Here is a 129452-nt window from a genome sequence, read left to right on the forward strand (position 1 = left end):
GTCCATGAATCAAGGCAAATTGAAAGTGGTCAAATAGGAGATTGAACATCGACATTTTAGGAATCAGCGAACTAAAATGAACTGGAATGGGTGAATTTAACTCAGATGACCATTATTTCTACTACTGTGGATAAGAATCCCTTAGAAGAAATGGAGTAGCCATCATAGTCAACAGGAGTCCAAAATGCCTTACTTGAATGCAGTCTCAAAAATGACAGAATTATCTCTGTTTATTTCCAAGGCAAACCATTCAGTATTACAGTAATCCAATTCTATGCCTCAACCAGTAATGCTGAAGAAGCTGAAGTTGAATGGTTCTTTGAAGACCTACAAGACCTTCTAGAACTAACCACACAGTTGTCTCCAAAGTTGAAGAAACTTTGGTATCAATGTGACCTCCCAGCATTCAGATCCAAGATAGTACAGATGGAGATGGACCCTTCATTTGTGAATCCTTCAGGAGTCTAAACACACCAGATTCACTGTCCATCTAACAATCCATCGTGGTTTCTGCTAATTTGTAACCCACGTAATTGGAGTTAAAATTTATTTCTCAACTTTTGTTTTGGCTTCAAAACAATTATGCTTGTGGTCTTTTCTAGTTTCAATTTGCTAGTCAATGGGATATAGAAAATGATAGACTCTAGATGGAAGTGTTTCCAGTTTTCACTTCAACATAGTCTCATGGAAAACACAAAGCAGACAATATTGTATGGAATGGTAAAAAGGTAAATAGGACCGAAAAAAGCTTCAGGGATGGGGACAGAAAATAGTTAATATTTAAGAACGAAGTTAATGTTCCTATGTTGATTTTTCTTTGGATTTTCATAGCCTGAGTTTTACTGGCTGGATTTCTGGGGTTTAAGGGAAAAACACAGACTTTGGAATAAGACACCATGTCCTTGGGTTCAAATACGGGTTCTGTCACTTACTGATAAGTCTTAGACAAGTTATTTATTCTCTCTTGGTTTTTAATCCTTCACTAGTAATGAATTATTTTATAGGTTGTCTCTACCTATTAATTTCCCTAAGTTAAATGAATACTTGGCACAGAGCTTTGCATTTATAGAATGCTCAAGAACTGGTAGACTTACTATCATATCTTTATCATACGTAACTATTCATGTTATGTGTCTTGTATCTCCCTTGGTGTATAGTATGTTTTACATGTAGTAGGTACTCAACAAATGTTTGATGAATCTCTGCTTTGTATGCATAGGCAGGTTGGGGTTTCTCTCCTATCCTGAAGGTACTCCTGGTGGAATAATCTCTTCCACTTCTCATTCTAGTTTGAAAATTCTTCTGTTCTGTAGTAACATCTTGAGCATTCTTGTTTGGTTTCCTCTCAGTCTTAAGACTTGTTCATCTTAAAAAACGTGTGAAAGTGAAAGTGAACGCTAAGTTGTGTCCCACTCTTTGCAACCCCATGGACTATACAGTCCATGGAATTCTCCAGACCAGAGTACTGGAGTGTGTAGCCTTTCCCTTCTCCCAGGGATCTTCTCAACCCAGGTCTCCCGCATTGCAGGCTGATTCTTTACCAGCTGAGCCTCAAAACATTTAGTAGTTGGTATAATATGCTACAAGGAGGTCCCCCTCCCTCCTAGCAGAAAAGCAAGGCAAAGGAAGTCTGCAAAAACAACCAGGGGTGTTAAATTACTCATGTTTATTTATAACAGACCTTCAGCCAGTACAGTACAAAACTTACAGTAGTATATCTCCGTTACACAAATATTTACTTACAATATATTACATATACAAAATGCTTTGCAATAAGTCTCAAAAGCTAGTTTAACTCCTCTTGAGAAAGGAGAAAAACTCTTTAAAAAAAAAAAAAGGAAGGGGGGCCCCAGAGGAAGAGGAGGAGGTGAAGGGGTAAGATCCAAGGAGACACCAAGCATAGGCTACAAATGAAACCCTGGGAGAGAGAGAAGAGAGGTGGTATTGCACTTACTTCTGTGTTTTATTTTTTCTTTTTGTTCTCATAACTTCTGATTAAAAATATATATTATATATATATATTATGTACACAAGGAAAGAAGCTGCCAGAAGTATTACAAAATCGCATCCGCAGCTTGGACACTGACACGAAAAAACAAAGGTCTGGAAAAGTGTCTATTTAGAAATTTTTTTGTGTGGTGTTGATTTTAAATATCAATATAAAAGGAAAACACCTCTTTTCTCCATGTGGGTTTCAATGTGTGTTTTTTCTTTTTCTTACTTTTTTTTTTTATGCAAAAGGAGCTAGGAGAGAGCATGAGGATGTTTGAGGTTCCAGAGCTGGAAGGCTCTGGAAAGTAGGATTTTGTACCTAAGACCCTGGTTAAAGTGCAGTGATGGTCTGGAGAGAGACAGAGTGTCCTTCTCTCCCCTCCTTAGCACCTGGTCTTGCCCTTCCAGTCTCTGCTCTCATGGGCTCAGAGTATGGCCTCAGAGCATAGTCCTTCATGTTCCAGGAGGTTACAGGTGCCAAAACTGACGGGGAGGGGATGAGGCACCCCAAGGCTCTGATACCCCAGAAGGGACTAGTCCTTATGAGGTGTCACCAAATACACAGCAGACGCAGAAGAGGTGGTGAAGGCAGGTCTAATAGCAAGGGGCTCGATAACCAGGAGAGTTGAGGGAACCCCAGATATGAATCTCAACTCTGCTGCCATTCTGAAACAAGGAGCCGGTTCCCTGGGGGTGCTCTCAAGAAGACTTTCCCCTTCTCCAGAGACCACTCTCCTCCCAAGTGGCTCCCTGATCCCCTGCCCTTGGCAGCATCTGTTTATTGCTACATTGTCAAGGAGAAACAATCAACCCACAGTGTCCCTCCCTGACAATCTGGTTCTCTTGGGGAGACCACATAGTGGGGGAGAAGAGGAGAAAGAAGTTTTTAGGGTCTCCCTTCCCATAATAGGATAAGGTAGACTCTCTTAGAGCCCTTAAGAGCCCCAATCCCAGGGTCTGTCCCTTAGCCAACCCTTTACCATCCCCCTGAATTATCCCTGATAGGGAGTGAGAAAAGTAGGAGGCAAAAGAGCCAATAAGGAAAGGACATGTGGAAAGAAAAATGGAAGGGAAGAGAAAAGGGGGGAGAGAGAGAGAGAGAGAGAGAGAGAGAGAGAGAGAGAAGGACCAAGTGTTACAACTTGTGAGGTGTTCTGTTTGGTTTTTACTTTTTAATCTTTAAATATAGAAAAACAGGCTTTGGTTTGAATCTCAAGGAAGCAGAGAGTGGGATGGCTGTGGCCTTGGGCAGGGAACTCGTGTTGAAAGAGACCTCCACTCGGCGGTGGAGCAACCTCCTGCCCCCGTCTCACTGCCTAGGGTACCCAGACAGCCAGGGGTCTCTGCAGCAGACAGGAGAGTGCCCCTCCTGCCCTACATCTGGGAGCTGAGTGCCAAGGGGCAGCAAAGGCTGACTCTCCCAGTTCAGCTGTGTCCATCCCAGTCTTGCTGGCACAAGAGTGGAATGGGGAGAGGGGCGTATGCCCTTGCTCATCCTGGGGATAATTTTTGGTTATACTGAGAGTTAGGAGAGAGAAAAGAGACATTCTTTTCTCCCTGCCACTGATCCTAAGAACAGGGCCCAGGAGACCGGGGATGAGAGGGTGAATCCTGCTAGGGGGGAGAAGGCAGCATGACTTGGGGGCTGAGGATACCCCCTGTTATCAGGCAGCAACCCACCAGTTTCTCATAGGACAGGGACCTAGGAGCCCCCGAGAGCCCAAGTAGGTCACTAGAGTGAGGAAGTTTGAGAGGTGGGAGAGAAAGAGAGGAATTTTGACCCATTCCCTTCCCTGGTTCCCAGTTAGGCACCTGTGGCTCCACACATGTCAGAGACAGAGGATTGCTGACCTAGCCTTGGCCCCTGAGAATATAAAGTTGGGGCATTCCAAGGAGAGAAAAACCACTACTGAGTAGACAGGCAGTTTGAAGAGAGTACAGCAGTGTTGGGGGTTGTTCGAGGAGAGGAGAGAGAAAGATCACACTGGAGAGGCAGATCCCGGATGTGGGCTTTGGGGAACTCTAATTCCTAGTGGGATGTCAAGAGGACCCTCAGTCCCAGGGTGCCTGGGGAGAATTTCTTCAGCCTCTCCTACTTCCAAATGAGGGATTTCTTCATTTGATCAGGAGTTGTGCAAGCTGCCTAAGGTGAGAGGGCACAAGAGGTATGGAGTACCAGGTTGAAGGGTCCCAGAGAGCAGAGGTAATGCCACAGAGCTAAGGTAGGAATAGAGAGAGCGATCAGCATCAAAAACGGAAGAATCAGATACGGCAAAAGATGAGGACCTAAATCAGGAAGCCCAAGGCCTCTTAGCACTAAGAGGAGCTTCCTACTCCTGGGGCTGTTGGAGAAAGCGCAAAGAGACAAATTAGGCCTAAAGTGGAAGGGGACTGGGCAGGAAGGTGGGAGTGTGGTAAGTGATATAAGTTAAAAAAAAAAGAAGCAAGAAAAAACTCAACAAATTGTATTAATAAATAACTCAGTGAGTATGGTGGGATGAAAGGAGAAGAGAAAAAGGAGAAAGATGAGCAAAAGACCTGTTTCATCACAACGCTTAGATCAGTCAGTGGGGAGGAGGAGCATGGGTGAGGACGGGTCAGGGTCAAGGGTGAAGTCAGGTAGCCAGTGGTGGGGGCTATACAACCCAACTCCTAGAGACATGGTGAGGATAGGGCTAGCCTCCGCAGGCAGGGCAGTGGAGTGGTGGACGGAGGTGGGGCAGGAGGTCACTGGCCCACCTTGTGCTCCCCCCGGACAATGTGGGAAGAGAACTCGTACCGGTCCTGGCTGTGGTGGCCACAGATGTTGCACTCGAAAGGGTCTCGGAAGCCGTGGCAGCCCATGTGGATGGTGAACATGACGTGGTCCAGGAAGAGGACGCGGCAGTGCTCGCACTTGAAGGCCTTCACTGGCTCGCCGCTCTCGCCCACTACCCGGAGCACTTCCTTGGATGGGCCTGGGGTGCCCCGCAGTAGCCCCTCCTGTGGCTTGGGGTCCTCTTTGGCGTAGGCAGGACTGGGCCGGCCCACCACGATGGCAGGAGGAGGCTGGGGTGGGGGGCCCTGAGGGAGTGACACCACCCCCCCAACTCGATCTTCGTGGTTGCTCTCTGTATCTGTGGAGTCCTGGCAGCCATTGCTGGGGGAGGCCCCAGGGTCAGTCAGGGGGCCTCGGGCCCGGTAGAGGAGGGGACCTCCATCAGCTAGATCCTCGGGCCCCTCACCTGCTTCCCGGGACCCCGGAAGCTCCAGTCGGCCAGGGAGGGGCTGCATTTGAGTGTAGACAGAGCTGATGACGGGCGTGAGTTCTGAGATGCAATTGGTGGGCGGGAGGCGGAGGGGACGCAGATGTTCGGCCCCCACGAAGGCCAGAGAACCTCCGAAGCCAGGCTCTAGGCTGTGGTGTGCCACCAGCTCCACATCCTTCTCGTAGCCGCCCGAGTTCACATCGTAGGGGAGGTCTGAGAGGCTGAAGCGCATCTGCTTCTCACCTGTGGAGAGAAGGGTCTCAGGAGGGCTGACTCTGGGTAAGTCCAAGCTCCCCTAGGATTCCTTCTTTGTTTTCTTTCCCTGGGGATGGGTGTAACATTATTCACCACCCCTCATTTACCTCCCACAAGGTCAGGTCCTCTGCGGGGCTGCTCCCCAACCCTGGGGTATAATCTTAGAGAAGGACTTGGTCCCAACCCACTGGTCTTGAAAACTTACTTCCTTCATTGCTCTCCATAAAGAGAGCTAATGGCCAGGGACCCCCATAAACACCTTTTCTCTCTGATTCAAAGGGCCCTTCTCTCAGTCCCCATAATCTGACTCAAAGGGCCCTTCTCTCAGCCCCCATAAACAGAAGTCCTTACCATTTTCAAAAACTGGAAAAGCCTGACCCTTAACCCTCTCTTCTTACAACCATCCTGAGAGCCCTCAACTCTGACCCATCTTCCCCCTTGTGAGGGATGTTCTCCTTCTTTACTCCCCGCCTCCCCCCCATTCTGGGGATACATTCTGAACACTAAGAGACCATCAGGCTGGTCTCTTCCACCCCAAGCAAATCTCCAGACCCAGTTGGTCTAACAGCCACCAGTGCTAAGATTTAGACAAGTGGTGGCTTCCAGTTGATGTCTCCTCTCCAATTGGACTCTTACCTACAAACTTCTGGGGGGTGGAACGCTTGCGTTTGGTGAGGCTGTTGGCCAAACGGTCAATGAAAGTTGGCCTCTCAGAGGATGAGTGCAGCATGGAGTCTGGCACCATCTCCAGGTCCCGTATCTCATCACCTGGTGGGAGGGAGCAGGGGTGGGGTGGGGAGGGCGCAACAGGCAGGAGCATCTGAGCAGGAGAAGCAGGGGCCCAGCTGCCTTTGCCTGGAGAAAACCCGCAGGTCGCAGGTCGGTAGCTGAGGAAGGTCATATCGGATGCCTGGGAAATGGCACTCTGCTTACTGCACCCCATCTAGAGCTTACTACAGCACATTTCCGGTGATGTGGGGACAATTACATGCATCTGACCCTTGACTGCATACCTCCTGCGTGCTCTCTCTCTCTCCCATTAGACTGACAACATAGATGAAATCCTTCCTACCTCTGGATCTCCCTGCAGCACCCACCACAGGGCTCTGCACCAACTCGGGTGCTCAGCACATTTATTTATTCTGGAGATCCCATCCCTCTGTGAGGGTAGGTGCTGGGGTCGTCTCTGTCCTGCACTCCCTGATGGTCCTGCCTGCGGCCTCACCTGATTGGCCAACCAGAGCTTGGGCTTCAGTGCTGAGACTCTGCAGGTAGTTATGGCACCGCTCCTTGTGCTCCTCCAGGGTGCTCTGCTGTTTGTAGCTCCGGCCGCAGTAGTTGCACTTGTAGGGCTTGCCCACCGTAGGGGAGGAGACTGCAGAGGAGAGGGAAGAGAGGGCATCAGAGTCACTGCTCGCTGGTGCTGCAGAATCATCCAGGAGCAGGTATGCATGGGAGTGAGGAGGAAGGGACGTGGCTCAGTTGAGCTCTCTGGCTCATCTTTCTTTCCCCAGCTTCAGTGGCCAGCGTGAACAGACGGTGGAACCTTGAAGAAGAAAGACAACGCACCGGGATGGGAGGAGAGAGGGCACATGGCTTTGGACTGTTGGTGGGCCTCAAGATGGCCACGTTGCTGTTCAAAGGAAGGAAGGACCCGGGGACTTTGCAGGGGATCATCCTTGGCAGGCAGGCTGGCCCCACCCCAGGATCTCAGAGTCTGGGGCCCAGACTGTGGTTTAACCTTTCCATGTGGCAGGCGGGTGTAAGGGCTGTTTGTCAGACAAGGGGATTTTTTTGCTTACGAACTATCTGCTTCAGTTTGGGGGAAACTGGTGGGCTGGGGTGACAGAAATGAGAGCCCTCAGCTCTGCCAGGGTGGGGAGGGGCATGTTCACTGACCTTTACTTATATTTTTACCTCCATCCCCGGCCTGGTTTTAACTGCTCAGTTTTCTTTTTCGCTACACTGAGATATACCAAGAGAGCCCCAGAAAAACCATCACTGATAGAGAAATTCTGAGAAGAGAAAAATAAAGAAAATAACCAGAGGAAAGTAAAGGAAGAAAACACCAATTTGGGGGGTCTTCGTTTTTTTTTTTTTTAAAAAAAACAAAGAAGAGGTTATAAAGATTTTGTTTCTGGTGATAAAAAAAAAAAGGTTGGGAAAACTGAGATCAACACTTCCTTTGAAAACAACTTGAGAGAGGATATTTGTGAAAGTATGTTGCCACTACTGAGCAGGGAGACAAGAGAGGGTATCTTCAGGAGGCTGGTAATTACTACTGGCCTCTGCCCCTACTGACACACGCCTAACCTGGGCCTAGACTAAGTCACCTACTGCCTTTTTGCTCTTTTTCTGTAAAACCCAAGCGGTTGGGGGATAAGATGAATGCCGTGGTCCTCGTCCACCCAAGACTCGGGGAGATGGTCTAACATCTGGGAGGGGAATTCCCTTTTCTTTCCTATAGTGTAGGCTGTGATAGAAAATATCTCACAGAGATAAGACCCAACACTTAGATCAGTGTATCTCTGTCCACCTGTGTCCCTAAAACGTCCTATACAACAACATCCAGTGTCCTCCCAGCTGGCTTCACTGTGGTTGGTAAGAATTCTAGGGGGCCAAGCCATCCTTGTTCCAAACCAGCAGGGGGAGCCACCCTTTTCCTCAGAAAAGGAGTCTGACTTGCTCGGACCCACCGCTCACACCTGCCATTAACTGGATTCCAGCGAGGCTGTGGAATAGCTCTGTGATAATAACATCTACCTTGGAATTGTTATGAAGATCACATGAGGGAGGAGACACATGTAAAATATTTGTAGATTATAATGCCTGAATCAATAATGATCTTTCTCCCTAGTTCTCCACATACATAGAGAGAAAGGTCTCAATTCCAAAGTAAGAGAATCTAGAACAAGGTAGGTGGCTGGGGAAATCTGGAACAAGAGGGTGGTGAGGTGACTGTTCTGGCCCTTTAAATCCTGGCCCAGGAGAGTTTAAGAAGAGGGAAAAAAAACAAGGAAAGTTTCCAAGGACAGACCCTACTAATTGTTTCCCCTCTGCCCTTCTTGCTTCCTTTTCCCAATCTTGAGCTCCCTCCTTCCTGCCAGCTCAGCTCCTGGCCTTTTCCCAAGTCCAAGTCAAAAGCTTAAAACTTAGTGAAAGGCTTCAAAAGTGCTGTCTGTCCAGCTGATCCAGAAAGATGTTGACTTAACCTGTCTTGGCTGGGGCTAGGAAACCTGGTTAGTCCAGGGTCCCTGGCAGTGTTCTCAACACTGACCTCCAGGCACCCTCTGGATTTACTCTTGCCTCTAGGAAGGTAACAACCTCGTGAGATGGGAAACAGAAATGGGATACTCTTTCCCTAGGCTTCCTTTCTTCCAGTTTGAGAGGCCTGTGGAAATTTACAGGAACCAGCTGGAAGTCTCAGGGAGGACAGACAGAGGTTGTCAGAGACCTCTGGTGTTTGTGCGGGGTGGTGAAGATGGTGACAGGTGTGGGGCTGGAGTACATGAGAGTGGAAGGAGGGGTGTCCCTGGTGCTCAGAAGGGAGGGTGATGGGCCCCGGATGGTTCTGGCATCAGCATGAATGTTAAAAGCCAAGTTAGGGAGGGTGACTATTGACAGCCAGGAACATCACCCATGCCCCTCTTGCTCCATGTCGCAGAGCATGGCAGATGTAAAATATCCCGTCAAAGAGCCCCAAATGTCCTGGGGCCTGCTGCTCTGTTCTGGGAGTGCTCTGCCCCCCTCAGTGGTAGACACTGTAACCCTCCAATACTAGAGAAGTGGCTGAGTTCTATTTATTGGGTGTTCCGGACTTGCGGCCTACCCGAGTGTGTGCGGAGGTGGCCAGTGAGCGCGTCGCGCCGGCGGCAGGCATAGTTGCAGAAGGGGCACTTGAAGGGCTTCTCCCCGGAGTGCAGCTTGATGTGACGCAGCAGGTTGCCCTTCTGGGTGAAGGAGGCACCGCACTGGTTGCAGTGGAAGGGCCTTTCCCCTGTGAGGGGAAGAAGAGATCACAGACGAGCGAGGGTGAGGAACTGTGAAGGTTGAACCTAGTCCCTTACCCTCTGCTCTACCCAGCCCAGGGAAGGAAGGTGCTCAGAACACATTTGCAAGGCAGGGCAGTACCACACACACACACACAAATGCTGCTTGAAAAGGACCTCTTGGGTACAGTCTCACCCTGAGAACTGGACTAGAGGTGTGTGGCAGGGCAAAGGGTACCAGGCCTGGAATGCTGGGCCTAAGACTGTTAGCAAGAACCGAGCCCCGCAGGGCCTGCTCTGCCCCAGGAGCCTGGAGCCCAAGATAGCTGTGAAGAGGCTTCTGTTTTCCTTTATTTAAAAACTCATGAGACAGGGACTTCCCCTAGTGGTCCGGTGGTTAAGACTCAGCGCTTCCACGGTAAGGGGCACAGGTTTGATCCCTGGTGGGGCACTAAGTTCCCACATGCCAACTGGCATAGTGAAAAAAAACCCATAAGACAGAAGAGCCCAAACAATACCTTGCTGGATTATAGGATTATTCTTCTTTTTGTAAAAAAAAATTTATTTATTTGGCTATGCCCAGTCTTAGTTTCAGTACTTGGATCTTTGCTCTCCGTTATAACATGTAGGACCTTTAGTTGTGGCACCTCTGAGTGTGGCATGTGGGATCTAGTTCCCTGATTAGGGATCGAACCCATGCCCCCTGAAGTGGAAGTTTGGAGACTTAACCCCTAGACCACCAAGGAAGTCCCCTATAGGACACTTCTTGAGGCAACACGTCTTCTCCTCCATCACCTCCTGAGACAAACACCAGCTTGCCTTTGTAACTATAGTTGAGGAAAGTGCCAGGAAGTACAGGTGTTGATGGAGTCCAGATTTCACCCCCCACCTTTTTTTAGCAGCTAGAAACAGTGCTGGGAGAGACCTCCCCTTCCTGAGACGACCCTGCTTGGCCTGGGCCTGGGGCGCCTGCCGTACTCACCTGTGTGGCTGCGCTTGTGCACCATGAGCACGTTGGGTCCAATGCAGACCATGCCGCAGACGTCACACTTGAGCTTGCCATTGGGCAGGCGGATGCCCCCAGGGGAGTGAGGCTCTGGCCCGCTTCCATCACAATAGCCCAGTGGCTCCGACAAGGAGTCTTCCACGATCACACTGTCATCCTTCTCCAGGAGACGCTCGTCCGGCCCCAGCAGTCTGCTCGACTCCTCATCACTGTACATCTCCACCTTGATGGAGTTGGCTGGAGGGTGGGAGCGTGTTTAGGATAGAGACAGACCAAGGAGGGAGCCTGCCCGCGGGCCAGAGAGGCCCTCCTTAAGTCCCAAAGGCTGTCTCCAAGCCCTGAGACATTCAGGCTTTAAGAGAAGCCGATCTCCTAAGTATCCTGGGTGGTGCTATGGGGTCCTGCTGGGACTTGAGACAAGCTTTTGTCCTCCTCTCCCACCCACGAGGTAAACAGGTTTCCAGGGAAAAAAGTTGGGGTACATGGGATGTCTTCAGTTACTGGAGAGAGGAGGAGACTAAGGGGAGCCTTTTCCTCCACTCTCTTGTCATTAAGGAAGATGTCTGGCTTGGCCCCGGGCAGGAAGCCAGGGAGTAACACTGGCGGGAAAACGGTCCTAGGATGACGGAGACAGCGGGCTGAAAAGAGAGCAAAACTGGAAGACAGACATAGCTCACGTTATCCTCCCACCCCATAGGGCCGGACACCTCTATTCCCCTCTGTGAAAATCTGGAGAGGGGACTGGAGGAGGGAGGAGCCATTGAGGAGAGAGCTTTGGCTCTGGCTCTGACCTACATTCCTGGCTATTCCAACCATTTAGAGAATGTCACAGATCCAGGGCCAGCGAGGAGGGGCAGTCATGGGGACCCTGTCTGGTAGGAGACCGGCGGGGGTGAGGAGGGGATCCTTCTCATCTCTATTTCCTATGTAACTCCAGCTCATGACCACTTCCATCTGCTCAGTTCCAGAGTTTTTCTTTGGAGCCTTTACCTTAATCCCACCCGTGCCTCTTTCAATTCCACCCTAGTCATAGGCAGTGAAGGTTCACCCCCCCCTTAGAAGTCACAGAAACCCTAGACATGGAGCTCCTTAGTGCTGTTAGGTACTCTGGGCCGGAAATCAGACAGAGGCAGTGAGCGGGAAATGGCTGCCATGGAAGGCAAACTGAGGGCCAGACACACACTGGGTGCCCAGGGCCCGGGAGGCTGGAGGCTGCACTTACCACTGAGTGAGCGGCTGGGAGAAGAGTGCTGGCTGTTGGGGGTGCTCACTGAGGGCCCCACTGGGGCCCCGAGGAATTCCTTCTCCAGAGATGAGTCCCCGCTACCTTGGAGGAGAGAACAAGAAGGAAGGTGAAGCTGCAGCTCGAGCCATTTTCCGTCTACGCCTGATCTCTTCAAAGTTCAGTTACATTTCACAAACATTTATCTTGTAGCCACGTACGAGGCAGCGTTGTATGTAGGGCACCATACCTCGTGCCCTCGTCAGCCTGGGTGCCCGGCGCTGACTTCTGCGAGCTCAGTGGCTGTGCCTTGCCCACCCTACCTTCATCTAGGCCTGAGGGGAAGAGCATCACTGCCTGACGTCCACAGGAAGCAGGGCTGGGGCTAGGCGGGCCGGGGTGGAGAGGAAAATGGGGGCCTTGCGAGGGAGGCAGTTCAGGACAGACGTTCTTCCCTACTGTTACTCTCTGGAGCCCCCGACACCGGATTCGGGATCTGCAGGAAGGGCGGCTGGAATTGTCCCTGAATCTAATGATAATAATAGTAATCATAATGATAGCAGCTAACATTAATTGAGTGCTTACTACATGCCAGGCATCATTCTATGCACTTTAAAAGAATTATCTCATTGAATCTTTACAACAACCCTGTGAAGTAAGGGCTGGTATGATCTTTAATTTTACAGATGAGGAAACTGAGGCACAAAAACAGCTCTGTTACTTGTCCAAGGTCACAGAGCTGGTAGTGGTGGAACCCGGATCTGATCACAAATAGTAAGTACCCGTGTCTTTAACCCTCATCTGTGTAGAGCTAACTGGGAGTCACTGTTTCAGAAGGCAAGACCTGGGTCAATCTCACTCTAAAATCAGCAAAAATGTAGCTATTCTAGAAAACCTCCATCTGATAGTATTCCAATCACATAGTTACTACTTGACATTCCCTTGACAGTGAAATAATCAGTGTATTCTCAATATATATGCATTTTAATTTGTTGACAAATAGCTTTGTAAAAATACTTTCTAAGAGTATTACGTATGTTTTTAAAAATCAGATAACATACCTGAAGGTACGAACCATGTCTTTTAAAAAAACCCTCCTCCCCACAATCTTCTGCACAAATATACATGTGAAATAAAACACATGTAGATAAACACAGACACAGACATATATCACATAGGTAGATAGACATAAAGAGAACATACCTATGGGGATAAACACTGGGCTAGCCATCTACATTATTTGCTAACATAAACATGCATAGATGTGTGCACACAGGTCTAAATATGGAAGACAGAGAGAGAGAGAGAGAGAGAGAGAGAAACCCTAAAATTCATCCCTAAAGTCCACCTATTAGCACTTTACCCAATTTCCCAGCTATGCACATACTTACTTTCACAAAATAAAGATTCCATTATAAAATGGTTGGAGTCTTGGGCCTGAGGCAAGAAATCCGGAACACACCCTCCTGAGGGATCCCTCTCCAGCTTTGGTCAGTGGGAAGAAAACAACCACTCAGGACTTTGGGACCATTTCCCATTCATCTCCTCTACTAAAAGTCCCATTTCCCCCACTCTAACCCATCAAAGCCTGAGGACATTTATTCACTACCTATCGAAGAAGCCTTATGGCTTGAAACCAAGGTTCCCCAGCTGTGGCTCTTTAGATGAGCCGTGGTTATCTAAAAAAAAAAAAAAAAAAAATGTTGCCCCCTATAAATACCACACACATATCACCAAGTGAGCATCTCAGAGCTGTGGGTTAAGACCTATAGACTCAGACCCAGTTTTTAAAATATGTCCTTTTAACTGAGTAGGGTTTGCTAAGGTTGGAAGGGCTGACTTGTCCTAAATCACTGGATGTTAGTAATGGGGGAAGAACAGGGCTCCGGGGCCTGGTGCTAAGTCCGACCCTAAAAGAATGAGTGAGGTTGCTGGAAATCCATCGCTGGTCCCAGCCTACTGGGCTGAGGCTGTCTCTTGGGGCCTGGGGCTTGATATATGGGGAAAACATCCTTAAAGGGATATTTAGGGACAGTAAGGGGGAAACATTCTCTTCGGCTCTCCCTCTTAAGGCCTGGGTACAGGAGGAGCAGGTACTTCCAGGGTCACATCTGTAGTTCAAGAGGCTCTTTGATGCCATTGCCCTCCCTAGGATACAGGTAAGAGGTGAAACAGGCTCAGGTCGACTTTTACGGGACTAATACCTGAAATAAATCCATTTCAGGGGTTAGAAAGTCTTCGGGGGCTCCAGGGATTTTGAGTTTTAGCCGGATGGTGAAGAGAACAAGAGTCCAATTTAGGAAGTTCAGCAGTTCCTCTCTCGGCCCCAGAAAACCCAGAGAGGGAATTTCAAACGCCTGGGACTCCCGAGAAATCCCAGACTATCAAAGCCAAGAATTAGGGTTGCCCTTAGGTCTCAGAGAAATTTTCTTGGTCAAAGTCATCCTAGGTTGGCTGAATCCAAACCCCCTGGAGGGCAAAGCCAAATCATGAGGTTCACATCAGAGGAACCAGGAGGTGGGTAAAGGAAAAGCAGTAAGGAGAGAAAGGAACTGGAGCAGTGTCCCACCAGCTAGATGTGTTTCCCAGTTGAGGGGGCCCAGCCCTCGGGTCCTGCTGCCCTTCCTCCATTCCTCCAAACAGAGGGAGGAGCCAGCTGTGGGGTCCCAGCGCCTCCACGCTTTTCTGAAGGGACCTCGTCCTAACTGCTTTGCCTTCTTGACCATGGGCTCCAGGGGGCAGGATGCTAGCCTGCTGGCAGGGAAGAGTGGGGACAGGAGCAGAGAAAGACGCCCATCCCCAGCTCTATTGTGGGGAGGAGGCTGAGGCCCCTCGCATCTCAGTTCCAGGCAGAGGCATCTGCTGTCGGGGGACCCTTCTTTACCTAGGTTCTTTTATGACCCATTCCCACCCCAGCCTGTCTCGGCATTTCATCCCAGGCAGCTCTACATCTGTCCCCAAGGCCTAATCAAGATGTCACCACAAGCTTGCACTGACCAAGTCGCAGCCTTTGCTTAGCAACACCAAACACCCTTCCCCATCCTCCGCAAGTGTGAGGAGGAACGCCCCCTCCCCCGCTCCACACACAGCCCCCAGTCCTCTCCCTCTCCTCAGGCTCGGGGAGTTGTTACTGAACTGGCTCCCCAGCCCCAGCAGCAGCCCCCCCTCCCCGCCCCCCTCCACTAGCCACCTTCTGCCTGAACTTACATTATCCTTCCCTTGCCGGTGAGACCCTGGGGTGCGAGCGCGGCCGCCGCCTTGGAAACGGCGAGCGAGTGCGGGTGGTGTGTGCATGTCTGCGTCTCGGTGGCAGGCAGGGGTGAGCCCAGCCACTCACCTTCCAGGAAGCGTGGATTCCTGGAAGTGAGGGGAACCGCCGTCATTTCGCAGGCAGCGGCAGCGGCTCGGTGAGCAGAGGCCCACGGCTGCAGCCAGCGAGAAGAACTCAGCCCAGGGTGTGTGTGTGTGTGTGTATGAGTGTGTGTGTGTGTATGAGTGTGTGTGTGCGTGTGTGTGTGAGTGTGTGAGAGAGAGAGGGAGAGAGAGAGGGTGCGAGAGGTGGGGGGGAGAGAGAGAGAGAGGGAGAGCGCAAGCAGCACACGCTTGAATGTGCCTGGGGAGGGGGCTGGAGAGAATGTGTCTGTGCCTCTGGTAGGGGGGTGGGGGGGGTCGCTAGGCTACAGCATCCCTTTCTCAAGACGGTGAAGGGCTTGGGGTGGGGGGTGCACAGGGAGGGAGGCAGATGCTGCTGCCCTCGTGCCCAGCAGACAAAGAGGAACTGCACAACAAATGCCTGAGAGACACAAGAGTGTGTGCAAGAGAGAGAGGGAGATGGATGGGCCCGCTGGGTAGGGGGAGAAAGAGGGGGGCCCCAGGGAAGGCCCAATCCTTTGCCAGCTGGGGAAGACAAGGCCTCAGAGGTCATGGGGCCCAGGACAAGGGGCAGCTTCAAGGCTCCAGATCAGCAGAAAGCCCCTCCCCCACCAAACTCAGGCCCTTGTCTTCCCTCCTTTTCTTCCTCCTCCAGGAGGGAGGTCGCTCTCCAGATTGGGGGGGTTGGGGTGGGCGGGACTAACAACCTCCCCCTTCCTAGAAGCCAGAGGGCCCTGCACAGTCTGATCTTGGGGCTAGTGTTGCACTGTGGCCTGGAGCCCTTTTGGATCCCAAGCAAAGTGCTGCTCCGGTCTCCCCACCTCCCCTCCCCTCCTGTGCCCCTGGGGCCCCAGCCGCCGACAGCCCTGGATGAATCCGCCCTCCATCAAGACAAGGCCTCGGCTCCCTTCCCTTCCAGAAGAGCTGCTCACGGCCGCCGTGCTGACCTACTTTGGAAGACTAGATTTTCTGATTCCAAGAAGTAGGGGGTGGGAGGGGCTGGGAAACTTTGGGCTGCCTACCTCTGGACCCCTTTCTTCCAAGGTTCCCTTAAACATTTCACAGTCCCAGAAAACTTCGAACAAGCACTGCTCAGTCAATTAATTGCATGAGCTGGGTTTGAGCAACTCAGTTTCCCTAGAAAGACAGGGAGTGGGGGCGGGGAGAGCATCTGTGTGGTAAATGAATGGACTCCTCCTTTCTTCCCTCTCTTCCCGCCCCCCCCACCCCACTGCCCTCAACCCACCCCAGGGAATGATCTTTCCAAAGAAAGAGATAAGGAAGAGGTGGACTTTCTGGAATCGGTTCTGTGTGGCGAAAACCTCTTTGGAGAACAGGAGAGATTCCCGATTCCCCCTTCATCAGTTGGGCAGGCAAGGGAAAGTCCCCTGTGTAGAGGCAGAAGAGTGGTGGGGGCAGGGGTACGGGGGCAGCTCTCAGGAGACCCTCACATGGACTGTCTCAGCCATGTCTGGTCCTGCAGGGGCTGCTTTTCAGAGCTCATGTGAGCCCTTCCTTGACTCCCAGCCCCCCTCCCCTAGTCCCCATCCCTCTCTATGGTAGCTGCTGACATCTACAATTCTCAAAACACAGGTGAGTGGTTTCTGGCCTCCACTTTCATTCAAAAACAATCCTTTGCTGAGGACTCTTCTCATCTAGGAAGTGCCAACCTGCTGAAAGCCGGGAAAGCTTGGTTTCATAGCACAGTGATGCCAATACACTCAGTTTTCTTCTAATATCCAATGTTCTCCAGAGATAGGCTGAAAAGTGCTCCATGGGCTATTTCCTCAGCTAGGTTCCCAGTTTCTCACTTGCCTGCCCTAGGGTAGGGACTAGTTTTCCTCTGAGTGTTCTCAGCTCCAAGGCAGGGTCCTGAGAACAGGTGTTGCTCAATAGTGGTTTTCTGAATAGGCCCACCTCAGCAGGAGGCAGGAGGATTGGCTGGCTCCTTAGAGGAGACATGACTTTAGCTCCAATAAAGTCTCTTTCAACTGAATCAGTCCACTTGATCCCTGTTACTCTGTCCAGCATGTAGCAGGTATCAAATCCCTGTACCAATTCCAACTCCTTCTCTCCTTAAAAGAGAAAGGGGTCAGAGTCAACTTATCTTGACATTATTTGGGTGCTGCCAATAACTCTCATATGTGTGTCTGGCCCATCTTGCTATCTCCCTTAGTGCATGCCCATAATTCCTCCATTGGTCCCACTTTTGAAGTAAAAAAAAATAAACTATAGGTCATTACTACAATGGTGCTTGGATTACTGATGGGGATACGTGTTATGTCAAAACCCAATTCTGGATTCCATTATTTCTTACAATCATTTCCTGCCCTAAAATTCTAATAGTCCCCAAAATGGTTCCTTCCCATCCCAGAGACAAATTCTGTCTTAGGCCATTTTCTACACCCTCGGAGACAGAGCCAAATGAGGTTCCTCATTTCTTTTCATCTTGTGAAACTAAGAGGATCGTGATTACTTTCATATCCCTAAAGCCATCCATACTACAAGCCGGGATCTCTTCTGCCTCATAAGAGTATCTGGCAGGTATAAAAAGCTTTATGATCATGGAAAAGATAGGGGGAGAATTGGTCTCCCTCTCTCTCTACTTCAAATGTGTAAGCTCTTGGCCCACTGGCTGAATTCAGACTGTAGACAAATTTGGCTTGCCCCATGGAACATTTCTTAAAATACAAAGTTATTATTTTTAAAGGGAGACATTCCATATAAAATCCTGATTTCTGATTTCTTTTGAAAAACTGGAAGCTTTGGCCACATTGGATACACATTCCAGTGGACCCTGCAGAGCTGTTGCTCCTTGAGGAAGGACATGTACTCTCCAGTCCATGACTGTCCCCATTACTCTCTTCTGCTCATTATCTGAGCCCACTTCACTCTGTTACATCCTACCTGGCCCCTGCAGGCCTTTGAGGTTTGAAACCCTGGGTGTCATGTTTGGTTAGTGACCTCAGCACAGGAGAAGGAACCAGATCTTGCTTCCACTACTTTGTTTCAAATCTCTTCTCTCTAATAGTCTCCACTCACAGTACCCCTCTTATTTCCTTCCCCTGCTCCTATCCTCCAAGAAGTCTGGGAAGAGAATCACTTTTTAGGGAATGTAAAATTAACAAAACAAACCACTCTATCTAGCACTACCAGAAGTGACAGTTTCAAGACTGCGGTGCACTGGGAGGTCATGTGCTAAGCTGAAGGCTCTCCACTCTGCTCCACAGGAGAGCGTGCTCCCAGCCCCTGACAAACAGAAAGCACAAGAGGTCATACCAGACATATAGGAACGGCCATTGCAGTCTTCTATGTCCATCTTAGAAAGACTCTGCTGGAAGAGAAAACAGCTACTATTAGAAGCTAGATCTGGAAAGGAAGTAGTTTTTCTCTCTAACATCCTGGAGTTAGCAAGAACCCTAAAGGACCACTTAAGTGTGCTCTGACCCTATTCTAACAAAGCAAAACCTCAGACTTTGTCCCGATGACAAAGATGATGTACCCTGACTTCCAAACCCCAGGGTCTCCTCTAACTCCCAACTTCTGCAGGCTTCCCCAGTCTCTCAGGTGGAAGTGCTGTCTCATTCCGAACTGGTCCCTGATTGTGTTGTTTGGAGAGTAGACCCTCTCTCTGTAAGTGAAGCGGATGGTGTAAGAAAGGAGACATGTTACAGCTCAGTGCTCACCAGGCAAAGAAACAACCCCACAGAGTCGCTACACTTTGTTAAGAAGGGAGTAGTAATCTAAGAAGTTTAGATTCAGTCATTCAAGGGAAACATGTTTGGGTAGGGGGAGGAAGGGGGACAGGAAAGCAGAAGATAGAGAAGAGCGGCCCACCTCAGGTTCAGAGAGGGGACATTAAATCCTTAAGTGGTTTCTTCTTACTTTTTGTCAATTACTTTGCTACCTTTATTTTTTTTTTAAGGGGAGTTGAAGGGGAACCTGAATTTAAAATGCAGGTTAGTCTATTTGAGGGAAGGCAAACAGTAATTGGCAGTAGAGTATTAAACAATCCAGAAGTGAGGACAATTAAAAGTGATAATTTGTTGCAATGAATTATCTCCTTAGGAGCCTGTGAGAGGAGAAAAAGAAAAATCCCTATTTGGTAGAAATTTACATACATCCATCTCCTATCTAGAACAATAGTAGATGTTCAGAGCAGTGGAATTCATCCTTACATTTTCCAAAAAGTGAAAACCAAAAATGCAAAATTTTGAGAAAAGTATTTGAGAATACTAGCAACAGTCTAGAAGAATGGAACTTAAAGTTTATTAAATAAGCAAATATAGTAGTAGCATTGGCTGAATAGGGCTTCCCTGGTGGTTCAGCTGGTAAAGAATCTGCCTGCAGTATGGGAGACCTGGGTTTGATCCCTAGGCTGGGAAGATCCCCTGGAGAAAAGAAAGGCTACTCACTCCAGTATTCTGGCCTTGAGAATTCCATGGACCATACAGTTCATGGGTCACAAAGAGTTGGACACGACTGAGTGACTTTCACTACATACATCTAAAATTGCTTTCACCAGTCATCTAATGAAAAATATATACCCCAGGGGCAGATTTTGGGGAGCTAGAGTGGGGCAAGGAGAGCTAAGAAGGCCTTCCTAAATGAACGATGCAAAGAAATAGAGGGAAACAATATAATGGGAAAAACTAGAGATCTCGCCAAGAAAATTGGAGATATCAAGGGAACATTTCATGCAAGGATGGGCACAATAAAGGACAGAAACGGGAAGGACCTAACAGAAGCAGAAAAGATTAAGAAGAGGTGGCAAGAATACACAGAACTATACAAAAAAGGTCTTATGACCTAGATAATCACGATGGTGTGGTAACTCACCTAAAGTCAAACATCCTGGAGTATGAAGTCAAGTGGGCCTTAGGAAGCATTACTACGAACAAAGCGCTAGTGGAGGTGACAGCATTCCAGCTGAGCTATTTAAAATCCTGAAGATGATGCTGTCAAAGCGCTGCACTCAGCAAATTTGGAAAACTCAGTAGGGCAACAGGACTGCAAAAGGTCAGTTTTCATTCTAATTCCAAAGAAGGACAATGACAAAAAATGTTCAAACTACCATATGATTGCGCTCATTTCACATGCTAGCAAGGTTATGCTCAAAATCCTTCAAGCTAGGCTTCAGCAGTACATGAACCAAGAACATGCAAGTGAACAACCTGGGTTTAGGAAAGGCAGAGGAATCAGAGATCAAATTGCCAACATTTGTTGGATCACGGAGAAAGCAAGGGAATTTGAGAAAAACATCAACTTCCGCTTCATTGACTACCCTAAAGCCTTTGACTGTGTGGATCACAGCAAACTGTGGAAAATTCTTAAAGAGACAGGGGTACCAGACCACCTTACTGTCTCCTGAGAAACCTGAAAGTGAGTCAAGAGCAAAAGTTAGAACCTTACATGGAACAACTGACTGGTTCAAAATTGGGAAAGGAGTACGTCAAGGCTATATATTGTCACCCTGTTTATTTAACTTCTATGCAAAGTACATCATGCGAAATGCCAGGCTGGATGACTCAGAAGCCGGAATCAAGATTGCCAGGAGAAATATCATATCTGGATATCAGATATGCAAATATATCACTCTAACAGCACAAAGTGAAGAGGAACTAAAGAGCCTCTTGATGGGAGTGAAAGAGGAGAGTGAAAAAACTGGCTTAAAAACTCAACATTCACAAAACTAAGATCATGGCATTCAGTCCCAGACTTCATGGCAAATAGAAGGGGAAAAAGTGGAAGCAATGACAGATTTTATTTTCTTGGGCTCTAAAATAACTGTGGACAGTGACTGCAGCCATGAAATTAAAAGACACTTGCTCCTTGGAAGGAAAGCTATGACCAACCTAGACAGGGTATTAAAAAGCAGAGACATCCCTTTGCCAATAAAGGTCTATATAGTCAAAGTTATCGTTTTTTCTAGTAGTCACATATGGATTTGAGACTTGAATCATAAAGAAGGCTGAGCACCAAAGAGTTGATGCTTTTGTATTGTGGTGCTGGAGAAGACTCTTAAGAGTTCCCTGGACTGCAAAGAGATCAAACCAGTCAATCCTAAAGGAAATCAACCCTGAATATTCATTGAAAGGACTGATGCTGAAGTTCTGATACCTTGGCCACCTGATGCAAAGAGCCAATTCACTGGAAAAGACCCTAATGCTGGGAAAAAGGAGAAGGGGGCATCAGAGGGTGAGACAGTTAGATACCATCACTGACTCAATGGACATGAATTGAACAAACTCTGGGAGATAGTGGAAGACACAGGGCGTGCTACAGTCCATGGGGTTGCAAAGAGTTGAACACAACTTAGTGACTGAACAATAACAGAGTGGGGCAACAGAACAGCCTGAGCTGCTATCAGGATTCTTGGGTCTCTTTGAAGGATCTCACTGAAGCAAATGGGTGAAAATTTGGTTTGAGTGTACTACTATATTGACTGAAGGTGAGGGTGGGGGGTTCTGGAGGGCACACATCAGGAAAGTATCTATTTTCCTGTCTCACCACCCCCACACCTCTCATAGTTCTTGTCTAGTGCTGAGAGATATCATGCTCTAAAACGTCTCACGAGAAAGCCCGAGACACGGGGCTTTGCTTCGCTTCACAAAGCAGTTCTCCCTAGATTTCATTAGAGAGATTTCTAGTCTCACCTAGGAAGCCTGGATGTGGAAGAAAAAAAAAAATTCTCTAGGTTTATTTCCAACTCCTCTTTTCTTGGCATCCTCCCTGGTATGGACTGAGCTTTGGGGCCAGACTGCTGCTAAGTCACGTCAGTCGTGTCCGACTCTGTGCGACCCCAGAGACGGCAGCCCACCAGGCTCCCCCGTCCCTGGGATTCTCCAGGCAAGAACACTGGAGTGGGTTGCCATTTCCTTCTCCAATGCATGAAAGTGAAAAGTGAAACGAAGTCGCTCAGTCATGTCTGACTCCTAGCGACCCCATGGACTGCAGCTTACCAGGCTCCTCCATCCATGGGATTTTCCAGGCAAGAGTACTGGAGTGGGCTGCCATTGCCTTCTCCGGGCCAGACTGCTAGACCATGCCAATAATAAGTGGTTCCTTGAAGGGTCCCTTAGGGGCAATGATAAGAAGAGCCCAAGTCCACAGTGGCTAGTGAACTCTCTGGAATTAGCCTAGAATTTCAGTGGTTAGAGATGCAAATATGAGGGAGGGCAGTCCCGTACTTATGGGATCCCTTTCATTTCTGAATCATTAGCTACATAATTGCCCTTTGGGATTTTGTAAAGCTCAAGATGCCACAGGTTATTTCCCTCACACACACACACACACACCCCATTGCAGGAGAAGCAAGAGTGAACAGGTTTTTCCCCATTTTCTGCTTGGAGAAACAGGCTCAGAGCAGCTAAGTGATTTGTCTCAGGGCTCACAGTGAAGCTGGAACAACAAAAGGAACCCCAGTTTCCTGTCTCTCTGAGGTGTGCTTTTTCCATTAAACCGTCTTACTTCCTTTCTTAAGCCAGGGTACTCAATGCCTTTGGATTTTCTTGCTTTTCCCTGGTTCTAGTGTCAATTTCCCTGGTTCTTACATCTTTTCCTTTGCTGTGATCCCCATGGGAGTGGGGTCTGTTACTTAAAAGAAAAAGCCAGCTGAGCAGGCTCTACCGGGAGAAACATCCTAATGGGATTGTGTGTTTGTATGAATCCGGAGCTAGAAAGGCACTAGGTGGGCAGAGCAGTTGAAGCATAGCATTCAGTTAGTACTGGCTCAGGAAGTGCATCTCATTTTTGGACACTTGTCCAAATGGTCTTAAAACAATTTCCAGAAGGGTCTGAAGGAGTTGTTTTCTGAGTTGAACTTGGTTCCTGGAAGTAAACTGAGCTCTTCTGCTTAATTGTTCTCAACAGGTGCTCTATGACACATCTTGGGCAAAATCAGTCTTTAGCTGCCTCCAACTGGTCTAAATGCCAAGTTGGGAGCCCTGGGAGTCGGATGGAATTGAGATTCTGCTGCTCCTGATTCTGGTATTCTGAGAGCCAGGAGCACATCAGGAGATGTACTTCACTGTTTGCTCAAATCTCCAGGCAGCATATCCGTCTCCACCTTCCCATTCCCGGTCCCCCAAGAACCTCCTCCCCTCCCTGGCCTGCCAGGCCTCTCCTTAGAGGAACTGGGTCAAATTAGGCAGTGCAGATTGGAGACACACCAGAGGGGGAGGAGGTATAACGTGAGAGAAATCAGTGACACAAGATAGGCTTAGTTCAAAGATCTCAAAAGGAAACTGACTTTATAGCAACACAGACATCATTCAGTTATGGAGGTAGGTATATATGTACTGTAAATTCAGTTCAGTGAGCTGAATACAAAGCACCTAGAAACAGCCAGCCTCCCAATTTAAAAGGAAGTATCTCTGTGAGGAGGGAGGAAAGGTTGGTCATTGTAACCTGAGACAAAGATTTTCTTCCTTGTTCTTCCGAATGCACCTGGCACCCTAAAAAGAGCCCTCCATGGCCCTGGCTTTTCATTTGAACAGGAATGGGCAGGAACAGGTATTCCCTTCTAGACAGAAGATTTCGCACCACACTTCCTGACAAGCAGCAAGTGAGACAAGTCCAAGGTCTGATTTCCAAGGTCAGGCTTCAGCTACCATCCCCATCTCCACAAAAACATACCCACAGCTCTATTGGTGACGAAAATATCAGAAAGTCAAGTTTTCTCTACGTACTGGCTCTGAAAGCCTGAAATAAGGTGGACATCACAAGTAATGAAAGCTCTTCAAATCCTCCAAAGAATTCTGTTTGACCCAGTGATACTCCAAAATTGGAATTTAAAACACACCCCATGTGGCTTCATGGGTAGAAAGGTAGTGAAGAGGATGTTGCTGGAAAATGCGGGTGGAAGTGGAGAGAGGGCTACGTCTCCATGTCATCCTTTTGGTTGCAGTAGGGAGAAGGGGAATTTTTTTCTTTGGTCTCACTAAGGATCTGAAGTGAAGTCCAGGGATCATTATTATTTTTAAAATACTTATTTCTTTGGCTGCACCTGGTCTTAGTTGTGGTATGTTGGTTCTTTGATCTTCCTTGCAGCATGTGGGATATAGTTCTCTGATCAGGGGTCAAACCCGGGCCCCCTTGGGAGCGTTGAGTCATAGCCACTGAACCACCAGGAGGTCCCTCCCCAGTGATGATGATGATGATGATGATGATTTTAATTTTTATGGAGGTTTAGCTGATTTACAATGTTGTGTTAGTTTCAGGTGTACAGCAAAGTGAATCTCTTACACATATATCCACTCAGTGGGCAACAAGGTCATTATGTTTTGTGCTTGAGAAACCAACATCTGTTGAGTAGAACAAGACATAATTCTGAAGCTGCCAAATTGAGGGCATCTCCCACCATCCTGGGGCCCACCCCAGAAGCTCCAGTGAGACCTCTCCTGATTCCCAATGGTAAGGCTACTTCCTTTTATAAGGCTTTATTTTTATCTCAGGAGCCACTAGTTTGACTGTTCTTGTGATCCAGGGAGCTGTCTGGATTCTCTGAATTAGGCTGTAAGTGGGGAAGGCCAAATACCGCATACTGCATACCGCAAAGAAAGATTCACTGACCTACTGCCAGACTCATGAAGAGATGAGGAATTCCTGGCTGGGCATTTCACATACCCTACCAAATAAGATGCCACACCCAGAGTGTCTGATTTGGCCTTTTATCTGGTCTTGTCCTCAGAATTTGAGTTATCTCAAGTGGAAATATTCTAGGTAGTCAGACACCTGTTTATAATGCTTCCTTTGGAAGAAAAGTTATGACCAATCTAGACAGCATATTGAAAAGCAGAGACATTACTTTGCCAACAAAGGTCCATCTAGTCAAGGCTATGGTTTTTCCTGTGGTCATGTATGGATGTGAGAGTTGGACTGTGAAGAAGGCTGAGCGCCGAAGAATTGATGCTTTTGAACTGTGGTGTTGGAGAAGACTCTTGAGAATCCCTTGGACTGCAAGGAAATCCAACCAGTCCATTCTGAAGGAGATCAGCCCTGGGATTTCTTTGGAGGGAATGATGCTAAAGCTGAAACTCCAGTACTTTGGCCACCTCATGCGAAGAGTTGACTCATTGGAAAAGACTCTGATGCTGGGAGGGGTTGGGGGCAGAGGGAGAAGGGGATGACAGAGGATGAGATGGCTGGATGGTATCACTGACTCGATGGACATGAGTCTGAGTGAACTCCGGGAGTTGGTGATGGACAGGCAGGCTTGGCATGCTGCGATTCATGGGGTCCCAAAGAGTTGGACATGACTGAGTGACTGAACTGAACTGAACTGAAAGTGGCTCAGATAGCAAAGAATCTGCCTGCAATGCAGGAGACTCATGTTCAATCCCTGGGTCAGGAAGATCCCCTGGAGAAGGGAATGGCTACACACTCCAGTATTCTTGCCTGGAGAATTCCATGGGAAGAGGAGCTGGGCAAGCTACAGTCCATGTAGCTACAGAGCTAGACAAGACTAAGTGACAGTTTTTTGTTTTTGTTTTTTTTTTCCCCCAAGGAAAAGTAGCAGTAAGGGGAAACAGTCAGGCCTCAATAGTCTTCTGTTTGGTCATGATATTGGAAGGCCTAGAGTTAAGCTGTGAGCAAGTCACAACCACACCAAGCTCACCACTGATGCTCTGAGGGCTCAGACTGGAGCTCTCAAACATGTAAGTGGGGGTGTTTAAGTCACAACAGTAGACAGTTTTGGAGAAGGAAATGGCAACCCACTGCAGTACTACTGCCTGGAAAATCCCATGGACAGAAGAAGCTGGCAGGCTACAATCCATGGGGTAGCAGAGTTAGACAAAACTGTGGGACTTTCACTTTTTTTTTCCCCAAGGATATGAACATGTACCTTCACACAGGCAAAGTGAACAAACAGCAGTAAGGGGAAATAGCCAGGCCTCAATAGTCTTCTGTTTGGTCATAATATTGGAAGGCCTAGAGTTGACCTGTAAGTCACAACCATACCAAGCTCACCACTGATGCTTTGAGGGCTCATAATGGGGAGACTGGGGCATAGCTGGAGCTCTCAAACATGTAAATGGAGGTGTTTAAGTCACAGCAGTAGACAATTTTGCTTTATAAGAGAAGGGACTGAGGTGAAAAAAGTTGTTCAGTGTTGACACACTGTGGTTGGTGATATATCAAATCTTCCTGGAAGCAGAGTCAGTAAATTCATGACGTTGGAGGGGGAAATGGGGTACCATATTTCCTAAATATCTCCTATCTAAAGTCCCATGTTCCCATTAAACATTGTCACTAAACAGGACCACTCATAGTTTTTTTAAAAAAAGCACAGAAATCAAATGAGTTCTACAACTCTAGCAAACTGGGGGAAGAAAATAACTGGGATGGGGCTGTGTGAGGAGGTACAGGGAAGGCTGTTTTATTTTAGACTTGCTTCCCAAGTCTGTTTTTCTCTCTGGTTGTCTGCCCCAGGACTTCTGCCTGTTACATTTCTTAAGGCTCCTATGCAATGACTCTCTTCCTTCCCAGCCTTGCTTCTCAGGTTCCGTGAACTTCTCACTCCGCATAGTGCCGCACACAGCACTTTTTGCTCCACCCTGTTTCTTCTCTACCACTTGTTTCTCCCACTCTGCTCACTGCCTCCCAGTCTTCCCACTTAGGCCTATGTCTTTCTCGCTAACCTTCTTGACCGACATCTCCCCCTAGCCACCCGCAGCCTCTTGCTTCTTTGCCCAAGTACCCAGTCTAATCCTTTCTCCACTCTATCCTGTTCTACCCCAACCTCACCCAACGAAGGAGCCTCGCACACGCCAGGTCTTGCCTGTCCTCGGTTCCCTGCCTTGACCCATCTCCCGCCTTTTTAGGACGCCTAGGTCCCTGCTACGTCCCTGTCAATCTTATGGCCTCGCGCCAACCCCTGCCCCCCACCGCCAGCTTTCTCCCTTGGGCCTCAGCCCACGCAGGGACCCTCTACCCGCCAGGCCCCCGCCCACGTGTCCCCCTCCCTTCACTTCCAGGCCCCTCAGGCCCCGCCCCCGGAGGCCGAGGCCCCGCCTCTCGCGCTTCGCCCAAACCCCGCCCCTCACTCACCTGAGGCAGCTCCGCGCGCGCGCAGGCTGGGGGGGTGAGGGAGTGGGGACGGAATTGGGAGAGAGGGAGGCGGGGCAGCGGGGTTCCCCCACTCTGGCCCGGACGGCCCAGTGCGGGGGGAGTGGGGTCACTGAGCTGGCCACAACCGGGCCGGAGGCGGGACCCTGGCGCTCAGCTGCGGCGGCGGCTCCATCTCCATCAGCGGCTTCACCTGAGGAGGGACAGGCCCCCCCCATAAACCCCCCCAGAACGACTGTCCCCCTCCCCTGAACAACTTCCGGTCCCACTACCAGGCGACAGGCGGTGTGGCCGAACACCGAGCGCCTCCAAGCTGGGGAGACAAGGGAAGGAGAGCTAGGGGAGAGTAGCCGAGCGCCGAAAGATTCAAGTCCTAAAGGCGCGGTCGCAGGCAAAGGAAAACTCAAGGACTAACCTTTCATCTGCATCTACTTTGCAAACAAGTCCACGATGGGCGCTCGAGTTGCCCTGGCATGCCTGCCTCTAGTGCCAAGTTTTGCCTTTGCCCCATCTACGACAGTATTGATTTTAACCTCTTTAGCATTCTTTGCCTTTCCTGCAAGGGCGTAGGAATTGTGTAGGGGAGGGACTTAAGGATGCCAAATTTATAAAAATTTCCTCTTGGAGGGGTATCTTGAGGTCATTCACCTAAGCGGCCCTGCAGACACCGACAGACTTCCGAGAAGGAAACCCCACTTCATGACTTCCCTTCACCTTTTGTTTTGGGTTCTCAAGAGGTATCCTAGTACCAGTGCATTTCCCTCCCTTCAATTTGCTCACTCCAGGCCTCAAGAAGTCCCCCAAATAATCTTAAAAAATTTTTTCAGAGTGGTAGTCTTAAACAGATATTTTATTGATATATTTAGAAAAGTGAAACTATAAAGGGAGAGGGTTGTGTTGTGCTCTTCACAACCCTTGGCAACCTAGAGGCAGTAAAAAGTTACATATACACATGTTCTCTGAAGAATCCCAAGGACAAAAGCAAAATAAGGCCTCAGTGGTGACAGTCATTAGAAATGGAGATAGGGTAGATAGAGAAAACAGTGCTTATTTCCAGAATTACTTTTCCTGCTTCTAGCCCTTTGCTCCAATAGCTCTTACCTTCTGGCACAGGGTCAGTGGCCTGTGACTATAACATAGTGTCCAAGGAGGAATGAGTGCCTAGGTGGAAATGTGTGAGGAATGTATTTGTGTGTGGCTTCAGAATGCATAGTCAGGATTGTGATCCAAGACATGGAGAGGAGGTGGAGGGAAAAGATTTTTTGTGGTAATGAGGCCAAAGAATGGGTATGGAAAGAGGCTCAGAATGTGGTTCTGTTTCACCTTCTCATGGGGCGACATGGACATGGACACGGTGCCAGGCATTGTTGAGCACCCCTCGCAGGTTCCAGATTGGGGCTACTGTGTCTGGCTGCACATTGTAGCTCTCATCTACAGCCTTACAGACAATGTTCAGTTCCTTTATCCCAGCTGGCAAAGGGGCTTGCAGATGCCATAGTCGCCAGGCCCAGGCCTTTCGGGCACGCTGCTCCTCTCCTTCCAGCTCAGCCACTTGCCAGGTTAGGCCCCCATCCAGAGACACATCCACCCTGACCACAGCTCTTCCTCCACCACTCCATGCATAGCCTTTGACAGTCACCTCCCCTGACCCTATTATCTCCCCTTCTTTGGGTTGTGTGATGGCTGACTGGATAGGAAGTTCTTGGATAGATGGAGCCGAATCAAAATCTACAGTGTCCCAGTCCACAGATGGAGAAAAGCCTTTGTAATCCCGCCGCTGCCAGTGGCTGAAACTTTCCTCTGGTTCCACACTCACTTTGCCCAGCCATTTGACATGGCGGGCACCCACCACACCAGGAACCACCACTCTCACGGGAAAGCCATGGTCACGAGGCAGAGGCTGCCCATTCATCTCATATGCCAGCAGGACCTCAGCTTCAGGGTCCATGGCCCGAGCGAGAGGGATGGATGCTCCATAGGCAGTCCCTGTGGGGTCTGAGTCCAGTCCCTCAAAGCAGACATGGGCCTCAGTTTCACAGAGCTGGTGACCAGCCTGGGCTAACACATCACAAAGCCGTGCCCCAGCCCAGCGCGCAGTGCTAATGGCCCCTAAACTCCACTCCAGACCTCTTACTTCTTTGAACTGAGTCATCTCGGAGCGCCGGTTGCCAGCACACTGCAGAGTGACCGTGATCTCGTGCTTGGGGAACTGGTACAAGTCATCCAGGGACAGGCACAATGACTGACCCCCTGGTGGCCCTACTACATTCAGGCGATAGGTATCTGGGTCCACGTTAGGTACAGGTAAATGATTCCGGGTGAAGAAGATAGGGTTGGGTGTGATGTAGTTTTCTGTCAGCAGCTCAGGAGGGGGCTCTGCATTAAAGGGGCACTGGGTGTTGACCTTCAGGGCTGAGTGACGTATAGGATCATCCATATAAGGATCAGAAGTCTTCAAGATGGAGGGTGCCTTGTCGTCAGGGCTCAGCTCCCCAATCTTGTACTGAGCTAGTATCTCTCGCACGTGCGGCTGGTTGTGAACAGCATAGAGGGCCCAGAAGGGCTCTAAAGGACCCCCGGCTGCTAGCATCAGCTTTGATGCCCCCCCTGGGTGTATGTCCACAAATTCTGTGATATCAAAGACCTCAGAGCCCAAAGTCACCCAGACCCCAGTCTCAGGGCTGCAGTGGGATTTTACTTCCTCCCTGGTATATCTGCGTGGTGACTCTTGAGAAGCCTGAGGCAAAAGGGAACAGAATGTTAAGAAGAAATCACTCTACCTCACTCTGACCGTGTGCTTCCCTGGCGGCTCAGATGGTTAAGAATCTGCCCACAATGCAAGAGACCTGGGTTTGATCCATGGTTCAGGAAGATCCCCTGGAAAAAGGCATGGCAACCCACTCCAGTATCTGTCCTGGAGAATTTCATGGACAGAGGAGCCGGATGAGGTCCATGGGGTCGCAGAGTCAGACACAACTGAGTGACTAACACCCTGACCCAACCCACAAAGTTATGGCCACTGGGAAGGTAGAAGATTCCATCTGTGCTGTGCATGAAGACCATGAAGGCTGTGTAATCATGGGATCTGTGGTAAAGCCTGGGTTGCCTGGGGAACTCACTCAGGCCCCTTAGTTCTGATAGTGAAGTCCCTTCCTTCCCTACTTACCCTGCACTGCTGGTCATGACAGGCCAACACTGCCCCGAGGCCTAGCAGCGTGCCCATGACTCTCCATCTCCTGGTGCTGGAGTTACCACCAGAGAAGGTGAAGCTGGAGCGCTGGGGCTGAAAAGAATCATTTGTACAGCAGGCCCGAATGCAGAGCCTTGCCGGGGTTGACTTGAGTCTGGAAGAGAGAGAAGTCTTAGTAGCACACTTCTGATCATAAGAAAGGGCTGGGGAAGGCCTGGGGTATACCTTCCCAGGTTAGCCATTGGTTCCTTCAGTTGGGACTTAGTTTCTCAGGGATGGGTGGGACAAGTGAGATGTGGCTTTCCCTTTCCTCCCAGGCCACTATCTCAACCATCTTATCTAGCAGTTAAGATAAGTGTCATAAACTACTTAAAAGGGGATATGGACTAGGAACTGGATGGCCTACCTGTAGGCCTGTTGGAGCCCTGGGGCCACAGCTCTGTGCAGCAGCAGCATTGTGGCAGACCTAGGATAGGAGGAAGATTCCAGGATCAAGATAGGGAGTTCTGGGAGGTGTTGAGATTAGGGCAGCTTGAGGCAATGGGTAGGAGGATGACACAGAGACCAGCTAGGAGCTCTCTGGACAAATGGGGAAACTTCTTCTGTGGTAACGAGGCCAAAGAATGGGAGTAAGGGTCCAAATGGGCCCTTAGAGAAAACCTGGAGGAGTTCAGAGACAGAATATGCTGACAGGATGGAAAGGAACAGGGGGTGGGAGGGAGTCCTCTGAGAATCACCTGTTCTACATCCTCTACTCTCTACTTTGTCCACTACAGAGAACAATGGGAGCCAAAAGTCTGTTGTCCAGTTTGCCAGTTTATTCTTTCTGAAGCTAGCAGAGGACAACTGAGGGGTATGCTCACATAAAAGGAGACAAAAAAGTAAAAATATAGATAGCAGCCTAATGAGGTAAAGGAAGCTCAGATTCTGGAGTCAAAAACTGCTTTGCGTTTATAAAAACCAGTCCTGCCATTAACCAGTCCTGTTCCTGGGCAAGATACCAGGCCTCTCTGAATCTGTGTCCTCATCTGTGAAATGAGATCTACCTAGCAGAGTTGCTGTGATGTGCAAACAAGTAATAACATTGTCATTGAAGGACTTTCCCTCCTCTCCCTCTGCCCACCCCTAAAAAAATGAAAATTGAACCCAGCTGGGAACTGGATCCCAACGTGGGTCCACACCCCTACCTTGTCTATGCCATTTCAGTGAGCTCAGCAAATCGAGTAGTTAATGGCCAGGGTGTCAGGGAACTGGCTAGAGAAGGAAGAAGGTAATTTTTCTGCTCTGGCTCGCAGCAGTTTTTTCTTTCTAGCACTGAGCAGGTCACTGATCTCAGGAGGGCCAATGTGGGGGGTGGGGTGGGGTGAGAAGTGTCAGAATTGCTGATGTGATGCAAGAAAGCTAGGAGTAGGAGCAGAGGCTGCACTGTACTCCCAGGCCTTGGGACCCTCACTCTCCCTCCCACTTCCCATCAGTGCCAGCAGCCCACTCTATGCTGGAGCGGTGAGGTAGAGCTGACTCAGCCCAAGGTCCCAGTCTTGGGAGAAGCAGTCTTCTGCTACAGAACAGATGACACCCCCGTGTGAGGGTGGTGACCAGTCACTCCCCAGGGTCACTTTGGGCAGAACATGGATATTTTACCGGGTAGCAAGCAGCTGGCTCCATGTCACTGCCTAACAGCTGGCCCGAGAGTATTTTGTAGCAATAGCCCACGGCCCCAGGAGCACCCGGCTAGCGGGGGTGGAGGCGGATACCGGCAGTTTTGCTGTGCCTGGGATCCGGAGCACCCCTGGGTGCCAAGCCCCCGCCCGGCCACCGCTTAGGTTATTGGCCTTGCCCCCTCCTATTCCCTTTCCTGGCCCCAGGCTCCTTACCCGGCTCAACGTACGCTGGGTGGCTGTTTTACCCGCTCCGCACCCAGCGGCTATCGGCGAAGAGGCGGGGCCTGCGCCGTGACGTTGTTGCGGAGTAAAGGACCACTCTCACCCCTCGGCTCGTCCCCCAGCCATTGGCGGGCGGCGGGCCGCCTCCCAGCTGCTGTGCCCGCCTCCTGGAGGCCAAGGAAGGCCGGGCGCCACCCCGGCTTGGAGATAGGACGGGCTGTCTTTCCTTCTACCCGCGCCAGACGAGGAGTGGGACCCTCAGGATGTTCGGGACCCGAGAAGTGTAAGATGATGAGGGCTCCCAAGGGTTGGGCTGAGAGGTGCTCCCGCCCCGCTCCTCCCCGCCCGCTGAGACACAAGGTGCTTTCGCTAGAGGCCTGAGCTCCGCCTCTTGTCAAGCATGTCTGTTGCAACCACAGCCCTGTTTGTCTTTTAGAGAAAACAAGATCAAAAGCTCAAGTCTTTTATTTTCAGGAATGAGGGCAGAAATGGAGTCTAAACACTGGTTCAAAGGCTTCGAGATTCCTTGGTCTAACAATTTCTCCTCAAATTGTAGAAATAACACTGAATAACCACATTTTATATTTTGCTTTGTTGTCCATTTATTTTAAAAGGTCGTTATTTAATGACATTTTAACATCCCAAAGTAGGAAGATTATAGTTTCTCATAATATCAGAGTAAAGGACACTAACATAAACTGTTTGCTATTACCCTTTTATCATTTGGCTAGGGAAAACTTCGGAGAAGGCAATGGTAACCCACTCTAGTACTCTTGCCTGGAGAATCCAATAGAGAAGCCTGGTAGGCTGCAGTCCATGGGGTCGCTAAGAGGGGCACGACTGAGCGACTTCACTTTTCACTTTCATGCACTGGAGAAGGAAATGGCAACCCACTCCAGTGTTCTTGCCTGGAGAATCCCAGGGACGGGGGAGCCTGGCGGGCTGCCGTCTATGGGATCACACAGAGTCGGACACGACTGAAGCGACTTAGCAGCAGCAACAGGGAAAACTTGTCATTGGCGAGCTATGGACCTGGGGCAAACGTACCCAACACTGCCCTCTAGAGGTGAGAAGGCTGAGTTACAACCTTACTTTAAACGACTGAGCGACCAACACTTTCACTTTTTTTCCCCAACTTTAACTTTGGAAGATCATTTCCCCTCCTTCCCTTTCTTCTTTCCAAAACTGAACTAGAAGAGCTTTTACTAAAAATGAATAAGTCGTGTGGGGGTGGTGTGGAATACTAAGAAATATAAAGAAAGGGGAACTCACAGTGAAAAGGTAATTTGGCTCTAAGGTTTTTGGAAAAAAAGAGATTCCCAATTTAACTGTACAATTTAATCATCAGACAGGCCTGATACCCAACCTATCCTTCCAGTCTTAAAAAACAGGCTCAGTCCAAGGATACAGAGGAATCAGTTAAGGATTATCTGAAGGCATGGGATGAGATTTCTGCCTTGTAACTGTCACCCTACATAAAGCTACACACAGGCTTTATAGAATTGACCTTTTACATCTCAAAAATTTTCATTTTACAGAGGAAACTGAGGCAGAGAACAGCTAAGTAACTTGACTAAGGCCATAGTTAATAAACTGTCAGAGGTGGGACTGAATTCCAGGCTGTCTTTTCTGTCCTTCAGATTCTTTGGAATGTAAAACTCCTCCTGCAACCACACCTAATTTTTTCTATCAGTCTCCCCGACCACTTCCACTTAGACTGTGAGGGTCAGAGCTTCAAGAATACAGTAGAAAAGGAGTAAAATTTCCTGCTGAAATTTTCCTGTTGGGGTAGAAGTCACATGATCAATCAACAATGTTAATTCAGTGATTTTTAAAAAAATTTCTTTAGGTCATGGACCCCTTTGAGATACTAATTAAGGCAGTGGGCCCTCTCCCTAGAGAGGTGCACATAAATTTTTGCATAATACTTAAAAAGTATTCACAAACACCACCTCTCCCTCCAGTCTCATCAACTGTCTGCCCGTAGGTCCAAACATAGATGACCACCCCCTTCCATATATACATTCTGTAATGATAGCCTAAAAAACTAAGCTAGGGACAGATTTGATGAACTCTCTAATGGCTTGGGAACAGTGATTAAACAGCAGTAAAGGGGCTATTTTATAAACTGGATTATCTCACTATTCAAGGAAAGATGAGTAATGAGGAGTTACCAAGATGCAGGGCTTCCTTGGTGGCTTAGCAGTAAAGAATTGCGTGCAATGCAAGAGACATAAGAGATGGGTTCAATCCCTGGTGGTAAAGATCCCCTGGAGGAGGGCATAGCAACCCACTCCAGTATTCTTGCCTGCAGAATCCCATGGACAGAGGAGCCTGGCAGGCTACAGTCCATTGGGTCACAAAGTTGGACACGACTGAAACAACTTAGCATGTACGTACACACGCATGCACCAAGATGCAAAGGAAGGTGTGTTTCTGGTTCACTAAAACATTATTGGGTTGCCCTTGCAAATTTCTAGTATTAGAGAAATAGCAAAAAAAAAAAAAAGAGAGAGAGAGAGAAGAAGCAACACTCCAATACACCTTTTTTTCTCCTTTTTTACTTACATTAAATACATCGGTAAATCAGCAGTCGCATTCTGTTACCACGATTGTTATGTTGGGAGAGGAAGAAAAGGGGAAAAAGGCAAATGCTTTCTTAGAGGCAAAAAAAAAAAAAAAAAAAAGAAACAAAAGATAACCCCCCCTTAAAAAAAAAAAACTGATCAGAAGAAAAAATGAAGAGCTGGGAAATAAAAACTCAGATTCCCCAAGCCCACCAGAGCTCAAAGAAAAGCAGAAGAGCTGCTAGAAAGTAGAAGGAAGGCAGCAGACAGGCCCTTAAGTTAAGGCCAATCCTGTTCCTAAGGGGGGCAGTGGAGGGGAGAAGCAGCCTGGAGAAATGGTTTCCCAGCCCCAAGGCAATGAAACGTCTTCACTCCTGCTCCATGGGGAAAACTGCACAAAGAACTTCATTTCTAAGGAACGTATGAGAGCCATCCTAGTTCTTCCACTTCTAAGGACACACTGGGTGCTTCAGGGGGCTAATGGGTGCTGGGAAAAGAGGGGGAGAATATGCGTTTCAGGGCCGTGGGAACTAAGGCTGCCCCGGGGAAAGGAAGGGAATTGAGGCATAAGTGGAAGAACCTAAGCTCAGTCCTTCAGAATCTCAGCGTCATGGATTTCTCAGCTGCTCTGGGACAGAAAGCAGTCTACAAGCCCAAAGGGTAGAACGGCTCCAATCCTAGTTCACTATGGCCTCTCCTATCTTGTTTCCCCCAATTTCCCCAAAATTCTAAGGTAGAACAAGAAGGAATTTAGAGTTCTCTCTTGCCTTAATGGCTTCCCAAAGACATCCTAAAATACTTGATGAGGGACATGGAGAGAGGCTAGAGATTTAGAAAGGACCAATGTCCTCTGTTGATGTGAGACAGTCGTGAGGGACCTTGAGTGCCAGTCATTCCCTGTCCACAGGAACAGGTGTTATGAGGGGCCACAGGTAGACCTCTGTGGTACAATTCCCTAGTGGTATGTGGATTAAACCACTGGCTGCATGGGGGATGAGTTTGGGGCAGTAAGCATGGTAAACTGAAGATACTAACAAAGGAGAAAAGAAATCGGGCCTGATGGGAGGTAGGGGGTCAGAACAGACTGTACAGTGGGAATAAAGATCATACCTATTTACAGGGAAGTAGAAAAGACATGGTAATGGGTGGATCAAATTCATTGGGAACCCTGGAAAAGCACAGAAAACTCCTCCCTCTGGCTGGACTCTTCTTCACTCCCCTACAGTGAGTGGCCTATGCTATCCTGAGACTGCTCTCCAGTTGCTCAGTTAATTTCCCAGGAAAGGTAAACCTATACCCAAGAGTTAGGTTGGCAAGAATATAGGTGAAGTAAGAATTAGAGGAAGCTAGCAGTTGAGACTGGGCTTGACTAGCTGCCACCGGTATGGTTCTCTGCAGCCCCTCCTCAAATCTCATATACACATTGGATTCCACTTAATTAAAAAGAGGGCAAGTAAATCAACCAAACCACCCATTAAACAAGTATCACAACTGAACTACCATCAATTAAAGTGCAAACTGCAGGGGGATATGGTGGCTGGGGCTGAGGCCATCTGAAGGCCAGAGAGAAAAAAATGCCTAAGTCAGAGGATGGGTATCAGAAACTGGTCCCTCCTCCATTTAGATCACAGCAGAGCCAAAGAGGCAGGCAACCAGTGAAGATTCTTTGGAGGACTCTGGGGTCCAGAATCTCCCCCATTATGGGGGAGAAGCTACTAAGAAGCTGGGTGAGGGGGAAATAGGCCTTGGAAGAGTTCTATGAGCCACAGATGACACTGCCTCTCCACCCCTTCCACTTCTGCCCAGTCAGCCAATAGCAAGACTCCAACCTGGTGCCCGGGAGCTGGCCGTCCCATTCCCACCTCTACCTAGAAAAACCCTCCACAAGGCCAACTCATGGACGCTGCAGTGCTTTCAAATATGAGAAACTCCAACCAAACAAAACCAAAAAGGCAATGTTTCCTTACTCTCCCCTGCTCTGAGCCTTACTTTTCCCCCAAGGCCCTTAATGTGACTGAACTGGAAACCTTCCTCAGTTCCTGAGTTCACCACCTTCTCCATCCTGGGGAGAGGAGGAAAAGGAGATCAAGAACAGAAACTGACCAAAAGCAGAAGGGGAAGGGGCAGGAGACCAAAAAAAAAATTTTCTGAAAAAATGGGCAGGAGGAGGAGGAGGAAAGATGAGTACGTCACTGTCTTGCACCCATAATACAAAGTGAAGAAAGTTTGTTTTGGAAGGTAAGTCCTCGGGGATCAGACCCCCAAGCCCCAGAGTAGGGGTAGGAGGCCAGTGGCAACAGCTGCCTGGTGTTGTTGCTGAAGCGTTAAAAAGTGCCATGACGGAGCTGTCAAGAGGCAGCCCTTGGGAGCCAGGGCTCAGTGTGCTGTTACCGTAGGGGCTGTGTGCTGAGGGGTGGGGATGGAGGTTATTTCTTAGCTCTCGTGCTAGCTCCATACTTGTTTGCTGCTAGCCAACCCCTCAGTTGCTACAACACTGGCTCTTGTTCTGCTGGGACTGCTCGTGAAGATCCACACCCCGGCTTCGGCCTGCTGCACCCCCTAGATTCTGGGGTTCACTCTTTGGCAACTTCTTAGCTAGAGATAAAAACAGAAGGGAACAAAGTATGGTAGATTTTACTCATCTCCCCAAAAAAGACTATTGGGGGAAAGGGGAAATGTGAGAGACTAAAAGAATGTTCTCAAGAGGGGAGGGTTCATTGCAAACAACATTGAAGATGAGGGGGCTCAAGCTGCAACGAAAGGATGGAGGTCACAATGGAAAGTTACAGTATATTAACACCTAAAGTTTTCATAAAGGGAGACACTCCCATTTATCCTTATGACCTGGGTTAGTAATCTTGCCTAGAGGCAAGGGAAAAACAACAGGAAGACCTCAGGCTGCTCTGACCTTACCTATTGCCAGGAAGAGATCGTTCACGTTCATAGCTGTCTTGGCGGAAGTCTCCATAAACAATAAGCTGTTGTCATCTGCATACGCCTGGGCCTCCTGCAAGGGGTGGGGTATACTGGTACTCAGACTGTAGGGCAGGGACAAAGTACAGCCTTTCCACTCCCATGTAGCACTGGAGCTAGGCAACATCCTAGGTTCCCTCCCCTCTGAGCCAGCTGCCCCTGGACCCATAATTTGGTGATGACTCCCTCAGGGAATATCCCATGGTCTCTACCACTTAATCCAACAAACAGATGTCAGGAAACTTAATTACAGGGAAGAAGGTAAGTTGGTTAGGGGCTTTTGGGTTCTGACACTTGAGTCCCTTACCTCAAATTCAATTGCTCCCTCCTTCCTCTTTTCACACTGGTACCCCCACAGCTGGTACTGGTACTCCCCTACCCCTCTGCTCTGGAATTTTCTTCTGACTCCTCTAAAATCTCCTGGCTGGCATTAGGGTCACAGTGCTGCTGTATTTAACTTGGTGAAGAACTGGGGAATGAGATGATGAATGTCCTCAGATGAGGTTTTCAGAGAGGGCAGGTTTGGAAAAAAGAGGTCCCAAGCATAGAGGGAGTGTGTCAGGAAGGACTTGGTGGCCAGCTTACTTCATACTCCACCATGCGCTTGTTGGCCAGGTCGGCTTTGTTCCCTGCCAGGGCAATAACGATGCTAGGACTGGCCTGTCGCTGTAGTTCTTTTACCCATGTCTTCGCTCGGGCGAAGGTTTCCTAGGAAAACACAAGGATGAGAATGGGTAGGCTAGAAAGACTGCCAATCTAGGGCTATCACCTTCAAAGTCCAATCTCAAAACTCACCTCTTCTAAGCAGCCGTTACTCACTGAAACCATCTGTTTCTGGTAATTCATTACCTCTGTCTTCTCAACACTTGGAAGCATAATTTGTATTCTTATTTTGCTATTTCAAGAACCGGTTTTCTCTCCCCCACCTAATTTAATTCCTATAAATAAAAGCAAGGACAATCTTCTCAGCCCACTTACCTGATTAGTAATGTCATAAACCACAATGGCAGCTTGGGCACCTCTGTAGTACATGGGGGCCAAGCTATGGTATCGCTCCTGCCCAGCTGTGTCCCAGATCTCAAACTTGACTGTCGTGTCATCTAGACAAACAGACTGGGTAAGGAAGGCCGCTATGAATGAGAGAACAGAGGAAAGTTGGTGTAAGTGGGAGAATGCACTGGAACATCCCACCTTCCTTCAAAATATCTCCACTGTCAGTCTAAGACCAGTCACTACCCAGGCCGTTCAGCTACAGGAAAAGGTTTAGCATTCTCCTCCTTATACCCTGGAAAGGTTTAGCATTTTCCTTCGGGTCCTGGCACCAGAATTAAGCCTGCTCTTGGCTAAATCCTTCCTGTGAGAAGTCTTTCCAGCTAAGGAATGGGGGCGCCATGGTAAACTCTGAGGGCTAGAAAGAACCAGCTTTAATACTAGAGTCAACACTTTTCTAACCAAAATAGATTAAGAGATAATGAGAGACAATAAGCTTCAGATAAAAGTCATATCAAGAACTGATTCGAAGATTTTAAAGCCTGATGTGAGGCCCCACCGTTACATTATCTGGCTATTACTTTTTTATATCACTTCTGCTGGTCTAAGAATGTATTTCCAAGGTAAGTAATAAAAGTGGAGAAGGAGAAATGTGGGGAGTTCTCATGTTGAATTAGCACCCATTTCGGGATAGTGGTAGACAGAAGGTAGCCAAGGTAGCAAACGCATATTTATCTTTTGTATTTAGTTCTAACCTCTGCTTTACCAGGTGTGTGCATCAAAGATCTAAGGAGCTTTTCCAAACACACGTCTATACTGCCACCAATCTCACCCTCCTTCCGAAACTAATCAGCCAGTCTGAGGCAGGGCCCAGCATGCTCCCCAGGAGTTTCAGATGTACACCTCTGATTATGAGCCACTGCCCCAAATCAACCCTGCTCAAGATGAACCTCAACTGAACTTCACTGGCATTAAGATGAGAGCAGGAAGAGGAAAATAGTCTGAGATTTTTTTTTAAAAGTGGTTTTTTGGTGCTCAAAGGCCAACCTTTCTAACTTTCTTCTAGGAAGAGGATGAACAGAGACCTGTTTTGGGGCATTTTGGCAATTTTTTTGTTTCATAAAAGATTTTCATTACAGGGAGCTAAGAGGGCCGGTGGCATAATCAGATCCCTAGATCTCCCTTCAATAGCCCTTCTAAACACTAATCTCTTCTCTCCCTGAAGTACTTACCTCCAATGGTGCTCTCCTGGTACTCGTGGAACTGCCCTTTGACAAAACGTAATACCAGGCTAGATTTCCCCACTGCAGATTCACCCAGCAGGACCAGTTTGAACTGGCATATTTTGCTGGCCTGGGGCTGCCCATTGGGCCTGGCTGTGCTTCTGCTAGTCATGGCTAGATTATCAGAGTGGGAAAGGGTGGAGGGAGGGGGATGCCACAAAGCGGCAGAGGGGGGAGGGGGAGGGGAGGGGACGTCCAGGCTTCAACAATTCTGCAAGAAAAAAAGCGGGTAAAATTAAACACAGGGCCATGACAACGGCATTCATGTTTTAAAAGAAAGGACAGAATCTCTTCATTTCTTTGCTCCAATCAGGACTTAAGTCTTATAATTATCCACCATTAAAAGCTTACACCACTGAGAGGGTCCCATGCACCTGGCACTCCGTGGTTAAGAGTGGGGATCAAGAAAATAAGATAGCATTTAGAGTAGAGTGTGCAACAACAGAGAGACTAAAAACCGTGTGAGAGTAGTCTCTAATCTCCCACTCATCCCCACCAGGTCTTCAAGGAATAGCAAATCGATCAACATTTAGTTGGCCTAAAGAACACCCAGGTCCACCAGAAAGTACCCCAGATCACTACTATCTCTTTGGTGTCCTGGTGCTGTCCCTTTTTTCTAGCCTTCAAAATGAGAAATTCACTCTAGGGGTGTAGGTAACAGTCATCCCTCTAAAGAGCAAAGGGATAGCTTCTGGTTCTACATCCTTCATACATGACCACTTCCGAAAACTGACATTTCTGATAATCAAACCAGGATCCAACTACCAGAAAAATCTATCCTTTCTCATTTTTGCTCAAAGGTAACACAGAAACAGACTACATTCACTGTTAACTCTTTCCCTTTGCTTCTGCCACCCCTCTGAGTCTGAAAATCTATCAAGTCTGAGTCAGTAGGCTTGATTTACTCTCAACTTGCAGCTCTCTTCTTGATGCCTAGGGATAAGACTACTCTCTACACTGAAAAGGCCTAACAGCTGTAGCCCTCCAAAGCAGAGAAAGAAGGTGTACCTTCTAAACACATGCAGGAATCTCCAGAAGATGGCACAGGAATAAGTCTTCAAGCAATAAATACTCGATGAAAGAATATAACTGAACCACCTTCTCTACCTTCTAAGTGGCTAGGAAAGCTGGTGGTGCAGAGGAGACAGAGAGAAGTTGGGACTTTGAGTGTCCAATTATCCAAACCTGACTATATTTCATCATCCTGATTCTGAGGGGAAAAGAACTATGAAATTCAAAGAAGCGTTAGCATGATCAGAACATGCAAAACCACCTCATCCCAAAACTAAGCACTGCTTGGATTGTACTTTGCTGGTTCAAACTGATGTTTCCCTTCTCCAAGGCTGATTCTAGTGACTCTATAAACATCATATTCTGTGACATATATAGTGAAAAAATAATTACTTTGGGATCAAATCAGGGTTAAAAATATCTGCAATATTAGTAAACATGGAAAGGATAGAAAAGCCATACAGAAAGAAGCACAGAGGAACAAAAGCTGTGGAGTTCAGTTCACTGGATTCATTTTAGTTCTGCTTACTAGCTATGAACTTTTGGACAAACTACTAAATTTACCTGTGCATTTGTTTCCTCATCTATAAAATGGGATAACAGTCTATGAGCACCTACTTCAAAAGGTGTTGTGAGGACTAAATGCAATAATACATATAAAGAACATAAATATTTAACAAAAGGTACTATATCCATGAATATTAAGTGACTCATCATTATTAATATGACATCAAGAAAATTTCTCTTCCTGAGCCTTACCTTCTACCTTTATAAAATGGAAAAAATACCTATCCCATAGAATAGCCCTAAGGATTAAGTGAAACGTGTTTAATATAGGGCTGATAAATAGTAAGACAGGTATTATTTAGTGGCCCTGATTCACAGAAATAATCAGTTTAATATATTAAAGGACATCTCAATATTAGTTGTTATCAATATAATCCTAAAGAGCAGCCATCATATGAAGGAGGTAGAGCAAAAAAAGAAAAAAAAAAGTAGAAGAAGTTAACAGGGAAATGAGATAGAAATGAGAAAGCCCAGAAAAGTCTCAGCTAGACTAGATTAAGACAGAGGACTGTATAAAATTACTCTGATCCTACTGGGTATTTTGTAGTCCCCCAGGTCAATGAGTCCTAAGAATTCAGATATACATGTGCCACTTTGTGATGAATTTTTCACTGGTTTATGATGAAATGATTAAAATAAAAATGATACAGCAAGTTTTTCACAAAGCTAAATTTATTCAATTTAAGAGTATCCTTTATAACACGATTTCTAACTTCTTAGTATCAATTTTCTCTCAAAGGTAAAATATGTATTTATTGCATGGATAAGCCTCTAAGACCTACAGTTCAATTTAAAAAAAAGCAAAACACTTGGCTGATTCTATTTCTATAAACAAAGCAAAATTCTACAAATAAAATGGTATGGAAAGATACATGCTCATCTGTTAACAGTGGTTACTTCCCTCTAGGGAGAATGAGACTAAGGAAAATGGTATGTAAAGAACTCAAGATATTTTTATTCTACATAAATCTTTTTTTATTAACAGGAAATATACACACATATATTTAAAGTTTCCTACATAACTTTTTTTTGAAATAAATAATGGTGTTGCTAGTCAGTAGTAAGCTTTCTAAATATACTTATGTGGAAAAACAGAGACCCTTAAATTTAATTTGTCTGTTAAATCCAAAATTCTGGGAACCATACTGCAACTGCAAGAATTAGTAGTAATTAGCTTCTTAACTACTAGTCACAGTTCTTTAGCTCTTTTCATCCTCAAACCTTTAGAGCAGTGTTTCTATGCTGTAAGCCAAGTAGTAATCTTGAAATCGCTTGGTGGATCATGATCAGTATATTAAAAAAAAAAAGAAAAAAATTACCATGTGGCATGCAAATAATAAGCACGAGAATCATTTTGTGAAAATGCTTCACTTGTGGTTGTATGTACAGACACTGAATTTTGATGTAAAAAAAACTTTTTTTTTTTGAGCCATGATCAAAAAAAAAAAAAGTTCAACAAACACTGCTTTCGAGAGGCCTGCCACTGAAAGATGGGTTAGTAGGAAGTCTAATCTCTGGCTGGCCTACAAAAGCACTTCCAGGTGAAATTACGATGAGGGCTGAATATAGCTCTCCAGGGGTCAGAGGTTTTCTAATCCTCCTACTGAAGTTATGGAGCAATTATGAAAATGGAATGCTAAAGTCGACAGAGGCAGTCCTGCAGTGGTAAGGGCTCTGGAATCAGGCAAGCCTTAGTTTTAGTCTCTGCTTTGTCAATTAACCCACTGTGATCCTAGGCCACTCACTCCTTTTACCTTTCTGAGCTTCAGCTTCCTTATCTATGAGGATCTGGGGGTGGAGTAGGAAGGATAATAGGGGAAAATAGTAAAAGGCAGAATTTGAATTCAAAGTTCTGGGTACATTTAAGAAACACGTTTCTTTATACAGTTTCTCAGCATACGTGAGGATTATTTTTAAAAATATATTTATGTAATACTTCATATACATTGTTTCATAGGTAAAGAGGATAGGCCATTATAACTCTACACTTGAAAACAGATGAAATGATAGGGAGAAAAAAACCTACAGATGATAAACTGATCAAGTTTCCTTTAGGTTGATACACATATACTATACTCTTAAGAAACAACAGGAAAAGTGACTAGATTCTTTGACTTACTTCCTCACATTTCAAAGCAAGTGATCCAAGTGGCAGAACACTAAGTTAGAGTGAACTGAATTCTCACTGGCAGACACATCTTTCTAGGCCTGGGAAAACAGTAGGAGTTGGAAGTGTGAAGATAGGAAACAGTTGGGAATTCCCTGGCGGTCCAGTGGTTAGGACTCCATGCTTTCACTGCCGTGGCCTGGGTTCAATCCCTGGTCAGTGACCTGCAAGTTGCATGGCGTAGGCAGGAAAAAAAAAAGGTAGTAAACAGTCACAGACACTTGGGTTGAAAAGCCCTTCGTCACTAACCCCAACAGATGGTAAGTCAAGCCACAGTCAATGAGCAAACTTTCTTGAACTCAGAGATTAGTAACTACTGGGTTAGGAAAGACTATCTCCCACTCCAGCGTTTCAGCTCAACACTGTATCCTATCTCCTCTGTTCACAGTAACTGACTGGCTGCCCATCTCTGTGCCTTCATCTTTAATCCCAGCTTGTTAATAAGAGTATCATGTTTCCTATGAAACAGCTAGACTCTCGAAAGATCAGGGGTACAGAAATGGAATAATAACACATAAGATTCAATTGATTTCTCCCCTATCCCGGTGATGATTTTTTTGGCTGACAATTGACAGTGGGCAAACGACCCATCCGAAGGCAAAAAACAAAACACAGCCAGTCAGGTGGTGTGATGATTATTACCTTCAAACCTGAGGCAAGAAAGCGAGGAGGAGATTTTTCTTCCCTTCAGCCCTTTCAGTTCAGATGAGAATGACTTAACTTCCCTCAGAATTCCAGCTCCACAAGAATGGCTTATCAAATGACTAAGGAGGATTAAGGCTTGACTCTGTCATCAGTCTGCAAGGAGATCCAACCAATCCATTCTGAAGGAGATCAGCCCTGGGATTTCTTTGGAAGGAATGATGCTAAAGCTGAAACTCCAGTACTTTGGCCACTTCATGTGAAGAGTTGACTCACTGGAAAAGACTCTGATGCTGGGAGGGATTGGGGGCAGAAAGAGAAGGGGACGACAGAGGATGAGATGGCTGGATGGCATCACTGACTTAATGGACGTGAGTCTGAGTGAACTCTGGGAGTTGGTGATGGACAGGGAGGCCGGGCATGCTGCGATTCATGGGGTCGCAAAGAGTTGGACATGACTGAGCGACTGAACTGAACTGAACTGTCATCAGTCCACTGGGGAAGGGGGAGGTGGAGAATGAGGGGCAAGTTCTTTAGTGTAGGTAGCTCTCCCAGCAGAGGAAAATATGAATAGGAAAGCTTTCTAAGGGACTTCCCTAGAGGTCCAGTAGTTAACACTCTGAGCTTTCACTGCAAGGGGGGGCAAGAGTTTGATCCCTGGTTGAGGAACCAAGATTCCACAAGCAGTGTGGCAAAAAAAAAAAAACCACACACACAAAGGGAAAGGTTGCTTAGCTTGTTGATGCCTAGTAGGGCAGGACTCCATTCCTCAGATCCCTTCCCACTTGGTAACTTTGAGTTCCTATGTCACTACATATGATGTGTGTGTTAGTCACTCAGTAGTGTCTCTTTGTGACCCCATGGACTGTAGCCTGCCAGGATCCTTTGTCCATGTCCATGGAATCCTCTAAGCAAGAATACTGCAGTAGGTTGCCATTTCCTTTTCCAGGGGATCTTACCAACCCAGTGATTGAACCTGGGTCTCCTGTATTGCAGGCGGATTCTTTACCGTTTGAGCCACCTGGGAAGCCCAACTACATAAAATGGATGCCTCCAGGAGTCTGTCATCTATCAATAGAGACTGAGTTTCAGGTAAAGGGCCACTGGAGTCTAGCTCCCTCCCTTATGTTAGCCTTATAAATTCAGTTTTGCAGATGAGAGGCAGTTTAGAAGTCATCTAGTCCAATCTGTACTTTACAGTGAGGAAACTGAGGCAAATGAAATCAACCAACTTGCCCATACAGCCAGCTATCACACAACAGATTAGTAGCAAATATCCTTCTAGCAAGTACTCCTAGTAAGGCACTCCTGCTCCTATAATACCACTATACCACTTAAGGAAGCAGGAGATGCTGAATCCTGAACTGAAATTCAAAGAAAGCACCAGGACAGGAATAAGAGCTTAGACTGGATAATTTCTGCTTCTATACAGTTTGGGTAAGTACTTCCTTTGGGACTGAAAACAAGTTAGGAGGCCCCAGGCCTTCCCTGGGAACTAGAATCTAGTCCCTTATCCTTCTGATAGAAGCAATCACTTACTACTATGCTTCTCTAAAAGGTCTTGACCAGCCCCTGCCAGGACAGCTGAAATAGGAGCAGTTCAATGGCGGGCACTAGGGAAAGAAGTGGTAATTTCTGCAGAATTCAACAGGCCGTGGGATTAATGTGAGATTTACTGAATAGAGAAGACAGCACAGAAGCTAGTAAGTGTCTTCAACTCCCCAACTTTGTTTAGACCCTAAGTTACCAAAATCTTAAACTGAATTTCACTACTTGGCTCATTGTGCAGATCCAATGTTAACCAATGAGTCATGGGCTTAAAAGAGCTTTTCCACGTCCCCTTACCCTCTCCCTTGCTGTTCCGTAGCTCCAGTCGTGTTTGACTCTGTGTAGCCTACCAGGTTTCTATGTCCATGCGATTTCCCAGGCAAGAATACTGCAGTGCGTTGCCAGTTCCTTCTCCAATCCTCTCCCTTATATTTCCCCAAAAGCCAAAAAGCACACTTAATCTCCTATCAGCATGGTACTGCAAAGTCCCTCATATTGACCTAGGAAAGACTGGAATGCCTTTTTCCACTTTGTCTGCCTAGAAAACGCCTAATGTATGTTTTAAGGACAAACTCAAACGTCACATTCTCTGTGAAACTGCATAATTACTCTCTCACCCCAAGAGAATTCACCATTGCTTCCTCTGGAATCCCATAGTATTAAGACTACATTCTTGGGAATTCCCTGGTGGTCCTGTGGTTAGGATTCAGGGCCTTCACTGCCTGGGCCCAGGTTCAATCTCTGCTAGGGGAACTAAGATCCCACAAGCCACGTGGCATGGTCAAAAAATAAAAATGACTGCATTCTTATCACAACATTTACTACATTGTTTAATTGTATCTGTCTGCTCTGCTAAACTAAGAACTTCTCAAAAAGAGTGACCATTTTTTATGTCATTTTCAATCTCCAGAGCAAAGCACAATGTCAGGGTCCCTAGTAGGTGTTCATTAATGTCAAAGCAATCCAGCTTGCTTCCTCCATCTACTCCTCCCCTTCTGTGCCATCTGGATAGAATCTTATTTCCATTTGGGAATGTTTTTAATAGGCCAAATTGCTCTCTCGCCTGTTTGTCATCTCCCCTGGATAGAGGGCCCTCTTGGGACCCAGCCCACAAGGTACTGTTGCAACTCACATGGGCTAACTGCTTTTCCTGTCACCCGTTACTATGCTTCAGATGGCCTAATCACATCAAATACGCAGCCCTCCCACTGTAACACTGAGGCAACTGTGGTTAAAAACAAAGTTTTCTGAATCTTCAGTTAATGTTAAGTGTTAAAAAAAACTTTGGTTCAATATCTCCATTAATCCTAAACTTAAGAAACGTAAGTTTTAAAAAAGGGAAAATAAAAAATCATACCTCTGAAAAGGTTTCTGCCCCTCAACAGAAACTACAACCTGATCTAGAATCTGCACACACTTTGCTCACCTGGGTGGCTTCTTACTCAGCTCAGTTACTGTTCAGTCAATGACTAAATCTTTCCTAAAACACTCTTGGGAAGTGGGAGTGTATTGTGTAGGGTTTTAAGGTATCCCTCCTCCAACTAGGCTGTTGCATTTCCTTAATTTAAATGCACTGTCTCACACTTTGGTTATTACTTACCAATCTGAAATGCCTGAGGATTAGGGAGCAGGCACTTGCTTCTTATACCTATGTCCCCTCATAAGTCAAATTCATATCAGTGAGCACAGACAAGCAACTGTAAAAGAGCAATCCTTGCTCCTGGGCAAAAAGAAGGGATGAGGTATGACTTCAAGGGCAATGGGAAACTCCTCTTCTCCAAATATATTTTTGTAACTCCAGATCTATGTTTGAAATTCTATACTGATAATTTTCATTCTTTAACTCCCTCTTTAAAAAGCAAAAACTCTCAGGAGGATTAATACTTTAAATGATTATTAGTTATTTACAACCTAATGTGGAGCAATTTTAGATCATTTTTCTTGAAAGTAGGCTTTGATTAAGGGGAAGGTAGAAAAGATAAGAGATGTATAGAAGAAAGGGACAAAAAAAAAAAAAGGGACAGGATATCATCAGGATGCAGGAAATGGCAAAGCCTAGTGAGGATTTAAAACACATACACATCTACACAATTTCCCTAGAACTGGCTTTGCAGAAGAGAAAATAAAAGCTTTTGGAGGGACAACAATCAAGGTTTCCAAGGGCACTGTACAAAGGCTGGGCACATCACAGGGCTTCTAAAGCCAGTAAGGACAAATTCAATTAATAAGGTGGTGTAAAAAAATGTCCCAGCTGTGTTGAGGTTTAGAGGAAAACCAATTTCAAAGCCAGAAAAATTTGCAAGCTTCTCATATCACTATAGAAAGATAGACACAGAGGCCCTTTAGAAGAACCACCATCTTCTTTGGGGATAATGAAGGGAGAGTCATATAATTTGAACATGCAGAGACCATGAACCACAGGACAGAAATCTCAAATTCCTCACTTTAGCAAAGATGCCAATAATTTTCCCAAACAAAATGATTCACTTCAACTTTTCTTTCCTGCCCATAAAAGAGAAAGACATTTTGGCCATCTATTTGGGCATTTCCTTAGGATACCTAGTGCACAAGTCGGGTGTGTGTGTCTGTTTAAGAATGTGAAGGGATAACCCAGAGTACAGCTCTCTACTTGTCTGAATTTGATAAAAGCAAGACAGAATGAACTGTAAAAGGAGCACAATAAATAACAGAGTATCATCCCAGAAGGGAAAACTGGAAAGGAGAAGCCAGTGCATGGTGGGAACATGAAAACAGAATTGCCTTTGGTGGCACATTGCCCAAAGTGAAGTAAGATTAGTTTGATCTGCTGTCTCTTATCTCTGACCTTTCTGGATGAAATGAGTGGGGTATATGTGGGAGGTTTTACACTTTTTACACTTCCATAAAACCTGAATATTTTAAGATGTACATACCACTTTTCTAATTAAAAAGAAAGTAGTTATAAAATACAGTGTTATAAAATGGAAAAAGGAGGAAGTATAATAAGGGAAAATCCAATATGCTCCAATCTATGGGGGAAACTAAGGAGGTCAGTAGACTGTTAAAAATATATGGGAGGAAGGGACCTCTGGGTCTTAGAAATCCATCTTCCTTTTCTCTACTCACCTCCTTCCCCGAGTGCCTCTGTTTGACCCAGCTTTCTAATAGCTCAGAAACCCCGGCTCCTGAAGAAGTAGACAAAGAACGGGTGATGCCAACCTTCTGGAATGGAATTTCTCTCTTCCCCAAATCCCTTCCTCTGTGATATCACCTCATATTTCCAGGCTTGATTCCACATAATCATTACCTGCCTGGGAAATACCCAAGTCTAAGTACCACAAAAGTTTCACCAACTATAGTCAGAAGATCTCTGGATGGTTGGGGATACCTAAGCATTTCTAGAGCAGAAAATGAATCACTGATTCCCCACTTCCAGGTGAGAGATATGGTCCCCAATATAGACCATATTATTAAGCAGGAAAGAAAGGAACAAACATCCCCCAAACCCTACTTCTTAGCTTTTTCACAGGACATGAAACAGGAGGTAAGAAACACCGAGACTGCAGCCTAAACCAGCTTGAGGCCAAGGGAGAGAGTAGGGGCTGAGTTGGGAACTGCCAACAGTCACAGAAAAAAAAACCAGTTTGTCTTCACTGTCCACCTTGAGAGTACCAGAAAACTTCAACTTGCCACATCTCCACACCAATGGGAACAAAAGCGCGAGTACTCGCAAAACCCAAGGCCCCCAGCCCACCCTTCAGCATTCCCAGAAGCTCCCATCACTGATTCGCGGCCCTGCTTCCACCAGTCCGGCTACCTGAGTCTTCTAGATCAGGAAAGCTTTCTTCGCTTGTGTCAGTTCTCCCACACTGAGTCCAAATCCCTCTCGGCTCAACTCTGGGGCACCCTAGTTATTTTTATAATAGCCACTTTGCCTGAAAAGAATGCCTCTTACCCAGTTAAGAGCCCTTCCCTCACCCTTCCAAAGAGAGCTCTCGAGAGTCCCGCCCCGGTTCCCCTCGGGGCCTGGACGTCGGGTTTGACCCCTCCTCACCTCCCGGCGAATGACTTACCTCACCCGCCGCCCAGTCCCTTTGCCCCAGCTCCTCCCTCTTCGGCGCCGCTCACTGAGGCCTGCCCCTGCCCGCACGGGAGCCCCGGGCCTCCTGCGCCGGCCCACAGCCCAGCCGCCAAAACCTCCCGGCCGCCTCCCCGACTCACCAACTTCAGGCTCCCAGCCCGCCCGGCCCCCTCCTCAGCGCCCCCATTAGGCCTGCCGGGGCCTGGTCCCCTTCTCCCCTCTCCGGTGGGCCATTCTAACCCCTCGCGGAGGCCCAGACCCTCCTCTGCCCTCAGGCCAGGCCGCTTTCCTCTCCGGGGTGCCTCCGTCCCTGCCCTTGCGGGCTCCATCAGCCCGGTACCTGGGGCTCCGTCTCCCCCGTCGGGCCCAAGCCTGTGTCGAACAGACAAACAGCTGCAGCTCAACCAAACCCTCCTGCCCCTCCTCCTCCTCCTCGCCCTGGGGCGGGGCCCCAGCCAATTGCACGACTACCCGCCTACCGTCAAGGGTGGGCTCTCTGCGTGCTAATCCGCCAATCTTCTGGAGAAAGGCGGGACTCTTTCGGCGCTGTCACCAACGAGTACGAGCGAAGGACTGGATAGGCGAGACCCCAGACCAATACAGTGAGGGAAACCTTGAAGATGGACGAGGTGAGGAGCCACTAAAGGGCGAGCTCCTCAAACTAGCGGGCGGCACCCCGTTGATAGGCGTATACTTTAACCAATAAAATCTCGATGCCCTCATGACCCCGCCTTTTAATTTATAAACATCTAATCAGGTGAGCGGTGGAGGCGGGTCAAAGTGAAACTTCAACCAGTACTGCGAAAAGTCGGGACTTGAATGGCAGGCAAGGCGGGGTTGAAAGAGGCCTTAGGAACGCCGCTACTGACCTTCGCCCCTCCCCCGGGGATTGGTGGGGGCTACCTCCAGCGCCCCGCCTTCGATGACAAATTCGCGGGCGTGAAGGGAAATACCTCTCCTAAGGACCCGGAGCTTGGGAATTTAAGCAGCCTTCACGTCGGTGCTTCCTCCTTTTAGTTGGGGCCTCAGAGCACAGGAATTTCGGGGGTGGCCCTCAGGCAGTCTGAGATGTTTTCTGGTGAGTTGGGACAGTGGCAGGTCCAAGAACTGGTAGTTTGGGGAGGCTTTAGCCCCTTTACAATAATTTTCGTACAGACGGTTGATACATTCAGAATCATTTGTAAATATGAATAAATATATTTGAAAAACTCTGTAATATGCAAAAAGAAAAGAAAAAAAGGCAAACTTATTGGGAAACGCAGCGTCAATGCGAATTCCCTTGGAGCTCACTTCCAACGTAGTGCTGCTCCTGAGCCCTAACAAACATTGCAAATCTCGAACTGGAGCCTTGTATGTATGTGTGTGTGTGTGATATAGGTGGTGGGTAGGGTGGTGAGACGCGCAGGTTTAGGGGAAAGTGAAGTAGGAAATGCATAAACTTCACTTTCCTCAGCCGTAAAATGGGGGCAATAATTCCCGCTTCGCCCACCCGTACACTGTCCACTGCATCACAGAGGTCGAAATGGAGTGAGGTGGGAAGCCGTGCTCAGACAGATTAAGAGGGGTCTTAAATCTATTATCACATACACACATCCATATTCTCTCTCACACCATTCTTTCAATAAATACACAAAAGCGGAAAGAGATGAACTGTAAAACTAGGAACTTTTTTTTAATCAGTTACAAACTAAATTACAAATAATATTAACAGCAAGAACACTCAAGGACAAAAGGTGGGAGAAGAGAGACAAAATCATAAAAAGAAAAAAAGGTTTTTTTAAAAAAACACAACATATTTGCATTACAAACCCCAAGGTGCACATGGCAACAAATCCCCACCCATTCCCACTTAAAAAACTACTATAACTTGAAATATAAATATAATTGTTCATCCTTCTTTTAAAGAAATATTTTTTCCCCAATGTCCCCACTCAGTCACAGCCCTAAGTGTCAGAATTCTCAAAATGATGTTTCAACCTTAACTTTTACAGGGTGGCCTTCAGAGGAAGATGGCACCTAGCACCTTAAGAATCTTAAAAAGAGAAAAATTCAAACAGCTTTCACTTGCCTCATAAGGCCAAGGTGAAGCACAGTCCCTGTCCCAGAGCCTCCTAGACACATCTTGCCCATAGGAGGGACAGGCAAGAAGCCTAGGAGCCATCATTTCTACTGCAGCCCCCCTGGGACCACAGAGACTGGGAGTCTTGAGTCTCCCAGATGTTAGGTGAGATGAAACATTAAAACTAGGGTATAAACCGGTTGGATCTTTTTTTTTTTTTTTAACCTAATTCTTTGAAACAGGCCCCTCCATAATGTTTTTGTTTTGCTTGGTTTTCAAAGGTTCCAACTTAGCCCCCACTGCTATAAGTTGGCCTTACACAGTGGCTCTGGAGGCTTGGGGTCTTTATCATCCCAGATACAGAAAATAATAATAGTGGGGCTTTCAGAGACTGGGATGGGAAACCTATGTGGACGGAGGAGAAAGTCTTTTTTTCTTTCTTTCTTTTTTTAAAATACCAGCCCTCTTAAGCAACAACTAAGAGGAGAGAGAGAGGGTAGTGGAGGCTGACTTAAGTGCATCTAATACTGAAGCGTCCTTTCATTTCCACCTATTTCTTCCCTCTACCCCATCACTCCAGAGTGGACTGGGTAAGAGGGGCAGGTGAGTGCTAAGGCAACCAGACAAGATCAGTGAGCTAAGTGCCCGGGCTGAGCCAGATCACACTCACACTGGAAAGAGGGTGATACTGGGGGTACGGGCTTGAGAAGGCGATCAGAGTCGAAGGTGAGGTACTGGCTTGGTCACATCTTGGAAGAAGGGGTGAGCCAGAGCTGCCTTGGCTGAAATCCGCTTGTTAGGGTCGTAGTGCAGCATTTGCTGGAGGGAGAGATGCTGACTTCAGTAATGTGGTAATGGACTAAATGGGCAGCAGGTATTGAGAAACTGGGAAACAGAATTCCTTTCACCCTGAGTTCCCATTTCCTCCTCCCTGTATCTAATGGGTGCACCAACAAGAGGGAAGCAGAGACAAGGGAAATGCTGAGACCAGGAGTCCAGGGCCTCATTCTTCCTTCATGCTAGAAAAACCCTGCCCTGGGGGAGGGAACAAGAGGAAATGGATGCCCACTCCCTAGTCTCACCGATAACAAGCTCCGTCCATCTTCATCCAGGGGAGGCACCACTTTGCTAAAATCCTGCCTGGCCCACTTGGGGAAACTTGGCTTATAATCAGGCATAGAAGTAACTCCTGGCCAAACCACCTCATCTGGGGTTCCCAGGGTCCGAAAGATCCGGAAGAGTTGGTCGATCTCAGAATCTCCGGGGAATAGGGCCCGGCGGGTCACCTGAAAATGGGGAAAGAGGAAAGGCCAAGACCGACATTGACGTCAATCAGAACTGCCCAAAGGATAATGGAGGTTCCCACAGGCAGTAGAAGGTCAGTAGGGCCCCATGACTCCCTCCCCAGGGTCTTTCATGGGGTCAATCACACAGAGCCTGAGACAATGAAGTCCCTTCATCTGCCTCCTCACCCCCTCCTTCCTTCCCCCAACCATGGCTTTGCAGATCCCCAAGGCTGGGTGGGGCTGGGAGGGGATGAATGTCTGGGGTGCCACTGACATGTAGCAAAGGGATGTCAAGCCACTCACGGGGTATGGGGTAGACACTGCGGTCATCCCCCCTCCTTGTGATGCAGCCACTTCTAGATAGGAGCACAGCGGGCAGAGACTGTGTCTTCCATTTCTTCTGTGTTCCCCACAGCACCTAGCATGGTGCTGGGTACACACTAGGTGCTTAACAAATATTTTTTGATGAATTGAGAGACGTATATGGGCAATTGTAAAGTATTGCACTGGGGGATAAATGCATGTTATATATATGGGCTAATGGTCTCCATGCCCCCAGATACAACCCAGATAAGGGACCATAAAACATACTGCTGACTTGATTTGAAAACTCAGCTCACTCCACTGTTGTATTAAAGGGAATGAGAGCTCCCTTATAAGGCTGGGCCTCAGGGATCCTTCAATCTGAAAAGCCAGAGGTTGAGGGGGGGACATGTCTGCAGTTTAAATAAAAGGTGTGGATAAGGTGAATACAGCTGGCCTCACCACTTCCTGATGCCCTAAAATAAGGTCTATAGGCAAATGAAGGAGATGCTAAATGGAACTTATTTTCCCAAATATATGTAGGCTAAAGCTAGCACAGTTGCAGAAATGATTTAGCTCAGTTTGGAGATAAGCTTTGTATACTGGATGCTAAGCTGTTTGAGGCTATCCTAACATTGTGGTTGACATCAGGGATGACAGCCCTCTCCTTTCTCCATGACCCCCTTTGTGCTACTCTAAAGGAAGAACCCTGTGATAAGAGAAGGACCATGGGTCTGGGCCAAGAAACAGTTCTGTTGTTCTTGAGTGTGGGAAGGAGTGGGCTGAGTAGACCATGGGCATGCCTCCATACCATCTCAGCAAAGATGCAACCGAGGCTCCATATGTCCACTGCTGTGGAGTAGTATTTGCAGCCCAGAAGGATTTCCGGTGCTCGGTACCACAGAGTCACCACCTGAGGAAAAGAGTACAGGACATGAAGATATCCACACGTCAGTTTCTAAACACTATTCTGCTAACTCAATTTCTTCACAAGCAACTTCTATCCCTCCATCCTTCCCTTTACTCTCATTGCCCCTAAGTAAAATAACTGGGTACAACTTCTTAGCCCAGAGTTAGCCTAATCCATGGTTCTGGGGAACATATATTCTGAACCCTCAATTTGCAACCTTCTTGGAAAACTTGAGGCAAATGGTCATAATTTTAAATTTCATGCCTTCCACCTGTCTCCTGGCTCGGTATCTATCAATATATGAATTCTGTGCATACTCTAAGACCTCTTGTGGTGTCAGAAATACTTTCCATCTAGTGAGAAACTGCTGGCCAGATCGTTACTAAAAACTCTATGAATGTCCTTGTTAACACCTCCCAGGAAGTTCAGAGAAGACATGCAGAGGAGGACTCACCTCGTGGGTATAAGTACGAACAGGGACCCCAAAAGCTCTGGCTAGTCCGAAGTCTGCTAGCTTGATGGACCCATCTGCGTTGATAAGCAGATTCTGAGGTTTAAGGTCTCGGTGCAGGACCCGATGAGAGTGGCAGAAAGCTAGGCCCTGGAGCAGCTGGAACAAGTAGCTCTGACAAGGGGAAAGAAAAGACTCTGTTTTTCCACCACCGTGAGCAGATTAGGGTCTCCTCTGTAACTCCAAAGTTCTACTAAAGCCTTTACTAGTTAAATTGTAATTATGTTTTCAAGCTATTTCTCCAGTTGGACTGTCAACCCATTGAGGATAAGATCAGGTCTCATTCAGTTTTGCATTTATGTTCCATATCGTGGACCAGCACATTGAAAGTGTTCAATAAATGTGTGTTGGATGTTTGTTGGTTGATCGAAAGTAGCTTCCGGAGTAAGGAACCCAGAAAAATGGACAACAGAGACTCACTGGCTATTTCTCCCACCAAACAGGTGGAAGGGCTTTCTGGAGGCATCTACCAAGTACCCCCCAGTCCCATTTATCCGAGTTTCATCTCAAGAACCTTCCACCTGAGCTGCTAAGTTGACTTACTAGAGTTTCAACTTCTTTGATTCCCCTGCCCAGCCCTAGGGTTAAAAGCATAATGAGCAGTGAAAGAGCCACAAGAAAAGGTGTGTGCGTGTGTGTGTGTAGGGGGGTGAGGGCTGGGAAGGAAACCAAGATAAATCAACACTCAGTCCGGATTGCCTGCTTTCAGTCCGGACTCCCAAAACATGCCCATGTTGGGGAGGAGTTGATGAGAAGGAGTACCTTTATGAGCGGAAGAGGAATGCCAGTGAGTGCAGAGGCATCCATGAATTTCTTGAGATCCTGGTGCAGAAACTCAAAAACAAGGTAGAGTTTGTTTTCTGTGTGAATGACATCCAGCAGCCTAGGGAAGGGGGAGGTCCAGGAATACACGTGAGGGAGAGAAAGGCCCAGACAATACAAACAGAAGACATTCTCCTTTACTGTCAGAGCACCTCCCACCTCCCAGATACATACTTACTTGACAATATTAGGGTGATTAAGCTCCTTAAGCAGAGAGATCTCTCGTATGGCAGTACTGGGTACACCCTCTGTCTCACTTGGAGAAGTTGAGAAAGCAGAGATGGGAATGTGGTTACAAATATTTCTTTTCCCTCAGCAGTACAGTCATTCCCCCCACCCCACCCCCAGCCCCCACCAACCCAGCATCCCCTAATTAAGTGAGAGAAAGGGTGCTTCAGGGGTTAAATCATGGATGGACAGGAGTGTCTTTTTAGACCCATTAAGATCATCATATCTTCTTTGCCCAGGGTTAGGTTAGCAAAGCCTCTTGGTGAAGTTAAAAGGGGGAAAAGTGTGTGTGTGTGGAAGTAACAACACCCAGCCTCTCTAGAGGTGCCAGTAAGGTTCAACTGCCATTCTTTTGAAAGAGAGAATTCTAAGATGCGGGTGGGGTTGGGGCACTGAGGGCTGGTCTAGTCATTTATAAGGGTGCTCTTTACCACTTATCACAAAACCCATCTCCTCGTCGGGGAGTCCTGGATCCCATCTCAAAAGGCTCCTTCCTCTTCCTGACACTTTCTGACTGTACATTTGGGGACATCGCCCGCCTTTGGGGAGGAATTTCCCATGGATTCTACACTACCCTATAGTCTCCACCGGGAAACCCTCTACTCGTCCTTCAACCCACCTCTCCACTTCAAAAGACTTCCCTCCCTGCTACCTTCCGGTCCCTGGAAGGCTACCCGCCTGTTGCGGTGGGGGTGGGGGGCACTCAAGGAGCTCCCGAGTCAGGAGTCCCGGGTACAGAGGCCACTCACGTGTCCAGGCGGATTTTTTTAAGCGCCACCACTTCTCCCGTCAACTTGTTTTTGGCTTTGTACACAACTCCGTACGTGCCCTCTCCGATCTTTTCCACTTTTTGGAAGTTCTCCATGAAGCGCTAGCGAGTCGGGTCAGCCCGGCCCTGGAGCTGGGGCCTGGGAACCTGCAAAAAACGGCACCCAGCTCTCGGGGGCCGAGGAGGGAAACAGGGCCCAGCACCGCGACCCGAGGTCGGGATGGAACGTAGTGTATCTCTCGCTCTTGTCAATTTGTCCAACTTGAAACAATATTGCCGCCTCCCCCCTCTAGTTCCCTACCGCCACCAGAAGCCCCGCCTCTCCTTCCCGCGTTTCCCTGGCTCCTCCCTCAGATCTTCCTATTGGTCTACGTCAGAGAGGGCGGGGCCAGCCCTGTGTCCCTCGCTGCAAACGACCCCACCCCGAGTAACTTTGGTTCCGAGGAGTATTAAGGATAAATTTTTATCTGGATGGGGAGGCTGAACACCTTTTTCCAAGTATCTGATTTGGGATCGAGTTTTCTCTCTGTGTCCTGAGTCTATAGGGATTTCCTGATCTCTAATCACCGTTTTCACCACCCTAAGGAAAATATGTATTAAATTCCACCTCGCCCTGGAGCCTCCTCTGAAAGCAGGAAACTGGAAATCTCATTGTAAGGGTTTCCTGGGGCTCCGAAGAGTCGTTGTCCCACTTCTCTCAGCCTACCCCAATACTGTCTGTTTTTGGACCCAGGGTCGCTGCTTCTACAGTTATTTTGAGAGGTTCCTGGTTTGACTCACAATAGATTGATCCACTCTCCAATGATGAACCCTGTGTGTCCGGTACGTGTTATGTTTTGTAGCTGCCCTTCAGTCATTTTTTCCCCGCGAGGGGAGATGGAGTACTTTAAGATGAGACTGACCCTGTGAAGCCAGAAACTGTCAATGAGTAGCGTGATGTCCAGGGACCAGGATCCCTCCTCGGTTCTGTCTCTCAGGTCCTTCTGCTCCTCCCAGGATTTGCCTGGAGGGAGGGGAGGAAGGGCTATGCAAATAAGCACCCCCTTCTTATACAGGGGTTTGTCCAATGCCCCAGAGTCTTTGGTTGCTGGAAGGAAGAACAGGATGGATCTGGTGCTGAGAAAATACCTTCTCCATGTGGCTCTGATGGGTGTTCTTCTGGCTGTAGGGGCCACAGAAGGTGAGTGTGGGATGTGTGGACATGAACAAGTGTGAGTTTAGGGTTACACACCTGCTCTGGTTTTTCTCTCCCTAAAGTGGAAGATAGCAGCAGTGCTTCAGGTGTTTCTCATCCATTTGATTTAGTGAGGACATGGGCAACTGAGCTCCCTCCCCACATGAAGATTTGGGTGCATATGTGTTCAGGCACTTGGGACTGAACCTGAAAACAACCCCATCTACCTGGACGGGTGAGAGAACAGTATGTCTCTGTGGCCCTAATTTTGAGATGCTCTGAATAGTGAGCTGGAACATGGGTGCCAAGGTAGTAAAATGAGTGGAAACTCATTTAGGCTTTGTCTTAAGCACTTGGGATAGGGTATTTAAAGTGAGGAGAAAGTGAATGTGGTGTTTGGATAGAAGGGTAAAGAGGCACCTCATCCCCTCTTTGGGATGGGCATGGGTGAACACAGCCCAGGCTTTTGTTCTGGGGCTGGAAGAGATAGGCAGAGGGGTCTCAGCTGAGCATCACATGAAAGGGCTCTGGGGATTGGGGCCTCGTGACAGGAGCAAGGGGTGGGGGTGGTGAGAGGGTCTGGAATGTCTCGTGCTGCTCTGAGGAGGGAGGATTGGGAGTGGAGAAAGAATGGGGCATCTTATGATTCTCTTGTTCTTGTGGTGAGATATTCAGCGGGATGATTCTAGATCGTCCCCCAGGAGAATCAACCAGGTTTCTGGTACATGTTAGAGATGGAGTGAGGATAGTCTGTGATGTCCAGAAATATCTACATTGTACCCCGGTGCCCCCTTTCTCTAGATCCCTGGTCTCACAGACTTCTTGCAACTTCTCCTTGATCTGACTTCCCTCATTCACAGTGTGGTTTCAAGTCTTTTTCTTTTACTATGTTCGTTGTTGTATTCTGGAAATATTCTGTTCATATGTGTCCACCCAAGGCTCTTAAAATATTGTGCTTACATTTTGGATCCAGATTTTTTAAATCATAAGAAGACATTTTTCTATATTTCATGAAATTTTACATGGACTGAGTTTGATAATTTTGTCTAGTGTGAATTAACATTGTGTTTATTTAAGAAAATATTCTTTTTTACAGAAACCTACTGAATTTGTAGGGTTTTAAAATAACATGATGTCTTGGATTTGCTTTTGAATGCTTCAGCCAAAAAACAAACAAACAACAAAAATAAAGAATAGATAAAGCAAATGTGACAAAATGCTGATAGCTGTTGGACCTTGGGGAGGCACATGCAGAGCCATCACATCACTTTTTTTCAGACCTCTTTCTTGCTCAGTTATAATCATTTTGTTTGTCCCCACTCCCAATTTCTACTTGCTTCTAGTCCATCCTCCTCACTGCTTGCCAAAGCGATCCTTCTAAAACACAAATCTGAGCCTATTCAAAAAGGTTTTGAAGGGTAAATTTTATGGTATGTGCCATATATCAATACAGCAAACAAAATCATCTTTCCCTTGCCTACAGGATAAAGTCCAAACTATTTGCCTGGCACTCAAAGCCCCCACTCCATCTTCTTGGCTTAATCTCTCACAATGTCCATCAGCCACATTGCTAGTGGTCTCCTATCATGCCATGTGCTTCCATACTTCCATGCATCTGCTCATGCTGGGCCTTCTGCCTAGAATGCTTTATGCCCCAGGCCAACTATTTACTGAGTCTTCCCCAGTCGACCAGAGTGCAATTTACCTGTTTAAAATCTATCATTTTGTTTTACATTGTACATGTCTATTATGGCTCATATTAAGCAATGCCTTGGGTTATAGCAATTTATGTATATGTCTATTTCATATACTTTAACCTGAACCCCTTAAGAACCATTTTTTTCTCATTTCTTTCTCTTTTTTTTTTCCTCTTTTTCATTTCTTAAGTTCTTTGCACCTAGCCCAGTGCCTGGTACGTGGTGGGTATTCAGTAGATTAAAATGCATTTTAAGGGACTTCCCTTGTTGTCCATCAAGTGGCTAAGGCTCTGTGCTCCCAATGCAGGGGACCAGGGTTGAATCTCAGGTCAGGGAACTAGATCCTACAGGTCACAACTAAGAGTTTGCATGCCACAACTACCTGACCCCACATGCCACAGCTAATCGCAGATCCCTCATGCTGCAACTAAGTCCTAGTGCAGTTAAATAAATATATTTTTAAAATGCACTTTGAATGTGAGAATGAATGATGTGTCACAGACAGTGTTGTCCCCTGAGAAAGCAGTGAGTAATGATTTGAGGGCCCTCATAGTATATCTTCCTTTTTAGGACCCAGAGACAGGGACTGGCTTGGTGTTTCAAGGCAGCTCAGAATTAAAGCATGGAACACACAGCTGTATCCAGAGTGGACAGAAAGCCAGGGGCCTGACTGCTGGAGAGGTAGGAAGTTGGCAATTTCCAGGGAGGATATGGTGGAAATGGGGTGAGGAAGGGAACGGGGTTGAATGTATTTGGGAAGATAGGGAAGGGAAAGGCATACGGGGAGAAGAAGCCAAGGAGCTAACGCAGCTGCCCTTTTCAGGTGGCCACGTATCCCTGAAGGTCAGCAATGATGGCCCTACACTGATTGGGGCAAATGCCTCCTTCTCTGTTGCCTTGCACTTTCCTAAAAGCCAAAAGGTGTTGCCTAATGGGCAGGTCATCTGGGCCAACAACACCATCATCAATGGTGAGTACCTCTCCACCTCCGTTCCAAGGTTCAGAATCCCTGGTATCCCCGGTATCTCCAATGAACTCAAGGAATCCTCCCCCTTTTCCTCTTCTTCCTGCTTTTTTTTTTTTTTTACAAATTATATATGTAACACATATTCACTGCAGAAAAATTAGAAAACACAGATAAAGCAAAAAGAAAAAAAAATTATAGTTCCCCAAGTGGGGCACAGAAGACCCAGTGGACATAGAAGTTGGATAGACTTGGATTTAAACTGGTTATGAGTATGTGACCCTGGACAAGTCACTGAATTGTTTTATGCTTCCATTCCCTTATCTATAGAATGGGGATGATAACACTTTAAAAGGTTGTTGTAAGGATTAAAGTGTGATAATATATAAAGATTTTAGCATAAAGCCTGCGCTGTGCTGTGCTTAGGCTTAGTTTAGACGCTTTGCAACCCCATGGACTGTAGCCCACCAGGCTCCTCTGTCCATGTGGATTCTGCAGGCAAGAATACTGGAGTGGGTTGCCATGCACTCCTCCAGGGGATCTTCCCAACTCAGGGATCAAACCCAGGTCCTAGCCTACAGTATTAGTTGATGTTGTTATTTTTACTTTTATTCCACTAGCTAGAGCACATCATCCTAGACATTTTGATACATGTCCTACCAATTTGTTTCCAGTGTAAGAATATATATGTGTGTGCTCAGGGGTTCAGTCGTGTCTGACTCTTTGCGACCCCATGGACTGTAGCCTGCGAAAGCGCCTCTGCCCATGGGATTGCCCAGGCAAGAATACTGGAGCAGGTTGCCAATTCTTCCTCCAGAGGATCTTTCAACACAGGGATTGAATCCTCATCTCCTGTGTTTCCTGCATTGGCAGGTGTATTCTTTACCACTGAGCCACCTGGGAAACCCCTTAAGTATATACACTGGAATCTTTTATAGTTTCCATTCTCCCTTCTACCACTCCAAGTAGGTTATACCAAGGAGAATGTATATTTGTAGCTAGGCAGTATTCCTGGAGCCCCTCTTTGGGAGTCATGTTAAAGGTTTTGGTGTACAGTAAAGAATGCCAGGGATTGAGGGAGACTTGGTGTCTTCTTTTCAGGGAGCCAGGTGTGGGGAGGACAGCTGGTGTATCCCCAGGAACCTGATGATACCTGCATCTTCCCCGATGGCGGGGCCTGCCCTTCTGGCCCTTTATCTCAGAAAAGATGCTTTGTTTATGTCTGGAAGACCTGGGGTAAGAGTCCCCCTTCTCTGGCCTGTCATTCACACTTAAATTCACTCCTTCCTACCTTTCTTTTGGTCTCATCCCTAAATTCTGTGAGTTTCCCTAATCTTCACTTCCCCCATGACTCCTTCCTCTTCCACAGCACCTAGTCAATTCTATTATACTTCTTTCTAGGAGCCCTGCTCCAATTATAGTCCCATCCCATGGACCCTCTCATAAGGACTCCTTTCCTGCCCAACATATTCAAGCTTACACTCTCTGAAATAACTATTCTTGATACATCTCCTGACCTTCCTTCTCTGGTTCCGTCTCTAACCCTGCCCCAGTCTCCTTTGACTAGTAACCCCTTTCCCTACTCTTCTTCCCAAAAACCTCAGACCAATACTGGCAAGTTCTGGGGGGCCCAGTGTCTGGATTGAGCATTGGGACAGACAAGGCCGTGCTGGGCACACATAACATGGAAGTGACTGTCTACCACCGCCGGGGGTCCCAAAGCTATGTGCCCCTCGCTCACTCCAGTTCAACCTTCACCATTACTGGTAAGGACTGAGGAGGGGACAAGGCCAGCTGCAGGGCAGGAGAAGGTGTGGAGGCTGGGCTGGACAGGATAGGGGAAAGAGGAAATGGTGTGTAACCTTGCAGGGGCAGAACCAGGAAGATGTGGGCAGAGGGATGTGGGGTTTGGAGCCCGTGAAGGGCCAGCCAGCTTGGGTTGGTGAAAGAAGCAGCTGAAAGAAAGAACTTATGGTTCTCACTTTTTCTGACTCCAATCCCAGACCAGGTGCCCTTCTCCGTGAGTGTGTCTCAGCTGCAGGCCTTGGATGGAAGGAACAAGCGCTTCCTGAGAAAACAGCCTCTGACCTTTGCCCTCCAGCTCCATGATCCCAGTGGCTATTTGGCTGGGGCTGACCTTTCCTACACCTGGGACTTTGGTGACAGTACAGGGACCCTGATCTCTCGGGCACTCATGGCCACTCACACTTACCTAGAGTCTGGCCCAGTCACTGCACAGGTGGTGCTGCAGGCTGCCATTCCTCTCACCTCCTGTGGCTTCTCTCCAGTTCCAGGCACCACAGATAGGCATGTGACAACTGCAGAGGCCCCTGGAAGCACAGCTGGCCAAGTGCCTACTACAGAAGTCATAGGCACCACACCTGGCCAGGTGCCAACTGCAGAGGCCCCTGGCACCACAGTCGGGTGGGTGCCAACCACAGAGGGCGTAGGTACCACACCTGAGCAGGTGGCAACCTCCGAAGTCTTAAGTACCACACCAGCAGAGATGCCAACTGCAAAGGGTACAGGTAGGACACCTGAAGTGTCAACTACAGAGCCCTCTGGAGCCACGGTTACACGGGGAACAACTCCAGAGCTGGTGGAGACCACAGCTGGAGAGGTGTCCACTCCTGAGCCTGCGGGTACAAATACTAGCCCATTCATGCCTACAGAAGGTACTGCAGGTAAGGGGGCCACCACGAATGAGTTCACAGAGTGGGCATTTGTCACTGCTCTGAAGACCTGAAAGAATTGCTCAGGACCCAGATGGTACCCAATCCTTAGCTGAGCAGTGGAGTCCCCTCAGAATCTTCACTGGTTTTAAAACCCCCTAAGTCCCTCTCAATGGCACAGAATAGATCCAGAGTTCAGGAAACCAGGGCCTTCTCCTAGGCCATGTAGAGAGGGCTTATTGCTTCTCCCTCCCTGAAGAGAAGTTCAGGGAGCAGTCTGTGGTTCAGGGAGCAGGTGGCAGTGCTCAGTTGTGTCTGACTCTTTGCGACCTCATGGACTATGGCCCACCAGGCTCGTCTGTCCATGGAATTCTCCAGGCAATACTGGAGTGGGTGGCCATTCCCTTCTCCAAGGGATTTTCCCTGCCCAGAGATTAAACCCACATTGGCAGGTGGAGTCTTTACCCCTGAGCCACCTAGAGAGCCCCATGTGATCATCAGATAATACTTATACCTCATTTTCTGATTAAGTGTAAACACACAGAAATCTTTCTGACACCACTTCCCACCCCTGGATTCCCATCTCAAAGTAGGTTTACCTGGAATTGTGGTTGGAACACTAAAAAGGGAGGAGGGGGATAATGACACTATAATGACTTAACACGTCAGATGTCTGACCCAGGACCTGGCACAGTGTACGGTGTGATAAACATTTGGGATTTCTAAAATTCCGACTCTAACCCTAACTGTGACTCTGGGGTAGTCATTTCTCTTGGGCCTGTTTCTTTATCTAAAAAAATGAGAGTTCTCAGCTCTTGTCTGATTCTAAGCCTGGATCCAGTAGCTCTGACTCTACCTGGAAAAATGTCTGTTGGCCCTTTGTTTTCAGGTTAGTCATTTGCTTCTTGACTTTGCCTCTTTAATCCTCTCCTGCCAGGCTCCCTGAGCCCCCTGCCGGATGATACCTTAGTCCTGGTGAAGCGCCAAGCCCCCATGGATTGTGTTCTGTATCGCTATGGCTCCTTTTCCCTCACCCTGGACATTGTCCGTGAGTCTTGCCTACATGTCCGTGAGCTGGTGGAGGGAGGCGTGTGCTGCTTAGGGTTGCCCAGTGGAAGCGCACACCTTGGAAGGAATTACTTACCTGGACAAGGAGAATACCCAAATCCCAGGGGTTTCATATGAAGGCAGGAGAATGGGATTGGGGAGGCAGCCCGAAGACTTTCCTGGCCATGGGCCTTGGGGTAGGATAAATAGAGGAGTCTCAGACTTAAAATCTTGCCACTTTGCAGAGGGTATTGAGAGTGCTGAGATCCTACAGGCGGTGTCATCCAGCGAAGGAGACGCATTTGAGCTGACTGTGTCTTGCCAAGGCGGGTGAGTGTCCCACGGTTACCCTGAGAACTTCTGGGGTGACCCCTGCCTGTTCTCTGGTGTCTAGTGTCCCTTCCCAGATTCCCTGACGTAAGCTGACATCTCTCCCAGGCTACCCAAGGAAGCCTGCATGGACATCTCATCGCCAGGGTGTCAGCCGCCTGCCCAGCGGCTGTGTCAGCCTGTGCCCCCCAGCCCAGCCTGCCAGCTGGTTTTGCACCAGGTTCTGAAGGGTGGCTCAGGGACCTACTGCCTCAATGTGTCTTTGGCTGATGCCAATAGCCTGGCGATGGTCAGCACCCAGCTTGTCATGCCTGGTAGGTAGTTGGACAAGAGGTAGGATGAAGACACGGGGAGATGGTAGAGGTTACCTACTAGAGGAAGCAGACACTGAATGTAGCCATATCTGGGATTCCACCCATAGGGCAAGAGGCAGGCCTCAGGCAGGCTCCTCTGTTTGTGGGCATCTTGCTGGTGCTGACAGCTTTGTTGCTTGCATCTCTGATATACAGGTGAGATCCCTGCCATCCTGCTCCCACTCCCTTACCCCTTATTACCACCACCACTCTTCCTCATGGGAAGAAACCACCAACCCCTTTGGGAAAGTGTAGAGTCCAGGAAAGAGCCCAGACTTGGAAGTTCAACAGGTCTAGGCTGCAGTCTTGCTGGTGGGACCCTGGGGAAGTCGATTAACCCTTCTGAGCCTCTGAAAAGTAGGAAACATAATACCTGTCCTGTGGGGCTGTTTTCAGGGCTCTAGACAGTGTGAGTAAAACACCTGGTTCTGAAACAAAAGTGGAATAAATGATGATCTCAATGACTGCTGTTATGAATAATATCAACAGTGGAGGAGGCTGGTGAACTGAGTTCTCCACCTGCCAGAAAGGCAAATCCCTAGGCCTGGAGGGCTGAGGTCCTCAAAGCAGGGAAGATTGTAGGGTGAGAGGGAAATGGTCAGAGCTTACCATAAACATAAGAGAGGATAAACCCTGTTGGTGAGAAGAGGAGGGAGCCAGGATCAAGGCCAAGTCAACCTGGGTTAAGGTTTAGTCTTTTTTTTTTGGAGAAGCACAAAGAGGTTGCCATTGACCACCACTAACCAGTATCCCTGCTTTTCTCCTAATATCAGGCGAAGACTTATGAGGCAAGGCTCAGCAGTCCCCCTTCCCCAGCTGCCACACGGTAGAACCCAGTGGCTACGTCTGCCCTGGGTCTTCCGCTCTTGCCCCATTGGTGAGAGCAAACCTCTCCTCAGTGGGCAGCAGGTCTGAGTGCTTTTATGTGACGTCATGATTTACCCACGTGGAGAGCAAGGCCTGTCTTTTCTCTGGTCTTCCCTCAGAGACTACCATTGCCTGAAATAAAGACTCAGAACTTGATGCTGTTATTTCCTTGTTTCTGGAAGAATCTATGTCACTTAAGGAGTGGAGAGATAAAGGAAGGAGGTATACCACTTACTTAACAGCTATCCCAGTGGGGAAAAAAGTTCATTTTATTCAGATGAGGCACTTTCAATGTATTATTTGTGGTGTATGTGTGTGTGTGTGTGTGTGCACATATGCATGGGGAGTAGTGGAGGTGGTGCAGGATAATAAATACTGTGAGGGTGAAGGAACACCCCCCTGAGCTAGCAGGAGGGTGTGGCAGCAATTTACAGAGCCTGGGGAGGACAGTCCAGGGACAAGGAGGTTCACAGCTGGCCTGGAGGCTGAGATGTCCCCATCAGCACAAGAAGCCAAAGAAATTGGAGGAACGAGGGGGTGGGCCCACGAGCATGGGCATCTGGTTCCTGTGGGTGATCTTGATCTGGAAGGGAAGGAAGGACATTCAGAGGCAGGACCTGGTGCCTTGGGGCTACAGCAGCAGAGACTTGGGGGAAAATCTGTTCAGGGTCCTAGAGAGGCCACAGTTGGAAGGCCAGGGGCTGAGAAATCAGGATTTAGGAGGAAGGTGCACAGGGGAACTTCAGGCCTCATAAGGAAGTAAAGAATCCATGGAATGAAAATTTAGGATCCACAGAGCCCGGGGGTTCAGTTTCTGGAAGGCATAGGCAATACTCACTGTACAGGGTGTCTGCATCCAGGGTTCTCCGTCAATTTGCATGGGGAGGGTTTTTGTGGTGCTGTGTAAGGTCAAGACAAATTGGTGGCGGTCTCTTTGCCAGCTGAGTACCACAACTCTGTTCCCAGGTTGGCTTTTAGCCCCTTTGTTACCAAGGAAGATCTGGGACAGGCCCTCCCCACTATTCCCATAACCTGTCTGCTTTCCTGGCCCTACTCCTTCCCTCAGAGCCCCCAGCTGGAGTTTTTCTTACTGGAAGGTGATCTCAGAGCACTTGGCCAGCCGATGTCCAGCATTCTTGAGCTTGGTATAGATCTGGCCTATCTCAATTGCACCCTCCAGCCCCACTACTTCCAGCCGCTTGTCACTTAGGTCTGTGGGGTAGGAAGCAGGGAGATAGGTTTTGTAGAAGCAGGGTGCCACCAAAGAGTCATACCTTGCCCTTAGTACCCCCAACCCACCCCCAACTCAGCTCCCAAGGCTGCTCCTCTTACCTGGTACACAGGTCTTCAGAATATCAGGGTCAGTGATGACTTTGGCAGTAGCACCTAAGGCCTGGTTGATCCCATGGATATCGCCATGTGGTCTCTTGGTGTCACCCCAGAGATTGGAGCCACCATGTGTGCTTGGGATGTTCAGCACTGCAATGCCTTCTAGGGACTGGTTGCTCAGATCCAGTGGTTTCCCACAGATCTGAGATGGGGAGAGCACAGATCCTTGCCTCATGGCATCACAATGGCCGTGCCCATTCCCTCCACCAGGTAACACACAGGGAAGGCTAGGATGTGGAGGTTTGTAATGGGTGGAGAGAATGAGGGGGACTGGTGTTTCTTGAGTACTTGGGAAATCAGGATTAGAGAGCTGAGAGGTCAAAGTATAGGTTCAAGAATATGGGAAGTTCCTGAGGGCTCCTGCGGAGGGTGAAATTATTAATAAGATACAAGAAGCTGAAAAGGATGTGGGGTTGGTTCTCAACACACCCACCTCAACTGTCAAAGATTCCTCCAGCTTTTTGCACGTTGAGAAGATAGATTCAGAAGTGGCAAATTCGAAGTACCATAGCTTGTTCTTCATTCTGTGTTGGCCCCAATGCCAGGCCCAGGAGGGACGGGACAAGTTATACAGTGCTGGCAGAGGTGGATTAAGTGACAGGGAAGGGCATCAACCCCCCAACTGCTGTCCCAGCAGGAACAGGGAAGCTTGGTCAAGGGGCTTCCTAGAAGTGTCACTGCCCATTGAAGCACGGAGTCAAACTTGGCCAAAGCTGGTCCTTGCCACTGTGTATGCCCACACTCTCCCTTCCCTCACCTGCTGTTGAACTTCTCAGGATATTTCTCTCGCATGATGTGGAATCGGTGAGCAATAGAGGCATCCTGGGGAGTCCAGGGCAAGTGAGATCAGAGACTGCCTCCTTTCTCAGCACAGAACCCTCTCTCTTTCACTCTCCAGTTTGGGAGTGATACATCCCACATTCTCTTCTTGCAAATCACACCACTATCCCCCAGCTCCTCATTTCCCTGTGTCATGGCTCCCTTAGCCGCTACCTTCCTTTTCTGCCCTCTTCTAGCCTTTCCCTGCTTGACCCCCACTCCTCTCCCTCCCCTGCCCCTGCCCTCTTCTAGCCTTTCGCTGCTTGACCCCCACTCCTCTCCCTCCCCTGCCCATGCCCCACTCTACTGACCACACCGATGGAGAAGTAGTTATTGATGATTTGAAAGGGGACTGGGTCACTCTTTTCTTCAGTTTGTTGGGGTATCACCTCCACAGACCATCGATCCATATGTACCACCTTACTTGTCTCTAAATCCTTGAGGATCTTCCCCAGATTCTGTCCCTCATATCCTAAGGATGGGGGAGAAAACAGGTTAGTACTAAGCCCTGGGTCCCAGAGGAGGGAACTCCTCTAAGCTCCCAGATCCACAAATTCTCAGGGATACTATGCTCTTGTGCTGCAGACCCTACCAGCCCTAAGCACAAAAGGGCAGGGTGCTCAGTCACAGCTTCCATGAACCAGTCTTAAGGTCAGACACTTACTGACCCTTTTCTCCACACTCACTGTCATGGAGGGTGAAAGTTTCCAATGGGTGTGCACATGTAACAATAATGCCAAAGTTCATCTGGAAAAGTAAAGAAAATTGCCAGGAAAATAAAAAGCACTGAAAAAGATGAGTGATGAATGGGAATGATCTCTTTCTCTGATGCTTTCTCTTCTCCCAGAGAGAACACAGTATAAAGCAACAGTATCAAAACAGGCTGATACTGGCATGAATGCCATGAATAGAGTAAAAAGTTCAATAGTAAAGGACAGAGTGCCCCAGACATAGACTCGAATATATGTGGGAATTTAGTATATGATGACATTTCAAAGAAATGGAGAAAGAAAGATTATTCAGTAAATGGTGCTGGATGTAGAAGTAACAACCCCTGATGCTAAAATAAATTCAAGATGGGTCAAAGAATTTAAATGTAAGCAAAATTTGTACTAGCAGAAAACATGAGTGAATGTTTTATCATTTTTGAGTGGAAAAGCCTTAAAGCATAGTATAGCCTAGTTGGGCGGGGCGAGAATGGCTATATGTATATGTATAGCTGAGTCCCTTTGCTGTCCATCTGAAACTATCACAACATTGTTAATCAGCTGTATGCCAAAAATATATAAAATTTTTTATTTTCTAAATACTTTTATAAAAATATAACTTTCATTTTATAAAATAAAAAATTAAAAAAACATAGTACAAAACTTAGAGCCAAATAAGAAGGCCAATAAATCCAATCATATTAAAATTAAATTAAAAATTTCTGAAATCAAACAAAAGTTAAGCAAATATATTTGGAATTTTCAAAATTGACATAAACAGAAATAGTCCTGACCAAAAGAAAAAAAGGCCCAAACATACAACTTCTGTATGGTTAAATAAACACACACCTTTAAAAAAAGACAAACTGGGAAAAAGTACCTGTAGCACATAAAACAGACTAACTTATCTAACATTTGAAAAGTACTTACAAAACACTATATTCAAAAAGTCAATAGAAAAATGGACAAACAACTCAAGCCAATCACAGAAGAAAAAATATGCATGGCCAATATGCTTATTGCAGATGCTTAGTATTACTAATAACTAAAAGAATTTTAAATTAAAACTGTAAAGTAGTTAACTTTTTGTTGCCTATGAGATTGACAAATTATAAACAGGCTGAGAAAACCAAGTGTTAATGGGATTATGAATAAACTGGCACTCTCATCTGCTGTTAGTTGGAGCATAAATTGGTATTTCATTTTTGGAAAACAATTTGGCAACTTTTATTGAAATGTTATCAAAACATATTCTCTGACACAGCAATTCCACTTTCAAGAATTTCTCCTCCAGAAACACAAATGTATATAGAGATGGGTGGATGTACAAGGATTTTTGCTGAGGTACTCACTCTCTAAAACAGCAAAAAAAAAAAAAAAAAAAAAATCTAAATATTCATTAGGAGGGGAAAGCTATATAAATTATGCCAAATCCATGCCACGAAATAATGTGCAGCTATTATAATCTGAATCAAATCTCTAAGAAATAACTTGGAAAGTTCCCCAAGACATATTCAAAGAAAAAAGAAGTGCCAGGACAGTGTGTGATCCCATTTGTTTGTTTAAAAGCTCTGTGTGTTTGTGTAAACAGAAAAATGAGCGCAAATAGGGAAGAGTGGTTATCTCTGGGGAGGAATGTGGAATTTGGTGAGGGGGTAGGGAAGAGGAAACTTTTATGTGAAGACTCACATATTTACTTTTTAAAAAATTTCACAGTGAAAATGTACTGATGCAATATTTGTATAATTTTTAAAAGATAAAATAATCAGTAAAATGTTTATACTCTTTGAGCCAGCAATTCCACTTTTAGAAATCTCTCCTAGAGAAATTCTCACAGCTGTGTACAGAGATAGATTGTAGCATGGTATGTGATTAAAAAATTGAATGCTACCCAGATGTCTATCAATATGAGACTAGTTAGGAAGTTCCCTGGTTGTCCAGTGGTTAGGACTCGATACTTTTACTGCCAAGGCTCAGGTTCAATCTCTGTTTGGGGAACTATAATCCTGCAAGCCTCATGGTATGGCCAAAAAAAAAAAAGGGGGGGTGGAGGGGGCTACTTAAATAAATTATGGCATATTCACACAATGGAATGCTGCTCAGTAGTAAGAAACAGTGAGGCAAACCTGACCATATTGAAATATGATAACTAAGACGAACCGTTTATTTAAAATACAAAAGAAAAACATCAATAAGGAAATGGCAACCCACTCCAGTATTCTTGCCTGGAGAATCCCATGGACGGAGTAGACTACACAGTCCACGGGGTTGCAAAGAGTCAGACACAACTGAGCGACTTAACTAACTAACTGACTATTGCTTAAATACATATTAGTATGTGTCTAGAGAGAAAAATATGGAAGAACAGAGTCCAAAACTTGAGGGAGTAGATTCCAGGGAACTTTCATTTTCTTGGCAAGTGTATCTGAGATGATCAAACCTGTGCCTCTTGCAGTGGAAGAATGGAGTGTTAACCACTGAACCACTAGGGAAGTCCTGAATTATTATTATTATTATTTTACCATGTGCATGTATTATTTTTGTAATCAGGAAAAAAATAAGATTAAAAAAATATCTTCACTTCCTCATATGTCATCAATGGTTCAACCCACTCTAATTTGCCTTTCTCAATACCACCCTGTGAAACTCTTCTGGCAAAGACTGCCAGTGATTCCTGCCAAAACCAACAGTATATCTTTACTTCTCATTTTAATTCATGAAACTCCTCACTTAGCCTTTAAAATACCACCAAATTACAGAGGACCTATTCTGTTTTTTCTTAGTCTCTGTGGTAAGCAAAACAATGGCCCTTCAGGGAAGTCCACAACCTAATCTACAAAATTGGCGAATAAATGGCAAAAGGACTTTGCAGACAAGATTAAACTAAGGACTTTAAGGTGAGGAGATCATCCTGGATTATCTGGCTGGGCCCTGTGTAATCACAGGGCTCATTATAAGTGAAGTAAAGTCGCTCAGTCGTGTCCAACTCTTTGCAACCCCATGGACTGTAGCCTACCAGGCTCCTCAGTCCATGGGATTTTCCAGGCAACAATACTAGAGTGGATTGCCATTTCCTTCTCCAGTGGATCTTCCCAGCACAGGCTTGGAACCCAGGTCTCCCGCATGGTAGACAGATGCTTTACAATCTGAGCCACGAGGGAAGTCCACTATAAGTGAAAGAAGGCTACAAGAGAGAAGAATCATGGAAGGAGATATGACAAGGAAGCAAAGCTTGGAATGATAACACTGTTGGCTGGAAGGTGGGCCATGAGCCAGAGAATGCAGGCAGCCTCTAGTAACTGGAAAAGGCAAGGCGAGGGATTCTCCCCTAGAGCCTCTAGAAAAAAAATACAGCCCTGTATTATATTGGAATATAGCCAATTAAGAATGTTGTGATAGTTTCAGCCATATACATACATGTATCCATTCTCCTCCAAACTCCCCTTCCATCCAGGCTACCACATAACAGTGAGCAGTTCCCTGTGCTATTCAGAAGGTCATTGCTGGTTATCCATTTTAAACATAGCAGTGTATACATGTTGATTCCAAATGTCCTAACTATCCCTTCCCCCAACTCTTCTCCCTGGTTACCATAAGTTTGTCCTCTAAGTCTCTGAGTATGTTTTCACACCTGCCAAGATTTTAGCTCAGTGGAAATGATTTTGTATTTGTGCCCTCCAGAACTGTTATGATAATAAATCTGCGTTGATTTAAGGCACCATGGTGATTTGTTACAGCAGCAATAGGACACTAATACAGACTTCTTTAATAATTCATCTTCTTCTGTTCAACCTTTAAATAGAATGTTTACCAGGATCTGGATGTCCTTATCTACCTTCTCTTCTTATCTCTTTCCCTGGGTAACTCATCTCCTCTGAGGACATCAATTATCTCTTTGGAGCAGATGTCTCTCAAACACGTATCTTCAGCCCTGACTTCTCTCCTACATTCCTAACGTCAAGTTCTAACTACCCACCACACATCTCCATCTGGGGGCTCCACTGATACCTGAACTCAATATATCCAAAACAGAATCTACCTTTCTTCCTTAAACTGGTCCTCCTTCTAAATTCCCTGTCTTAATAAATAGTACCCCATCTGCTTAGTTCACAAACCTGGAAAATGTCTTAGCCTTGTCTTCACCTCATCCCCCACAGTCTATCAGTACTAAGTACTGTGGCTTCTCCCTCCTGACTCCACTGGTCATGCTGCCTTTGCTTCTGTGTTCATCTTCTCTTGACTGTGTACTGTGCTCAGTGTCCAACTCTGTACGATCCCATGGACTGTAGCTCACCAGGCTCCTCTGTCCATGTCATTTTTCGGGCAAGAATACAGGAGCGGGTTGTTGTTTCCTCCTCCAGGGGCTCTTCCCAACCCAAGGATCGAACCTCCATCTCCTGTGTCTCCTGCATTGCAGGCACATTCTTTACCCACTGAGGAATCAACTAGACTACCGCAATTGAGGTATTGCTTCCTGCCTCCAATCCATTCTCCATAGAGCTCCCATAGCAGTATTCCTTTCATCAATCCCTCTTCGAATCTTAGGATTTTTTTCAATATCAACACAAATTTTCATTAGTGCTGTATTCAAATAATTATTTTCATGGTTCAGATGGAATTAGCAGAAACTGCTATGAGATCTCATCTGCAAAGCACAAAGTGAAAGGACATCCCTGGTGGTCCCGGGGCTAAGACTCTGAGCTCCCAATGCCAGAGGCCGGGGTTCAATCCCAGGTCAGGGAACTAGATCCCGCACGCCACAACGAAGGGTGTGCATGCTGCAACTAAAGATCCTGCATGCCACAACTAAGACTGGGTGCAGCCAAATAAATAACTAATAAATAAAATAATTGTATGTTTCTTTAGGAAAAAAAAGAGTGAAGATTCAAAGTTCATGATTTCAAAGAGTCTAATAGTGCAATGAAACCAAAGTCAGGAATTTCCCTGGTGGTTCGATGGTTAAGAATCTGCTTTCCAATGCAGGGAACACGGGTTTGGGAAGATTCTCATGCCTCAGGGCAATTAAACCCGTGTGCCACAACTACTGAGCTGGCACCTAGAGCCCATGTTCCACAACAAGAGAAGCCTTGCAATGAGAAGCCTGTGTAACACAACTAGAGAGTAACCCCTGCTTGCTGCAACTAAAGAAAAGCTCAAGTAGCAATGAAGACCCAGAGCAGCCAGAAAAAGAAAAAAAGACCCAATGCAGCCAAATAAAATAAATAAATGTTTGGAAAAACAGTAACTGTAATGAAAAAAGAAACAAAGTCAGATGTTGAGAATTTAAGAATACCCCTCCAAAAATGGTCATATGTTTACATACAAGATTCACATTACTATATACAGAGATATTTCTACTTTCTGGAGTAATATTTTATACAAAAAGTAATTTTGGACTTCCCTCGTGGCATAGTGGATAAGAATTCTCCTGCCAATTCAGGAGACACAGGTTTGAACCCTGGTCTGGAAAGATTCCACATGCTGCAGAGCAACAAAGTCCATATGCCAAAATTATTGAGCCCATGTGCTCCAACCACTGAGCCTGAGAGCCCCAGCCACCGAAGCCTGCGTGCCCAGGGCCTGTGCTCTGCAACAAGAGAAGCCACCGCAGCGAGAAGCCTGAGCACCACGACGGAGATGGCCCCTGCTCGCTGAAACCAGAGAAAGCCCTTGCAAAAGCAACGAAAACCCAGTGCAGCCAAAAAAAGTTTATTACATACAAAGTAATATTACATATTACTTTGAGGAGAAGGGGACGACAGAGGATGAGATGGTTGGATGGCATCACTGACTCGGTGGACATGAGTCTGAGCAAACTTCGGGAGTTGGTGATGGACACGGAAGCCTGGCGTGCTGCAGTCCATGGGGTCCCAAAGAGTCAGACACAACTCAGTGACCGAACTGATAGAAAGTAATATATATATATCTATATACCTATATATATATTTCATGAGTTCCAGAGTTCCTCATGGTTCAGAGATGGTACATTCAAATGCCTCAGAGGCTAGAAAGGTAAAGTGAATGAGTAGCAGGAAGCTGAGAGGATTATGGTGAATTGAAGAATACATGACCCATTTTTAGATATAGCCAAGGTCAAAAAAGTTTAAAACTTTGCAAGGCAAACAGCCTAGTATGAAACAGCACAAATCATGTCTGTGGGCTGTCAGCTTTCAGCGTCTGGCAGGATGAAGTTAGAAACTCCGCAGCATTCATGACCCTCCATTATCTGAACCCCGCTTCAGTCGGTCTTCCCTCTCCCCACAGCCCACTGTGTGCCCTAGTCCCCGTCACAGTGAATGACTCACACTTCCCAAAACGCACCACCATGTTGTTTAGTGGCTCTGCTGATCTTACACAACTTCTTTCACCTAGAATACCTTTCTCTCTCCTTAGCAAGCTCCCATTCCATAATCTCCTGTGAGATCTCAAAGCTGGACGCTGAATCCAAGAGCCTCAACTCTAAGACAACTTCCTCATTCCAAGACAGTTTCAACCTTCCCTCACACTGACCTCTTTATCTATCAATACCATCCCTCAAACCTTCTCTTCTAAAAAAAGACTAGAAACAGGAGAGCCCTAAGGGGAATGTTGCAATAGACTTGGGAAAAAACTATGATGAATGAATGAATGATTTCTGACTGTAGTTGATCTTTGAATAACATAGGGGTTAATCTGAGTATAACTTATAGCCAGCCCTCCAAATCCACTGTTTCTCTGCATCTGTGGATACAACCAACCATGGACTCTGTAATCCTGTAACACTTACTACCAAAAAATATCTTCAGTAGGTGCATCAGCACAGTTCAAGCTCATGCTGTTCAAGGGCCAACTGTAACTGGCTGAATAAATGAATGAGCCACAGCCGAGTTCCCTGCTAGCTTCATCACTCAGTATCTGGCTTAACTCTTGTACATAGCTCTTACATATAGCTCTTTCTTATTTCCACATTGTCTTCTCCACCCACATTTTCTTTGATTTTGAGCTCTAAGACCTGGGAGAAACAAAAGAGTATTTTCAAGATTATAGGGAAGAGGACTGTCACCCTTGACCCCTCAGGTCCTTGGCTTCTTCCAGAGCCCTCTTCCTTTGAGACGATCTACTTTAGGACCCACCTATCTGTGCCTCTCTTCTCCACCAACACTTTTTCTTCACCAGATGCCTAAATGCCTATTTTAAATTAAAAAAAAAAAAAAAACAAAACAAAAAACTTTTGGCTGCTCTGCATGGCATGCGAGATCTTAGTTTCCTAACCAGGGATTGAACCTGTACCCCCTGCAGTGGAAGCTTGGAGTCTGAACCACTGGACCACCAGAGATGTCCCCTAAATGCCTTCTCTATGTGCCTTCCCCTTCCTACCCAACTCCCTCACTCCCCTGTGCTTAGCCGCTCAGTCATGTCCAACTCTTTGTGACCCCATGTACTGTAGCCCACCAGGCTGCTCTGTCCATGGGGATTCCCCAAGCAAGAATACTGGAGTGGGTTGCCATACCCTCCTCCAGGGGATCTTCCCAACCCAGGGATCGAACCCAGGTCTCCTGCATTGCAGGTAGATTCTGTACTGTCTGAGCCACCAGGGAGGCCAATGATTACTGCAGTGGGTAGCCCATCCCTTCTCCAGGGGATATTCCTGACCCAGGAATCAAACTGGGGTCTCCTGCATTGCAGGCAGACTCTTTACTAGTTGAGCTACCAAACAGTTTCTAACCACTTACCTCCTCCCCATCTTAGGCAACGAGCCAGATCATTTCCAGTGCCCAGGGGCAACACAGCAACAGGAGGCACAAAAGGCAAGTTGGCTTTGTCTGGGGAGGCAGGTGAGGAGATGGATGGAGAGAGTTAGCTCTGGAGGGACACTGCCCCGGGCCCAGCCTGAAGCCTCTCCCTTCACTGACCAATGGACTCTAGAATCCAGCCTACTGTGCCATCTCCGCCGCACACCAAAATCCTGTAATCAGGAACATCTCTGAAGAATCTGAGTCTGAGACAAAAGGTGAAAGGGAAAATGAGGAAGGCTATCAGGACTAAGTCTACCCAACTCTTGGACAGGCAGAGTAAGTACTTATTGTCTCTCATTCCTTATAATGCCCTTTCCCTTTGTCAAAAGACTTGCTTCTATTAAGGCTAGAAAAAGTACAACCTTATAGCCACTCCTCAGTGAAGACAGAGAAAGTTATCTCCTTCCATTGAGCACAGAGCAAAGATGAGCCGGAGAATTCAGGGTTGGGGGTACCCAGCAAAAGCAGCATTGTGAAGTCTGGTTTTCTGGGCTCCCTTGGCCCTTCCCTCCCAACATGCACTCTTTCCTGCTCTCTTCCAACGTACACAGAAAGGCAGACACACACAACCCTGTGACACAGCCCCTAATCTATCCTCACCCTGGCTCAGGACCATCCTTTAGGAGGTTGAACACCTGCCGAGGATTCAGCAGATACTGGAATTTCCAAAGCACCCTGTGTGGGGAAAAAGGAAAGCTCATGGAGGGGATGGACATTCTGTACTCCACTCTTTTTGTATGGCATACAGAACCTTAGTTTCCCAAAAAGTGATGGGATCCCTGCCCCCCGCAGTGGAAGCTCAGAGTCTTAACCACTGGACCTCCAAGGAAGTCCCTATACTCCACACTCTTAATGTCCTTAAGGTATGTCCCCTCCATACATACAGATTCCCAACCTCTGCTGGTCTTCTCCCTCGATTTCACAAAGCCTATTCTATCTCTCCTCACCTCTCGCCTTGCTTCCCGCCACTCTTGGGGTTCACAAAGACCAGAAGTGGGTGGGTGTTAGAAACGGGATCAATCTGCATTGAGGGAAGAAAACAAGGATAAGGAAAGCAGGATTTTGTCAGAGTGAAGATGGACCCTAGAGACAGGGGCAGAGGGCTGGCTTCCCCACCAGAAGGCTTTCCCCTCCCCTCCCAGGGAGCAGGCTCCAACACCCAGGTTTCCTCCCATGAAGTCCCCACCATGAAGCCCTCTTGGCCCTGTACCCGCAGAGCCTCAGAAGTGCTCAAACTTAAATCATCCATGGTCTTCTGGCTTATTTTGCTAGTTTTACGTTCCTGTCCAGAGGCCTAGGAAGGGAAGGAGGCAGAGGGAAGGAAAACTGGATTGTGACTCCATAAACAGATGAGAGTCTGACTTGAATCCTAGAAATATAGGCTCTCTGCTCTAAGTGACATTGTATGTGTCTGTGTTTAAAGTGGGGAAGCTCTCCTGCTCCCTTCCCAAGTGCTGCCCAAGAGTCTCACCAGGACGCTGGGATAGATGGAAGATGGAGGCAGGATGTGATCTCGGAGCAGCCCACAGTCACACTCATGGCCCATAGCTGGAAGGCAGTCATCATGGATCTGAAAGACAAGGCAGGCATGGAGAGATCGTGAAGGGAACCCCATCACCTGTCAACTTGCAGTCTAGTACAACCAAGGCTGTTAGGGAAATGTGCTGGAGGAGGTTGGGGTGGGTGGGGCGGTGGCTGGGTGGGGTGGAAAGGCCGGCTCATTGAGGGGCTCAGAGCAAGGCTGGGCTGATAGCTCCCAAACTGACCTCTAGGTGGCACCACACACAATGCAGCCCAACCAGACTGTGGTAGATCCGGATCTTTTTCTGACAGCGGTCACACCGTCCAGATTCACAGCCTCCTCGCACCCACACGTGTGATTGGACCTTGGGGAGAAAGGCAAGCTCTTGTCTGAGAGGGTCTGAGGCAGGGACTCGGGGAAGGTCTCAGGGCAGCAACGGTCAAGACCCAGGACCAGGATGTGGGTGGTGATTGAGTGGGCATGGGATCACTCACACCAATGTCCTTCCGAGACTTGGCGTAGGTGCTGACTTCACAGGGCAGGGCCTTCATGGCACACTGGTCGTGAACGATGTATTTACAGACTGGGCCAGAGGGAGAAAGGTCAGTACCTTAGCTGCTGCCCTCATCCCTTATTTCCTCCTTACCTGGGGGCCAGGCAGCATCACTCATTGCAGCTGACGTCTAACCCCTTGTTGTGAGGGTGTGGCACAGAATTAAAGTTTGGGGTGGACTTGGACTTGGACTCACCTCCAAGACCTGGGTCTTTTACTCACTCTTCCCCCTGAGAGAGCAATTGCTACCAAATGCTCAACCCCACTCCATTCACATGTCAAGAAACTGAGCTGGATGATGTAAAAGGACGCCCAGATATAACACCACCAAAAATAATAGCTAATTTTTATTGCAGACTTAATAGTAGGTACAGGCAGTGAGTGAAGTACTTTTTTGGCATCAACTTATTTAATGCTCATATTACCTCATCTTCAGTTTAAAAAACTAAGACTTAAAGATGTTATGTGGCTAGACCTGGACGCAACTTAAATGTCCATGGATGAAGGACTGGATAAAGAAGACGTGCTATGTATATACAATGGAATATTACTCAGCCATTAAAAAGAATGAAAGATTGCCATTTGCAGCAACATGGATGGACCTAGAGAATGTCATATGAGTGAAGTAAGTCAGACAGAGAAGGAGAAATATCATATGGCATTCCTTATATGTGGAATCTAAAAACGAAATGATACAAATGAACTTATAAAACAGAAAGAAACTCAGACTGAATGCATGAACTTATGGTTGCTGGGGAGAAGGGATAGTTAGAGAGTTTGGCAAGGTCATATACACACTGCTATATTCAAAATGGATAACCAACAAGGACCTATTGTATGGCATATGGAACTCTGCTCAATGTTATGTGCCAGCCTGGATGGGAGGGGGGTTGTATGGCTGAGTCCCTTTGCTGTTCACCTGAAACAATCACAACAAGGTCATATAACCAGTCACTGGCAGAGCCCAGGATTCAAACCCAGGTCTCTTGGAGTTCAGAGCACCGTGTTCCCAAAGATAGCTGGGCTGCCCCTCTGCTCCCACACTTCTAGGCCCCGTCACTCACGGTTACAGCTCAGCCCCTGTTTGCCAAGACCAATGCTCGACTCGCACAGGTTGCAGTAGACTGGTCGGGGGAATCTCTTGGGTCTCCACATGTGCTGCCCATTGTCCTTCAGGGTCTGGGAGGGCACAGCAGACACTAGGGAATGTCTAAGCCCTTAGAGCCAACTTTGGCAAGCACAACCCAAGACAACCATTTTACCCATCCTCACAAATCTCTCCTACTCACCATCTCCAGGCCCAGCAACACGAGCAGTGGCACGGTGGTGGCCCCAGCCCGGAGCCACTCAGCTAGGGAGACAGAGCCACTGCCATCATAGTCAATCGCTTTCATCATCTCTTGAAGAATCTGAGCAGAGAAGGCAGGGAGGTAGACTTTTGGGGTGAGTAACCCCTCACTTCTACTGCCCCCTAGGACACTCAGCCTAGCCATCCTAGCCGAGGGCAACCAAGCTGCCTGTCAGAAATGGGGGAGGACAAATAAAGGACTGACTAGGAGGAAGTATAAGAAGGGACATGCAGGAAGAACTGCCTTACCGGCCTCAGCTCAGACACATCCCAATCCAGGTATTCAGCCATTCGCATCATCTGTATGATGATTCTGTCCACTTCCTGGGGGCCAAGAGGGTAAGAGCCACAGCCATATCCCACCTCACTACCACTGTCCAAACTCTCTAGGGATCAAGGTTCCACCCACAGACCCCCTCTCATTCTCAAGTGCCTCTGCCAAGTAAATGAGTGCCTATGTGTTTACTTTGCAAAGGAGTCCCCAAATCATGTCTTCAGCATCTGCTTTAGGCGTCAAGAGCTTGGGTTGTGGTTGTTTAGTTGCTAAGTCATGCCCAACTCTTTGTGACCCCATGGAGTATATATAGCACACAAGGCTCCTCCATCCATGGAATTCTCCATGTAAGAATACTGGAGTGGGTTGCCATTTCCTTCTCCAGCAGATCTTGATCCAGGGATTGGACCTGAGTCTCCTGCACTGGCAGGCAGATTCTTTACTGCTGAGCCATCAGGGAAGCCCCAAGAGCTTGGGACCTACTCCCAAATTTAGTCCTGGAGGACTCAGCTTCTCCCTCTAGCTTCCTCTTCTTAAGGTCCTGGAAGAGTTGGGACAGGAAGGCACAGACAAACGGACACATACTCCCTTGCCCAGCATACAGGTCCCCCAACTCACTGAGCTGTCCAGGATCCCATTTCTGTCCGTGTCGTACAGCTTGAAGGTGACTGTGGGGTGTTTTAGGGGTCAGTTTGTGAGGGATATCCAAAGAATTCATAACCGAATCCAGGGGAAACAAAGAGATAAGGAGAGACTGTTTGGATGAAGAACCCAGGACTTGGGGCTGGGACTGAGACAGGAGACAAAAAGGGAGGGGCAACAGTATACACCTCCCAAATCCCAAGAACATCCTAGGTCACCCACATGAAAATATACAAGACATGGAAACTAGGGTGACTCTGGTGGATGGCGTTAGGTGTAAGGAGTCTGGGGAAACAAAGGAAATGGGGCCCATTCTCTGACCCACCTTTGTCTGGCTAGGGAATGCCCTCTTTCCCTTCACCTTTCCTCCCCTCTCCCAGTCCAGAATGGCAACTCACACTCTAGCTTGTCTTCCGGCCGGCCACCCTCCAGAAGAGAAAAGTAGCAGGAGACATCACTGAGACATACCACATCTGGTCACAAAAAGTGCAGCAGATCTCAGGTTGGGGCTCCCTCCATCTGGCTCTTCTCTTTTCCTTTGTTTGTTTCCACTCTCCCCTTTCACCTTTCACTTTTCTCCCTCTGGCTCCTAGACCAGCCTGGCTACCCTCTACCTCTCCCTCCCACCACCTTGCCCCCAAGATGTGACTCAATTCAATTCTCACTCCCCAAACTCCCACGTAATTTGACTTTTCTTCCGGGCTGGAGGCCCAGCCCAGTCCCACCCACGTGTGACCATACCTTCTCTTACAGTGTCTTCTATGTAGTAGCCAGTCTGGAAGGACTGAAACAGTGCCTGGCTTAGGTGATCTGGAACATTATCCACTTCCAGGTAGATTTTCAGGAATTGCTGGAACCCCTCGTATCCAATGGCCTATGATGAGAGCAAGCATTACCCCAGGGAGATCTGCGGGATGGGAGTTGGGGACTGCATTGGGAGTGGTGGGGACATGACAATAAATGCAGAGAAGCATCCAAGGCAGGAGTGTGGTTTATTGGGCCAAGTCCTGAGTTCACAGAATCTCATTTTATCCTAAAGTAACAGCTGCAGTAACCATGGGTGTTGGGGGAATCTGGAGAGAGGACAGTAAGGGTTCGGCCAGAATAATCCCTGGAAGTTGGGGATCCCAATCAAGTAGCAAAAACAAAGGTGGGAGGAATTGGTGAAGGAGACGATTTCCCAGTGGCCACTTACATCTCCTTGGAGATATTCAGCCATTTCACCATCCTCAAAGAGCTTCAGAACATCACTGACCTTTTTGGTGGAGTCTAGGGAGTGAAGAGAGGGAAGACAGCGTTATTCTCTTCAGATTTTCCTACCCTCTGCCAGTCACCCCCCCAGACATCCAACTGGAAAGATTCCAGCGAGATGAAAAAGAAATTTCAAGAAAAAACAGAGAAATACAGAGAGAAAAACCTTTCAGATCCTCCAAAGTGGTTGCCCTCTTTACTTCTCTTCTCTGAGATTTGAAGCAGGCAGTTAAGATTTAGAGATGGTGAGTAGAAAGCTAAGACCCCAGATGTCTCCCCATTTGCCTCCCCTCCTTCTCCCAGTCAGGCATATCTCAAGAGCATCCAGTCTCAAGGCCACTAGGGAAAAGAGGAGGGGCTGCGGGGAATGAGGAGGAGGGATTGTGTAAGGGTAAGGTCTCCAGGATTGAATGACTGAGAGGAAAGACTCACATTCCATGTATTTTTGCAGCTGGGCAAAATCACTGGGGCTTATTAGGCCCCTCTCCTTGGCCATCTTTCTTTTTTTCTTAAGGATGAACACAAAGGCAGCTTGGTTGTAGTACTTCTGGAAGATGACAAGAGCATGTGGAAGGACTGACCGACTCTCGGGGCCCTTTTGCTTCTGTCTGCTCCATTCATTCCCCACTCCTATTACTGTTTCTCTTCCTTCTATGTCTCTGAGACCCTCCCCAAGTATCCTCCTTTCCCTGTTACTCTCCTTTGTGTCTCCATCTCTCCCTGACAGTGTCTGTTCTCTGTGTCTGTTTCTCTGACTCATCCTTGACTCCATCTCCAACATTTCTGGATCCTTCTCCAGCTCTCTGATTTCTCCCCGTCTGTCTTGATTCATCTCTTGACCACTCTCACTTCCTCGCCCCCACCCCCGCTTTCCTAGGCTACAGTGTCTCTTTGGGTGTGTCCTTCGGCCGCTTTTCTACCTTTTCTCCCTCCACCCCCAATCTCCGCAATCTCAGTTTCGGCCGGCCCTGAGCTCAGTCCCATCTCCCTTTCCTTTCGGGATCCGGGATCCGCAGTCCCGGCCCTGCGCTGGTTCTCACTGAGATGGCCGCACGCCTCCCGGGCCACGACCCCATATTGCTCCGCCTCCAGCCCTGGTCCCCAGCCCCGCTCAGCCACCACTCTCAGAGTCACCCACGCCCCGCAACGACCTCTAGCGCTTCTGACGCGCGCGACAAGAACCAGCTCTAGCCGGGCCCCCAGCCCCGGCCCCGGCCCCGCCTGTCTGCGTCCTGCGGAGCTCCACTGGGGAAGGGCGGGCCCCAGGCAGGAGACAAGTGGGAGGAGGTAGGGGAAGAAGGCGCTGAGCATCAGCTCCAGGACCGTTGTGCTGAGTGAAGGAGCTTTCTTTCCACCCTGCTAGGCTGGCAGTGTTTAGGGAGCCCCAGCATTCAGCTGTGGGACTCAGGAACCAAGGAGGAGCCATCGTGTGGATCATGACCATTGTTGACCCAGGGGCCAAGCTGCAGGGGGCAACTTGCCTTGAAGATTCAATAACAGCAGTAACAATAATAAATTACAGTAGCATAGTACAGCACCACTTTGGAGTCACACAGAACTGGGGTTAGTCATATGGGGATTCCATTCTTAGCTCTGATACCATCGTGTGACTTGGGCAGTTATATCTATAAAATGGGGAGAATGATGTCTATCTTTCATAGTTGCAAGGATTAAGTCAAATAATGTATGAGAAAAAAAAAGAAAAAGAATATGAAAAGTACCTAGTATAACACCTGGCATATATAGAAGGTCTATAAGGAATGGTAGTTATTATTATATTAAGAAGTAAAATCAAACTCTATGAGATAAGAAATCATTGGTATAGCCATTCTATAGATGAAAAAAACGAGCTCAAAGAGGTTGGGACTTCCCATGGCAGGTGACAAGTGGAGGCGCCAAGGCTCCAACACAAGAACTGTGCGGTGCGTTGCCCCCTTACCCCCCTCCCCACTTCTCCCCACACACCCGCACCCCCCTCTGTCCTTGTGTTCCACTCTCCCCTTCACACACTGCTGTCTAGTCTCACTGCCCTCCTTTTTGTTCCTCAAGCACAGGAAGTTCTTTCCTGCTCAGGGCCATGAGACTTACTGTTCTGTCTGCCTGGAACACCCTTCCCTGCTCTTGGCAGAGATGACTTCTTGCCTAAGCTGAAATGTCACCTCCTCCAAGAGACTTTTCCAGATCATTCTGTCCTAAGGCAGGCCCCCTCCTTTACATAGCAACCTCTTTTGTTTCCTTCACAGAACTTATCACAACTGGAAATTATCTTGTCAATTTATTTGCTTCTTTGTTTACTGTTTGTCATCTCCTACCAAAATGTAAGTTTCACAGGGCAGGAGCTTATCAGACTTGTTCACCACTCTGTCTTCAGTTCCTAATGCCCATCATGTTTTAAGTGTTCCGTAACAGTTGTACAGATAGTTGTATCGTATCAAGTTAGGGAGTCATATTTGGAGAATATTAATCCAAAAGTGATAAATGGGATGCTAGAACATCCATCTGGACAGCGAGGGGAATATGAGAAAACGTGGAGCACATGTGGTGGTGGTGGTGGTTTAGTTGCTAAGTCGTGTCTGACTCTTTGCAACCCCATGAACTGTAGCCCTCCAGGCTCCTCTGTCCATGGGATTTCCCAGGCAAAAATATTGGAGTGGGTTGCCATTTCCTCCTCCAGGGGATCTTCCCAATCCAGGGATTGAACCCAGGTCTCCTGCATTGCAAGCGGATTATTTACCACTGAGCTACTGGGAAGCCTGGAGCACACACAGTAGGTGCTAACTAATTATCTGTTAGATGATGAATGATGCTTAAAAGCCACTTACTTTGGTACTCAACCCAAGGCCCTAACCTTCTGTCTCACTTCTGCCCCCTTATTTAGGGTTGTTGGGGCAGGCTCAAGGAGGCTGTCAGGGCCCACTAAAATTTCTTTTCTGATGATGCAAGAACCTTCTCTGCAGCCTCTGCATTTGGGACATCTCTGCCATATACCGCCACGTATAGCATTCGTATTCTGGACACTCTCTGGGAACACTTAGAAGCAGGTACTGAGACACTAATATTCTGAAGAAAGGACTCCACCCATCTGGCCCTTTCAATGACTGTAATCTAACTTCTCCTGCCAACAGATCTAATGAATACATAATTGTCTTATGGTTAATGGGGCCTGTATGGCTTAATTAGCCTCTGATTACCCCCGGGAATTCTTAGATGGCTCCAAGGTTCTAGGAAATGGAATCTGAGAGAGAAAATGACTGAGTGAGCAAGAAAGGGGCAAACAGGAAAGGCACAATACTCCTCTCTTGCCTGTCTTTTCAAACCCTCCAGATCTTAAATGTAGTATATAGTAGAAGTTAAGAGAATGGATTTTTGAATTAGATAGGCATGGATTAGAATTCTAGCTCTTGGATGAGTTATTTCATCTCCCTGAACCTGTTTTCTTATCCGTAAAATGGGTACCTGGAAAAATCAGTCACCACGTGGAGATTAAACAAGGTAAAACATGCAATATACTTAGCAAACTGAATGGCACAGAGAAAGAACTCAATAAACATTAGCTTGTTGTTATTATACAAGGGTGGTACCTAGAGAAACATATCTGAATATTAGGAAAAATGATGCCTTGGACCCAGGATGGCATAAATTCCAAGGGACTCCCAGCGGCAGGGAAGCCCAGTTGTACAGCTTCCCACTTGTGCCATGTCTCAGGCACAGACATGTAATATCAAGATCCTGCACTTTGCCTCTGGGAGGGTGAGGAGGTGGCTATAGCAACTAAACGATCAGGGTCCGACGACACCTCTGGGCTGAGACCTTGGACATAAAGCCTCCTGGGATTTTTTCAGGGGTCCAGGGCCTTAAAAATCTGAAACAAGTCCAGTTTTATCCTGCTCCATCCCAACCCTGAAGCTATAACCTGGGCTAGTCCAGGCGAATGCTAGGGCTGGGAGGGTGGGGTCTGCTGCCAGCCTGCCAGCTATTTATGACTCACCCTTCCCTTCCCTCCTCTGGTTTCCCTGCCTGCCCCTACTAACTTGGGGTGAGAAAGTAAGAAGTTGACATGGAGGCAGAGAATCCTAGAACATCTTCCAAGCTGGGAGGCACCAACTCTCTTATTTTACAGAGGAGAAAACTGCGGCCCAGAGAGAGAACTACTCTCGCAAGGTCACACCCAAACTCTAGACATTCCATCCTTAGTCCATTGCATTAAATCTTAGTGTCTCTGGTCTTCTTCTAGATCTTATTTTAAACATTAAGTACTAAAATTGCTGGTAACTGAGAGATAAATATGATTTCCAAAGCCTGTGCTAACATTTAAAGTTTCTTTTTCACTTCAATACTCACGGCTCCACATTCAAAGTCATGTAGGTTTACCACTATGTCCCCAGAACACTCAGGCTGATCAGCAAGGAACCCCAAGGGGCAGGTACTCCTCTTTGACCGCCCAGAACAGATTACGTGGACTTCTGAATCCCTTAGCCATTCCAGGGTTTGCATCCTCCTCCTCTTTCTGAGGACTGAGGGAGGGTCCCTTCTTTCCTGCCCATCCTTGCTATCAGTGACCCCTGAGAAGGAATCATTTGGCTTGAAGCCTTAAAATTTGTTAAGTTTCCACAAACATCGCAGACAGTAGTGTTGTCTGATTAAGGGGTGCTCTTTGTGTGTGTGTGTGGGGGGGAGTGTCGCTGTGTAGTACAGGAGGAAGTTACAATGTTGGCATGGTTGGGGGATGTGGGTTCATATGGTTAGGAGGTTGGGAAGATGCCCGGTAATATTTGCATGCCTTCCTCCGTAAACCTCATTTTCCCAATTTAAAGGTGAAAAGTGGGATTCAGACCCAGGTAGTTTCAGAAACTTCCCGCTGACAGGTGTAGAAAGGAGAGGGGTGGGAAGCTGGGCACCAGGGGGCCAAACAAGTACCCTTCACCCGTGCAGCGCTGTGGAGGTTCCAAAGCCGAGTTTCCGCCGACTCGGGTCCCGAGGAGCCAGCTTCAGCATCCATCCGAGTAATCAGGGATCCGAGAGACGGAGGGGAAGGTATAGGGAAAACGCTGCCTATGGTGTTCTGGGCCAACCCTCCTGCTGCCCCCGGCTCCTGGCGCAAACCTTTCTAGCTACCCACTCCAGCTGTCACGCTTCCTCCTTCTCGGCCCAGCAGCCCTACCCTAGCCCATGGGGCGTCCCCTCCCGCGGCCTCCGACCCGACCCGCTCGAGTGCGGGAGGGTGGGAGGCGGCGCGGGGCTCGCGGGGTCTCTACCTTGCATGCGGAGGGCGCGCGGTCGGAGCTGGAGCGCCGGCGCGGGAGCTGGAGCTCGAGCTGGGCTGGAGGGGACGGGCCAGGCAGGCGCGGCCGCCGCGGGGCCGCCCCGCTCCTGACGACACAGCTGCCCGCCCCCCGCCCCGGCCGGCCCGCCCGCCAGCCGGCGCCCAGCGCCCCCAACTCGGGGAACTTCTAGTTTACCAGACCCAATTCCCTCCTCCCCCGATCCCCAGATCTCCAGGGCTCTGGTCTGTGCCACTTTCCCCGCATTCCAGCGCTGCTCATCTTCCCGCTCCGGTAACAGCTCTGTTTCTGTCTTTCTAGTAACTTACAGTTCCTCCCGGAATCCCAACCCAGGGAGACAAGATAGGTGGGAATGGAGGGGGAGCCCCCTGATGAGACAGCTTGGCAGTTGCCCACTCAGCCACCGTCCCACCTTCTCCTAAATGCTGCCATCAGGGGACTTCCTTCCCAAGTACTTTCCGTCCACCATGGATTGAATTTATACTAAGGAGATGCTTCAGCATCAAGGCCAGAGTGCCAAACTGCACATCCTATGACCAAACACTTCCCTGCCAACACGGGCTCCACACTCTTTGACACAGTTTGAGAAAATCTGTCTACCTTTGCCTCCAGTTTTCTCGCCTCCGTTAAACACAAACCCCAGATGTCTCAGATTTGTTTTCCCCCGGCTAAGAACAACTCCTCTCAAGACTCAGATTCTTCCCTTAATTCTGGGGGTCAAGGTTCAGGTGCAAAGAGCATTTTCCTCTGTGTCCACCCTTTCTATATGTTCTAACCCTCTCACTTTACCTGCTGGCCTTGGCAGGTGGTGTGGAGGCCCTGGTCAAAAGTCGGGGTGAAAGGAGATCCTTTCAGCTTCTCCTGTTTGGAATCTGCTCCGAGTTAAGGCTCTTGGGACAGCATGGATGGTGGTGAGGCTGGTAGAGCAGGGGAGAAAGACAGAGGCCTAGGGACTCACTGGTAGGAACTGAGGACCCAGGCATCCAGCTCCCTGGCCCCGCCCCAACGCCGGTCTAACCCGGTCCTACCCTTCATTGAAATAGGACACAGTAACAAAGGCTTGAGTTCCTGGAATCTTCCCTTTTACACCTGGTGGTAGAGAGTAGGGAGGGGGGCGCTCTGATTGGTAGGGTGTATTTGGGTGTTGTGTGTATGTTGTGCGTGTAAGTACACATATACACACGTGTAATACACACATATTTTTGGTGGGGGTTGCAGAGGAGAAGGAATGAATACATGAGGCCCTCTAGTGGAAACAGGGATCTAAGCAGCTCTTGACTTTTGAGACTTGGAAGAGAACCCTCCATTTTTATCAGAAATATAGCTGCTGAGTAATAGGGTTTGGAGTATTATTATTGCATCTGAACTGGAGATCTGAGGTAGGGAGTGGAGACAGCCTGTCTCTCTGCTTCTGTCTCCCCTCTAATCTTAAAAAGACAAGAACCCTGCCACTCTCTATCCTTTGTCTCCCCTTCCTACATATCTCCTTATGGAATCACAAGCACTTTTGAAGGATTATTATGCATCAGGTCCTCCACTTTGTTTTGCAGAACGGCCAAAGACATAGATAGCCCAGCTTAGGGACTGCACCAAAGAGTATGGGTATGTGTGTAAGCCATCCTGAATGATGTAAGAACAGGCTCCCATAGCCCCTCTTCCAATCAGTTTTATTCTCCTAAGCCCCTCACTTAGAAATCTTGGTATGATACTAATCCTCAAGAAACTCAGCTTTCCTCACAAATAACATTTGTAGTGCTACCACCCTATGTACAACGTGTGTTTTTCACTTTCTCATGCTCAGCTATGTTCCTACATGAAGTTAAAGATATTCCCTTTAAGACTTTTTTTGAGACTTCAAAGTGGGGCATGAGATGATGCCTCTAATAAGGAATAAGATGGAATCAATTATACTCTGGGCTTGAGTCTTCTTCAAGATCTGTGCTCCATCATACCTCAGTAACTTACTGGCGGGGGTGAGAGGAAGAAAGGCCAAGAAACATCTAAGGAGGAGGCTTCTAATGCCTACAGTTCCAGGTGCTCATTTCTTTAATCAACCACATCATAAAAATCAGAAAGAAAGAAACCGCAAAGAACAAAGGGAAAGGAAAAAACAACAGCCTTGTTCTCCCCAGCCTCTTCGTTCTCCTCTTCCTCCTGGGGTGGAGGGGGGAGGTGGCACATCCGGGGCTCAGGGCTGGGTCCCAGGCAGGTCTGCTGTGCAGAAAATTGAGTTTCACTTCCTGTCAGCCCCAGAGCTGAGACAGGATGTCTGAGGGCACAGTGGGGGGCCTAGGGTTGGGTGGTCAACTGGAGCCACTTTAGGACTGATTCTTGCAGAAAGTACCTCAGATAGTACAGGCAGGAACAATGCATTCCTCTAGTTGTTAGAGACTTCATCTCCTTCTTACCTTTAATCATTAGTAACAGGATTATGGAAAGGAGATCCATCAGGGCTGAAGAACGATTGGTGAAAGAAGGGCGAAGGGTTAAGGATGGCAGTGTTAGAACACTTGCAATGACTCTGTATTGAATGCATATCAGTTTTTACACGAGTCTTTTTGAGATTTTCTGAGCTGGGCCTCTGGTGGAAGTCAGGAAGGTGGAGTACGGGAGAGAAGGCAAGCTGTGACCCCATAAAACTTCTGAAGCTTCATTTCAAAGCTTTAGTAAATTCCCAGCCAGCCATTGCTGTCAGCAGGGTTTGTTTTTTTGTTTTTTTTTTTTTTAAAGTGGGACATGCAGCCTAGTGTTGGAGGTGGTCACTTTTTCTGTAGGACATTAACCTAGACCAAAGTGGGGATTTGGAAGAAGATAAAACTGTTGATGAGGAAAAAACAACACGGGGGGGGGGGATGGGGGAAGGCAGGGCAGACACCTGAGGAGAGGAGAGGAACCTGTAGCCGGCCCCTCCCAAGCTGCGGGGGAAACGAGTTTAGCAGGACTTGGCCCTGAAGGAACAAGAGCTGCCGAAAAAAGCGGGGGAGGGAGAACATTTGGGTTCCTCTAAAAAGGGAGACACGGGGCAGAGCAGGGCTGCAAAGGGAGTGACCGTGCGGCTCAGATTATTGGCGTTTTGCCCGGATTTGGATCCCCAGAGCGCTGAGACTTGGCCGAGCTTAATTAGAATACTAATTGGGTCCGCCCAGCAGCCTTCATCTCACCCTCTGACCCTGGGGCGAGCCCGAGGAGGCTCCCGGGTCGAAGGCCAGAGCAAACTTGGGCCGTCGTCACTTCACCGCCCGAGTCCCTGGGGCCGCCCCAGGGGCAGGGCCAGGCCGGGGCTATCCGCCCCGCCCGCCCACCGCGCCTTCTCAGCCGTAGAAGTCGCCGGCAACCCTGTAGCTGCGGGGATAAATGACCGACAGGCAGCGCCTTCGGCCTTGCACGTCTCTCTCGCGCGTCTCTCTCGGGAGGGTTGAGCTGAGCGGCCAAGGGCAATCGGCGCGCGATTTCTACCTCCCCACCTTCTAAGAGAGGGTCAGTTGGGGTCTTGCGTTCGCCCCCAACACTGGTGCGCCCCAGTGCGTTCCCGGAGTTTGCCTGCCCCGCCCCGTATCCCCAAGCGGCTCTGGAACCTGGGCGCAGGCCAGGACATGAATAACCTTCTTTTCCTCATTTACTAGCCTTCCCTCTCCCCCGCCTTCTGGATGCAGGTGGGCCTTGCCCCCTTTTCTCCCGCAGGTCCTAGACAGACGAAGAGTGCCGGTGAGGATAGGGGCTATGCCTCGGAACTTCTCTCGGCGCCTAGAGAACTGCTATACACGCAGCAGGCGCTCAATACTGGTATCAATGGCAGTAAAAGAGGCTACGGCTCTTATTTTATTTTAGTCTTCAGCTTCTTTACGCCTCCTTCACGTCTGTCCACCAAATGGTGTACTCTCCCTTTAAGACTAAAATGGTGGCTTGTTACGATCTGGACTCCACTTCCGGTGGGGAGGGGGGCGGGACCCCAGCCCGCTCACGCCGGAAGTGGTTTGCGTTTTCAAGATGGCGACTCCCTATGTAACTGACGAGACCGGCGGTGAGTGCGGGAGTCGCGGAGCCGCTTCTCCCATGGCTCTCGGGGCAGGGGTTCGGACTTAGAAAGGGGTCTGTGCCCCGCCCATCCCGGGGCCCCTCCTTTGCCCCGCCCTCCGGACCGCCTTCCCCATTCATTCTCTCCTACGGGGTGTCACCTGCGCCCCCTTCTGGTCTCTTGTTTGGGGGGTCTCCGCTTCCGGTCACCCAAGCCCTGGGGTCCTTCAATGCTGGTCCTTGATCCAGGACCCTCACGAACCCTTAGCTTTTCTCCAGCGCTTGGAAATCCCATATCTCTTTGGGGTTCTTCAGCCTTGGGGGCGCCTCCACTCTCAATTCCCTCCAATTCTTGATCCCCCCCTTTTCCCCTCCCCCATCTCTCAGTGTACCTGCTTTCTACCCTACCGGAGCCCCATTTAAATACTATTTATCAAAGCTGTATCTGTTGGAGACCTCCTCATTGCTACATAGTTCTTTTTCCACTCTAACTCATCTTAATTGTTGGTTCATTGAGGTCCAGAGGTGTGAGGAGAAGAGGAACCTAATAGAACTTTCAGCTGGAGTTCTCTCCTTGATAACACCACCTGTCACCCTTCGGTACCTTCTCTGGTGATGGTGATAAGAGTTGAGGGATCTGAGGTGGTAGAAGGTAAACGAGAAGGTGTCTGATGGCCTCTCAAGTCCTCTGACAAGTTTATAGAACCCACTATTTCTTCTAGTCAGAGAAGATTTTCCAAGCTGCTGAAGTGTCTGCTGTGTATGTGAGGCTGATATGTTGAAAACTGGGAATCAAGATTTTCGTTTTGGCTATGCCCCATCCTAATTTTCTCATCTTTAGGAAAAATGTGCATATCTATTCAGTGACAGTCGAATAAGATACTGTATGTGAAAGCGATTTATAAAATGCTGTGCAAGGCAAGGCGTTACTGTTTTTTGTAGTCCTTATTGTGTATTTGTATTCTATAGAAGTGTGTGTGTGTGTGTGTGTGTACTTTGGTCCATGCAGTCCGTTTTAAAATATACCTTTTATGCCTCTTGCTTTTCTTGTTTTCCATGTTACTTCTCAACCCACCTCTCATATGGTATCTAATGACAACCCAAGTCTCTGCTACTTCTCTGCAACATCACCTTTCAAAGTGCTACAACTTCTCTTGCTCTCTACATAGTAGGTACTTCTTCAATTTGCCTCTCTTGATGTGGTTTTTGAAAATATTACTCATTGTCCAGTACATTTCTACTTATTAACTGTTTTCTTTAAACTGATTTAATGAAAATTCAGATATGACATCTCACCTTACCCTCCCAAGAGGTATCTTCTGTTCTCATGTGACCGTGTAGAAGAGAAGGAATCACACTGCTCTTTTGCTTTCCCTTGCTGCTTCCAGATCATCGATCTACCGCTGTCACTGTAATTCTCCTGGAAGATGTTGCCATGCAATTGTAGCATTTTCTCTAAAACTTAAGGGCCAACATCCACGGACAAGATGTATCATATCATTTCATTCTGTTTCTCAGTGTCTCCACTCAGCATCTATGGAATACTTATAGATACATATTTATTATTTATTTGGCTGCATCCACACAGGGGATTTTTGTTGTGTCACGTGGAATCTTCTGTTGGGTCACGCAGACTTAGTTGCCCTAGGGCATGTGTGGTCTTAGTTCCCCTACCAGGGATTGAACCTGTGTCCTCTGCATTGCAAGGTGGACTTTTAACCCCTAGACCAACAGGGAAGTCCCTGCAATACTTTTATAATTCCTCAATGTGAGATTGTTGATTTTCCTTTGAATTTTCAAGCCAGCTACACATCAGAACCACTGCAATCTGGACCTACTACATATCCTACTACACAGAACACCACCAGTGACAGGGCTCCCCATCACTTATTTTAACTTCCTTAGTCATCTTTTTTACTTCCACACACCCATAGAATCAGCTTTTTGCCCTCTTTAGTTTCTCTGGTCCTTGACCTTTTCCATTTCATTTCATAAGTCTACCAGCACCTTTATGACTACTATTTCTTTTTTTTTAGTTTTTAAAAAATTAATTTTTGATTGAGCTGGGTCTTTGTTGCTGCACATGGGCTTTCTCTAGTTGTGGGGAGCAGGGGCTACTCTTGTGGTGCTTGGCTTCTCTTTGTGGTAGAACACAGGCTCTATCGCACAGGCTTCAGCGTTTGGCAGCACTCGGGCTCTGTAGTTGTGGCACATGCACTTCGTTGTTGGACATCATGTGGAATTTTCCTGGACCAGGGATCCAACTGGTGTCCCTCGAATTGGCAGGTGGATTTTTATCCACTGCGCCACCAGGGAAATCCCCGTTATGACTACTTTTGATGCTGGCCTGCTGGACCTCTGTGACCAGTCACTATCCTCATTGCTTTCTTCATTCATTTTGATCTTCTGTACTAAGCAAGCACTTCTGTTCTCTTGAATCACACCCACCAACTTTTTTCTTGGCTTCTGCTTCTAGGCCATAGCGCATGGCTAGAGAAAAGGCATGGACTGCAGAACATTTGGTATAATATAACAATGTTAACTTCTGTCAAGGTCATGGATTTTCTCCAATTCTTCTATTAAAAAAATTTTTTTTTAATTTATTTGGCTGCTCTGAGTCTCTAGTTGTGGCATGCAGAATCTTTAGTTGCAGCATGCAGACTCTTAGTGGCAGCGTGTGGGGTCTAGTTTCCCGACCAGGGATCAAACCTGAGCCTTCTGCCTTAGGAACAGAGTCTTAGCGACTGGGTCACCAGGGAAGTTGCATCCAGTTCTTCTTTCTCCATATGCTTACATCCTAACGTGGCTATTTTCCCTACCTTTCTCAGCTTTGTGACTTTCCCTTCTCCCTGTGGCAACTGGCCTCACTTTCTATTTCATTGAGAAGTTAAGGTCTGTTATTTCCATTTCCTTCCTGTTCATAGCTTGATTTGAATATCAGGTTCACACATACTATTTCCATTTCCTTACTGCTTACTTGTTCCTTAACATTTTTTTTTCTTTTTTGGCCTCATGGCTTTCGGAATCTTAGTTCTCTGACCAGGGATTGAACCCAAGTCACAGCAGTGAAAGTACTGAATGAATCTCCTAACCACTGGCCTGCCAGGAAATTCCCTGTTCCTTAAGTCTTTACAATGGCTTCTTTCTAGCACCTGCTTCTCTCCTGAGTTGTCAGTTCCCTTTTCTAATTGTTTGGTGAGTAGCTTTTATTCTTGGATATACTGTCACACCTAAAATCCAGTCTGACCAAAATCATTAGCAGTTTTTCCTTCCTTATTTCTGCTAAAGGCACCATTGTTCTAGCCAACCTAAGATGAACTTATTGCATCATTTCTCTCTTTATTTCTCCCTTTTTAAATTTTAAATAGACTATTTTTTAGAACAGTTTTAGATTTATAGAAAAATTGAGAAAATGATAGAGACAATTCCCATATACCTTAAACTCAGTTTCCCCCTTATTAACATCATACTTTAGTATGAGATTATTATTGCAATTAATAAACCAATATTCAAACCCATGGATCGAACCCAGGTTTCGTGCATTGCAGGCGGATTCTTCATCAGCTGAGCCACCAGGGAAGCCCAAGAATACTGGCATGGGTAGCCTATCCCTTCTCCAGCGGATCTTCCCAACCCAGGAATCAAACTGGGGTCTCCTGCATTGCAGGCAGATTCTTTACCATCTGAGCTACCAGGGAAGTGTTATAAACTAAGGTCCATACATTATTCAGATTTTCTCAGTTTTTACCTTTTTTTTTCTTTTTTCCTGTTCCAGGATCCCTTATTAGATTTAGTTCTCATGTCACCTTCAACTCTGAGAGATTCTGAGACTTTCCTTGTTTTTGATGACCTTGACAGTTTTGAGGAGTATTGATCAGGTATTTTTGTAGGATCCCCTCTGTAGGAATTTGATGTTTTTCTCATGATCAGATTGGGATTAAGTAACTCCAGGAGTTGGTGATAGACAGGGAGGCCTGGCGTGCTGCGATTCATGGGGTCGCAGAGTTGGACACGACTGAGCGACTGAACTGAACTGAAGTGCTTTTTAGGGAAGGACCATAGAAGTAAAGTGACATTTTCATTATATTGAAGTTACATAGTATCACATAGATTTTTTTTTTACCATCATCTGCTGGAGGTGGTGTTTGTAAGATTTCTCCACTGTGAAGTTTTTTTTCCCCTTCTCCTTTTTGTTTTGTACTCTTCAGAAGAAAGTCACTATCCACATTCCACACTTAAAGAGTTATTCTTCTTTAAGAATGTAATATTTATACCCATTGTTTGGAATTCATTTGCACAGATTTTTCTCTTCTCCACGATACATTTATTCAATATTATTGATGGACAGGAAAGCCTGGCATGTTGCAGTCCATGGAGTTGCAAAGAGTCAGACACAACTGAGTGACTGAACTGAACTGAATTTATTTGTATCGATATGGACTTTGGGTAATTTTACTTATTTTACTGTTCAGATTTTCCAGCTTTGAACATTGAGAGCTCTTTTAGTTGGCCCTGTGTCCCTTTGACATACCCTCATCAGTGTAGGTTTTTGTTGTTTTGGGTTTTTTGTTTTTGTTTTTGTTGTTTTTTAGTGCTTCCTTTTTGACACTAGAAGGTGCTCCAGGCTCATCTTGTATATTTCCTGTCCCAGAACTAAAATCGTCCATTTCTCCAAGGAGCCCTTGTTCTTTTTACTGAAGAATGATGTAGGAAACCAAGATCAGAACACTAGATGTTTTTGTTATTATCAACAAATGTAACTGGGGTGTTATTTTCGCATTGTCTTTCAATCCCACCCCCCCCCCCCCATCAAAGTATCAGTTTTCTCCTGCTGCCGTTACGGTTACTCCGTCTTCAATATTGGTTGGCGATATGGCTTGGGAATTCTAGGCCTAGGGAATCCAAGACTTAGTTTTCTTATCAATGAAATAGGAATAGTAACTCTTACATTATAGGATTATTGTGAGAATTAATTAAAATTTAAATGAATTAACGTACATGTCTAGCACATAGAAAAGAAACAAAGTGAAGTTGCTCAGTCATGTCTGACTCTTTGTGACCCCATGGACTACCACCTTCTTCTGTCCATGGGATTTTCCAGGCAAGAGTACTGGAGTGGATTGCCATTTCCTTCTCCAGGGGATCTTCCTGACCCAGGGATCAAACCCAGGTCTCCCACACTGTAGGCAGATGCTTTACTTACCATCTGAGCCACCAGGGAAGTCCTAAGAAAGTACCTAAGTCCTAAGGAAGCACATGGACAGTACCTAAGACATGGTTCTGTGATTGTTACTGTTATGTAAAGATTTGGTTTAGAATAAATTATATGTGCAAAGTATCAAGCAGAGTACTTGAGTCAATCTAACTGCCTGATAAAATTCTAGTTTCCTTTATCCTGCAGATATTGCCATGACCTCCTAAATAGTTGTTCTACCTCTGTCTCTCTGTTCCAGTTTGACACACTGTTACCAGATTACTGCTCAAGTGCAATTTAATTATGTAATGTTTGTTCAGTATAATTTGTCGACTGTTAAATTTGGCATATACCCTTCTGATCTTTATTTTTCTGTGCACTTTAAGAACATTTTTAATCAGACGGTATTTACGTTTTTATATGTTGCCTTTTCATTTAACCTCATGACAAAATATTTTTCCTTGCTATTAAAAACTCTTTGTAAACATCTTTTAAAATACTGGCAGAGTGTTTTATTGTTTGAGCATGCACCCTCTCTTACCTTTTTTCTGTTATTGGACTTCCAGATTGTTTCTAGAATTTTTGTTACAAAAAGTCAATGAATGTTTTTGTCTGCATTTAGGATTTCTTCTCAGGATAGATTTCTCAGACTTACTGGACTGGAGGGTACAAACTTTTATTTATTTTTAATTAATTATGAAATTCATATTGATTATAGAAAACTTGGAAAATATTTTCATAACTAGTGTAAAGTATAAGTCACATGCATGTTTGGTAATTCCAGAGCCCAAAGATGACTACAGTTAATGTTTCCTTTTAGTTTTTCTTTCTATGCACATATATAGCATTATCTGTTTAACGTAATTTGGATCATGCTGAATGGCTGTGCTTTCCAGGATGTAACTCTCAGAACACTTAGTAGTCCTATGAGATGTGCTATAAAATAAAAGGCTAAAATAAAAATAAGGTTCCTGTGGTCAAATAAATTTAGGAAATACTGTAAACCATATTCCCATCAGAATATTCACATGAATAAGAACATGTGTTTAAGTCTTTGTTGATAAGAACAAAAAAAATTTTTTTCCTGTGTTTAACCCAGAATTTCTCAAACTTAACAAATTTGGGGGGGTAACCCTTGTTAATATCTTACAGAAGTAGTGTTTTTATATAACAATATTTTTTGGAAATGCTGCTAAATGTTAGGACTACCTTATTCTCTTGCTTAGATTGCTTTCTAAAGGATTTTACCATTGACAATAAGTGAAAATACAGGTTTTAGCACTTGTTTGACTACATTGGAATTCTCATCTTTAAAAATTCTACTATTTTGATAGATTAAAATAATATTTTATTGTTTTAATTTTTATTTCCTTTGATTACTAGTGAGGTTGAACTCTTTGGTATTCTTTTTCACTTATAACAACAATACACAATAGTAGTGTAAAAAGCAGCCTTCGAAACCCACAGCCTGGATTCGAATTCTGCAGTTTACTGACATTGTAACTTTGGGCAAATTAATACAAATACTGAATGTTTATATTAATTGGCATGAAGCAAACACTCAATAAAGGGTAGCTGCTATTATCTTTTTGGAATTGGCTATCAAATGAACATACAGCCTATTTGCTCTTACATTAAAGATACTCCTCTCTAGTATGAGCACAAACCACTTTTCTCTTTTTTTTTTTTGACAAACCACTTTTCAATACAGTATCATCACATACTATTATTGTGAAAGTCGCTCAGTCGTGTCCGACTCTTTATGACCCCATGGACTGTCCATGGAATTCTCCAGGCCAGAATACTGGAGTGGGTAACCTTTCCCTTCTCCAGGGGATCTTCCCAACCCAGGGATTGAACCCAGGTCTCCCGCATTGCAGGCAGATTCTTTACCAGCTGAACCACAAGGAAAGCCCATCACATACTATGTCTCTGCTTAAATCCTCCAGTGAAACTGGGCAGTATGATATAAAGCAAGGGAAATAGCAGTGTGCTGATATGTAAGTAGTTCAGATTGCACATATTAATACATGCTGCCTTTGTGATCTTAATTGTATCTTTGATCTCTTGAAGACTTTGTTTCCTCAGCTGTAGATGATGATAATCTACCTATTGTCTAGAATCACCAGGAATATGTAAAATTCCTGGTGTGTTATGGCTACTTATTAATGTTCTTTCCTAATTGTTTTCAACATACTGTGAGTTTTGCAGTGCCATCATTTTTTTTTTAATTGTTTTTGGGACTTCCCTTGTTGTCCAAAGGCTAACAATTCGAGTTTCCAATGGAGGGGTCCTGTGTTCGATCCCTGGTCAGTGAACTAGATCCTACATGCCACAGCTAAGATCCAGCTCTGTCAGATAAATAAATATTTGAAAATAATTGTGTTGCTTCTGAAAGGTTCTTTTATTTATTTACTCATGTTTGTTTATTTGGCTGCACTAGCTCTTGGTTGTGGCATTCAAACTCTTAGGTATGGCATGTGGGATCTGTTTCCCTGAGCAGGGATCAAACTTGTGTCCTCTGCATTGAGAGTATAGAGTATTAGCCACTAGACCACCAGAGAAGTTCCTACACTGCCATAGTTTTGCTTCTTGTTATTCTTAGAATGCCCTTTCTTTCTCTGCCTACACAAATATCAGCCACTGATTTGCTATTGTTAACTACTGTTACATAGTCTTTGAGGTCAAGTCCCTGAGTTTTTCCTAATTTCGTGTCACTTTCCCCCATCAAATAGGGTGTGGTTATTTATTCTCTTGAAATCTCCTATTAGTATGTATCAGTGTCTCTTAAGGATACCTAAAACATTCATATATATCTATATCTATATATTTTTGGCAGAACCATGCAGCATACAGGATCTTAGTTCCCCAACCAGAGATCAAATCCATGACCTCTGCTTGGGAGAGTGGAGTCTTAACCACTAGACCTCCAGGGAAGTCCCAAGACATTTATATTTTTATCTTATTCTTTGTTTACCTAACTTGTCCACCCTTCTTACTTAAACTGTAAATTTCTTGAAAGCGGGGGCCGATTTACTGATCTTGATAATTTCCGTTACATTAGTAGAGGATTTTTCTCATAGGCTTTCAATAAATGTTTACTGCATTTAATTAATTTGTAGTCTGGCTTCTGACCACTTTACTTTTCTGAAGTTGTATTCTTGAACATAATTAGGGATTTCCAAATTGCCCAAATCAATAACCTTTTTCTTCTCAGTTCTCCTTTTCCTTAATCCCTTTGTAGTATTTAATACTGTTAATCACCTGGCCTAACTTCAGACTCTTGGTCTCCATGGAATAGTACTGTCCCAGTCTTTCTTTTCTAGGATTACTTCCTGGTGTTGCTGACACCTTTTCTTTCTTGAGGAAAATAATCAGGACTGTTTTTCTGGGGTCACTCCTCCAAATTGGATCTTCTTTTTTAATATTCTATGTTAGAAACCACACCTGAATCTTATAATTGGTGGCCCCGAGGTCATCCTCAGGCTCAGATCTGTAACCCTGATCTTAACTTTGAAGCAGGCATCAGGGCTTCAACACACCTTTAACAGTCACTTCCATGTCACCCCTTGGAGTTCTTTCAAGCCTTCCTGTGTTTTATCTTCACTGTCTTCCTGCCCCCCTGAAAACTAGGCCCTTTTCAATTTAAGCAAACAGATTGAGGATTATAAAACAAGAGATGTGAGGAAATAACAATTTACAAAGTTCTTACAGTAGCAGGGTCTAACCTCTTTGTTTTTGGTTCTCTCAAAGATGCCTCCTGAGGGCACTATCTTGCAGTTCAGTGGTTAAGACTCTGCGCTTTCACTGGAGGGGGTCTGAGTTTGATCCCTAATAAGGGAAGTAGATCCACATACCACAATTAAGACCCACAAAGCCAAATTAAATAAATAAAAGTAAATACGTACTTAAAAAAAAAAAGATTCTACCTAAGAATCTTGATATTCTGCCCATGGTTTTTATTTCTAGGTTTAGGAATCTGTAAATCTCTCCTTCCTTTTTGACTGTACCTTTGGAAGATCCCCTGGAGAAGGGAAAGACTACCCACTCCAGTATTCTGAACTAGAGAATTCCATGGACTGTGTATAGTCCGTGGAGTCGCGAAGAGTCGGACATGACTGAGTGACTTTCACCTCACTTCACTTGGATACCATCAAGGCTAGAGAGTGAAACCAAAGAAAACATAAAATAGGTGCTCTTTTGTGATAATGGGCTGTTTGTATCTCCAAGGGTTTCCAGTTAGGATGGCTGTTCAAGAAGTTTCTGTCCCTATATTTTCTCACATTCCATATTTACTAGTCTTAAGCCTTCACCTGTAATCTCTATGCAGTTTACTTAAAAAAGTCTGTTTCTAGCTGTCTCTCCTTATGTTGTATGTTAGTGTGTTAGTTTCTCAGTCATGCCTGACTCTTTGTGACCCCATGGACAGCAGCCCACCAGGCTCCTCTGTCCATGAGATTCTCCAGGCAAGAATATTGGAGTGGGTTGCCATTTCCTTCTCCAGGGGATCTTCCTGACCCAGGGATCAAACCCGGGTCTCCTGCACTGCAGGCAGATTCTTTACCGACTGAGCTACAAGGGAAGCCCCAGCTGTCTCTCCTTAATTCCATGTAAAAACACTGCCTTCCTAGAGTTGAATTAGTCATTTTCACAAAATTGTCTTATCCTTTGGATTTTCTGTATATCAGTAGTTTATGTTCTCCTCCAAATTGTCCACATTCAAGAGTGATATTGCAGTTAGCGCTTTTACCTTTCTTTTTCGTTAGAATGAATGCTACAAGAAGGCAAGACCCTTGCTTGCTTTATTTATTCATTGTTGTATCCCTAGTTCCTGTTACAGTGCCTGCTACAACAGCAGGTATTCAATAAACATTTAAAATCCATGTGTGAAGAATGTTATTACTGTGTGCTCGTGTACCCACAGATATGTTGTGAAAAATACGAGAAAACGTGAAAAGCACCAGATTAAATCCACTGTAGCGCAATGATTTCCTCTCATTCAAATGTTGGCAGTCTTGGCAGATCCCGTCTTACTCTTAATAATAAATTTCTCTTTCATTTTCTTTTCAACATCCATACAGACCATTTAAATCAAGTCTTCTCACATTGAAACTATTGTTGTTTTTTTTTTTTTCCCCTCTGCCTTTAGTTTATGTTACACATTTTCAGGTTAATCTTCTTAAAGCACTGCTTTGAGCAGATCATCTCTACTCCCTTAATGGCCTTCATTGTCCTCTCACATTAGGAAGCTTGAGTTCAAGCTCAAGAAGAGGTGGATATCTTTCATATTCTGACTTACTTCTAGTCTCTTTTCCCATTACATGTGTTTTTTGCCCAAAATATGCTGGATTCTTACTGTTCCCTAATATGATATTTAGATTTATTTATTCATTAATTTGAATTGATTACAGTCTTCCATGGTTCAGGCCCTGTGCTTCAAAGATCAAAGGCAAAGTTTCTGCTCTCAAGCAAGCAAACAATCATGTTAAACATTAGATCCTGATAAAAGGCCAAAACAGGTGCTGTGGGTGCACAAAGGGCAACTTCTAAATGGGTTTGGGGTGGAAAGGTTAGGAGAGACTTCACTGAGGAGTTTATACTTGAACTTGACCTTTAAAGACCAGTTCAGTTCAGTCGCTCAGTCATTTCCAACTGTTTGCAACCCCATGAACTGCAGCACGACAGGCCTCCCTGTCCATCACCAACTCCCAGAGTCCACCCAAACCCATATCCATTGAGTCAGTGAGGCCATCCAACCATCTCATCTTCTGTCATCCCCTTCTCCTCCTGCCCTCAGTCTTTCCCAGCATCAGGGTCTTTTCAAATGAGTCAGCTTTTCGCATCAGGTGGCCACAGTATTGGAGTTTCAGCTTCAACATCAGTCCTTCCAATGAACACCCAGGACTGATCTGCTTTAGGATGGACTGCTTGAATCTCCTTGCAGTCCAAGGGACTCTCAAGAGTCTTCTCCAACACCACAGTTCAAAAGCATCAATTCTTTGACACTCAGCTTTCTTTATAGTCCAACTCTCACATCCATACACGACCACTGGAAGAACCATAGCCTTGACTAGATGGACCTTTGTTGACAAAGTAATGTCTCTGCTTTTTGATATGCTGTCTAAGTTGTTCATAACTTTCCTTCCAAGGAGTAAGTGTCTCCTAATTTCATGGCTGCAGTCACCATCTGCAGTGATTTTGGAGCCCATAAAAATTAAAGACCAGCAGTCATTAAGAATAAAGATAAGTCTATTCCACGCCAAAGGAAGAGCATAGAGATTACAGACACAGTCAGGTGAGATTTGTGACTATTTCAGTAGCCAGAGCAGCATAGAGCCTGGAGACTAGCAGGACCAGGGTCAAGAAGGCTTTTGTGTGTGGTTTTATGTCCATCCAAATACGCTGAGGGAAACAGGAATTCAGGAAGAAATTTAGGCAGGTGAATGACTAGAGTAATTTGTCCCTTTATTTATGTTGCCTGGAGAATCCCAGGGATGGGGGAGCCTGGTGGGCTGCCGTCTCTGGGGTCGCATAGAGTTGGACGTGACTGAAGCGACTTAGCAGCATAAGCCTGAGATACTTCCCTTTCTTCTCTTTCCTCATAACCACACCCCTACCCCTACCTGTCTAAATCTTGCTTGTCTTCCCAAGATCACAAAGTTGCTTTATCCTACATAAAATCTTTATAAGTCACCTGGTCAAAAATAATTTCACCCTCCTTTGTGTACTCATTCTCTAAGCCGTTTAGATCTGAAACCCAAAATGAGATTTTTAAAACCCCACAATATAACAGCATTAATGGGAATTTTTGAAAGGAAAAGTTATAATCCAGTCACCAAACAGCTTTGCATATAGCACATTCTTTTTGTAATTTATGACTCTAACATTTAATATTAGAAATCATAATATATATATGTTTTACATTCCATTACATCATATTAATGATTAAAATTATCATTTTTTACTGGCTGTATTGTAAACCATTCCTATATAACTAGATGTGGTTTGTTTTTAATTTTTAGCTGTTTATAAATACTGCCATGGCTTCACGATTACTGTCTCTTTTTTCATTGTTTTTTCCAGTTGGAACTATTTCCTCATGCTAAATTTTCAAGATTGATTTTACTGAAACAAAGTGTGTTGTCTTTGACTTTAAAACTCTTTACCCCTCCCCTAGTCAGTGAATTACCAAGTGCTGTTGTTTCTTTGATAATGTATCTGGCATCATTCTCTTCCTTTCCTTTTTCAGCCAGTTCTGTCTCATGCCAGGATTATTGCAGTCTTTTTTTCCTAACTGATTTCTCCAGTTTCCAATGTTTTCCCTTAACAATTCATCTTTTCATCATGCCAGATTAATTGCCCTAAAACTCTGCATTGGATAAAAGATTCATTCATTTGATAGCTATTTGGTGAATGCATGCCATGTGCCAGATATTAAACTCCTTAACTGGCATTTCGAAGTCTGAACATTCTCTCACTTACTTTACATCAGCCCTGATTCAGCCAGGCTGGTCTAGTCACCATCTCCTGCCCAGGCCGTGTACACTGCCATGTCGGAAACTTTGTTTTAGAATAGGATTCTGTTTAGAGTCTGTTCTCCTTCCGTTTTCATTTGCTTTAGTTTGATTCTTTCTCCAAAGCCCTAATCTCAGTCCTCTCTCAGTAGAGCCTCTGTTTTCTCTTTATTGAGTTTTTATTTTTGTCTCTAAGCTGTTGCAGCTAAGCGATGTTCTCAGTGTCCCTCTTTCATTCACCAATAAATTCCGAATTCCTTGACCTTGTTTTTAAGACTTTCTAAGACATGGCCCTATTTGTAGTTTTTGACGTGGCTTTGCATTATTCCCCAACATGAGCTGTCTGGTTCTCCTGTGCACCTCTGTTGTCTGCTCCTTGCATACTCCAGGCCGTCCCCGCAATCCAGCCTTTCTTGGCTCATGTTTGTCCTTTCTCCCATCCCCCCTACCTGTCAAATCTTACCCTTTTTTCATTCATATTTTTTGGTTTTAGTTTATTAATGATATTTGCATTATGAACACAGATAACACTGTGTAATCCATGTGGGAGGCTCTAGACTTGACTTTTTATTTTTTTAATCTTTTTTACTTTCTTGCCTCCCCTTTTTAAAACAGAAGTTATAGTAAAACAAACAAACACATGTAACATAAGATATAAATATATGTTTGTGAAACTTATGTTATTAAAGGTTAGTGGTTTCTACCACGTCTTCTTCCAGGTTGCCCCTCTTAAGGTAACCAGCATTAAGGTCTTGATAATCTTGGTATGTGTCCTTCCACACCTTTCCCTTTGTCTCTGTACACAAACCATAAGGGCCTCTAAGTGCCTGTCCTTGCCCCAACAAGAATGGGAGCCTCCTCTACACCAGCACTTCTCCAAATGTTATCCAGGAGCCTTGGGGATTCCCTAAGCCCCTTTCCAGAGGTCTACAAGCACAGCTATTTTGATACTATAGTAAGATGCTATTTGCCTCTTTCACTGGGTTGAAGTGTTTGCACTGAGGGTACAAAAGGAATGGTGAGTAAAACTGTGACCCTTTACCACTAATCAAGGTGGCGGGACCAACATTGTACTAGTTACTGTATTCTTCACTGCTACATGCTTATAATAAATAATGCCAGTTTCACTTAAGAATGTCCTTGATGATGCAATAAAAATTAATTGTGGACTTGCCTGGCGGTGCAGTGGTAAAACTCCACGCTTCCACTGTAGTGGGCACAGGTTTGATCGCTGGTCAGGAAACTAAGACCCACATGCCCAGAGGCATGGCCAAAAATTTTTTTTATTTCGAAAGTTTAAAAATTATTAATTTGATTAAACCCTGGCTGGCCCTTAAATACACCTTTTTATTATTTTTCCAGCATTATTGAGGTATGACATAAAACATTATGTACAATGTTATGATGTACAATGTAGTGATTTGATTTGATACACTACATATGTTGTGAAAGGTTTACCACAATAAGGTTAGTTAACAGTTGGACACGCCTGAGTGACTGAACTGAACATACCCTTTACCCCACATAATTACCATTTCATTGATTTATGATAAGAACATGAAAACTCTTCACAGCAACTTTCAAGTATATAATTCAGCTTTGCTGCCTATAGCCACCATGCTGTGCCTGATATTCCCAGAACTTACTCATAACTGAAAATTACGTCTTTTTAGTGTTCTCTGTGAATTAAATGGGAGGGAAGCATGAGACACTGCTGCCCCCTGAAGTGACGTGGTGTCTCAAGGAATAGCACTGGCACAGTTGTCCAGCTTGCAAGCTGAACAAGCTTCCTCTTCATGGAACTCTGTTTTTACTTGGAAGAAAGACTGACAAACTATAATTCAGACCTGAGTATCTGATAGGCATTTTCCTGTAAATGAAAGAAGTGAGCCTGTCATTTCATGGAAATCAACTGACAGTGCTTATTGCCATGATAAAATTCAAGCCTTCAAGTGGAAATTAGAATTTTGGAAAACTTGTATCTGCCACTGTGAGCACAAGAGCTTCATAGTAAAGAGTTTTCTGATAACATTAATGGCTATGATTTAAAAACAAATTTCATCATGAAATGTATAATATTACAAAATAAGAGTGTATGGGAGATTCTGAAAAAAGTTTGAGGATCTCTACATATTATCCTGCAGCTTACATTTTCACTTAGTATATCATGGATACCATTCAAGGTCAGTTCATTTGTATCTAACTTTTTTTTTAATAACATGGTGTTATATCCTGCGGATGACCTTCAGCTATTTGGTCACTCATCTGCTGATGGCTATTTAAGTTGTTTTCAGCTTTTTGCTAATTTAAATAATGTAGCAACATTATTATAATGTGAGCATCCTTTGCATATAGCCTTGTGTGCTGGCCCTTTTATTTCTACAGTATGGATTCCTGAAAGTTGACCAATGTTTTTAACCATCCACCTTAGTAAAACTTCTTTTCTATAACATCTCTGGTTATTTCTCCCTCTTATGATTCTTGTTTTTGCCCTTTCTGGCTTCTTATTCATGTACTGTCTTTTGATGTCCTCATGTTGCTTGTGTTTTTTTAAACTTCCTCTGTGTCTGCCGCATCTTGCCGACTAGATTATAAAGACAGAAACTCCCTGAGGGCAGGAATGGAGTATTATACAATGTATAGGCACTCAGTAAATAGAGAGTAAAGGTTGCTATGAGAAAAGAATGCCTTATTGGGTGTATTTAGTGGAAGGGACTGGGGGAAACTGTGCACTCATGCATTCTTTCATCTTGGGAGCTATTTGAAAATTAGAGTAACTCTCCAACCTAATTCTCCCATTTCAGGCAAGTACATCGCCTCAACACAGCGACCTGACGGGACCTGGCGAAAGCAGCGGAGGGTGAAAGAAGGCTATGTGCCCCAGGAGGAGGTCCCAGTGTGAGTGATTAGGCATGAGGTGGGGGTATTTAATGGGCCCCATACAGCAAGAAAGAGCATGTGAATTTCCTGGTCCCAAGATCCTAAGAAATGGAAGGAGGGGGCTGGGATTCACGGGTGAGTGAAGGATGAGTAAGCAAATGACTGACTAGTCCAGTTTCTAGGGCCTCTGATCAGCAGAATCTGTAAAAGCATTCAGAGATCCAGAGCTTTAGCACCTACGTGTGTGTTAGTCACTCGGTCTGACTCTTTTCGACCCCATGGATTGTAGCTTACCAGGCTCCTCTGTCCATAGGATTTCCCAGGCAAGAATACTGGGGTGGATTGTCATTCCCTTCTCCAGGGGATCATCCTGACCCAGGGATCGTACCTGAGTCTCCTGAATCGCAGGCCTTACCATCTGAGCCACCAAAACCTAGGGACCCTCCACTCTGCAGAGCTAAGGAAAGCTGGGGAGGGCTTGGAGGGAGAGGAAGGCAGCAGGAAAATGAAAAGGCTGATGTAAATTATGAGGTTGGGAAAAGGACTCGAAAATTCAGTGATTCTTTGACACTGTTCCCCTCAGGTATGAGAACAAGTATGTGAAGTTTTTCAAGAGTAAACCAGAATTGCCCCCCGGCCTGAGCCCAGAGGCCACTGCCCCCATCTCAGCATCCAGGCCTGAAGGCGGGGAGCCAGCGCTCTCCAAGACCGCCAAACGCAACCTGAAGCGGAAGGAGAAGAGGCGGCAGCAGCAAGAGAAAGGGGAGGCGGAGGCCTTGAGCCGGACTCTTGAGAAGGTGTCCCTGGGAGAGACAGCTCAGGTCCCCAGTGCCCCACAGGCCTCCCGGGCAGTGCCTACGGCCGCCTCAGACCAATCCGACTCAGCTACCACCACTGAGAAGGCCAAGAAGATAAAGAACCTAAAGAAGAAGCTTCGGCAGGTGGAAGAGCTGCAGCAGCGGATCCAGGCTGGAGAAATCAGCCAGCCCAGCAAAGAGCAGCTGGAGAAGCTAGCGAGGAGGAGGGCATTGGAGGAGGAGCTTGAGGACTTGGAGCTGGGCCTGTGAGGCCTTCGGGGATTAGGGGATGGACTGCAGAACAAACCGTGGGGCTCTCTGGGGTCCTGGGGAACGTGGGCAGCAGCAGTCGGGAGGGGTATCCCCGGACTGGCTCACTTCCACTTCTCATGGCCCGACTCCGTCCTCCAGAGCCTAGCCTCTCCCTCATTCCTTCCCTTTTTCCCCTAACTCCTGTTTTTTTGGACTTCTCTCTCTCCCTCCTATCCCCAGTGTTCAAGATCTCAGTGACTATCCCAGGTACCTTTGCTGCTGATTTGGGTGTCTTGTTTAAAAGAAAATTGGGTGGGTGGGAGTCTCTTGGAGAACTGAGGTTGAGGAGTGGGGGAGTACACCCAAGTCTTGGAGTCTTGGTTCCTATTCACAGTGTTTATGGGTTATCTCCCCTTCCATCCCTCACCTCTTTTTTTTTTTTTCCTTTTTTTAAAAAGAACAGAATAAACTAAAGTAGATAACATCTCTTGCTTTGTCTCTTTTCTTTTCAGCTTCTAGTAGTTGTTTTATCTTCTTCATTTGGGCACAGGAAGATAAGTGTTCAGAGTAGTGTTCTTTTTGCTTTTAAAAAATTACATGTATCACCAAATTAGCAACACTGATTTCTGTCCATGTTTGCTCAGACGTCAGTGAACAGAAATTGGTGTTATAATAAAATGTAACTTAGAACAAATTTAATTTGATATTAATTTGCATGTATTATCATTATTGTGCTGCCTAGCAATGGAGCCCTAGTATCTCCCTTCCTGTTTATTTCTGAAAGTCATCAGTCAAGGATTGAGCTTGGGCCGCTGCAGTGAAAGCACCAAATCCTAACCACTGGAACACCAGGGAAGTCCCAGGACAGCTCTTTTGAAATTTTACCTTATCAGATGCCACCCCAAGATGGCATTGTGGGGCAAACAAGAAGAGGAATTTACAGCCGAAATTAAGCTGTCACTTAATTTTCACGTATCCTCTGATTTCCACACAGTCACTTAGCACAATCTTTCTAGCCAACTACCAGAATACAAGGGAAGTCAGCCTTAATGAACTATCTGAAGAGTTCAAAAGTTTGTAGCTGAACTGTTAAGGTCCCACTCAATCTGGCCTTATTTCTTGCCATTCCTTAACTCTGGTCAAATGGCTTCAATTCTGTTGAACTATTTTCAGTTCATTGAATGAGCCATATTCTCTCTGAGCCTTAGTCCTTTGTCCCTGATGGTTCCTCCGCCAAGAATACTCTTGCTGATCCCGTCTCCTTAATCAATTCTTTCTTAACCTTTGGATCTCTGCCTAAATGTTATCTTCCCTGGGAAGACTTCTGTTTCCCTCAAATATTAATTTAGGGGTCTTTTTTTTTTTTTTTTTTGCATCCGGGATCTTAGTTCCCTGACCAGGAACCAAGTCCCTGACCAGGAACCAAGTCCATACCCCATGCAGTGGAAACCCAGAGTCTTAATCACTGGACCACCAGGGAAGTCCTCTAGGTGTCTTAATTTCCTTCCTTAACACCCCACCCTTAATGTTTATAATGCCATTTATTACATTATGCTGTCACACTTATTTTCTTGTTAGCCATTCTCCTCCTTATTAGATCATGCGCTCCTGGAGCATTAGGCTTGTATTTATTATCGTTGCATCCCAATGCCTAATATAGTAAATTCTCAAATATTTGGCTGAATGAATGAAGCCATAAGCTTTATGGAAAAACAGAAGATGAGGGAAAATTTGTGCCTTGCGCACCTGAGAGGTTAATGAGAACTTGATTGGCCACCTCAGTATGAGACCAAAAGCCCAAGTTCCCTTGTATAAGGCCCCTACAGTTATAAAGATTTAAAATAAGATTTAATTAACTTGTAAGTAGGTGTTTGATGATTTGTAAGTTCATAGGTTATAGAGGAATCTATATTTTAAGATTTTTTTTTTGGGCCATGCCCCCGTGGCTTGTGAAATCTCAGTTGCCTGACCAGGGATTGAACCCAGGCCATGACAGTGAAAGCCTGGAATCCTAACCACTAGGCAACCAGGAAAGTCCCTATACTTTCAAAATTGTTATTATGGAGAGACTATTTGCTTTGCAACAGGATTTCTCACAATAAACCTTTAAATATCCTGGATCTTAGGTTTGATTAAAGTTTATTTTGATTATTTGTTGGATCTTAATCATTGGGCTAGTTTGGAGAGAGGCAGTTATGAGCACAGTGTATTAAGTTTGGTGCAAACTAATTGTAGTTTTTGCATTGTTGAACTTTACTGTTTGATATTAGAATACATTCTTAAATAAATGTGTTTATATTATAATCATGTTAATGTGTTACATTTTTGCTAATGACTTATTACTTGTTTATTTTATATATATTTTAGACTATAGAAATGATATTAGACAAAAAGCAAATTTGAGCAATTTTCTAGTTCAAAATGGGTTATGAAGCAGCAAGATAACTTGCAACATCAACAACACATTTGGCCCAGGAACTGCTAACAAATGTATAGTGCAGTGGTGGTTCAGGAAGTTTTGCAAAGGAGACGAGAGCCTCAAAGATGAGGAGTGCAGTGGCTGGCCATCAGAAGTTGACAACAACCAAATGAAAGGATTATCGAAAATGATCTTCTTACAACTACATGAGAAGTTGCCAAAGAATGCAATATAGATCATTCTAAGGTCATTTGACATTTGAAGCAAGTTGGAAAGGTGAAAAAGCTCAATAAGTGGGTGCCTCATGAGCCGACCACAACTCAAAAAAGAAAATTCATTTTGAAGTGTTGTCTTCTCTTATTCTACATAACAGCAGCTAACCATTTCTCGATTGGATTATGACATGCAGCAAAAAGTGGATTTTAGGGGACAGCTAGCTCAGTGGTTGGATTTAGAAGAAGCTCCAAAGCACTTCCCAAAGCTCAACTTGCACCAGAAAAAAGTCATGGTCACTGTTTGGTGGTCTGCTGCTGGTCTGATCCACTAGAGCTTTCTGAATCCTCGTGAAACCATTATACCTGAGAAGCATGCTTAGCAATTTGATGAGATGTACTGATAACTACAGAGCCTACAGCTGGCACTGGTCAACAGAAAAGGCCCAATTCTTCTCCAAAACAATGCCCGACTGCATGTCACACAACCAGTGCTTCAAAATTTGAACACGTTGGGCTACCAAGTTTCACCTCATCCATTATATTCATCTGACCTCTCACCAACCAATTACCATTTCTTCATGCATCTCCATAATTTTTTAGAGTGAAAATACTTCCACAACCAGTAGCATGCAGAAAATGCTTTTCAAGAGTTCATCAGGGAGGTGGGAGGGGGGTTCATGTTTGGGAACACATGTAAGAATGAAAGATTTTAAAATTAAAAAAAAAAAAAAGTTCATCGAATCTCGAAGCATGGATTTTTACACTATAGGAATAAAAAACTTATTTTTCATTGACAAAAATGTGTTGATTGTAATGATCCCTATTCTGATTAATTAAGATGTGTCTGAGCCTAGTTATAATTATTTAAAACTCATGGTCTGAAACTGCAACTACTTTTGCACCAGTCATGTAAATCACTAAGTACTAGTCAAATCTAATGTGCAGTGGTAGAGGTATCAGTAATGAGCTGAGGGAGAGCTAAGAAAGAAGCTATTCTGACTGTGGAGGATGGGGAGGCTAAATGGTGGAGTTAGATCTTAAAGAAGATCATGACTAGCTTCTCAAGAAAGGTAGGGGAGAGCAAGTAAGTACAAACGCTTGGCAGCATGAAAAATACGTGGTAAATTTGCTTTCAATTTTGTGACTTCAATAATTACCTCTGTGTTAATGGCAACCCACTCCAGTACTCTTGTCTGGAAAATCCCATGGACGGAGGATCCTGGTAGGCTACAGTCCATGGGGCCGCAAAGAGTCAGACACGACTGAGTGACTTCACTCACTCACTAATAATTCCTAACCTTTCTCTAACCAGACCATCTATAAGATAAGCCTATCCAGTATCTCCAAACACTGAAATCAGCCTGAGGCTATTGATTTTCACAACAGTCATAATTTTTATCCCTAACTAGGTGAGTGTCTTAGTCACTACTTGTCTGAGTGACTGCAAAATCACACTAACTAGTCTCCAACTTAGATCTCTCTCCACTACCCACTTCCCCAATAGGTCCCACACACTTTGTTCTTCAAAAAGATTTACTTCCCCTAAGCCCAACATTGATGGTATCATTTCATCAGACAACAATCTTTGGCCATTTCCCTTTCATCTACCCAATGGAGACCTAGCTCCTTCATCAAATAATCAAGACAGTTGCTATGGTCTGAATGTTCATGTCACCCCAAATTCATATGTTGAAATCCTAACCCCCAAAGGGTATTAGGAGGTAAGACCTTCGGGAGATGATTAGGTTATGAGGGTGGAGTTCTCATGAATGGAACTAGTTCAGTTCAGTTCAGTTCAGTCACTCAGTTGTGTCCAGCTCTTTGCAATCCCATGGACCGCAGCACACCAGGCCTCCCTGTCCATCACCAACTCCTGGAGTTTACTCAAACCCATGTCCATTGAGTTGGTGATGCCATCCAACCATTTCAACCTCTGTCATCCCCTTCTCCCCTAGCCTTCAATCTTTCCCAGCATCAGGGTCTTTTCAAATGAGTCAGCTCTTCGCATCAGGTGGCCAAAGTATTGGAGTTTCAGCTTCAACATCAGTCCTCCCAAAGAACATTCATGACTGATTTCCTTTAGGATGGACTGGTTGGATCTCCTTGCAGTCCAAGGGACTCTCAAGAGTCTTCTCCAACACCACAGTTCAAAAGCATCAATTCTTCGGTACTCAGCTTTCTCTATAGTCCAACTTGCGCATCCATACATGACTACTGGAAAAACCATAGCCTTGACTAGACAGACCTTTGTTGGCAAAGTAATGTCTCTGCTTTTGAACATGCTGTCTATGTTGGTCATAACTTTTCTTCCAAGGGGCAAGCATCTTTTAATATCATGGCTGTAGTCACCATCTGCACTGATTTTGGAGACCCCTAAATAAAGTCTGTCACTGTTTCCACCGTTTCTCCATCTATTTGCCATGAAGTGATGGGACTACAAACAAAGCTATTGGAGGTGATGGAATTCCAGTTGAGCTGTTTCAAATCCTGAAAGATGATGCTGTCAAAGTGCTACACTCAATATGCCAGCAAATTTGGAAAACTCAGCAGTGGCCACAGGACTGGAAAAGGTCAGTTTTCATTCCAATCCCAAAGAAAGGCAATGCCAAAGAATGCTCAAACTACTGCACAATTGCACTCATCTCACACACTAGTAAAGTAATGCTCAAAATTCTCCAAGCCAGAATTCAGCAATACATGAACCATGAACTTCCAGATATTCAAGCTGGTTTTAGAATAGGCAGAAGAACCAGAGATCAAATTGCCAACATTCGCTGGATCATCGAAAAAGCAAGAGAGTTCCAGAAAAACATCTGTTTCTGCTTTATTGACTATGCCAAAGCCTTTGACTGTGTGGATCACAATAAACTGGAAAATTCTGAAAGAGATGGGAATACCAGACCACCTGACCTGCCTCTTGAGAAACCTGTATGCAGATCAGGAAGCAACAGTTAGAACTGGACATGGAACAACAGACTGGTTCCAAATAGGAAAAGGAGTACATCAAGGCTGTATATTGTCACCCTGCTTATTTAACTTCTATGCAGAGTACATCCTGAGAAACGCTGGGCTGGAAGAAGCACAAGCTGGAATCAAGATTGCCAGGAGAAATATCAATAACCTCAGATATGCAGATGACACCATCCTTATGGCAGAAAGTGAAGAGCAACTAAAAAGCCTCTTGATGAAAGTGAAAGAAGAGAATAAAAAAGTTGGCTTAAAGTTCAACATTTAGAAAACGAAGATCATGGCATCTGGTCCCATCACTTCATGGGAAATAGATGGGGAAACAGTGAAAACAGTGTCAGACTTTATTTTTCTGGGCTCCAAAATCACTGCAGATGGTGATTGCAGCCATGAAATTAAAAGACGCTTACTCCTTGGAAGGAAAGTTATGACCAACCTAGATAGCATATTCAAAAGCAGAGACATTACTTTGCCAACAACATTTCATCTAGTCAAGGCTATGGTTTTTCCAGTGGTCATGTATGGATGTGAGAGTTGAACTGTGAAGAAAGCTGAGCGCTGAAGAATTGATGCTTTTGAACTGTGGTGTTGGAGAAGACTCTTGGGAGTCCCTTGGACTGCAAGGAGATCCAACCAGTCCATTCTAAAGGAGATCAGCCCTGGGTGTTCTTTGGAAGGAATGATGCTAAAGCTGAAACTCCAATACTTTGGCCACCTGATGCGAAGAGTTGACTCATTGGAAAGGACTCTGATGCTGGGAAGGATTGGGGGCAGGAGGAGAAGAGGACGACAGAGGGTGAGATGGCTGGATGGCATCACTGACTTGATGGACATGAGTTTGAATGAACTCCGGGAGTTGGTGATGGATAGGGAGGCCTGGCATGCTGCAGTTCATGGGGTCGCAAGGAGTTGGACATGACTGAGCGACTGAACTGATCTGAACTGAATTGATGGGACCAGATGCCATGATCTGGTTTTCTGAATGTTGAGCTTTAAGCCAATTTTTTTACGGTTCACGATTCACGTATTGCTGAAGCCTGGCTTGGAGAATTTTGAGCATTACTTTACTAGTGTGTGAGATGAGTGCAATTGTGCGGTAGCTTGAGCATTCTTTGGCATTGGCTTTCTTTGGGATTGGAATGAAAACTGACCTTTTCCAGTCCTGTGGCCACTGCTGAGTTTTCCAAATTTGCTGGCATATTGAGTGCAGCACTTTCACAGCATCATCTTTGAGGATTTGAAACAGCTCAACTGGAATTCCATCACCTCCACCAGCTTTGTTCATAGTGATGCCTTCTAAGGCCCACTTGACTTCACATTCCAGGATGTCTGGCTCTAGGTGAGTGATCACACCATCGTGATTATCTTGGTCGTGAAGATCTTTCTTTGTACAGTTCTTCTGTGTATTCTTGCCACCTCTTCTTAATGTCTTCTGCTTCTGTTAGGTCCATACCATTTCTGTCCTTTATCGAGCCCATCTTTGCATGAAATGTTCCTTTGGTATCTCTAATTTTCTTGAAGAGATCTCTAGTCTTTCCCATTCTGTTCTTTTCCTCTATTTCTTTGCATTGATCACTGAGGAAGGCTTTCTTATCTCTTCTTGCTATTCTTTGGAACTCTGCATTCAGATGCCTTTATCTTTCCTTTTCTCCTTTGCTTTTTGCTTCTCTTCTTTTCACAGCTATTTGTAAGGGTTCCCCAGACAGCCATTTTGCTTTTTTGCATTTCTTTTCCATGGGGATGATCTTGATCCCTGTCTCCTGTACAATGTCATGAACCTCAGTCCATAGTTCATCAGGGACTCTATCTATCAGATCTAGTCCCTTAAATCTATTTCTCACTTCCACTGAATAATCATAAGGGATTTGATTTAGGTCATACCTGAACGGTCTAGTGGTTTTCCCTACTTTCTTCAATTTAAGTCTGAATTTGGCAATAAGGAGTTCATGATCTGAGCCACAGTTAGCTCCTGGTCTTGTTTTCGCTGACTGTATAGAGCTTCTCCATCTTTGGCTGCAAAGAATATAATCAATCTGATTTCGGTGTTGACCATCTGGTGATGTCCATGTGTAGAATCGTCTCTTGTTTTTGGAAGAGGGTGTTTGCTATGACCAGTGTGTTCTCTTGGCAAAACTCTATTAGTCTTTGACCTGCTTCATTTCATATTCCAAGGCCAAATTTGCCTGTTACCCCAGGTGTTTCGACTTCCTACTTTTGCATTCCAGTCCCCCTATAATGAAAAATACATCTTTTTTGGGTGTTAGTTCTAAAAGGTCTTGTAGGTCTTCATAAAACCGTTCGACTTCAGCTTCTTCAGCATTACTGGTTGGGCATAGACTTGGATTACTGTGATACTGAATGGTTTGCCTTGGAAATGAACAGAGATCATTCTGTTGTTTTTGAGATTGCATCCAAGTACTGCATTTTGGACTCTTTTGTTGACCATGATGGCTACTCCATTTCTTCTAAGGGATTATTGTCCAACAGGTCACTGAGGCTCTATTTATCCCCCTGCTAGCTTTCTTTTCTCTATATACTTTACTTTAGGCAGTTTTTTAATTTCTATGTCTTGAAGATCACTGATCTTTCAACTGCATTGTTTAATTTGCTGTTAGCCATAACAGTTTTTTTCCATTTCCTTTTTGTAGTCTCTATTTCTTTCTTCACTTTATTTATGGTTTTCTTTGTTCTTGAACTTATAATAGATGGCAAAAAATCTCTTAGCCATTAATTTCATAAATTCTGTCATTTCTGGGTCTATTTTTATTTATTTTTTAAAAACTTTTAAATTTGTATTGGGGTATAGCTGATTAACAAACAATGTTGTGATAGTTTCAGGTGAACTGCAAAGGGACTTAGCCATACAATACTCTATTTTTATTGTCTGATTTTTCTGCTGACTATAGGTCACATTTTCTTTTTTAATTAATTAATTTATTTGGTGCCTGGAAGAAGCAGGTCTAGTAATTTTTTATTAGATGCTAGACATTGTAAATGTTACATTGTTGAGTTTCTGGATTTTATTTCTCTCTTTTAAAGAGTATTGGACTTTGTTTTGGCAGGCAGCTAATGTACTTGACTATCAGCTTGATACTTTTGAAGCATGTATTTAAACTATGTTAGGATAGGTCTAGAGCAGTTTTATTCTTAGGTTTATAGAGTCCTACTTCTAAGGCATAGGTTTTTTAAGATCTCTACCGAATGCTCTGAGTATTCAACAAGGTCTGTTCAGTCTGACTGTTGGAACCCAAATTTTCCCATCCCTGTGTAGGTGCCAGTAATTTTTCACTTTGTAATTTTTTAGCAGTTGTTTTTTACCTGGTAGTTGACTTTTGGCCAGTTTCATGTAATCTCCCCTGGCACTTCCATGGATGGGCGGTCTATTTATTAGTCAAAGGCTCACAGGGCCACTGTGAAAATTTGTGGAGCTCCTTTTTTGCATAGCTCTCTTCTCCCTAGTATGCTCTATAAGATCATATCTCCTCAAACTCCCCCAAATCTAATCTCTGTCCCTTCGTCTTAGCAAAACCACTGTACTCTGCTTGGATTTGCTGTCCCTGTAATATTGTTTGGAGAATATCTTTTATCAAATAGTTGGGAGAATTGAAGGCTAACATAATTTGTTTTCTTTCCTCTTCTCTCAGGGATTGTGATCTTATGTTGCCTTTGTCCAATATCTGAAAACAGTTGTTTCATCTATTCTGTAGTTTCCTAGTTTTTTTAATTGCATGGCAGGAGAGCTTATCTGTCAGATTACTTTTCCGTGTCAGAAATAAACATAAAATTAAATTTTCCCTTGTTATAGAATTATAGTTGGCTTTTTGTTTTTACTTCAAAGATGTCATTCTTTAAAGAAATTGTCTTCTGTCTTGCACTGCTATCTTTGTTTTTCCAAATGTAATGTGTCTTTATTAGGAATGAAAAGTAAGACAACAATAGGATATATTTTATTACTATGTTGCTAATAAAAAAGAGTATAGTGTCAATAAGTATCAGAGAAATGGGTGCATATATACTTCTGGTAGTGCACATTGTCAAAGCTTTCTTGTAGGGACAATTTATCAAAAAGATTAGAGGCCTTTAGCCCCAAATCAGGAAAAACCCAAGTTTCCATCAGCAGATGAATGAATAAAGAAAATGTGGTATATACATATAATATATTGTTAGCCATAAAATGAATGAAATTCTGCTACATACTACAAGATGATTGAACCTTGGAAACATGCAAGTGAAAGAAGTCAGACACAAAAAGGACAAACATTATATAATCCCACTTAAATGAGGTACCTAGAATAGGCAAGTTCATAGAGATGATAGGTAGAGTAGAGATTAATAGGAGCTGGGAGAAGTGGAATGGGGAATTATTGCTTCAATGGGTAGAGAGTTTCTACTTGAGATAATATAGTTCTGGAAGTAGACAGTGGTGATAGTTACACAATGTTGTGAATGTACTTAATGCCATTGCATTTTTACTTAAAAAATGTTTAAACTATGTATATTTTATCACAATTTTTAAAAATGTTAATGAGAGGCCTACAAAAGGGTTTTTTTTTTTTTTTGACAAAGCAATTATTCTTGCAAGACAGTATCCTAAGGAAAATACAAGAAAGTATGTAAAGATTTAATCACAAGAATGTTTTGTTAAGAGTATTTTTACAGAAACAAAGTGAGACAAAATAAAACAAAAGCAAATACAATTTTTTTTTTTTGGCAGTGGTACCCGATTTGTGGGATCTTAGTTCCTTGATCAGGGATTGAACTTAGGCCCCAGTAGTGAAAGCATGAAGTTCTAACCACTGGATCACCAGGTAATTCCCTAGTATATAGTTTTAATATCCTAAAACAAGCCATTGGTGAAATATACTATGATGGACAATAAACTGCCATAGAGACATTTAAAAAAAGAAGTAAGTTCTTTTTAAGAAGAATACTGAATTACATGGAAAGACTAAGAAGAAATACTATAAAATGTTAGCAGTGGTTATTTCTGGATACTGGGATTATAAATGCAAAATTTTCTTTTATGTACTTTTTCTGTTTTAAATTTATTACAATAAACATGAATTTTAATATACTAAAGAAATGAAGTTTATTTTTAAATGTTTTATCCATCCTTCAGAGATCAGCTGAAAAGCTGTTCACTGTGAACTGTTCTCAGAATCTTCCAACTGAATATGACTCTTTCCTTCTCCAAATTCTATAGCCCTGTATATGTCTCTCATGGTACTTATCACATAGGCCATGTATTAAAGTTATTTATTAATATGAATCTGATTTGCCTCTCCTGCTGAGCATATGTGGGACTGACTACGTTATCAGGCACTGCCTAAATCAGGGATATTGACTATTTCCACACCACTTGATTAGCAATCTTTTCTAAAAAAAAAAAATTTTTTTTATTTATTTGTATGCACTGGGTCTTGGTGGTTGCACACAGGGCCTTCGATCTTCACCATGGCATGTGCGATCTTTAGTTGTGGCATGCAGATTCTTAGTTGCAGCATGTGGGATCTAGTTCCCTGACCAGAGATTGAACTTAGGCCCTCTGCATTGGGAACGTGGAGTCTTAGCCATAGGACTACCAGGGAAGTCCCTTGATTAACAATCTGTATGACTCACATTAGCACCCTAACAGGAGCTAGTCTGATCTAGACACCAAAACTGATCTAGAGAAAGGACTGGTTCATCCTGAATTCAGGTTATTCCTAAGGTTAATGATATTTGAATGACTTATTTAACTTAGGATTTATAAACAAAAGAAATTATTGGGAAGAACAGCACTATGTAAACTACTTATATATTCATCAAGCAGTTAACATAGACAGACATAGAATTAATTACAAGTGTGTTTTTGTTTAATGCCAATCCTCTGCTTAGAGTTCCTCTTCTTGGATGGTAAGCTTGTTTTAACTGGACTGTTAATAAACAATGTCCCAGATAATAATACACTAAACAGTCAAATACAAACACAAATTCAGTGAATTATAGTTCCTAATGCACAATGTAAGGTATAGAGTTTTCTGCTCCACTTGTTTCTGCCCTTGGTATAAACATTTTTGCACTTTGTACGTATTTATTCCTACTAGATTTGGAGCTCCTTATGGCAGTAGATTTGGAGCTCCTCATGGCAGTAGAAATAAGGCTAGTCTTATTCATATCTGAATTCCTGGTTCTTGATACCTAGTATATAATGAAACATAATACAGATGTTTGTTGAACTAAAAACCCTAGCCGCTAGCGTTCAGAGTCAGAAGACCTGGGTTCAAATCTCAGTTCCAGTTGCCAAGGGCAAAACACTTAACTGATCTGAATTTTACTCTCCTCCACTATAAAAATCAGATTTTTTTTTGGTGGGGGGGGAGCCAGGCTCAGGCGGTTTAATGAGTTTTATTTATTGGCTAAAAGTGTCAGTTTTGCAATGGAAAAAAACAAATGTCAGACTTTCCTGGTGGCACCCTGGCTAGTAATCGGCTTGCACATGTTTGATCCCTGGTCTGAGAAGTTTCTACATGCCACAAAGCAATTATGCCTGTGTGCTACATCTATTGAGCCCTCCCTCTAGAGTCTGGAAGCCACAGCTACTAAAGCTCAAGCACTCTAGAGCCTGCGTTTTACAACAAGAGAAGCCACCTCAATGAGAAGCCAGAGTACCGCAACTAGAGAGGAGGCGCCCCCTCGCCCCAACCCACAGCAAGCAGAGAAAGCTGGCCGCAGCAGCAAAGATCCAGTGTAACCGAAATCAATCAGTCAATAAAACAACACTAGAACAAACGCATCTCCGGTCCTTGTTTCAACCCTGTCATAGCCCAAAGGGCACTGGCCAGTGGAGACCAGGGCCACCCAGAGCCACTGTGGGGGTGGGGCTGTTTCAGAGCAAAGAGGGGGCCTTGGGCAGCACTAGCCTCATTCCTTGAACTTCCTATTCTGGGGGCACACAGGGCTCTGCTGTACCTGCTGTGCTTTGAGCCTCTTGAGGATGTTATGCATGTGGAAGCAGTAGGAGCACTGGCCCCACAGCAGCAGGCAGTCGTCACTCAGCATCTTGATGTCCAGGCAGCTGCCACTGAAGGCCATGGGGAAGATGCTATAGTCCTCATGGGTGGCCACCCAGAGCCAAGTGACCATGCTGTTTCAGCACTTGACCTTCACCTTCATGGCACAGGGAGCCTACCTTCTGTTGGCAGCGCCTAGACCGTAACATTGTTATGAGAATTAAATGAGAGAATGAATATGAAGGTTTTTTAAACAGTCTGTCCCATGATAAATTTGTTATTAATGAAGTCTTAAAGTAGAGAAATGATTGTAAGATCATGGAATAACCAGGAGAGACCAGATATATGATTCCAAAGGCCTCCGCAAGATGTTGGTGGTATGTTTCCCATGGGCAGGATCTTACAAATACCTGCAAGTTCTAACATCTGGTTTTGTCAGTGCAGAGAGGAAATTTTGGGGTCAGACTCATATTAGTTGACATGTAAAAACCAGAGCATATAAACTACAGTGTCAATTCACTAATTTACACCAATTCCATCTGCCATGAGAAACAGAAGGTTTAAGTCAGCACAATCAGCACTTCCCATACACATTGCTCCTAATTTGGTCCACCAAATTATATTCAGAAGGTCACTTGGTGAACATGCATGTTTCCCATGACTGCTATAACAAATTACCACAGACATGGTGACTAAAAACAGGAAAAACTTATTCTGTCACAGTTCTGGATCCCTGAAGTCCAGGATCAGCATCACTGGATCAAAATCAAGGTATACCAAAGCAGCACTCCCCTCAGGGCTGGAAGGGAGAACCTAGTCCTGGCCTTTCCCAGGTTCTGGTGGGTGCCAGCATTCCTTAGCTTGTGACAGCATCATTCCAATCTCTGCCTCCATCTTCACACTGTCTTCTCTTTGTATGTGAAATTTGCCTTTCTCTCTGTTTTATAAGGATTCCTTTAGTTACATTTACTGCCCACTCAGATAATCCAGGGCTTCCCTGTTGGCTCAGAGGAAGATCCCCTGGAGAAGGAAATGGCAACCCACTCCAGTATTCTTGCCTGGAAAATCCCATGGACAGAGGAGCCTGGTGGGCTATACTCCATGGGGTAGCAGAGTTGGACACGACTGAGCGACTTCACTTTTCACAGATAATCCGAAATAATCGCCTCATCTCAAAATCCTTAATCACAGCTGCCAAGCCCTCCCTCACTTTTTTTTTTTTTTTTTTTGCCATGTAAGGTAATATTCATAGGTTCCAGGGATTCAGAGATGGAAATCTTTTCTGGGGATACATATTTTTCAGCCTACCACAGGTTGGAAATTGAGATCTGAAAAGTAAATTATACTACTAGAAACACTGAAGACACCACACTGCACTGTGTGATACATTTACTTTCACAGCAGGAAGAGCCTTGTCAAATGGCCTGAGTACTCAAATCCATTGCCAAGATTCACTTTCTCAACACAGTGCTTGGATGGCCATTGCCAGTGTTTGTTTCTGTGATTGCTTTTTGATGCCTCCATGACTAGCAAAACTCTTTTTGATTGGCCTGATTTTTCTTTCCTCTTTTTCCTTCCTTCCTTTCTTTCCTTTTGCATTTTTTCTTTCTTTTGTCTAGACTTGGAACTATTTTATTTCTGAAACTGGTGCCTTTGCCTAGCTCTGTTATGATCCACTACTTGTTAATGTTTATAGCTTAATTCTTTTTCCCCTACACTATGCAGCTTATGGGATCTTAGTTCGCAAACCAGAGATTGAACCCAGGCTGTGGCAGTGAAGACCTGGAATTCTAACCTCTAGACCACGAGGGAAATCCCCTAATTCTTTTTTTTTTTTAAAGTGGAAGTATAATTGACCTACAGCAGTATGTTAGTTCCAGTTGCACAAAATAGTTATTCTATATGTTACAAAATGATCACCACTGTAGCTTAATTCTTTTTTTTTTTTAAAAAAGGCTAGAAACTATAAAAAAGAGCCAAATGAAAATTCTAGAAATGAAAAATAGAGTATCTGAAAATTTAAAAGTATTGAATGATCTTAACAGCACTTTAGAGATAGGAAAAAGTTGGTGAACTTGAAGATAGATTAATAGAAATGATTCAGTTTGAAGACTACAGAGAAAAAGAAAAGGTTGAAAAATGTGAACAGAACTTCCGAAACTTATAATACCAGAAATCTAATATACATATACGTAATTGGAGTCACAGAAGGAGAGGAAAGAGAGAATGGAATAAAAAACTATCTGGAGAAATAATGGTTGAACACTTTCCAAATTTGGTGAAAGACATAAATTTTCAGATCAAAAGTGCTCCACAACTGTTATAGGAAATGTAAATTGGTACTGCCAATGTGGAAAAACATTATGGAGATTCCACAAAAACTAAAAATAGAACTATAATATGAGCCAGAAATTCCACTCTTGAGTACATATCCAAAAAAATGTGTGTACCCCAATGTTCATAGCAGTACTATTTACCATAGTCATGGTGTAGAAGCAACTTAAGGGTTGATTAACAGATGAACAGATAAGAAGATGTGAGATACACACACAATTGAATACTATTTAGCCATAAAAAAGAAAATTGCCATTCACAACAACATAGGTTGACTTGGAGGGCATTATACTAAGTGAAATAAATCAGACCAAGAAAGAAGTACTGTTTGATATCGCTTACATATGGAATCTAAAAAAAGCAAAGCCGATGAATATAGCAAAGAAGAAACAGACTCACAGATATAGAGAACAAACCAGTGGTTACAAGAGGGGAGATAAAAGAAGGGGGACAAGATCGGGATAGGTGATTAAGAGGCACAAATTACTTTATATAAAATAAATAAGCTATAAGGATATATAGTATAGCACAGAGATATAACCAATATTTAATAATAACTACAAATAGAATTTAAGCTTTAAAAATTGTGAATCAGTGGGAGGTGGGGGGGCTTTAGGATTGGGAACTCATGTACACCCGTGGCTGATTCATGTCAATGTATGGCAAAACCAATACAGTATTGTAAAGCAAAATAAAATAAAAATAAAAATTAAAAAAAAAGGGAATCATTATGTTATACACATGAAATATATGATACTATAAATCATCTATACTTCAATAAAAATAGATAAAATTAAGTAAAAAATTAATAAAGAAGCTCAACACACCACATTTAAGCAACATCACAGTCACACTGTTAAAAACCAAAAAATCAAAGCCAATCTTGAAAGTAGTTTGAGAAAAATGACATGTTACCATACAGGGATCAGTGATTTGAATTACCATGGATTTCTCATCAGAAACTATGGAGATTAGAAGACAGTTTTAAGTACTCAAAACAAAAAAAAACTATCAACATATAATTCTATATTTAGTTTTACATAGCATAAACATAGTTGCTGGAAGCCACCCATCTGACCCCGTGGAAGGGCGACAGAGAAGGAGTAATCATTGTGAGATGGACAAGTACCTGAGGAAGTAAATACCGCAGTTACCTACATACACTTCTACCCTCTACACATTTATTTTCATGCTCTATCTAGGGAATTTTGGCAGAAGTTTAGAGTCAGTAAGCAAAGTAATGTATGAGAGATGAATGCTCATTCGTTGTGTTTGTCTAGTCAGAAAAGCCGCTTTCAATTTGCTGTCAATACATAAACTTAATCCAAGCTGGGTTTGGTTTCGTGTGCTCTTTCAGCTCCCTAATCTAATTGCCCTTTTCTGTTGCTTCTCTTTTACATTCTTTCAGCCACTGCTCACCACCACCATTGGCCTCATAGCAGAGGGATTACATCTTGCCAACCAGTTCTTTCTGAACTTACTGATCACCATAGCTACTCTGATCAGTTTCCAGCCATGCTTTGTGCCCAGTGATCTTTTTGGTTTTCACAGATCTCTCTACTCTTTCCTCTCAGTATGCTTCTATCTCATCAATATTGGCTTCCTTCTTGCAAGTAGGCAGATAATTACGTAACATTTCAATTTTTTTTTTACAATACATTCTTGTAATAACACATCCACACACATCCACACACACTAAGGTCTTACAAAAATGGGCAACAATGGCATTGAAACATGTATACTATCATGTAAGAAACGAATCGCCAGTCTATGTTCGATACAGGATGCTTGGGGCTGGTGCATGGGGATGATCCAGAGAGATGATATGGGGCAGGAGGTGGGAGGGGGGTTCAGGATTGGGAACTCATGTACACCGGTGTCATGTCAATGTATGGCAAAACCAATACAATATTGTAAAGTAAAATAAAGCAAAAATAAAAATTAAAAAAAATGGGCAACAGGCAAGCATACATACTTAGTAATAGCTTCTAGATAAAAAAAAATCTGAGAATACAATCTTCCTTTGGATCAGTGGTCTTCTTCCTCTGCTATTTCTTTTCCCCCTATTTCTCTTTTCCAAAACTTAAGCGGCTGGCAGCTCCAACTCAGATGGGAATTGTGTCTCTGTCACTTTAAAATCCTCTAGCTCTTTCTTCCTCACTCTGAGCAGGATAAACTTGTACCGTGTTGGTGCTTACCCCATTGTCAAATTAATGAATGCACTAAAAAGCAAAAGCAAAATTACGCTGGTGCTGGTGGGGGACTTCCCTGGTGGTCCAGCGGCTGAGACTCTGCACTCTCGATGCAGGGGCCCCAGGTTAGATTCCTAGTCAGGGAACTAGATCCCACATGCCTCAGCTAATAAACAAATATAAATAAAACCACAGTGGTGAACACCCACTATCCTTAAGCAAGGGGCAAAAAAGGGGATGCAGAGGAGAACTCTCTTCCTACATAGCCCCTCCCTGAGGTCAAGTGCAGCCTTCTCACCGCAATAGCCTTCTCCTCAGCAGTTGCTGACCTGACAGAAAACAGAAGCTTGGATCTTTGCCATGGTCTCCCTCCCTCTTCGAAAGGGGAAGTCAGAGCTGAACTCCTTCCCTGGCTAACCCCCTATCGAACACTTTGCCAATACCAAAGGGAGCCAAACATGGAATTTCTAGGCCCATGACAGTCCCCAAACATGAAGCCAGATCTGTTTCCTGCGGTCACGGAGTGAGAACAGGAGGTGAAAGTGCTCCCCAACATCCCACTTCATTTGGAAAAACTCAAAACAAAAAAAAATTGAGTTTTGTTAAGAAAAAGGCTGCTGTTTATTAAGAAAAAGGCTGATGTTCCCAGAAGGAGCAAAAATCATTTCTCTGTCATTCCAGATGCTGAAAGAACACTTAAACTCATTCCTCTCCTCCCCTCCTGTTCCAGACGCTAGAATTTACCCCTTCATGCATCCCTTCAGCTTTGTGCTGGGACCACCAGCCGGACCAGCAGAAGCCTCCAGCATCTCCAGGGGAGTCCCGTGGGATAATACCTTTGTCTGTGAATTGGAGAAGGGGAGAAGATCTTGAACTCCCCAACATTTGATAGGAACTGAAGAACTGAGCGGTTTGGGTCTGATGTCCTGTCAAAGGAGGCAGTTCAAGCTAATGTCTGTGGGGCTGTTCGAGAAGCAGCAGGAGGGAATGCCAAAAAGTGTTTGTAATGGAGGTTGAGGAATTTGGGGACATCCTGGGAACAGAATACACTGGCCAGGCCAGAGCCATCCCCAAGCCCCTCCTACTTCCCAGTTACTAAACAGATCCAGCTGTGCACAATCCTGGCAAATCGTTTCCCATCTGGCTTCTAGGAACTCATGACTAATTAAAGGAGTGTGTGTGGGGAAGGGTAAGGGGGTGTACTCTTAAAAACAGAGGTTTCCAAGGTAACGGCTTGGCGAGAAATCAATCCCATTTAGCCAGGGAAACTTCCCTCTTTCCTGACTCCCTCAGATCTCCAAGGAGAAAACAGGCCAGAAGCTAACACTGTTTTCCCCACATTTCTCGAGATCAAGAGCAGTGTATAGGCCAGTCCTAACTTGGTTACAGCCTATGTTTTTCTCACTTCCAGTTTTAGACCCCGGACTTGCCCTTTATATACTAACTAGGATGTCCAGCCTTCAGGGAAGGATATTGTCAAAGAGGGGTGGGGATGTTTTGGAAACTGGCTTCTCCTGGGCTTAGAGATCTCTAACAACCTTTGCCCTCCATCCACAGCCCCCTAGACCCTGAACATTAGAGAATACTCTCAGAGTCTTAACCTACTTCCTGCTCCTACTGTTTAAAATATTTTAATTTAAACAATATTTCTATACAAACTCTTCTGCCACAGTCCTTCAGCAGAGAGAGAAACCAGTTTGCAGGATGGGATCAAGTCAGCCAAAGAACCAGGAGTTCTCTCAGACTCAAGTTCTCTTTTTGGGTCAGGCAGACCGCATGTCCTAACCCATCACACACATTCCCACATGTCCCCCAGTGAGTGATGACAAATTCAGAGGGAAAAAGAGCTGAGTCAGCATGGCTTAGAGGTGGGGACTGGCGGCAGGGAGGTCTTGATACCATTATGGGAACAGTTAGTCATGCAGTCCTGCATACACATCCAGTCCACAGCTCCTGGCTCTGGGGGGTTTGTTTGGGTGCCTGTGGAAACTCTTGAGAGACTGCAAAGATCATGGCTTGAGCCTGAGGTTCTGTTGCTTCCAAGCTGTGTGACCTGAAATGACCTGTTAGAGACTCAGTTCCCTTTTCTGTGAATGTCTTGTACTTGTGCTCAGTTGTGTCCAACCCTTTGCCATCTCATGGATGGTAGCCCACCAGGGTCATCTGTCCATGGAATTCTCCAGGCAAGAATACCGGAGCCGGTTGCCATTTCCTCCTCCAGGGGATCTTCCTGACCCAGGGATCAAACCCATGCTTCCTGTGTCTTTTGCACTACAAGAAGATTCTTTGCCACTGAGCCATGTGGAAGCCCTCCCTTTTCTGTAGAAAATGATAATGCCAGCCCACAGGGATGTTGTCAAGATTTAAATGAGGTAAACTATTTGGCAGCTTTTACAGTTTCCCTCTCTGTTCTCTCTCTGACTCCTTAATGTCTAGAATGTGACTCCATCCCCCAGGGACTTCCAGGGCCAGAGTGAGTGTCCACACTTTACCTTGTATAGTAACCACCATATCTCTTGGGCATCCCTGGATGGCTCAGTGGTAAAAAATCTGCCTGCCAATGCAGGAGACGCAGGAGATAAGGGTTCAGTTCCTGAATTGGGAAGATTCTCTGGAGAAGGAAATGGCAACCCACTCCAGTATTCCTGCCTGGGAAATCCCACAGACAAAGGACTTGGCAGGCTATAAGCCTTAGCGTCGCAAAAGAGTCGGACACGACTTTGTGACTAAACAGCATCAACAACAACTATCTCTCTCACTAACACATTAACAGATACTCTTAAACATTCTTCCCCAACTCCCGATTTTTTTTTTCCTCTATGAGGTGTCTAAAGGGAGGGAGTAATCTGCCATCACATTCTTTTTTACTTTACTCCTTTCCCTCTCTCCACAGCCTACAAAGCTCCTGTCCCTCCCCTACTAACTTCAGTACTTCCTGTCACTTTCTTTTCCATTCCACCCACCCGGGGCCTGAGGCTGGGTGGACAAAGCTGGAGCTGAGTTCAGAGCCACAGACAGGTTCAAGTAACTGCATCAAAATGTTGCTAGTGGTTCTCTTTTGGGTTTTACTGGTGGTTTTCATTCTCTTCCTTGCTCATTTTGGTATTTTCCAAATTTACTGTAATGAGCAATGGATAACTTATTCAGAAAAAAAAATAGAGAAGACTTTAATCAGAAAAAAATATATAATTTTCAATTGGCCCATGTCCTATTCTCAAAAGAAGAGGGATTGAGTGGTGATAGAAAGAGGGAGAGAAGGGCAGAGCTGAGAAAAGCCCTGCAGGGGGCTGGTTCCCAAGCTCTCTCATTTCCAGGGGGCATCAGCCTTGATCACGGCCTCACTCATGGCTTTTGTCACTCATCAGTTGGTGGCTCTGTCCTTGCTTGCCTGACCAGTCATTTGAGACTTAGTCACTTGACTGTGAGCCAGTTGAGTGCTGAGTAGGTCAAGAAGACCAGCATCATTGAGGGCAACAATGAATCAGGAGGATCCCCCACCTCCCTCCTGGGGTGTGAAGGGTTCTCCAGTCACCTGCCAGTCTTTCAGCCTGGGGTGTGGGGAAGGGCTCAGAACTGGCATCCCACTGAGAACATGAGTTCAATAACCCTTTCCCTCATTTCTATCCCTACTGCCTTATGCATGTGAATGGCATAGAAATGTGTGACGCACAAATGATGGTGGAAACTGCAGTGGCTCCTAACCACTCACAGAAAAAAGCTCTAAGAGTCAGCATGGTGAATGGAAAGAGCATAGGTTACGAGTTGGCAGAAGGAGGTGAACATATGCCAGGCCAGTTAGGAGCTCCATGTCCTTAGTCATTTCCTTCTTTGGCTCTCCATTTCCTCTCTTAAAAAATGGCCAGACATATACACTGAGGAAACCAAAACTGAAAGAGACACCTGTACCCCAGTGTTCATCACAACACAGTTTACAATAGCCAGGACATGGAAGCTACCTAGATGTCCATCGGCAGATGAATGGATAAGAAAGCTGTGGTACATATACACAATGGAATATTACTCAGCTATTAAAAAAATGCATTTGAATCAGTTCTAATGAGGTGGATGAAACTGGACCCTATTATACAGAGCAA

At 45.5% G+C, this 129452-nt stretch overlaps 7 protein-coding genes, 1 long non-coding RNA gene and 1 pseudogene across 36 annotated transcripts; 3 read left to right on the plus strand and 6 right to left on the minus strand.

The window, feature by feature from the left end:
* Nucleotides 1–2132: 2132 nt before the first annotated feature.
* IKZF4 (IKAROS family zinc finger 4) lies at nucleotides 2133–27422 on the minus strand. 6 transcript variants are annotated; one of them, XM_069581024.1, is made up of 9 exons: nucleotides 27136–27222; nucleotides 18364–18418; nucleotides 13104–13197; nucleotides 11713–11817; nucleotides 10467–10727; nucleotides 9325–9492; nucleotides 6721–6870; nucleotides 6132–6263; nucleotides 2133–5483 (listed from the first exon to the last, which is right to left on the minus strand). In XM_069581024.1, exons 2-9 carry the CDS (start codon nucleotides 18382–18384, stop codon nucleotides 4720–4722), a joined length of 1695 nt encoding a protein of 564 aa, XP_069437125.1. In that variant the 5' UTR covers nucleotides 18385–18418; nucleotides 27136–27222; the 3' UTR covers nucleotides 2133–4719. The 6 variants fall into 6 exon arrangements, with proteins under 6 accessions (XP_069437125.1, XP_069437126.1, XP_069437127.1 ...); XM_069581025.1 differs by having other exon boundaries at nucleotides 18364–18415; nucleotides 27136–27221; XM_069581026.1 differs by lacking the exon at nucleotides 13104–13197 and having other exon boundaries at nucleotides 27136–27422.
* Nucleotides 27423–27985: 563 nt separating this feature from the next.
* On the minus strand, nucleotides 27986–32622 carry SUOX (sulfite oxidase). 2 transcript variants are annotated; one of them, XM_069585014.1, is made up of 4 exons: nucleotides 32218–32622; nucleotides 30750–30809; nucleotides 30320–30497; nucleotides 27986–29890 (listed from the first exon to the last, which is right to left on the minus strand). In XM_069585014.1, exons 2-4 carry the CDS (start codon nucleotides 30797–30799, stop codon nucleotides 28481–28483), a joined length of 1638 nt encoding a protein of 545 aa, XP_069441115.1. In that variant the 5' UTR covers nucleotides 30800–30809; nucleotides 32218–32622; the 3' UTR covers nucleotides 27986–28480. The 2 variants fall into 2 exon arrangements, with proteins under 2 accessions (XP_069441115.1, XP_069441116.1); XM_069585015.1 differs by lacking the exon at nucleotides 32218–32622 and adding an exon at nucleotides 31531–31744.
* LOC138437536 (uncharacterized) lies at nucleotides 32423–32827 on the plus strand. The gene is made up of 2 exons (XR_011256021.1): nucleotides 32423–32509; nucleotides 32701–32827. It is a non-coding gene; the product is annotated as an uncharacterized lncRNA (long non-coding RNA).
* A 1940-nt stretch (nucleotides 32828–34767) lies between these two features.
* RAB5B (RAB5B, member RAS oncogene family) lies at nucleotides 34768–50511 on the minus strand. Of its 10 annotated transcripts, XM_069585019.1 has the most exons (9): nucleotides 50375–50479; nucleotides 49080–49138; nucleotides 47575–47694; nucleotides 43737–43948; nucleotides 39989–40250; nucleotides 38745–38896; nucleotides 38352–38474; nucleotides 37707–37800; nucleotides 34768–37388 (listed from the first exon to the last, which is right to left on the minus strand). In XM_069585019.1, exons 5-9 carry the CDS (start codon nucleotides 40149–40151, stop codon nucleotides 37273–37275), a joined length of 648 nt encoding a protein of 215 aa, XP_069441120.1. In that variant the 5' UTR covers nucleotides 40152–40250; nucleotides 43737–43948; nucleotides 47575–47694; nucleotides 49080–49138; nucleotides 50375–50479; the 3' UTR covers nucleotides 34768–37272. The 10 variants fall into 10 exon arrangements, with proteins under 10 accessions (XP_069441120.1, XP_069441127.1, XP_069441123.1 ...); XM_069585026.1 differs by lacking the exons at nucleotides 47575–47694; nucleotides 49080–49138 and adding an exon at nucleotides 41048–41166; XM_069585022.1 differs by lacking the exon at nucleotides 47575–47694.
* A 444-nt stretch (nucleotides 50512–50955) lies between these two features.
* PMEL (premelanosome protein) lies at nucleotides 50956–66182 on the plus strand. 3 transcript variants are annotated; one of them, XM_069585040.1, is made up of 13 exons: nucleotides 50956–51112; nucleotides 57656–57744; nucleotides 57978–58102; nucleotides 60364–60474; nucleotides 60617–60763; nucleotides 61859–61993; nucleotides 62362–62523; nucleotides 62761–63441; nucleotides 64367–64477; nucleotides 64722–64806; nucleotides 64915–65120; nucleotides 65228–65315; nucleotides 65933–66182. In XM_069585040.1, exons 3-13 carry the CDS (start codon nucleotides 58027–58029, stop codon nucleotides 66072–66074), a joined length of 1944 nt encoding a protein of 647 aa, XP_069441141.1. In that variant the 5' UTR covers nucleotides 50956–51112; nucleotides 57656–57744; nucleotides 57978–58026; the 3' UTR covers nucleotides 66075–66182. The 3 variants fall into 3 exon arrangements, with proteins under 3 accessions (XP_069441141.1, XP_069441139.1, XP_069441140.1); XM_069585039.1 differs by lacking the exon at nucleotides 50956–51112 and adding an exon at nucleotides 57317–57575; XM_069585038.1 differs by lacking the exon at nucleotides 50956–51112 and having other exon boundaries at nucleotides 57298–57744.
* Nucleotides 51681–57292, minus strand: CDK2 (cyclin dependent kinase 2). Of its 2 annotated transcripts, XM_069585041.1 has the most exons (8): nucleotides 56903–57270; nucleotides 56104–56181; nucleotides 55866–55986; nucleotides 55047–55217; nucleotides 54494–54595; nucleotides 53683–53826; nucleotides 53176–53379; nucleotides 51681–52912 (listed from the first exon to the last, which is right to left on the minus strand). In XM_069585041.1, the coding sequence occupies exons 1-8, from the start codon at nucleotides 57016–57018 to the stop codon at nucleotides 52808–52810; spliced, it is 1041 nt and encodes a 346-aa protein (XP_069441142.1). In that variant the 5' UTR covers nucleotides 57019–57270; the 3' UTR covers nucleotides 51681–52807. The 2 variants fall into 2 exon arrangements, with proteins under 2 accessions (XP_069441142.1, XP_069441143.1); XM_069585042.1 differs by lacking the exon at nucleotides 53683–53826 and having other exon boundaries at nucleotides 56903–57292.
* Nucleotides 66183–66261: 79 nt separating the features above from the next.
* DGKA (diacylglycerol kinase alpha) lies at nucleotides 66262–88679 on the minus strand. Of its 10 annotated transcripts, XM_069585028.1 has the most exons (25): nucleotides 88617–88679; nucleotides 88378–88534; nucleotides 82739–82853; nucleotides 82251–82324; nucleotides 81797–81929; nucleotides 81454–81528; nucleotides 81032–81081; nucleotides 80389–80463; nucleotides 80081–80200; nucleotides 79856–79970; nucleotides 78733–78821; nucleotides 78483–78602; nucleotides 78188–78286; nucleotides 77927–78010; nucleotides 77664–77737; nucleotides 77317–77391; nucleotides 76834–76919; nucleotides 76654–76743; nucleotides 68546–68706; nucleotides 68173–68237; nucleotides 67849–67939; nucleotides 67359–67557; nucleotides 67118–67238; nucleotides 66865–66925; nucleotides 66262–66609 (listed from the first exon to the last, which is right to left on the minus strand). In XM_069585028.1, the coding sequence occupies exons 3-25, from the start codon at nucleotides 82800–82802 to the stop codon at nucleotides 66526–66528; spliced, it is 2205 nt and encodes a 734-aa protein (XP_069441129.1). In that variant the 5' UTR covers nucleotides 82803–82853; nucleotides 88378–88534; nucleotides 88617–88679; the 3' UTR covers nucleotides 66262–66525. The 10 variants fall into 10 exon arrangements, with proteins under 10 accessions (XP_069441129.1, XP_069441128.1, XP_069441138.1 ...); XM_069585027.1 differs by lacking the exon at nucleotides 88617–88679 and having other exon boundaries at nucleotides 88378–88598; XM_069585037.1 differs by lacking the exons at nucleotides 88378–88534; nucleotides 88617–88679 and adding an exon at nucleotides 87562–87678.
* Nucleotides 88680–91530: 2851 nt separating this feature from the next.
* Nucleotides 91531–108723, plus strand: PYM1 (PYM homolog 1, exon junction complex associated factor). 2 transcript variants are annotated; one of them, XM_069581032.1, is made up of 3 exons: nucleotides 91531–91609; nucleotides 107115–107208; nucleotides 107774–108723. In XM_069581032.1, exons 1-3 carry the CDS (start codon nucleotides 91576–91578, stop codon nucleotides 108255–108257), a joined length of 612 nt encoding a protein of 203 aa, XP_069437133.1. In that variant the 5' UTR covers nucleotides 91531–91575; the 3' UTR covers nucleotides 108258–108723. The 2 variants fall into 2 exon arrangements, with proteins under 2 accessions (XP_069437133.1, XP_069437132.1); XM_069581031.1 differs by lacking the exon at nucleotides 91531–91609 and adding an exon at nucleotides 92663–92770.
* A 12020-nt stretch (nucleotides 108724–120743) lies between these two features.
* On the minus strand, nucleotides 120744–120995 carry LOC138438246 (anaphase-promoting complex subunit 11 pseudogene; annotated as a pseudogene).
* Between the last annotated feature and the right edge of the window lie 8457 nt (nucleotides 120996–129452).

This window comes from Ovis canadensis, chromosome 3 (genome assembly GCF_042477335.2).
Source record: "Ovis canadensis isolate MfBH-ARS-UI-01 breed Bighorn chromosome 3, ARS-UI_OviCan_v2, whole genome shotgun sequence".
Lineage (NCBI taxonomy): Eukaryota > Metazoa > Chordata > Mammalia > Artiodactyla > Bovidae > Ovis > Ovis canadensis.

What these genes read in the sequence shown, in the direction of transcription:
- IKZF4 (XM_069581030.1), bottom strand. Translation starts at nt 15,006, where the DNA reads ATGCACACACCACCCGCACTCGCTCGCCGTTTCCAAGGCGGCGGCCGC. An exon ending in ACCGGCAAGGGAAGGATAAT is followed by an intron (nt 13,198 to 14,919) that starts GTAAGTTCAGGC and finishes CACTGACCAAAG; the next exon opens with CTGGAGAGGGATCCCTCAGG. An exon ending in GGAATCTTTATTTTGTGAAA is followed by an intron (nt 11,818 to 13,103) that starts GTAAGTATGTGC and finishes CTCTCCTCCAAG; the next exon opens with GTAGCGGGGACTCATCTCTG.
- SUOX (XM_069585014.1), bottom strand. Translation starts at nt 30,799, where the DNA reads ATGCTGCTGCTGCACAGAGCTGTGGCCCCAGGGCTCCAACAGGCCTAC. An exon ending in GGGCTCCAACAGGCCTACAG is followed by an intron (nt 30,498 to 30,749) that starts GTAGGCCATCCA and finishes TCTCTCTTCCAG; the next exon opens with ACTCAAGTCAACCCCGGCAA. An exon ending in GTCATGACCAGCAGTGCAGG is followed by an intron (nt 29,891 to 30,319) that starts GTAAGTAGGGAA and finishes CTTTTGCCTCAG; the next exon opens with GCTTCTCAAGAGTCACCACG.
- RAB5B (XM_069585016.1), bottom strand. Translation starts at nt 40,151, where the DNA reads ATGACTAGCAGAAGCACAGCCAGGCCCAATGGGCAGCCCCAGGCCAGC. An exon ending in TTTATGACATTACTAATCAG is followed by an intron (nt 38,475 to 38,744) that starts GTAAGTGGGCTG and finishes GTGTTTTCCTAG; the next exon opens with GAAACCTTCGCCCGAGCGAA. An exon ending in AGCGCATGGTGGAGTATGAA is followed by an intron (nt 37,801 to 38,351) that starts GTAAGCTGGCCA and finishes CACCCCTTGCAG; the next exon opens with GAGGCCCAGGCGTATGCAGA.
- CDK2 (XM_069585041.1), bottom strand. Translation starts at nt 57,018, where the DNA reads ATGGAGAACTTCCAAAAAGTGGAAAAGATCGGAGAGGGCACGTACGGA. An exon ending in AAAAAAATCCGCCTGGACAC is followed by an intron (nt 56,182 to 56,902) that starts GTGAGTGGCCTC and finishes AACTTCTCCAAG; the next exon opens with TGAGACAGAGGGTGTACCCA. An exon ending in ATGGACGGAGCTTGTTATCG is followed by an intron (nt 52,913 to 53,175) that starts GTGAGACTAGGG and finishes CTCTCCCTCCAG; the next exon opens with CAAATGCTGCACTACGACCC.
- PMEL (XM_069585040.1), top strand. Translation starts at nt 58,027, where the DNA reads ATGGATCTGGTGCTGAGAAAATACCTTCTCCATGTGGCTCTGATGGGT. An exon ending in TTCAACCTTCACCATTACTG is followed by an intron (nt 62,524 to 62,760) that starts GTAAGGACTGAG and finishes CTCCAATCCCAG; the next exon opens with ACCAGGTGCCCTTCTCCGTG. An exon ending in GCCTACAGAAGGTACTGCAG is followed by an intron (nt 63,442 to 64,366) that starts GTAAGGGGGCCA and finishes CTCTCCTGCCAG; the next exon opens with GCTCCCTGAGCCCCCTGCCG.
- DGKA (XM_069585028.1), bottom strand. Translation starts at nt 82,802, where the DNA reads ATGGCCAAGGAGAGGGGCCTAATAAGCCCCAGTGATTTTGCCCAGCTG. An exon ending in GTGTGTGGTGCCACCTAGAG is followed by an intron (nt 78,287 to 78,482) that starts GTCAGTTTGGGA and finishes CTTGTCTTTCAG; the next exon opens with ATCCATGATGACTGCCTTCC. An exon ending in CCTGAGAAGTTCAACAGCAG is followed by an intron (nt 67,940 to 68,172) that starts GTGAGGGAAGGG and finishes GGGCCAACACAG; the next exon opens with AATGAAGAACAAGCTATGGT.
- PYM1 (XM_069581031.1), top strand. Translation starts at nt 92,695, where the DNA reads ATGACAACCCAAGTCTCTGCTACTTCTCTGCAACATCACCTTTCAAAG. An exon ending in CTTCTCTTGCTCTCTACATA is followed by an intron (nt 92,771 to 107,114) that starts GTAGGTACTTCT and finishes CTCCCATTTCAG; the next exon opens with GCAAGTACATCGCCTCAACA. An exon ending in CCCCAGGAGGAGGTCCCAGT is followed by an intron (nt 107,209 to 107,773) that starts GTGAGTGATTAG and finishes TGTTCCCCTCAG; the next exon opens with GTATGAGAACAAGTATGTGA.